Source organism: Castanea sativa, chromosome 2 (assembly GCF_040712315.1).
Source record: "Castanea sativa cultivar Marrone di Chiusa Pesio chromosome 2, ASM4071231v1".
Taxonomy (NCBI): Eukaryota; Viridiplantae; Streptophyta; class Magnoliopsida; order Fagales; family Fagaceae; genus Castanea; species Castanea sativa.
Genome location: NC_134014.1, coordinates 50,267,628 through 50,411,806, shown reverse-complemented (window position 1 = coordinate 50,411,806; position 144,179 = coordinate 50,267,628). Strand labels below are relative to the sequence as shown.

The following is a 144,179-nucleotide window of genomic DNA, read 5'->3' as shown; positions in this document are numbered from 1 at the left end:
TTTACATGAAGTAAAAATGAGTTCAAGTCAACTTACTCAAGGGTCAAATGGGACAATTCAGTCATAAATTCATTATATTCACATCACATAACATTATGTAATTTCTTTCACAGGCTAGCCTAATAGTTTAGTACACCGCGCCATTATTAAAACACAACCTTAAACCTAAACCTAATTATTTGGAATGTTATTGTCTGTCTCTACTTCTCGGTCTCACTCTCATATCTCAAATCTAAAGTATGAAGATTTCCAATACTGGATCTACTACTAACATTAAGTTGATTGAGGTGCAATTTATATTAAATATTTACTCATTCTTCTTTACCTAATATGTTATGTGTTATTCTTAAAGCTTTATTTTATTTTATTTTAATTATCATTCTAGCTAATTTAACTTTATTACTGTTATTTAACATGCAGCACGAACATGCGCACTTGAGTAGGTTGATAACTTGACGTGATCCATGATAATTAGTATTTTCTTTTGTTCTTTTATACGGTGAGTGAACTTTAGATTGTATAAAGTAAACTTAAGAATTGGTACATTATTTAACTTTAATTTTTGAGTATGTTGTTAGTTGTTCTCTAATTTGTATTGACAGGACGCAAAAAAAAAAAAAAAAAACAATATGATCATATGTTATAATTATAATTATTTTATTTTATTTTTACATGTGAAAATATACAAGTTGACCAATAACTTGATCAAACCAATTCATAACTCAGTTGACCCGATTCACAGTGTGTTTAGGATAACCCAGTTTTTACCCGAACATCATTAACTCGACCTGAGCCAAGACCCATTTGTCAAGTTTATTAAATACCAAGCCTTTTTTTTTTTTTTGAGAAACCAGACAAAGATTATTATTAATCAACATAAACTTCTGTCAGTAGCTACAATATTTAAATACCAAGCCATTTAAATGTGAAATGTGAAATTTATGAACATGAGAAAGTTCATGTATCTTCTTTGGGTCATTCATACTTATAAAATGTATGGGAAAAATAAAATTAAAAAAGACTTATAATCATAACTCTTATACACTAAATTCAAAATTTTTATACCACTTTTTATATTTTTCTTTGTACTTGTACCAATTATAACGTATCATATATTTAGAATTTTTTTGCTATTTTAAACTTTAGCTATTTTACAAAAAAATATAAAAAATAATACATGATAAATTGTAATCTATAAAGTAAAAATAATACAGATGATTTGTATTTAGTATTAATATACGCCCAGCACCGCCACGGTAACATACAAGCTTAAAGAAGAAAAAAGAAAAAAACAAAAAGAAAAAGAAAGAAAGTAGACACAGTAGTCAAGTACCTTTAAAAGGAATAATGCCCCTTCTGATGAGTTCGGTGAAGGAGAGATATCCCATGAAGCCACAAGCTGAAGCAGTCCAAAATTGAACCTCCAGGATGCCTAATTCCTCACCAGCTTTAATAGCGAAACTCATGAAGCCATCAGAGATTATGCAAGTAACCAAAGGCACTTCAGACTCGGATGAGTTGAGCTTAAGCACTAGCTCTTTAAACGGGGCCAAACAATTCTTTCTTATGGAATCACATAGTGCTGGGATATCTTGGGTTGCATCACGATCGGATGGTGGCAACCCGTCTGGTATTGTTTCAAACCGGAAATCAGGCAGGCCCTTTACGTACTCAAGTCCTTTGGACCTGATTAAGCGTCTGTGGTTGAACTCGGTGTTTACAAAGGTTATATGAAAGCCCCTTGAATGAACGAGCTTGGCTAGTCGCATCATGGGTGTTACATGGCCTTGTGATGGGTATGGGAGAAAAACTGCATGGGGTTTTGGGGTTTCTTCTGAATCCATGGAGCCAATTTTTAAGCTATTAGAATCAAATACTTGGGTTTCAGAATTGGGATAGCTTTCCGAGCTGTGTGCCTTACTGCCATTTTATAGGCAAAATGCTTCAATATTAGCCGTTAGATGGGTGTAGCATAATCAGAAGATCGATGACATGAATATGAATATCTAATTTGGTCAATTGCATAAACAGTTCAATTATTCAACAATGAGTTAAATTACCACCGCACCCTTTATGTGATAGCCATTTCAGAAGTACAAAGTTTATGTGGAGTGGAAAAAGACAAAAATTTGAGTTTAAATCACTAGAAGCAAGTTTCACATATATATCCACTTAAATTAGTTTAGAATAAAATTTTTATTTTGTATTAAAAAAAATTAAGTACTAAATATGTTAAAATTGTCGGTGTCAAAGTAAGTATTAGATAGTTTAGACCTTAGTTGCGCCAATTAGCCAATTATTAAGCCGAGTACATTACTTTGTTTAGAACTTGTTAGATAGTTTAGAACTTGGTTGCAAAGAAAATCGATTTAAGTACCCATTTGAAGCTTTCTTCCAGTAGCTTGACTGCTTGACATCATCTGAATGCAACAACTGCTATTGATCATTGGATCTTCGGAGTTCTGCAATCTTGATCTCTAGATGACATTTTGAGCGAGCTTGGGACAACCTGCACAACGCATGGCTCTCAAAAAGTCTTCCACACAACAAAAACAAGATAATGGATAGTTATTTCCAGCAAGTAACTAGCTAATAACTTCCTGTAACCGCTCCAAAGTTACATATTTTGACACCATTTGTCCTCGTATTAGCTAGGCATTCAAACAATTTTTACCCAGATTGCCAAATCAATATCACATAATCATTAATTTTCTAGTTATCCTAATTATTAAAATTGTTATTTATACTACTCTCTAGGAATGTGATTACGCACTACATTTTCCAATTACAAAAAAATCTAGGGGTGTAATGAAAAAAATATTTCACCTGCAAATGCATAACACTCATCACACCCCCTAGGTATTTTTGTAATTTGAAAATGTAGTAGTCCCTAATTATAATTGATGAAAATTATTAATTTTTACCTAAAAAATGTGTGTGCTTAGATGCTAGTACCACTTTACCACTATATGTAGAAGGAGTGATACGAAGGAATTCCCCCCTCCAAAATACCACTATAATAGTTATAAGAAACGTATTATCTACAAATTGTTTCTTAAGAGAAATAAATATTACACACATTGACAAATACTGTCACAATTAACATCTTTGTTTTAAGGAGTTAATTTCTAATAAAAACTACATAATTGCCTTTGAAGTTGCACAATCAAGAAATAGTGCCTATCACTCAAATGAATCCAATTTGGCCTTTATCTATACTTCTGAAGAGGGTGAAGTTAAAGTGGACGGCCAAAATTTACGAGACCTAACATTGGTAGCTTCACTATGTTGACGGACAAAGAGATAAAACGCCAACGACGCATCAAAGGTGGGCGGATGACTTATGATAAATGGATCACCTGCAGTGGACAGATAACGGTTCAGATGGATGCTAAGGTTGACGGTAGCAAAAGGCCACGTGGCAATGACATGACTTATTTGGTCCCCAAGGAACTTCAAAGGGCAATAACTTGTGACCCACAATTAACCCTAGTCAGTAGAGCCTCTATATGGAAAGGGTCTCTTAAAATACACATATTTATGAAGATCTTTTCTATAAGGAAATATCATTCTTTGCCAAGAAACCAAGGTCGGTTCCCCACTACTATAAAAAGCCAAAACCTTTAGAAAACGAGGTATGCATAATTCACCCCAACTCTGGCACTCTAGAGTTGTAACAGTTTTCTGACTTAACTTTCAGAGGGTATTTGGCCGGTACCACACCGGTACTCTCTTGAAGTCTTCTTTTTCAGTGTTGTGTAGGTATTGCTCTCGGCACGTGAGGACTGTGCAACTTACTGACGCTTTTTGGCATCATCAATTAGTGTCCTCTGTGGGAAAGATGCTAGGAAAAGCCATATCATTAGTTCCTAGACAAAAAGTTGCATGGTGCTTACTCGCTCGATGGCAACCACCACCAATAATTAAGGAGATGAACCCCATACGACGACCTTTGAAAGACAGATCCAGACTCTCGCCGCAGCCGTTGAACGTCTCACCAAGCAGAACCATGAGTTAGAAGAGTAGCTAAGACAAAGGGATGACGGGCCCTGAAATAAAGAAAAGGAGCATGAGGATGACAGCCTTCTGCGCGCTAACGATAGACATGATAGGGAAGGGCCAGAAGGCAGCAATGCTGTGAGTAGGTCAACAGCCACAAATATTGCCCCCAAACCTAATCGTGGATATGCAGATGATGAGGGAACATATGGACCTGATGATGAACACCTTCAAGGGACGAGTATCAAGTGATCTTGAAGAACTGGTGCACCGGATGGATTTGCCCTTCATTGCGCTTGTTACTTCATTCCTTCTCCCACTAAATTCCGCATGCCGCAAGTAGAAGCCTACGACGGATCAAGGGACCTTCTTGACCACTTGGAGACCTTCAAAACCCTAATGCACCTGCAAGGCGTAGCAAACGAGATCATGTGCAGGGTTTTTCCCACCACATTGAGGGGACCTGCAAGAGTTTGGTTCAGTAGACTGATGCCGAACTCCATTAGTACCTTTAAGGAGTTGAGTGCCCAGTTCGCCTTGCACTTTATCGGGGGGCACGGGTACAAGAAGTTGACTGCATGCTTGATGAACATCAAGCAACAGGAGGATGAGACATTAAGATCTTACATCACCTGCTTCAACAAAGTGACCCTCTCGATTGATGAAGTTGACGACAAGATACTCGTGGCCGCGTTCACCAATGGGTTACAGAAGGGGAAATTTTTATTTTCCCTTTATAAGAACGACCTGAAGACAATGTCGGATATACTTTACAAGGCTACAAAATACATGAATGTGGAAGACGCGTTGCTTGCGTGGGAGGAGAAGCCCAAGAAGAGAGAGAGACCAGAAGAAACACGACCGACGAGAGGACGAAAGACAGACGAGAGGATAGACTTTCCAAACCCCCCACAGGAAGATTTACAAACTTCACCCCACTAAACATTCCCATGGATCAAGTGCTCATGCATATCAAAGGCGAAGGATCCCTGACGTTTCTTGGCAAGTTGAAGGGTGACCCTAACAAGAGGTCTAGGGACAAGTACTACCGCTTCCATTAGATCATGGCCACGATACATCCGAATGCTATGATTTGAAACAATAGATCAAAGCCTTGATTAGATAGGGAAAGTTGTAGAGGTTCGTAAGCAAAGAGAAGACAGACTAGCCATAAGAGCAAGTCACATAGAGGGAAAACGAGTGTTCTAAACCACCCATTAGGGACATAAGGACGATTGTAGGGGGCAGAACGATTTCCTATTCAACATGGAAGGTGCGCAAGACCTACCTTCGGATGGTTCAGCACGTCTAGTTGATAGGTTTGGTCTGGAAGATGGTGCAAATCGATAACCCTGTAATTGGGTTCTTAGAGGAAGACACTCGACGCCTTCATCATCCACATGATGACACGCTTGTTGTAAGCATACGGATCACGAACTACAACACTCACAAGGTCTTGGTAGACAACGGAAGCTCGGCTGATATACTATACTACATAGCTTTCCAGTAGATAAGGATTAGGAGAGAATGGTTGGTTCCTACTAACACACCTCTCGTCAGATTTGGGGGACGAGAGTGTACCCGCTCGGTGCGGTCACGTTATCTGTAACAGTCAGCGATTATCCTCAACAAATCACTGGGATGTTACATTCCTGGTTGTAGACTATTCGTCAGCTTATAACGCCATCCTAGGCTGCCCAACCCTTAATTCGTGGAAGGCCATAACATCCAAATACCATCTAATGATAAAGTTCCCCACTGAATACAGGGTAGGAGAAGTGAGAGCAGATCAGGTGCGGCACACGAATGTTACATCGCCATGCTAGAAATGGACGACTATGTATCCACAATGTGCATTGGAGAGCATCGAATGGTAGCAAAGCCATTAGAGAGGCTAGAAGAAGTACTCCTCGACGACTCAAAACCTGAGTGGACGACAAAAGTAGGTACTCTTGCTAGCCCGCCAGTTCGTCAGGCCCGCCAGTTCGTCAGGCCCGCCAGTTCGTTAGGCCTTAGTCTCATTCCTAAGGGAGAACCAGGATGTCTTCACTTAGAGCCACGAAGACATGCTCGGGATTGACCCATCGATCATAGTCCACAAGCTGAACATATCGCCCTTTTTCCCTCTCATCTGCCAGAAGAAGCAAGTATTTGCTCAAGAGGGGACAGGGCTATAGTAGAGGAGGTACGCAAGTTGCAGGAGGCAAAATTAATACAAGAAGTGTACTACCCTAACTGGCTGGCCAACGTGGTGATGGTAAAAAAAGCCAACGGGAGGTGGAGAATGTGCGTGGATTTTATGGACATGAATAGGGCATGCCCCAAGGACAGCTACCTACTCCCCTGGATTGATATCTTGGTAGATTCAACGGAAAGACACCGGCTACTGAATTTCATGGACGCATTCTCTGGCTACAACCATATCAAGCTGGACGAAGTGGACTAGGAAAAAACTTCTTTTGTCACAAGCTAAGGTCTCTTCTGCTATAAGGTGATGTCGTTTGGCCTTAAGAACGCAGGCACGACATACCAAAGATTGATGAACAAGATGTTTGCGCACTAGATCGGGAGGAACGTCGAAGTATACGTTGACGACATGCTAGTGAAGAGCTCACGAGAGGACAACCACCTGGATGACCTTAAGGAAACTTTTGAGACCCTTAGACACTACAACATGAAGCTAAATTCGAATAAGTGCGCATTCAGAGTGACGATGAGGAAGTTCTTGGGGTTCATGGTGTCCCAAAGGGGTATTGATGTTAGAATTTGTGCTCTTAAATTCTATTGTATGATGTTATGTATGATATTATGTATGACATTATGTATGACTTAATATTGTGATTAATAAAGTTATTTTATTATTATCTAAAATAATGGTAACATGAATATGAGACATTATCATATAGTCCATGAGATGCATTATATGTGATTTATGTTAAAAGTCACAGAAGATGTAAATCACAAGTTCTTTGTAAACTTAGAATTTATAGTTTGTAGTCGGTGATGAAATTGAGAATTTCATCTGAGAAGACTGTAACGTATCAACTAAGATGATTTGTCTTGATTATGGAAGTGGAGACTTTTAGTTGATATGTTGATATGTTTTAAGAGTTAAGACATATTAAACAGGACCGCTGTGAGATTTATTATTCTCCTAACGACTGTTAAATGAATAATAAATCTCATGACTTCTATTTGCATGAATTCTTAATCCTGAGAGAATAATGGACCTGATCATGAAGTGTAGGTTGCTTTGATATATTAGGAGTGAGATCTAAAGTGACGGTCAAAACTTCAGTATGTTGGGCAGCCACATTTAGTGTTGATGGAACATATATACTCAAGATGGAATTCATAATCTCTTGATGGAGATATAAAATATTCCTTTGAGATAAGTTTAATGGATTCAATTATTCAGAGAGTTAGGCTTAACCACTTTAGTAAGAAATTAGTAAAGTATATATTTATGAAATTGGATTTCATAAATATATAATGAATAACTTTAAAGGATTAAACCGGGTACTCAAGGATAAGATGTAGTAATTTACAAAGTGGCAGTCTACATTTATGACTTTGTGTTACTACGAATATTTTATGAAGGGATTGCATGTATAATAAAGTCTTGGGGTATAATAAAGTCTTGGGATATAATTTATTAATAAGGCCTAGAGTGCAATTATATTTATATAGTGGTATTAAATATAATTAATAGTAACTTTGGACTTGTCAAGAGTTGACGGAAAAGCCCAAGGCCCATTGGAGCTAGTATTTTATTGGTCCCTTTTGGTCCCATTCCAAGCCACACACTAAAACCCAATTGGAAAGGCTCAATAGACCAGCCCAATTAGATAATCAATTAGTTATAAAGGGAGAAACATACATAATTTTTATTAGTAAAAGAAATAAAAAACGATGTGTGAGAGAGTGTGAGACACACTTTCATTCTCCCCTTGAAAACTGGTTGAGAGACCACACATCTTGGGCGTAAAGTGGAATTGGAGTGAAGATTAAAAGTATTCATGAGTACTTCAATCTTTGGTTTTGAATTTCACCACACCAAGGTACGCTATCTTATTCTTAAATTTTAAAATTTACATAGTGCACGTTATCAATCATGAATGAAATAGATCCTTATTTGTTGCTTTCGCTATGTGTTTTGTATGAGATACAAAACCAGAAATTTTCCTTCAATTGGTATCAGAGCCAGGTTTTCATCTTATGATTGTATAATGTGTGATTGAATTTTAGAATTTAAGAAAACCGTTATCTTTGTGTTTTCAAATTTTTGCATACAAATTGCAGTTCCATAAACTTCTAGATGATTAATATATATATATATATATATATATATGTGTGTGTGTGTGTGTGTGTGTGCGTGCGCGCCAAGCCACAATGGTTGTTGAAGGGTGCCGAGTCTTTAATATCTTGATTGCATCGAGAAAGTTATCTGATTGCACATGACAGTTATTGAATGTTAGTGGAATAACTGTCATGCGCGTGGTTTCCTTTATTGCACCACCTAGATATTATATAAGCAATTAATTTCTTTGCATCGATTGTATATATATATTAATCATCTAGATTTTATGGGAAAGGATATCTGACTATTGATTGTACTTGTCAATTGCGTGAATGGATGTTATTGCACCACTTGGCTTGGAGTGCAAAGCCTTGGTAGTCATCTTTCTTAGATTAATTGTTTGTCTGGATGTGATATACAAGCTTTCAAGCATTCATTTGCCTTGGAAAAGTGAATCCGTATTTTATATGTTAAGGATTCTAACATTCTGACAGTTATATATATATAAAATATAATATAGTTTTATAATATATGAGTTTATATTACGTTATATATATATATATATATATATATATATATATATATATATATATATATATTCATATATTAATGCTAGGATTATGAAATTTATTCCTAATGAGATTAGGATTATATTTTCAAAGTGTTTAGCATTATTATGGTTCTTCATCTTAAAAACCTTTAATTAAAAATATCTAGTAGGAGAGAGATACAAGGGTTGGATCTCACGGCCTCCATTGTTGGTTCATAATAGTGTGAAATATATACTTTGTCTTTGCCTTGAGCTTAGCTTTCCATGCAGAGAGTATTTATTTCATGGTCCTACAAGATTGAATTTCCTGGTTTATAGTGGTTTGATAAACACATTGTCTTAGTTTCGAGCTTTGCATTCCATGCGAAGGGTGTTTTATCATGGTACTACAAAATAGGCCTGTTAAAGGGATGAAGTGTGGTTATACATGATTCTAGATAATGGTATACACTAGACTAAGTATTATAGTATCCTCTATGCTGAGTTCTTACTATTATTACTTAGAGGCTAAATGTAAAACGGCATATTATTAGTGTTTGATAAGAGTTATCATGATAGCACTAATAATGAGAATAGTTCTCAATCAATCATAGTATTTTATGTTCACTCTATGCTGAGGGATATTGAATATGAGATTGGGTTGTCGTTGCATATATTATTTTATGGTTTTATTAAGGTTCCATGTTATATGCTTATATGCTAAATTGGTAATGTTCAGTTTACTTATTATATTCATGTTTATTATTTTCAGATTTTATCATGACATCATTTAGCCCACTTGTTTTTATTCTTAACCAAAACAAACTGACTGGATCTAACTATGTTGACTAGAAAAAAATTTGGACATTGTTCTTACTGTTGAGAGCACAAATATGTGCTTACTCAACCATGTCCTACCTTTCCTTCATTAGATGCTCCTCTTGAGGAAAAACAACGATATGATCGTCGGTAGAAATCTAATGAGATGGCCAAGTGCTATATTCTAGCATCTATCTTAAATGTTCTACAACATCAAATGTAGGATGTAGAACTTGCTTCGGACATAATGCATAGTCTGAAGGAGATGTTTGGTGAGCAAGGCCGTTCTGCAAGGCAAGAAACCATGAGGTAAATTTATAATACCAAAATGGCTGCAGGAAGTTTAGTGAGGGAGCATTGTCTTAGGATGATTGTTAATCTGAACACATTAGAAGTTTTAGGTGCCAACATTGATGGGGAATCCCAAGTGGATATGATACTCCAGTCACTACCAGAATCATTCAAGGAATTCAGACTCAATTATAATATGAATAAAAAGATTTATTCTTTGTCTGAATTAATGAATGAGTTAGTGGCGGTGGAAGGCATCCTTGGTACTTTTAGTGTTGAAGCCAATGTGGGTGAAGTTTCTACTTCTCAACCTAAGTCGAAAGACAAGGGTAAGAAGAAGAAAAAGAAGGACTTCACTAAGAAAGAGAAGGACTTCACTAAGAAAGATGGTAAACAAATTACCTTAGGGGTTGCCAACAAAGGAAAGAAAACCAAAGGAAAGTGTTTCCATTGTGGTGAGAAAAGGACATTGAAAGAGGAATTGTCCAACATTCAAGGCTGCCAAGAATAAGAGTATGAAAAGTTCATTTCTTCTTAAAATATGTTTGGTACAGAATCCAATGGATTCCTAGTGTGTGGATTCAGGTTGTACTAATCATATCTGAAATTCTTTGCAGGGGTTTTAGGAGACCAGAAAGTTGAATGAGGGAGAACTATTTCTTACTTTGGCTAATGGGAGCAAGATTTCGGTTGTAGCTGTTGGAGTGTTTAATTTATGTTTTAAGTCTAGAGTTTTAATAATGGAAGACTGTTTGTATGTACCTAATGTTCGTAGGAATTTAATTTCTGCAACTTAGGTAAACATGGATATTGTGTTATCCTGAAAGAAAATTTTGTAATAAAGAAGGATAAAGTGTTTATTTGTTCTGACAATATTGTGGATGGTCTTTATATTTTAACTCCTGATAAGTATGAATTATACAATTCTGAATTAGATAGTAGCTCTCATGTAAAATCATTAAAGAGAAAGTTTCCTTCTACCAGTGATGCGTATCTATGGCACTTGCGTTTAGGTCATATTAATTCAAGTAGGATTCAAAAACTAATCAAAGATGGACTTTTACAGCCCATGGACTTTGATGGTTTTCCAATTTGCGAATCTTGTTTGGAAGGTAAGATGACCAAACGACCTTTTAATGCAAAGGGTAGAAGAGCCTAAGATTTGCTAGAATTAGTACATTCAGATGTATGTGGTTCTATGTCAATCCAAGCAAGAGGTGGCTATGAGTATTTCATTACTTTCACTGATGATTACTCTAGATTTGGTTATGTGTACCTAATGAAACGGAAGTCCGAAACCTTTGAAAAGTTCAAAGAGTTTAAGGCTGAAGTTGAGAATCAATTGGGTAAGCACATAAAGGCCATTCGATCTGATCGAGGTGGTGAATACCTTCTTGGTGATTTTAAGGATTACTTGACTGAAAATGGGATTATATCCCAGTTGACTGCACCTGGAACTCCACAATAAAATAGTGTAGCAGAAAGAAGGAATATGACTCTTTTAGATATGGTTAGGTCTATGTTAAGTTATTCGACTCTACCAATTTCTTTTTGGGGATATGCCTTAAATACTGCAATGTATCTTCTAAATTTAGCACCTTCGAAGTCTATTCCTAAAACACCTATAGAGTTGTGGAATGGGCGTAAGCCTAGTATGAGACATCTCCACATTTGGGGTTGTCTAGCACATGTGTTGAAGGGAAAGTCTGACAAGTTACAATCTAAAATAGAAGTGGAATTTTTTGTAGGGTATTCAAAAGGAATAGTTGGAGGTTTATTCTATAGTCATAAGGATAATAAAGTATTTGTTAGCACAAATGCCAAATTCTTGAAAAATGACTACATGAATAATTTTACTCATAGAAGTAGAGTTGTCTTGGCTGAAATGAATGAACCTATAGTTGAATAACCAATGGATGAAACTAGGGATGATGTGACTGTATTAGATACACCACAAGATACTACTCATGAGATGTCTAGTACACAGGTGCCTCGTCGTAGTGGGAGAATTGTTCGGCCTCCTATAAGATTTATAGGATTGGGAGAAACTTATGAGGCTATCTCAGAAGAAGCTGAATCGGATCCTTACACTTATGATGAAGCAATAAATGATATAAATGTACATCATTGGGTCCAAGTTATGAAATCTGAATTGGATTCTATGTATTCCAATCATGTATGGGATCTTGTAGAGGCACCTAACAGCATTAAACCTGTTGGTTGCAATTGGGTTTACAAGAGGAAGAGAGGGATAGATGGAAAGGTTGAAACCTTTAAAGCAAGACTAAATGCGAAAAGGTATACACAAAAAGAAGGTATTGATTATGATGAAACTTTTTCGCCAGTAGTCATGCTTAAATCTATTAGAATTCTCTTATCCATTACTGTTCATTATGATTATGAGATTTGGCAAATGGATATCAAGACTGCATTTCTTAATGGCAATCTTGAAGAAGAAATATACATGTTGCAACCGGAAGGTTTCATAGCAAAGAACCAAAAGCATATGGTGTGCAAGTTGAATAGGTCCATTTATGAACTTAAGCAAGCATGTAAGTCATGGAACATCAGATTTGATCAAGCAATCAAGTCATTTGATTTTGAACAAAATCTTGATGAACCATGTGTATACAAAAGACATCGAAACAAAGTAGTAATGTTCCTAGTGCTTTATGTTGATGATATTCTACTCATTGGGAATGATGTAAGGGTAATGTCATCAGTTAAAGTTTGGTTGTCAAGTCAATTTGATATGAAGGATTTAGGTGAGGCTAACATTATTCTAGGGATCAAGCTTTGGCGAGATCGCAAGAATAAGATGTTAGGCTTATCACATGCTAGATATATAGATAAGGTCCTAGAATGATTTAGCATGCAAAATTCCAAGAAAGGATTGTTTCCTTTTAGACATGGAGTTCCTCTGTTTGATGAACAAAGGTTTAAGACTCAAGAGGAAGAAAATATGATGAGACAAGTTCCTTATGCTTCTACAGTGGGAAGTCTCATGTATGCCATGCTTTGTACTAGACCAGATATTTGTTATTCAGTTAGCATGGTCAGCAGATATCAATCAAATCCAGGACCAAAACATTGGCAAGCTGTAAAGCATATTCTCAAGTATCTTAAGAGAACGAGAGATTATATGCTTGTTTACCGGTGTGAGGATTTAATTCCTCTTGGCTATACAGATTCAGATTTTCAATCGGATCTAGATTTCAAAAAATCCACTTTAGGATGTGTTTTCACCTTGGGAGGTGGAGCCATAAGTTGGAGGAGCGTTAAGCAATCTTGTATTGCGGACTCCACCATGGAAGCCGAGTACGTTGCTGCTTGTGAAGCAGCAAAGGAGGCTGTTTGACTCAAGAAATTCATTTCTGATCTTGGTGTTATGAGAATGGAGCAAGTTCCCATCACATTGTTTTGCGAAAATAGTAGAGCGGTTGCACAATCCAAAGATCTAAGGAATCACAAGAAAGGAAAGCACATTGAGAGGAAGTACGATATCATTCGAGACATTGTTACTCGTGGAGATGTTGTGGTAGCAAAGATTGAAAGTGCAAATAATCTAGCAGATCCTTTTACCAAAACCTTGTCTCAAAGGACTTTCGAGTTACATTTGAAAGCAATGGAAGTTAGATTAGTGCACAATAGTCTTTAGGGCAAGTGGGAGATTGTTAGGATTTGTGCCCTTAAATCCTATTGTATGATGCTATGTATGGTATTATGTATGACATGATGTATGACTTAATATTGTGATTGATAAAATTATTTTATTATTATCTAAAATAATGGTAACATAAATATGAGACATTATCATATAGTCCATGAGATGCATTGTATGTGATTTATATGAAAAGTCACAGAAGATGTAAATCACAAGTTCTTTATAAACTCAGAATTTATAGTTCGTAGTCGGTGATGAAATTGGGCATTTCATCTGAGAAGACTATAACGTATCAACTAAGATGATTTGTCTTGATCATGGAAGTGGGGACTTCTAGTTGATATGTTGATGTATTTTAAGAGTTAAGACATATTGAATAGGAATGTTATGAGATTTATTATTCTCCTAACGACTGTGAAATGAATAATAAATTCCACGACTTCTATTTGCATGAACTCTTAATCCTGAGAGAATAATGGACCTGATCATGAGGTGTAGGTTGCTTTGATATATTAGGAATGAGATCTAAAGTGACGGTCAAAACCTCAGTATGTTGGGCAGCCATATTTAGTGTTGATGGAATATGTACTCAAGATGGAATTCATAGTCTCTTAATGGAGATATAAAATATTCCATTGAGATAAGTTTTAAGGGTCCAGTTACTCAGAGAGTTAGGCCTAACCACTTTAGTAAGAAATTACTAAAGTATATATTTATGAAATTGGATTTCATAAATATATAATGAATAATTTTAAAGGATTAAACCGGGTACTCAAGAATAAGATGTAGTAATTTACAAAGTGGCAGTCTACATTTATGACTTTGTGTTACTACGAATATTTTATGAAGGGGTTGCATGTATAATAAAGTTTTGGGATATAATTTATTAATAAGGTCTAGAGTGCAATTATATTTATATAGTGGTATTAAATATAATTAATGGTAACTTTGGACTTGTCAAGAGTTGACGGAAAAGCCCAAGGCCCATTGGAGCTAGTGTCTTATTGGTCCCTTTTAGTCCCACTCCAAGCCACACACTAAAGCCCAACTGGAAAGGCCTAATAGGCCAGCCCAATTAGATAATCAGTTAGTTATAAAGGGAGAAATATACAGAATTTTTATTAGTAAAAGAAATAAGAAATGGTGTGTGAGAGAGTGTGAGACACACTTTCATTCTCCTCTTGAAAACTGATTGAGAGACCACACATCTTGAGCGTAAAGTGGAATTGGAGTGAAGATTAAAAGTATTCTCGAGTACTTCAATCTTTGGTTTTGAATTTCACTACACCAAGGTACGTTATCTTGTTCTTAAATTTTGAAATTTACATAGTGCACGTTATCAGTCATGAATGAAATAGATCATTGTTTGTTGCTTCCGTTATGTGTTTTGTATGAGATACAAAACTAGAATTTTTTCTTCAATTAAAGTCAACCCAGACAAGGTACGGGCCATCATGGAGTTGGCTCCACCAAAAACCACCAAGGAGGTACAGAGTTTGAACGGTAAGATTGCTGCCTTGAACACGCTTCAAAAGCAACGAATAAGTGCCTTTCCTTCTTCCGCGTGTTAAAATAGGCTTTTGAGTGGAAAACTGAATGTCAACGCGCATTTGAAGAACTGAAGGCATTCCTTTCTTCTCCTCCTTTGCTAAGCCCATCCAAACCAGGAGAGGAGTTGTTTCTCTACTTAGCCGTCTCTCCAGCCGCTGTTAGCTAGCCTTAGTTGGGGAAGAGGACGAGGTCTAGAAACCCGTATACTTCACAAGCCAAGCGCTCCGGGGCACGGAAGAGAGGTACCCACCTATGGAGAAGCTCGCCTTCGCGTTGGTGACTGTAGCGTGTAAGCTCAAACCATACTTCTAGACCCACACTATGGTTGTCTTGATAGAAAAACCCTTGCGAAGAGCAATGAGCAGTCTAAAGGCAGCTGGACGGATGACGCTGTGGGCGATTGAGCTGAGTGAGTTTGACATGCAGTATCGTCCGCGTACAACCATAAAAGGGCAGGTTATTGCCGACTTCATCGCTGAATTCACCTGGACGGATGAACATGGAGCAAAAAGGAGCCTCTAGTGGATGATCCACACGGACAGGTTGGCAAATAAACATGCAGAAGGAGCTAGAATAGTACTTCACAGCTTAGAAGGATACGAGGTCAAGTGCATGGTTCGACTTGACTTCCCCATAACAAATAATGAGGTCGATTACGAAGCACTAATAGCGGGGCTGGATCTCTCGCAAGTAGCAGGGGCCATAGGTGCGATAGTGCATTGCGACTCCCAAGTGGTCACCAGTCAGATTAACGGCAGTTATGAGTGCAAAGGAGAATGGATGAAAGAATACCTCGAACAGGTGATGAATCGGATGCACAACCTTAAGGCCGAATTTGTTCAAATCCCAAGGGAGGAGAATAAGTAAGCTAACCATCTTGCAAAGGCGGCATTAGCGGATGGCATGTCTTACCCCAATCAGGTTCTCTTCTTTGTTCAGAACTCACCAATAATAAACTTAGTTGGTGTGCAGGAAATAGGTATCGAGGGCAACTGGACGACACTAATTATCTCCTACCTAAAAGATATTTTGTTTGCTGATGATAAGGGAGCTGCAAAGAAGTTGAGAATCTACACTTCACGATTCGTACTGATCAAAGATATCTTATACAAAAGAGGTTTCTCCCACACCTACTTGAGATGCCTTATCCCCATGGAAGCAGACTATGTCATGAGAGAAGTCCACGAAGGAGTATGCGGGAACCACTCGGGATCACGATCCGTAGTTCATATGCTAATTAGGGCTGGTTACTATTGGCCCACCATGCAAAAGGATGCCCAAGTGTTCGTCAGAAAATGTGACAGATGTCAGAGATTTGGTAACCTCATAAGGCAACCGACGGAGGAACTCGCCCCAATAACGGCCCCATGGCCCTTTGCTCAATGGGGACTTAATATCATAGGATTGTTTCCTACGGCAGTCAGGTAGCTAAAATTCCTACTAGTTGGCATAGACTACTTCACCAAATAGGTAGAGGCTGAAGCCCTAGCTACCATCACGGAGAAGAATGTACGCATTTTTGTATCGAGGAACATTGTATGTAGGTACAGTATACCTAGGGTCCTAGTCTCAGACAACGGGAAACAGTTCGATAGCGACGCATTCAGGGACTTTTGCTCACAGCTTTGGATTAAGAACCACTATTTGTCACCCACACACCCTCAAGCCAACAGACAGGTTGAGATCATGAATCGATCCTTGCTGAAAATCATCAAGACTCGTCTGAAGAAGGCAAAGGGTATCTAGCCGGAAGAGTTGCCAAGCATACTATGGGTGTACAGGATGACGGCAAGGACACCTACAGGAGAGACACTGTTTTGACTTGCGTATGACAATGAGGCAGTCATCCTAGTTGGGGTAGGTCTCACAAGCTACAAAGTTGCGAACCACGACGAGGAAAAGAATGATGAGGCGATGCGCCTACAGCTCGATATGGTGGATAAGGTCAGAGTGATGGCTGAACAAAGGTTGGCATGATACCAAAACCTCATGGCTTGGCACTAAAACTCCCAAGTGAAACACAGGGACTTCCAGGAAGGAAACCTCATCTTGAGGAAGGTAACGGATGCCACCAAAGACCCCTCTTAGGGGAAATTAGGATCCAATTTGGGGGGACCATACAAGGTCACATCATGGCATAGGAGGAGCACTTACTACCTTGAGACATTGGATGGAAAAAAGCTGCTGCATCCATGGAACGCGAAGAACCTAAAGAAGTACTACTAGTAGATTAGGGGGCAGGCGACGACACCTCACTTCTAGTTTATTTTTCTAGTTTACCCTTTTAGTTTTTATTATTATCTACTGTACTTTTTGAGCCCAATGGGAAATTTACTTATTTTTCATGAACAAATTCTACTTGCGTAACTACCATAATAAGAGTTTATTTGGAACACGTTGAATATTTTTCTACATAATCTTAATCACAGTCCATAAACTGGACGGATCATCCTAAAAGTGATGAAATATCTTCACTAAGTCCAAAAAGTGGATAGATCATCCCAAAAGGATGAAATATATACACCAAGTCCATGAACTGGATGGATCATCTTAAGAAGGATGAAATATATTCATGAAGTCCATAAGTTGGATGGGTCATCCAAGATGGATGAATTTAATCACTAAGTCCAAAAAGTGGACGGATCATCCCAAAAGGATGAAATTTATACACCAAGTCCATGAACTAGACGGATCATCCTAAGAAGGATGAAATATATTCACGAAGTCCATAAGTTGGACGGGTCATCCAAGAAGGATGAGTTTAATCACTAAGTCCAAAAAAGTGGACAGATCATCCCAAAAAGATGAAATCTATACACCAGGTACATGAACTGGACAGATCATCCTAAAGAGGATGAAATATATTCACGAAGTCCATAAGTTGAACGGGTCACCCAAAAGGGGATGGACCACGCAAGGTGAACATGTTCATTCTATGAATAGATTAAGTTCACAAGGACGAGCGCAAAGTAGACGGATGTACTATTAAACATATAATCAAAATATTATAAATGTCTACATAAAAGCTTACGAAACAATAGGCAATGGTTAAAATTAACAAAGATATTGTTCTTCAAAGCATTTTCAAATCTGAACAAAAAATGAAGTAAAAAAAAAGAACTACTGTTGGGCAACGGGGGTCTCTTCGTCCTTCTCCTCAAGCGTCTCGACTTCAGGCTGACGGGTGCAATCCTTGACGGGCTTTTTTGTACCAACTTTTTAAGCCTCACCGTCGCTAGGGTTGTCACCAAAGAGCTCGTCCGCCCTTTCAGAGTCAACGGGATGGGCAGGGGTCTGGCCCTTAGGATCTATGGTAATGTGTGAAAGGTTCAAGTCTGGGAAGGAAGCCTTGACTTGAAGGAGGCAATCATCGAAACCGTCAGCAAAGGATGTGCCCAGTTCGCTTAGAAGAGCATCAGAATCTCGATACTCTTGTATAGTGTCAATGTTAGCCTAATAGAGACTGTCCTCTTTATCTTCCAAGAATTTTTCTAGCATATCCACTTGTTTCTCCAACTCTCCCCGGCATTGCTTCGACGCCTTGAGCTTCTCCTCCTGACGAACCTCTAGGTCTTCAGCTTGGTCAGCTCCTCCTTCGTCGCGTTCGCCTTTACCTGTACACACTCTAATGCCGTCTCATGGGAGAGGTAGCTTTCCATCAACCCTTTCGTCATTAGGACTCCCTGCACCAACCATAAAAATAAGATAAGGAAAGTAATAAACAAACACGATGGAAAGGTATTGGGATGGATACAAACCTGTGCAAGGTTGAACAGACCCGTCCCCCCTATAGCTTCAATGGCGTGGTTGCCCAGGTCCTCGTAGTCTTCGTCCTTGATAATTGATGTGATTTACTTGAGGGCATACTGAGAATCCTCGTGAAGATGGACGGGTGGTTTCTCCATGATGGGGTTCGAGCTAACCATCAAGCCCTTACCCTTCCCCGGGTCGAGCTTGAAGGGCAACTTGAACAAGCTGGAAGTTTGCCCGGCAGCTAGCCTTGTCACCACTTTAGGTTTCTTTGCATGACGGTCCAATTTTTTGGACGGCTGCCTTTTGGTGGACGGGTGAGCTGAGCCCATCTTAGGAGGAGGGCCCCTTTCCTGCTTTTTCTTAGCAGCACCTACTGCTTGATGTAAACTCTTCTCCTGATGTCTTCCATTTCTGCATAAAAGTGGATGGGTAAGAATCATGGAAGCAACTAGAACACAAAAACATATAGTGGGAAATGTACTTACGTTGGCGAATTCATGCGTAGTATCGACGAGCAATAGTAGTGGGTTCAGGGCTGTCGCAGTACTAGTGGAGAGTATCCAAAGTAACTAACTTAACCTACGTTCTTTCCAATAGCTTGGTGGTCTTACAGATTCTTTCCAAGAAACCAAACTGCTCAGTGGTAACCTGTGGATGGTCCCAAGCTACAACAATAGATGGTTAGAACGATTAAACAAACTGAAATATTAAATCAAAGGAGGACGGACACCTACTAGATGGGGGCATTATACCCTAGGTCTTGTCCACAGGCATGTATTCCTGGTCATTGGGGTGACACATCTAGTCGTCCCCTTGGAGGAAAAAATATCTACCCTTCTAGTTCCTATTGGAGTCTGGGGTCTTGCATACTAATCTAAGCAACAGACTCTTCAGCAGGAAATTGTGCATACCCTTGGATTGGGCGATCTCAGATGGACGGTAACAATGGAAGAACTCCTCCACTGTCAACCGGCGCGCCTTGTTAGGCATCACCCTGTACAAAACTACCATACCCAAGAAGACCCTCTAGGCATTCGGGGAGATCTAGGTGACTACCAGTCCTAAGTATTGGAAAGACGACGGTGAAGAGCGTTCAATGGGAAGCAAAGCCCTGTTTTCAGCATCTGCTCATACACTTCGACGTATTCAAGACCATTATAGTAGTGTTTTTCAGACTTGAAGGGTAGACAGATGGGTATGTGGTCAGGTATCTGGTACTTCTCCTTAAGTGTATTGAAGTGTGTTTGTTTGATGGTGGAAACGAAGTCATTAACCGTCCACAAGGGAAGTAGGATAAATTCCCTAAACCCATCAGGACCTATGACGGATTGAATAGTAGGGTCTACACCGTCTAGATCATCATTTGAATCATACTCTGACCCGTCCTCACCCCGTACTTCATCCTCCATTGCGGAAGGTGAGTTGGTTGATGGAACCCTTTCCTCGTTGGAGGTGCCGGGGTTTGCCTGACCTGACGGAAACATCTCATCATTGCCCACTCCTTTGCGGACAAACGATTGACCACTTGACGCCTCACTAGACATCTGACACCTACACATGACGGGTAAAAAATCCTAAAACCCTAGTTCTACACAAACAACGGGTAGGCGAATAGAATGATAAAAAGAAAAAACTTGGGATAAAAGGAAGAATACTTACAGCTTGACAGTGTAAGAAGGGCGATGGGAAGAGTGTAGAGAATGGTGGCACCAAGATTGACGGAGTGACGGCTTAAAGAGAGTGGACGATAGAGCTCTGATCAGGATAAATCTTTCGAAATGTAAAAATGAAAGGGACAAACAACATATATATATATATATATATATATATATATATATATATATATATATATATGGAAAACAACGCGTATGATGAAGGGACGCTTCGATTCGAGCAACGACCACTAAAAGCTTGCCACGTGTCCCTTCCATATTAATGACCCAGGCTAGCCTATTAATCAACACATGCTTCTTAAGGATAGGGTCAGACCGTCACTCCATGGATCCTTACAAAAATAGGTGACGGGTCCATGGAGTGAGGGGGCAACTGAAGAGGGTGAAGTTAAAGTGGACGGCCAAAATTTACGAGATCTACCATTGGTAGCTTCACTAGGTCGACAGACAGAGAGATAAAATGGCAACGACGCATCAACGGTGGACGGATGACCTGTGATGAATGGATCACCTGCAGTGGATGGATAACGGTTCGAACGGATGCTAAGGTTAACTGTAGCAAAAGGCCACGTGGCAATGACATGGGTTATTTGGTCCCCAAGGAACTTCAAAGGGCAATAACTAGTGACCCACAATTAACCCTAGTCCGTAGAGCTTCTATATGGAAAGGGTCCCTTAAAATACGCACATTTATGAAGATCTTCTCTACAAAGAAATTTCCCTCTTCTCCGAGGAACTAAGGTCGGTTCCCCACTACTATAAAAAGCCAAAACTTTCAGAAAAAGGCGTACGCATAATTCATCCCAGCTCTGACACTCTAGAGTTGTAACAGTTTTTTGACTTAACGTTCGGAGGGTATTTGGTTGATACCACACCGGTACTCTCTTGAGGTCTTCTTTTTTGATGTTGTGCAGGTATTGCTCTAGGCACGTGAGGATTGTGTAGCTTACTGACGATTGTTGGCATTATCAACTACTATTTAAGAGGCTTCTCCTATTTGGATTGAACATTTTTTTGGTTCCAAAATACCCCTACAACCTACGCTTAAGTAAGGGAAAAAATTGGTAAAAATACTTCTTTAACTCTCATGCAAAACATTATCTACAAAATAGGACCACACTCTTAGTACACTCACGTTGGTTTTCAAACTCAAATTACTTCTTCTTTAGTTCTCCAATTCTCTCAATTTTGTGTTATTCTTCTTTTCTTTTCACCATTATCATCATTTTTTTCTATTTGCTCTTCTCAAATTCCCTCCTGCTCATGGTATGTGTATGTTAATGTACATTGGTCTTTTCTATTTTGGTTTTCTAATTCATAAACCACTTCTTATATTCTAGAAACAAGTAAAATATTTGTGTAAAATAGCCCTTCTGTTTCAACCTCACCTTTAATTTCTTTCACATATTTCTTCAAGGAACATGCACTGGGTAATTTCTTTCACATATTTCTTCATGGAACCCGCATTGGGGTATAACTCTTCAAGGAACGTGTACTAGGGTGTCTATCTTCAAGATTTTCATATCTAAACTTCAAGGAACATGCATTGGGGTGTGGATTTTCAAGATTTTTGTGTGCTCTGTCCTCAAACTCCAACGGACTATTTGGACTTTGGACTTGAAGTGTAGTCAATGGCAAAAATGTAAGTATCTTTGATGACCTCTATTTAGATGCCTCATGTGTGTTGGGTTCTCTGTATTATAGCAAATTACATTTGCTTTTATAAGTTTCCATTCAATATTTGCTTTCCTGAATATGGTTTATTTATATTCGGTTTCCTTGCTTTGTTATCATATCATTTTCATAAATATCGTATCTTATCTTTTCTTTTCTTTTCATTTTTAATCTTCTCTTTTCTTTTATTTGTTTGGTTGGGGATGAAGGCAAAGTTTAATTTGACTTGGATCTGAGAGGGCTTAGACCCTTGACTTAATTTGTTTCAATTTTTTGCCAAAAATTTTATTGATGCAAAAATTTTATAGTCAGAATAATAGTATTACGTAACTTGGTTCATCTCTCCATGACGACATAGCTTAGGCTGCGGTCAATTACTGAGAATTTGCGTAGCATCAAAGCATCATGCATTATGACAAAACGATCAATAAATTTAAATATCAATGACCTAAGGTCCTAGGCCTTGAGTTTAATACTGACGCTTAATAGAATATAATCTGATGATAATGACAATCAACTCCAAAAAAAATGATAATGATAAATAAATATAAATACTAAAAAAGATCAAATTAGGTTGAATTGCATTGGGATTCCTGCTTTTTTTTTTTTAAATTTTTTTATGAGTGTTTAATATTTTCTCTAATTAATGAGTTTTTTTAAGAATGGAAATGATATATATATATATATATATATATATATATATATATATATATATATATTGTCTTTTGTTTTTCTTACATATAAGTCTTACTCTCTATTTTTTTGTATTTTTTTTAGGGTGACATATCAACAATTTTGTTAGATTGCATTATTGGCATATTGGATGAATTTGGGTGAGTGAAGTGGTAATCAATCTATAAAGTAGTTGTTAAAGACTATTTTTTGTAAATATCCTACCATATGAAATTTAATATTGTCATTTGTTGTGCCTTTCATTGCACATTTAAAAAAAAAAACATTTTTTTTAAAATTAAATGTATGGTAATGTTGACGGCCCTTCTTAGTTTATTTATTTATTTATTTTATTTATAGCTTTTTTAAGCATCCTAAAATTTAGTTATGGATGTGTACTAAGTGCCTATCTTTTAGAATTACAATTACATAATTACCAATTAAAAAAATTGAATAAAAAAAATTCTGAGTTTACAATGTGAGAGTCTTTAGTATTTGAAATTTTTGTTATGGTTATGGATATGAAGCTACCTTTTAGGACTAAGTGGCTGTCTTTTAGGATTTTAAAGAAAAATTGATAACTCTTGTAAGGACACAATTCGAGCCTTTGACTCACAATCCGAAGAGAAAGGGCCTGAAAGGTTTTTTTACAATAAATTTGTAGAGAGTGGGCTTGAAATCTAAGTTCTAAAGATGGTTAAACAACAAAGAAAGATGGGTTTTGGGCCCAATGGCACAAATAAGGAGTTGTTTATATTAATATAAATAAAAACTCCTCCTTGGACACAATCCGATGATAGTTTATAATACTGCTCCTTAAGATAGATTACAATTGTGAATAATCAAGTCTACGATCTCATCTCTCTTTTTTTCTTTCTTTTTCCTTTTTTCGTTACCGAAGGCCCCTTCTTTCTTTTATACTCCCTCCTTCTTCCCCTTCTCATCTTCCATCTCATGATTAGATCGCTGGTTTAGATACTTGTCCCATCCATTTTCCCTGAAGTCTCTGGAGACAGGGGCCAAGTTTCAAACTTGATGTTTAGGTCCCTTTCTCTATTAATGCGGCTAGAATATCAGTTACAAAGTCTTTAATGTGGGGGCAGTGGTAGCAGCTTTATCTTAAATATTCCACTGCCCTTTCTCTTATCATCCACGTGTACCGTGTCTTCCCTAAACCTTAGGAATTTCTATGACATAGCTTGAGGATATCAAACAACCCTTCTCTTACCTCGGCTTCACTAGCCGAGGACACAATCTTCCTCGGACATATTTATTCAAACATTATCACTTCTTTACCTACTATTTTCTTATGGGTTAACATTCATACACCTTCGGACCATCCTGTGTCTTCGGACTGGGCCTTTAGCTCGAAGAATACTCTTTGGGCCAACCCAGATATATTCCTGGGCCTAATGGTCCCACAACTCTCATTTGAAAATAAATAAGAAAATACATTTTTTTTTCTTAAAATTAAAGCAATGGTAAAGTTGATAGCCCTTCTTAGTTTTTTTTTGGGGGGGGGGGGGTTGGAGGGCTTTTTAAAGCATCCTAAACTTTAGTTATGGATGTTGTGGGGAGTAAAAAGACCCAAGTGGGCATATGGGCCTTTGGACTGTAGCATGGAGGGCCGACCTGCTCCAGAATTAAGAATTTGTTAACTCTACGAATTGGCCCATACGCCAAGGTTCCGAGGATACAGCCGAGGGCGAGCTTCTCCTCAGACAGATCCAAGGGAACTCAGAGCTTCATTATGAAGGCCAAGGCACAACTTTGGAAAGACTAATGGTTAAAGGGGGAAACCCTGAACCTTCGAGGTACACCGGTGTTAGAAAAATACCACAAGAAAAGGCTGCCACCACCACATTAAAGACTCTGCACCTACCTCCTTGGCCGCATTAATGGGGAAGTGACCCCTGAACAGTAGAACTGAAACTTCTGGTCACTATTCAAAGGTACTAAGAAAAGAAATATCTAGGGGGGAGGGGGTTGGAGCAACACGTGGATAAAACATCAGAAAAAGAAGTATTTAAGGGGGCAGTCGGTAACAAAGAAAGAGAGGAAGAATTGTAACTTCTAAGAGAGAAAGAGAAATAATACAGAAGTAGTCCTCGGCTTAAGTCCGAGGAGGTCTATTTGCAATTGTCATTTGTTATTTACAAGTGTTTGTAACTTTTAGCCTGTTATCAAGTTCTCAGTACCTCTAACCTAGATTTTAAGCCCACACTTTACAAATTTTATTGTTTAAGGCTCATTGGGCCTGAGCCCGTAATTGTCTTTGGGTCCAGGTGCAATTGTGCACTTACAATTGGCGCCGTCTGTGGGAAATCTAGTCTAGAAGGAGTTGGGATACTATGGCAGGCCTGGGTTCTCACCATGCAGAGTCACAGGGATCACAACCGGAGGATCTTTTCGAGCGTCTTGAGCGTCGAAGAGATCGTGAGGGAAGTGTCCATACAGAATACCCCGGGGCTAGCCATACTCATGGTGGGGGTAGCACCACCCATGAGGATGGTGCTAAAGCCATGCAGAAGGAGATTAATCGTTTGAAGAGAAAGCTACGCCACGCCAGACATAGGTTTTCACCGTCCTCATCTAATCTTTCCTCAGAGGAGGTCCGGGGAGGTAGCTACAGCTCAAGGTCATGCTCACCCCCCAGTGCAATAGCCTCTGGTGAGGAGGACGACCAGCCAGCTCGCAGACGCAAGAAGCTTCCTTCTAGGGGCTTAGGGAACGATGCTATGAGTCGAGCGTTGCACCAACTCTCCAAATCTCCGTTTTCACGGAGGATTGAGAAAGGGAGGCTTCCCAGGAGGTTTACCCAGCCCACCTTTACCATCTACAATGGCTGGACTAATCCGGTGGAGCACGTGAGTCACTTTAACCAGAGGATGGCGGTGCACTCTCACAACGAGACCTTGATGTGTAAAGTTTTCCCCTCTAGCTTGGGACCTGTTGCGATGAGGTGGTTCAACGGCCTTAAATTGGGGTCTATAGGTTCGTTTTGGGAGCTCACTAGAGCATTCGCTTCGCGGTTTATTACGTGTAGCAGAGTACCTCGGCCATCGGACTCGCTGCTATCCATGACCATGAGGGAAGGGGAGACATTGAAAGCATATTCCGACCGGTACTGGGAAATGTTTAATGAAATAGATGGTGACTTTGATGAGGTGGTGCTCAACACCTTTAAGGTAGGCCTTCCTACTAATCATGACTTGAGAAAGTCTTTGACTAAAAAGCCTGTCCGTAGCGTACGCCACCTCATGGATCGTATTGATGAATATAAAAGGGTAGAGGAAGACCAGCAGCAAGGAAAGGGTAAGGAGAAGGTTATCCCACAGGAGAAAAGGGATTTTAGGTCGGACAGATACCACAACAACAAGCCGAGGAGAGATTATGCCGGGCAGTCCGGCTCGGTAGCACCTCAGGCCGTGAACACTGTGTTCCAAGAACCAGTGCACCAATTACTGGAGAAAGTTCGTAAGGAGCCCTTCTTCAGGTGGCCTAGTAAGATGGCAGGAGACCCTGCGAAGAGGAATCAGAACCTCTTTTGTCAATACCATCAGGACGTGGGCCACACTACCGTGAACTGTCGGACTCTTTGGAACCACTTGGAGCAGCTAGTCAGTGAAGGAAAACTAAAGCAGCACTTGTGCCAACCTGGTGGACAGGGCAGCCAATCTGGCTCGAATAATCAGAAGAATAATCCATCTCGGCCAGCGTTGGGAACAATTAATGTTATCTTCGCTGCACCTGGCAGGACCGGCTCGGGTCCCACTAGGGTGATGGCGGTTTCCTATTCGTAGGCCGAGGAGGCAGGCTGCAGGCCGAAGAGGTTGAATGTGACTTTACCCGTCTTGGGATGATTGATCAGGGCAGCGGTGCAAATATCATGTACCCTGATTTATTTAAGGGGTTAAGGTTGAAGCTAGAAGATCTCACTCCTTATGACTCGCCACTCATAAGCTTCGAAGGAAGAGCCGTTGTGCCGAAGGGACAGATTCGTTTGCCCGTTCAATCCGGCTTAGAAACGGTTAAGGTGGATTTCATTGTGGTCGACGCGTACTCCCCATATACAGCCATCCTCGCCAGGCCATGGCTGCACGCTCTGGGAGCCGTCTCCTCTACCTTACATGTTAAAGTTAAGTTCCCCTCTGGGGAATATGTTGAGGAAATCCTCGGCAGCCAATCGGTGGCCAGGCAATGCATATCGACCGCAGTGCTTCATCAGACAGAAGCCGAGTCATCAACTTTCCCATCCAAGAGTCATAGCAATTAACAACTCCGGATGCACCTGGAGCGGTGATAGGAGAGGAGGCTGTTTGTGAGGAGTTAGAGAAGTTTTTGATAGCAGATGACCCAGAGAGGTTCTTCTAAGTTGGCATATGTTTGCCACACTAGGAGAAGATGGAGTTGTTGGAATTTCTGAAGGATAATATTGATATTTTTGCGTGGGACCCTTATGAGGCTCCAGGCGTAGATCTGAGCTTCATTTGTCATCGTTTAAACGTCAACCCTGCCATTATTCCGAGAAGGCAGCCACCTCGGCGTTCTTCCAAAGAACATTCCGAGGCTGTGAAGGAAGAGGTGCTCAAACTTAAGAGGGCTGGGGCTATTAAAGAAGTTTTCTACCCCGAATGGTTGGCGCATACGGTTGTGGTTAAAAAGAAGAATGGAACGTGGAGAGTGTGTGTGGACTTCACAGATTTGAACAAGGCCTACCCCAAGGATTCGTTCCCAATGCCGCGTATTGATCAACTGGTGGATGCCACTGTCGGTCATCCTCGAATGAGTTTTTTGGATGCCTTCCAGGGTTACCATCAGATTCCATTAGCATTGGAGGATCAAGAGAAGACTGCTTTCATTACTCCAACAGGGAACTACCACTATAAGGTCATGCCATTTGGATTGAAGAATGCTGGGGCTACCTACCAAAGAATGATGACCAGAATGTTTGAACAGCAACTAGGGAAGACCATTGAGGTGTATGTAGATGATATGGTGGTGAAGAGCAAAACAATACCTTCACACGTCAAAGATCTAGCCGACACCTTCCAGGTGCTAAGAAAGTACAAGTTGCGCCTTAACGCCTCAAAGTGCTCTTTTGGCGTGGGATCTGGAAAGTTCCTGGGGTATATGATTACTCACAGAGGCATAGAGGTGAACCCAGCGCAGGTCAAGGCTATTTAGGATTTGCAGCCGCCTCGAAACCCAAAAGAGATCCAGAAATTGACCGGAATGATTGCTGCATTGAATAGGTTTATCTCTCGGTCAGCTGACCAATGTCGTCCTTTCTTCCAATTTTTGAATAAGTGTAAAGGGTTTCAATGGACCGAGGACTGCGTGTTAGCTTTCCAACAGCTTAAGCAATATCTTTCTCAGCCACCCATTTTGTCTCGCCCCGAGGCGGACGAGGTCTTGTTTGCTTATCTGGCAGTGGCCGCCCACGCGGTCAGCCTGGTCCTTATAAGGAATGAAAGCGGGGTACAAAGACCGGTCTACTATGTTAGTAAGTCTTTGAATGAGGCCGAGATGCGCTATCTACTCTTGGAGAAAGCACTCCTGGCCATAGTTCATGCCACGCGCAAGCTTCCTCATTATTTCCAGTCTCACACTGTGGTGGTTCTGACCCAATTGCCTCTCAAGGCGGTGTTACGCAGCGCCGATTACTCTGGTAGGGTGGCAAAGTGGGGAACCATTTTAGGAGCTTTTGACGTTAAATACAGGCCTCGCACCTCGGTGAAGGGGCAGGTCCTCGCTGACTTGGTGGCAGAGTTTACCGAACCATTGCTAGAAGAAACTCTGAAAGAGGCGCGCATGGATGAAAAATCAGTTGGTGTGATCACAGCCGCAGTACCTCCGACTTGGAAAGTGTACGTGGATGGGGCAGCTAATCAGAGAGGGTCTGGTGTTAGACTTGTCCTAATGTCCCCTGAGGGGATTGTCTTTAAAAAATCTTTGAGATTGGCTTTCTCGGCTACTAATAATGAGGCCGAGTATGAAGCAGTCTTGGTGGGCATGAAGATGGTACGTAGGATGGGTGGAAAGGAAATCCATGTGTTCTCGGACTCTCAATTAGTGGTTGGCCAAGTCGTGGGGACCATAGAGGCTAGAGACCCCAGAATGCAGGAATATTTGGCCTAGGTCAAGCGTCAGCAAGCTGAATTTGACTCCTTCGTCTTACCTCACATTTCTAGGAGTGGAAACACCCATGCAGATACTTTGGCTACTTTAGCAACGTCCTCGGCTCAGGGTTTGCCCAGGATTATCGTCGTGGAGGATTTGCTAGAGCCAACTCTTACCATTGTTAGCACAGTTCACATTCATCTGATAGGGCCTGGACCTAGTTGGATTGACCCGGTTATATCTTTTCTTAAGAATGACATCCTTCCTGAGGACAAATCTGAAGCAGATAAGATACGTCGAAAGACGCCACGTTTCTAGTTGTCCGAGGACCAAAAACTGTATAAACGGTCATTCTCAGGACCATACTTGTTGTGTGTGCATCCTGAATCAACGGAGGCACTTCTGGAAGAACTGCATGAAGGGATTTGTGGGAGCCACACCGGGGGAAGGTCCTTAGCCCATAGAGCTCTGACTCAGGGTTATTGGTAGCCCAATATGCAGAGGGAGGCTCAGGACTATGCTCGAAAGTGTGATCAATGCCAGAGGTTCGCCCCTAATATTCATCAACCTGGAGGGGCTCTCAACCCTCTCTCCAGTCCTTGGCCTTTTGCACAATGGGGATTGGACATAGTGGGGCCATTTTCGAGGGCTGCAGGAAACAAAAGATGGCTTCTCGTGGGGACAGACTATTTCACTAAATGGGTTGAGGCCGAGCCCTTAGCAAATATCAGCGATGTTGATTCCAAGAAATTTGTCTGGAAAAACATCGTCACTAGATTCGGTATACCACACACACTTATCTCAGACAATGGCGTTCAATTCGACAGCAAGGCTTTTAGGAAATATTGTGGTGATATGGGCATCATAAATAGATACTCCACCCTAGCTTATCCTCAGGGAAATGGGCAAGCCGAGGCCGTTAACAAGGTCATAGTCAGTGGGCTGAAGAAAAGGTTGGACGATGCGAAGGGCAGATGGCTAGAAGAGCTCCCACATGTTCTGTGGACGTATTGGACTACACCGCGCAGGTCCACGGGAGAAACGCCATTCTCTATGACTTATGGAGCCGAGGCGGTGATACGTCTGGAATGTGGTTTTCCCACCCTGAAGACGAGTTCTTTTAGCCCAGAGAATAACGACGGTCTCCTGGAGAAAGGCCTTGATTTACTAGAGGAATGACGCGAGGCAGCTATGGTCCAAATGGCTTATTATTAACAGAAGCTTAAATGGGCATATGACGCCCACGTGAAGCTAAAGCCACTCGCACCTGGGGATCTTGTACTTAGAAAATTTGTGGGCACTTCTAAGAACCCAGCTTGGGGTAAGTTAGGACCAAACTGGGAAGGCCCCTATCGCATTGTTTCCGTAGCGGGCATAGGGTCATATCGGCTAGCCGACCTAGATGAAAGAATTGTACCACGCCCATGGAATGTAAATAACATTCGAAGGTATTATTATTAATAAAATGTGCTTTTGTTAGTTAGTAGTTCAAATTATAAATACTTCAGGGGCTTGCAGTTACTATTATTAAGTGTCAAACAGAAACTTGGTTAAGTGTAGTCCTCGGACCACAAACCTTGTGGAAATTGATATCTTATCATTTGTTAAACAGAACCTTAGTTATGCCGGGTCCTTGGACCTCCTACTTTGGGAAAATTAAAATTTGAAGTTACTATTTTTAAGAGTCAAATAGAAACTTGGTTAAGTGTAGTTCTCGGACCACAAACCTTATGGAAATTGATATCTTATCATTTGTTAAACAGAACCTTAGTTATGCCAGGTCCTCGGACCTCCTACTTTGGAAAAATTAACATTTGAAGTTACTACTCGTAAGAGTCAAACAGAAACTTGGTTAAGTGTAGTCCTCGGACCACAAACCTTGTGGAAATTGATATCTTATCATTTGTTAAACAGAACCTTAGTTATGCCGGGTCCTCGGACCTTCTACTTTGGGAAAATTAACATTTGAAGTTACTATTCGTAAGAGTCAAACAGAAACTTGGTTAAGTGTAATCCTCGGACCACAAACCTTGTGGAAATTGATATCTTATCATTTGTTAAACAGAACCTTAGTTATGCTGGGTCCTCGGACCTCCTACTTTGGGAAAATTAACATTTGAAGTTACTATTCGTAAGAGTCAAATAGAAACTTGGTTAAGAGTAGTCCTTGGACCACAAACCTTCTGGAAATTGATATCTTATCATTTGTTAAACAGAACCTTAGTTATGCCGGGTCCTCGGACCTCCTACTTTGGGAAAATTAACATTTGAAGTTACTATTATTAAGAGTCAAACAGAAACTTGGTTAAGTGTAGTCCTCGGATCACAAACCTTGTGGAAATTGATATCTTGTCATTTGTTAAACAGAACCTTAGTTATGCCGGGTCCTCGGACCTCCTACTTTGGGAAAATTAACATTTGAAGTTACTATTCTTAAGTGTCAAACAGAAATTTGTATAAGTATGGTCCTTGGACCACAAACCTTGTGGAAATTGATATCTCAGTTACTGTTCTTATTCTTATCACATGCTTTGTGGAAATCACTATTTTACTATTCGTTAACTTAGATCTTAAGTTCTATATCATTAAGTGTTAAATAAATTTTTGCAAGGAATAACCCTCGGACCTGACATCCTACTGAGAGTAATACTTCACATTAAAAAGGTTCAATCATCATATGGGTCTTTTAACTAAGGCATTGATTAATGACCAAACTAAGTTATACGGCTGTTTTGAAGTTATAGTTGTTTGATTGGTGGAGTTAGACTTACTTATTTTGTTCTCCCTTTAACTATTTATTAGTGAGAACTTTCATGACAAGCACAAAAAGAATAAAGTAAAACAAATACAACATGAATGAAAGTTGAATAAAACTGTTCTTCATTAATCATATACAAAAAAAGGGGAGGAGTACAAAAAGTTCTATCCTAGGCCTTAAGCTTGTGGAGGGGGGTCTTGGAGGGAGCTGCTGCCAGCCTTGGTACTCTTCAGTTCCAGCTCAAAGGTGGACAAAACTTGCTTCCCTTTTTCTGTTGAAGGGATGAGGGGCTCCATGTCTTGAACTTGCTCCTTCTCGGCACCATCACACTTGTCCTTCTCTTTATGGGAACCTTCAGGTTCTGTAGGATCAGGAACAAGATCTTGCATCACAGGAGGAAGGGCAGGAGAGGCTGCTATAGGAGGGTCTTCTATCTCCTGTATGTCTAGGGGGAGCCAGATGTTCTCGGGCTTCCTCAGCTCGGAAGCTGGAGGAACCCCTACTGCATTCATGGCCTCTCCCCAGACCTGTTGACAGTACTCTCGACACAATGCCGCGAAGGCCTCTATCAACAGTTCTTGCGTTCTGGTCACCCCCTCCTGATAGCTGGCCTTCTTCGCAGCCTCCAGTGCTTGCTTGTGGGTGCGAGCCTCCTCCTTCATCAGCGTAAGCTCCTTCTCCAAGTCGGAGCGTGCCCGTTGGGCTAGAGAGAGCTTGTCGTCCTTTTGACGAAGAAGCTTACGCTGCCCCTCCCTTGGGTCTCCATCGGCTTTAAGCTGGCCTCGGCGCCATCCCTTTCCCTTTTCAGATCGGCCAGTTGCGACGTGATCTTCCCGTTCTCTGCTAGGGCCTGGCCTAGGGACCTTTCTGTCTCCTGCCTTAGCTCTTGCTCCATTCCAGCGCGCTTCCGATAGTCCTCCACGAACTTCTCGGCCGCGAAAACTTCTTGGATGGACTGCGAAAATGTCAGGAGGTTAAAAATGGTTAAGTGTCTACAAATGAATCTAGAGTACAAGTGAGAGGTGGAACTTACCAGAGCTAAGCCCCTTTTTAATGAAAGGAATAATTGAGGCTGGCCCATTTTTTCCAAGGTTTCCATGTCCTTGGGCAGCAGAATAGGGCGCTCCAGTACCTCGGCCAAATGGTGGGCGTGGCCTTGTTGGACTGCCCTAATGCTGGAGTGGCAGGGAATGGGCGCGCCGTCCAGTCTCAAGTCAGGAGACCAAGTAGCTGGCGCTCGGCGCACCTCGGCCACGTCTCTGATCTCCCCGCTTTCAACTGAGCGGGCGTGCCCTTTGCCCTTGTCCAATTTCTGCTGCTGGGCCAGCACGGGTTGTTTCATCTTCTTTTGTTTTTCACCACCAGCCCCTCAGCCTCTGCCTTCCTTTTCTTCTTAGGATCTTCGGCTGGAGGCTTGGTGTCGGCTGGAGGAGGAGGAGGTGGTGGTAAAGCCGGGGGAACTTGGGACCCCCTTGTCCCTTTCTTTGCCACTCGCGGTCATAAGGTCCTTCAGCTCGTCCATCTCTTCTTAAATGGAGCTGTTGTCTGGACGCGCTATCACTAGACCTTCGATCCCAGAGGCCTCGGCTGCTTCTTCTTCCTCGTCGGAAAGAACAACGAACGGGTTTCCACGAGGTCGTGGGGAGTCCTCGAACTGAAACTGTTCTATCTCCTCGTCCAACGTGTTCGAAGAAGACACTCGCTCCTCTGGGACAGCAATTGCCTGAGAGTGCACAGTGAGGGGGACTGTCGCTATGGGCTGTGTGTACAACACGGTGTGAGGGGCGTCAGGAATGTCGTGGTCGGCCAAGAAGTGGGGTCGGGCTACGTGAATCCTCCTACGCCTTCGGTCACCAGCAATTATTGCGTTTTCAATCTCTTGGAAGTCCGAAGAGATAGGGTTGTACCCTAGTATCAAATGAGCTGCCCTAAGTTGTAAGTCTGCACTGACGAACACCTCGGAGCGTAGCACTCGATTCAAATCTGCAACGTTGCAGTGGCTTAAGCGTGGGCGCACGTTTTGCTTATCTGTAAAGAAAAACATCCAAATAAACAAACATGGTCAGATCCGTAGAACATATAATAAATTAAAGTTGGACGCTCAAGTAAATGCAAATGCACATTCCTAGATGATTTAGGGAGTTATGGGGTGGGAAGTTAAATCCTAAGGTGTCGCACCTGGGTCTTCCCACTCAACTGGGCAGTGGGGGCCGTCGTGCCAGTTGCCAAAGATGATGAGGTAGTCATCCTTCATGCCTTTATTGGACTTGGGCAAACAGGAGATCAACCTAACTACGCTAGAGCGGGATTTAATGTAATACCCTACTCCAGTGAGTTTGTGGCATTCGTACATAAAGACGACATCATGCCAGGTGAGGTTCAGACCCATTTGCTCGTTTAGAGCATCGACGCTTCCTAAGACCCTAAAAACGTTGGGAGCGCACTGATCGGGGCACAATCGGTGGTTGTGGAGATACTCCCTGGTAACGGGTTTCATTGGGAGGGTCATCCCACCTTCTACGAAGGCAACCATTGGGATGATGACCTCTCCGGCTTTCCTAGAACCGGCCACGGCTTCCGCCGGGCAGTATCTTAAACCTACGTCGCTGGGAATGAGGTACTTAGCTCTAAAACCCTCCATCTTGGCAGCGGTATCAACTAGACACTTAAATTTTCCCATTAGAAAGGAACGAAAGACTAAGTTCTAAAAGGGAAAACGGTTAGAACGGGAGCCGAGGACAGGATCCGAGGAGAATGGGTTAAGGAAAAGGAATAATCACTTACAAATTTGAAGTTGTGCGAGTTTCCACGGATTTGTGCAGACAAAAGGTGATTACTGATGTTTGATGGGATTAGCCTCTGAAGAAATAAATGACGGCGCAGGTTCCCGAAGCGTCACGACGTGCGGGAAGCGGCCTCGAAATTACATTTGTCCCGCCCAAATTTTCATGGAGTAACAAGGGCCGTTGGATGCTCATCTCACCGTTGAACGTGGGGGATAAGGCGTAACTTATGGTAATAAATGCGTGCGTTTTTTAAAATAAAACCGCCAAGTGGCATCTTCTAGAATGCGAAACGGTCTCCACACGTGGAATTATTTACAAAACGTGTGGGGTAAGTCCTCGTTGGATCAAAACCCTATTTTTTTCCTTGGATGCTGAAAAATAGAGTTTTGAAGGGCTATTGTGGGGAGTAAAAAGACCCAAGTGGGCATATGGGCTTTTGGACTGTAGCATGGAGGGCCGACCTGCTCCAGAATTAAGAATTTGTTAACTCTACGAATTGGCCAATACGCCAAGGTTCCGAGGATACAGCCGAGGGCGAGCTTCTCCTCGGACAGATCCAAGGGAACTCAGAGCTTCATTATGAAGGCCAAGGCACAACTCTGGAAAGACTAATGGTTAAAAGGGGAAACCCTGAACCTTCGAGGTACACCGGTGTTAGAAAAATACCACAAGAAAAGGCTGCCACCACCACATTAAAGACTCTGCACCTACCTCCCTGGCCGCATTAATGGGGAAGTGACCCCTGAACAGTAGAACTAAAACTTCTGGTCACTATTCAAAGGTACTAAGAAAAGAAATATCTAGGGGGGAGGGGGTTGGAGCAACACGTGAATAAAGTATCAGAAAAAGAAGTATTTAAGGGGGCAGTCGGTAACAAAGAAAGAAAGGAAGAATTGTAACTTCTAAGAGAGAAAGAGAAATAATACAGAAGTAGTCCTCGGCTTACGTCCGAGGAGGTCTATTTGCAATTATCATTTGTGAACTAATTAATCAAGTGAATACTTAAGTTTATTATTCAGATCTAGGTTAAAACAATAAAGTCATATTATGTAAAGCAGTGGAAAATAAAGAACACAACGATATGATCACTTAAGAAAACTAAACTAGTAAAAAACCTAGAGAGGATTTAATCTATCCTCAAGGTAAAAAGCAAATCCACTATAGATGTGTACTAAGTGCCTATCTCTTAGCATTAAATAACTACCATTTTTTTTAAAAAAAATTGAATAAAAAAAATTCCGAGTTTACAATGTGAGAGTTTTTAGCATTTGAAAATTTTGTTATCGATGTGCAATAACTAGTTACCTTTTAGGATTAAGTGGCATCCTTTTAGGAATTAAAAAAAAAATTGATAACTCTCATTTAAGAAAAATGATAATTGTGACACTCTATGACCACTGACTAGTAATCTTTTATGTCATTACAAAGTTCACAATCCAAAAAAATAATTTTCATTCATTAAACTTTTGGGCTTGGGTTCAAAAAAAAAAAAAAAAATAGATGCACAAAAAAATTTACATCGCTTGATATTAAACTTAGAGAATAGGTGGACATCTCAAACGGTATTTTTGGTGTTTTAAGAAATTAATACTATTTAAATTTTCTTTTACTTCAACTGAGCCTTAATCCTATTTCTAGCTTTGTGAAAATTAAATCTAAGGGTGTGAAAGACATTGAAAATTATACATTACACTCAAAATCAGCTACCAATCAATTTTAATCCAACCTAAAAACTAAATAAAATGCTATACAAATTAAATCAAACAAAAAACCATATGCACAATGAAAAATATACAAATGTATGTATTCAAAACCAAGGTACTACAACCAAAGGCCTGGTAGCTGAATTGGCACCTCCCCATGCACAAAGTGCTTGGGAGTCTAGGAGGAAAGGGTTCGAGCTGCAGGGTTAGCAGCATGTTGTAATTATTTCTCAAAAAAAAAAAAAAAAAACCAAGGTACTACACAAATGTATTCAAAAGCTACTAACCTTTCCGTATTCAAGGTGTTTAAAACATTTAATAGAAATTTAATAATTTATTTATTTAGATTATTTTATGGATTTTTTTTACTAAATGACTATCTTTTAAGATTATAAATAACTTCATATATAACTCCCATAAAAAATTATTAAGAAAAAAAATTAATAACATGAAAGCCTTTTCTATATATAAAAAAAAAAAAATTAAAACCCTTCAATAGATGGGGGAGGGAAATTTCAACCAATTGAGCTATTACTAAAGAAAAACATTATATTACAACTAAAATATTGTGTTTACATATTTTTAGTGTCAGACCATCACAACTCAAAAATAATGTTGAAATATTATTTTGCGAAACTTTTATATAACAAATTATTGTGCAATTTTGTTATGTCCATAAATTTTAACATAGCACATGCTTCCACTTTTTCTAAAATTTTATTTGAATTGCACATATTACTACAATTCTTACATGTGATTGGGCAAATGCCTTGCATTTAAAATTTACTTCAATGTTTACAGGTTTAAATACACCCTATTTGGATTAGTCTCTGAGCATGCATTCACGCGTGAGCTCAGGACTCTTCTATTTTTTTTTTTTTTTTTTGTAAAGATTAATAATTTGAATACATTATAATTTTGATTCCTAACTCATCCAAAACACACAACACTCTTCACATACATGCTCGAAGGCTAGTACTTTTATTACGCAAGTATTTGTTAAAAGGGTGTTACATGGCTTAGTGCTGGGAATAAGACATACATATTGCATCTTGCAAGTTAAGCTACATATATATTAGATGGAATCAAATTTAAATTTGGGCTTGTAATCCCTTCCGGCTCTGTGCTATTCAAAGGTAATATAAGTAGCAAGGCTATAGATTTTTACAATAAACCCAACTGCTGGAAAAATTATTTACTTTTACATCAGAGTAAGTGGTATTTGTTAAGCAAAAATACTATTTTGGTCTTTATATTTTAGAATTACTATTAATTTGATCCTTATATTTTGGTAGTCTATTTGGTCCATATTATTTGAAATTTACAATCAATTTCCGTTAATAAGTTGACGGCAAAAAACAAATTACTGTAAGTTAAAAATAGCAAAGACCAAATTAATTGTTATAAAAATATAAGTACCAAATTGACAATAATCGCAAAATATAAAGGGCCAAAATAGTATTTTTGCCAATTTGCTATAACCGAAAAGGAAAAAAAAGTAGTATTTGTCAAAACGCTGAATAATTAAGTAACGGAAGCATATTTCGTTTAACGGCTTATACAATTATTGCAAGTACATTTTATGATTTTTCTCTTAAAATGATTATAGACCACAAACAGTTTTACCAACATTTTATTTTATTTTATTCTATTTTTCTGGGGATTTTAATATTAGAAGTTTCTTTTGAAAGTATTAGAAAATATTAATTGAATTATAAGGCTCTTGACACCCACAAGTTGTTATTGTTTAAGTCAAAAAGTATTATAAGTGGTAAATTCAAAATTCATACGAGAACTCATAAATATTTTTCGATTTAACAGTTATAAAAATTGTTATGATCTGTCTCCCTTAATTATTGATAGCAATCAAAGCTCTCCTCTGTTTGGTTTGGGCCGTGTTCTTATGCGTGTTGTCACCTCTCAGTGGGTTTCTCATAATTAAGGGTGTAGTAGAGTTGCTAGAATAAACCTAAAAATGATCATAAAGAAAAGAATAACTTAAAAATAGTCTAGACCACAAAAAATTCCACCCACAAACTCGTTGTGAGCAAGAGAAATTTAAACTTTGCATACTTCTGTTTAGAAACATGAAGAGATACCAATTAAACAATAAGGTTCTTGAAATTAACAAGTTAATATTGTTACGTGGATTCGATAAGAATTGGTAAAAATTTAACAATTCAATTATTGTAAAAATTGTTACGTCTATTGTATTATCCTTTATCTCTCCCACATCCCACCGTTTGGTTGGAGAGATGAAAAAGTGAGAGGAGAGAAGAGATTTTAGTTTTCTTTATTTGTATTTGGTTGAGGGTGGAAAAGTGAAAGAATTAAAAAAAAAAAATGAATTTGTATAAATTTACTTATATGCATTTGTTAAAAAATGATGGTCAAGTAAAACAAAAAGTGACAAAAAAAGGCAATCGCCAATCATGCCTAGAAAAAAAAAAAGTAAAATAAATAAATAAAACAAAGAAGAAAAGAAAAAGAGCAAAACAAAAGAAACATCCACAACCTGTATCCCGCAATGTATCACGCCCAAGACAGCCAAAAAAAAAAAAAAATAAAGCAAACAAACACACAATTTGTATAAAGTTTAGACAAACCCAATCGCATAATCTCTTCAAGTTTACTCTTATTCTAATCTCATCCTTGCCACCCATGCACAATTGAAATCCTTGAATTTTTTTTTTTCGTTACGATTTTTATCTCTAACAATGTTCAGGTTTTAATTATTTATTTTTGTTTCATTTATGAATTATCCACAATTTTTCGTTTTCCTACCTATCTCCAAATATAAGTGCAACTTTAGATTAGATCATTAGATCAGATCGTCAGAAGGAATTTAATTAGATGGGTTTTTATGATGGAGTTTAACTTGAAACTCTGCTATCTCTTAAGACTACTTTTTGATGATAGCTTTTACAACTGTTTTTTAATTACAACTTTTGTTCCATCAAACACATCCTATCAACGTTATTATTGATTGAATTTTTTTTATCATTGCTTAAGAGGTATCGCTATCAGATCGTTAGAGATAAAAAAATACAGTGGCAAGCCCCACAAGAGGTCTATTGCAAAATTAACGTGGATAGACAAATCATTAAAGAGCTTTATTTGACACGGATTTTTTTTTTTTTTTTCGCCCTACAGTCAGCTAGCTGCATTAGATTTTTATGAAAATAGTTGTGGAATAGGTCGTAGTCCTAGAATTTTTCATAAGTAAAAGAGTGTATTAAACCATAACGGGAGAGGTCAAATTAACTTGTTATCCAAATTAATTTGAAATGAAAATGTAAAAAAAAAAAAAAAAGCTTTTAGCATTACTGTTTTTTTTTTTTTTTTTTTTTTTTCATTTCAAATCGTAATACTTGGTGGTGCTTTTTTAAAATCGCTAGAAAATTGCGTATTCACAAATTTTTTCCCATAGCAACAACATTTTTCAAAGATTTAACCAAACAACAAATTGCGTTTTTAAAAATCATGTTTTCAAAATAAAATCGCTTTATATTCAACTTTTAGGATAGCAGGATACTAAAAACTTGACATATATAAAAAGTTTGCAAGGGTCATGTATTATTTTAACCAGTTGCAAACTCTAAAATTCAAAAGGAACTTCTTGAATCCATAAAAAAGAATTTCAAAATTAACTAGATGAAAGAAAATAAATTAATTGCAATTTTTTTTTGTCATCTATTTGAATTTGGTCTACCATTTAAACACTATGAAAATTATTAGTTTTAATTATTGAACAACTGTGATTAAAACAATACCATAAAGGATTACAATTCAACTTGTAAACTTATGAAAACATCTAAATTTAAGAAATAAAATCTTAAATCTTAAACTTCTAAAAATTTTATAATAAAAATTAGCAAACTGAAACCTTATTTTGTCCAACCTCACTAGTAGGGAACGTGATCTTTGAAATGAAGAGAATCCATTTCATAGTTCAAATTTTATTTATTGAATTTAATAGTGTACAAACTATCATATCATTAAAACTTTAAATAATATGGTAGCTTATTCTCTTTTAGATGACCAAAATCATGAAATGATTCTATTTCAAATGCAGATGACATTTTACCACAAGTAGAACATGACATGATGACATAGAACATAGATGTAAACACAATAGCTTAACTTTCTTGCAACATAGTTTTACTATTCATTCACCAATGAGAAGGGCCTCCTTAATTAGTCTTTCAAAATTCTTGTACGATGACCCTTCAATATCAGTTGCTTCCATTGCTTTCTTCTTCCATTCCGTAGCCTTTTGTCTCATAGCTTCACCCTTATCCCCTTCCATCATTTCCTTAACAAGAGCTTCAATCTCATCACGTTTAACATCCTTGCTAACCTCCACACCAATCTCCCAAGTGGTATAAGCATACCGACAATTTGTTTGTTGCTCAGCAAAGAAAGGCCAGCAAATTATAGGCAAACTAGCACTTACACTTTCTAAAGTCAAATTCTAACCACAATGTGTTAGGTGAACCCCTATAGATGGGTGAGCTAGCACTTTATCTTGGGGGCACCAACTTGCTAGCAATCCCCTATCCTTAGTTTCCTCAAAAAATTCTTCAGGCAAAATTGTTGAATCTCCCATTACCACATCAGGCCTAACTACCCATAAAAATGCGTGCTTGCTATTTGCAAGGGCCCATGCAAATTCATTAAAATGTTGTTTTGTCATTGTGGTCACGTTGCCATAATTTACATACACAACTGAGTTGGGTTCCCTTTTATCAAGCCATTGGAGACATTTTGAGTCTTCTTTCCATAAACTTGCACTTAGAGACATGAATTGGCTCTCAGCCTCAGGCAAATGTTGTTCTAGCAAGGGAAGTGGGCCTATATTGTAAATTCGAGGGAATTTGGATGCAATTGCTTCTAGGACATCATGTTCAAACTCTTCAAATGTGTTGAAGATGATTGCCAAAGAATTGAAGCAATTTTGTGCTTCTAATCCCATAAAGTCGAACATTGTTTCAGTAATGTCTGTGGTTCTAATGAAGCTAGGGAGGTCTATAAGCCTAATATTTTTTTATTCCTGGTATCCAGTTGATTGGTGTCTCAAGAGTGCCATCATATTTAAGGCTTTCATCTGTAATACATTGAAATTACAATTTGCTTTAATTTTAGGAAATGTCATAGTTCAAGCTAAATATTTCAATATTTACAAATTGAAATCATTTTTTTAATTGAAAATTGAGATCATGTTGATATTACTTGAATTGCGTGTCCTTGATCCAATTTCACAATATTAAAAAAAATTTATATGTCTTGTAAACACAAATTTAACTTGTAAATATTTTTTGGGACACAAGATCATTACTCATCACTCTAGGGGAAAATAATAAAATTATGATCACATTTAGAGGTAAAAAAATATGAGGCTCATATTAAGTGACTAGCAAATGAGACGAGACTAGGTGTACATGTGATCCTTTTAGAAATTATCCAAATGTGTGAGCTACAATGCTACACAACAAAATTTGCCTCAAAAAAAAAAAAATCTATATATGTGTGTGTGTGTGTGTGTGGCTCTCCCACCTAGGTCTATTGGGTCACTTCTATGCCGATGCTAAAAAGCGCCAACATAGAAAGCACTGACATATGACAAATGTATGAGCCTATTTGGTTTTTTGTTGAAAACATTTTGCTAATAATGTACTAAAATATACTTGTATCTTGAAAATTTGAAAAAAGTGAAAAAATGCAAAAAAAAAATTGTGGTTTTAAAAATTTATGCATAAAAGTTAAAAGTTGAAACCGATACCCAACAAGAAAGTCTTATAACTTTGTTTTACAATTCCGCATCCTATCTTTAGGCCAAAACTAGACTTATTTTTTTAGTGGAGTTGTGATATGCTTTCGTATTAGAACTCATTTCCCTCTTATTTGTATGTGTTCGTTTCTTAAAAAAAAAAAAAAAAAATTCTGGCAATCACTATAGCACGATGGCATTGATAGGGAAAAGCAACTTTTCCAGATACTGGCCATATCGATGATCAATAAAAGTTGGGTTTTAGGACTTTTTATATTTTTCCCTCGTTAAATAATAAATAATTGCTTTCGTTTGGATGGACATCCCCTGTCCTCTTCCTCCATTCCAAACATACCATTATCCATTGGGGTTAACTTAGGTAAAAGTATCCAAGTTGATAAGCATTTACATCCAAAAACACATGCGTGCGTGCGTGTGCATGTGCACACACACCCACACACACACATATATATATAAAGCCCAAATTCCATACTCTATTCTTTTTGTGAGATTATAATAATAATATTTGAGATATAGATGTTGCTATAGTGAACATCTATTTTTGGATGTTACTATAGCAACATGCAAAAATCTCAAGAATGTTAAAGGCTTAAAACACCTGATGTGGAGTTTTTTTTAGGCAATTGATGCTAAAGTAAAATGCAAAATAGCTAAAATTACACCAAATGGGAATGCTCAAGTATGAGAGGATTTTATTTTATTTTTTGGGATGTTTTCATAGTTACATTAGGTGTGGGGGATTTGAATCTTGAAAATATTAGAAGGTGTTAGACTGTTAGTTGAGCTATAAGACACATGGTAATTGTAAGCGCACAATTGCACCTGGACTCAAAGACAACTACGGGCTCAGGCCCAATGAGCCTTACACAATAAAATTTGTAGAGCGTGGGCTTGTAACCTAGATTAGAAGTGCTGAGGACTTGATAACGGGCTAAGAGTTACAAACACATGTAGATAACAAAGGATAACTGAAAATAGGCCTCCTCGGACGTAAGCCGAGGACCACTTCTGTATTATTGCTATTTCTTCCTTAGAAGTTACAATTCTTAGTTTCTTTCTTTGTTGCTGATCCCCCCCTTTCTCTGGCCTCCACCCCCCTTAAATACTTCCTTCCCTGATACTTTTTGGACAGTGACTAGAAGTTTCAACCCTACTGTTCAGGGGTCACTTCCCCATTAATGCGGCCAGGGAGGTAGGTGCAGAGCCTTTAATGCGGAGGTGGCAGCCTTTGCACTTGATATTTTCTTTAACACTGGTGCATCTAGAAGGTTCAGGGTGTCCCCTTTTAACCATTAGTCTTTCCAGAGTTGTGCCTTGACCTTCATAATGAAATCTTGAGTTTTCTTGGATCTGTCCGAGGAGAAGCTCGCTCTCGGCTGTACCCTCGGATCCTCGGTGTATGGGCCAATCTGTAGAGTTTAATTCTGGAGCAGGTCGGCCCTCCATGCTGCAGTCCAAAGGCCCATATGCCCATTCGGGTCCTTTTACTCCCCACAGTAATATGAGAATAATTTACTGTAAATCTAAAGGCACAACAAATTCAATTGTTAACATGGTAGGTTGTGATTGATATACAATAAAAATAATATTTATTATAGTTCCATTTAAAAATGATATTGCAAAAATCATAATCTATCTTCTCAATATCTTTGAGATTTATTGTCTCTGATATTGATGAATTATGAATACAACAACAAATTAAAATGATTCAGTTTACCAGGTTTTGTCCTGACCCCTCACATGAAGGGTTGCATTTGCGAGCCTTATATCAATAATTATGGTATACATTAGACATCTATTATATTAGTAAGTCCAGGACCCAAAATAAAAATCACAACTATCGAGGTGGTGAGTTGATAATGGAAGAAAAAAAAAAGAGATGATATTACTGATGAGTCCAAATAAATATCAATAAAATCTTACTAACTTAATTGTTGTAAAAAATATTATGTGTTTAGCATTATTCTTATAATATACCTCTCATAGTTGATATATGAAGTATCTACATGCTAAATATATTTATTTTCTCCTTCCCCATATGGTCAATCCTCATGTGAGAGGGGAAAGACACTTCCCAACAGAAGTATTAATCTTCTTAGTTTCTTAATACAAGAGCATTGATAAAGATTTTGTAATTAATTTTTTTTATAAAAAGATTTAGAATTTTTCCTTCAAATCTCTATTTTAATAGTTAATAAATCCAATTGGTATTATTTAATTGATGTCTTAGTATGACGATAAAGAAAAATTATTATAGAGTGGACACATAAGTTCAAATTTATGCATCTAAAATAACAAAAATCATGATTTTAATTTTAAAAAAGAATATATATTGATTTTTTTAGTTAAAAAGAGAATAAATGTTGATAAAATATGTTTTAGTTGAAAATTATAAATTTCGGCAAATATTGACCAAGATATTAAATAAAAATAGCGGAAATGTTAGAAATATCAAAATAATAGCTAAAACATATAAATGATTACAAAACTATATATAATTTAAGGAAAAAAAATTAAAATATATTGACAGAGATCTTAGTTTTTATGTCAACTAACATATTAGAAAATATAACCAAAGTATCCAATTAATTAATAAATAGTAGTATCCAATTAATTAATAAATAGTAGTATCCAATTAATTACTAAATAGTAGTATCCAATTAATTAATAAATAAATTTATAGGAAAATCTTGATTGAGGTCTCACTCTTGTTTGGCTATTGCGAAAACATTGGGTTTTTTTATACTTGAAGATTTTTATAAGAGTAAGTTTATTTATTTTTTAAAATTTATAATTACTTTAGGATTTGAAACTTAAGCATCTACTTTATAATAATTGTTTTTACCATTAGACCAATACACTATATAGTTTTTGGTATAAACGAAATTTGAATTCGAGTCTTTTGTTCAACAACAAGAAACTTTATGAATTGAGTCAAGTTACTTAGGCATCCGCTCCTTGATATTGCTTTTACCATCAAGCCAATACACCAATTGACTCTTGATGTAAGGACATGAGATTGACCAATTGAGCTTAATTGGAACCTACACCTATTTTATTTCCTAAACAGACATGCAACCAAAATAGAACAATAAAAAAAAAATTTAAAAAGAAAAGAAAAGAATAGAGACATCATGTATTTTAAATTGCAATCAACCTTAGGCAGGTTACTTAAGTTACTTTGGATTAAGGATCATCTCCATTTACCACCATACTTGTAGGCGTAATGGTACCTCCCAAGTCTGAGTGCATGGGGTTCAAGGTGAACTGGCTTGAGCTATAGGATCAATTAGGGCTGTCCACGGGTCGGTCCGGGTCGGGTTTGTGCCCAACCCGGAACCGACCCGCCGGAATCGGGTGGAGAAAAAACGCACCCGCCGCCGACCCGCCGGAGTAATCGAGTCGGGCGGTTCAGATCATCAACGGGTGGTGGGCGGGTCGGTCGGAATCATAGATCTGAGAAGACGACGAGTAATCGGTGAAAAAACACACAGATCCGGCGAAGAAACCCAGATTCCGGCGAAATTTTCCAGATACCGGCGATATTTGTCTTAGATCCGGTGAGATTTCGCAAGATCCGGCGAAAATCTCACCGGATTTGATGAGATTTCGCCAGATCCAGTCAAAATCTCACCAGATCTAAGGAAATATATCGCCGGAATCTGGGTTTTTCGCCGGATTCTGGAAAAAACTTGTCGGATTCTGGAAATTTCGCCGGGATCTGGAAATCTCTCGGTCGGTTCGGTTTTTTCGGGTTTTAGGGGAGGAAAACTGAAACCGACCCGCCGGAAATCGGTTTCTGGTGGTGAAGACCCGCCGTCGACCCGCCGGAGCAGTCGGGTCGGCCGGATTTGGGTCGGATCTGGTCGGTTCTTCGGGTGGATTGGGTTACCGGATCCTTCTGGACAGCCCTGGGATCAATAACAAAATTATTTCTAACTATCTAAAAAAAATCATCTACATTTGAAATAGATTCATTTACTGGTTTAGAATGTTACAAGTCTAATGGTGTATCAAATACTAGACCTGGCAAAATTGAACTCGAACCTAACAACCCAAAGAAAAATACCCGACCCGACTAGAGTTTTTACTTGAAGCAAAAACATGTTGACCCAACTCGACCCATTTAATTTTAGGTCAGATAAGGTCAACATGCCTACTAGCCAAATGGATTGACCCGCTTTTGAAACTCTCTCTCTCTCTCTCTCTCTCTCTCTCTCTCTCTCTCTCTCTCTCTCTCTCTCTCTCTCTCTCTCTCTCTCTCTCTCTCTCTCTCTCTCTCTCTCTCTCTCTCTCTCCACATACTACATCACGTCATTATTAAAAAGAAACTTAAGCCTAAACAAATGTTTAGAATGTAATTGTTTTTTTGTCTTTGTTTCTCCGCCTCACTCTCATATCTCAATTCTCAAATATGAAAATTACCATTATTTTCTTTTGTCCTCTTATGGTAATAATGTCATTAATGAATTTTGGATTGTGTACAGTAAACTTAAGAATTTATGCATTCTTTAATTTTTATTTTTGAGTATTTTGTTATTTTTTCTCTTATTTGTATTGACAAGAAGGAAAAAAATATGATCATATATTATTATTATTATTATTATTTTTGCATGTGAAAAAAATATGGGTTGACCAGTTGCTTGATCAACCCAGCCCATAACCTGATCGACTTGCAACTTGTGTAGGTGACCCACTTTTTATCTGAACTCAATTAACCTAATTTGATCGAACTTGTTTGTCAAGTACATCAAATGTCTCATATACTATCATGTCCAAAAACAAAATATTGATGGAGAAAATTGATCACTCTCTCAATTTCACTTGACAAAGAGAGTAAATGTGAAATTTTTGAATATGAAAAAGTTAATATATCTTCTTCGGCCATCCCTATACCTTATAGGATAAAAAGGAAAAAAATTCAAAAAAGGTTAGAATCATAACTCATATATATAGTCATCACCGCCACACTATAGAAGCATGGAAAACAAAAGAAGACAAAGTAGTCAAGTACCTTTGAATGGAAGAATGCCTCTTTTGACGAGTTCAATGGAGTAGACATCCCATGAAGCCGCAAGCTGAGGCAGTCCAAAATTGAACCTCTGGGATGCTTAATTCTTCTCTAGCTTTGATTGCAAAACTCATAACCCCATCAGAAACTATGCAAGTAACCAAAGGCACTTCAGAGGATGAATTAAGCTTAAGCAGTAGCTCTTTAAAAGGGGCCAAACAATTCTTTCTTGTGGAATCACATAGTGCTGGGACATCTTGGGTTGCATCACGATCAGAATGTGGCAACCCATCTGGTATTGTTTCAAACTGGAAATCGGGCAAAACCTTTAGGTAGTCAAGTCCTTTGGACCTGATTAAGCGTCTGTGGTTGAACTCAGTGTTAACTGTTGACAAAGGTGATATAAAAGCCCCTTGAGTGAAGGAGCTTGGTTAGTCGCATCATGGGTGTTACATGGCCTTGTGATGGGTATGGGACACAAACTGCATGGGGTTTTCGGGTTTCTACAGAACTCATAATTAAAGCAAATTAAAGTTTAAGCCTATTTTAGAATCAAATATGAAGGGGTTTGAGAATTGTGATAGCTTTCAGAGCCGTATATTGGAATTTATAGGGAAAATGGTTCAATATTAGCCGTTAGATTGATGGGTACCATATATCATCAGAAGATTATATACGTTTTTAGACCCCTTAAAACACAACCAGATTAATTTAGTTATTTAGCCAAGTGATTAACTTAGGTAAATTATGCAGATCTAGGTTAACACATATAAATCATATTATTGTAAAGTGCGGAAAATAAAAAACACAACAATATGATAACCCAAAAAAACCAAACCGGTAAAAAATCTGGGGAAGATTTAACCTAACTATCCTCAAGGTAAACTGAATCCACTATGAAAGAATTGAAGTTTACACAATAGCGACTTAGACCACTAACATTTTATTGCTACTTCAAGTAGGAAACTTACTACCACGACCACGTGACAGCTCCAAGTCCATGGACTACTTCCTTCTTGGATTTCCCAGTAAGCACAAACACTCCCGCTTATATATCTTTAAGCTCTTGAATCTGCAACTGAATTGATCACTAAGTCTTGACATCAATCTAGATCTTGATAACCTAAAGTGTATGTGAAGGCAAACACTTCTAGATCTCACAAAAGATTCACACGCACAGCATAAAGAGCAACCTTAAAACGTGGGTAGGGTTTTCTCTTTTATACTTAAGACAAAACATAAAACCCTACACGTCAAACTGGGCTTGGGCTGAGTTGGGAAATTTTGCAGAAAAAAAATCTGCACGAGCTTCGATCGATCAAGTCTAATTTTCAATCGATCAAGCCAGGTAGAACACTCGATTCCAACTTTAAAAACTTAAACATACTTTGAGCAAGTCTAAAACAAGACTAAACATTTTGATCATGGTTTGCCAACATTACAAATTGAAGTTCTAATACATTTAAACCTAAAGTCTTAGAACCCAACAGATTAGATATTTGAATTTGGTCACATGCACAAATAAGGATTACGTACCTATGTAACTGTCAGTTTCTCGTTCAGATCGAGAACCTTAAAATGAACGGCCGCTACCCACTCTCCCCTCCAATATTCTATTGCTAAACCGCTGCTAACGAATAGTTCTACTGGTTTATTTAACATTTAACAAATGAGTCAAAGTTTAAGGTTATTAGACTCTTTCTTTCTTCTATCTTGTTTTTTTGTTTTGTTTTGTGCCATGAGAATGCTTAAATATTAGATTTGACTACTAAATAACATGGTTTTGAAATCTGGACCGTTTAATGAACCAAAAAATTTTCCAGTTCATGAGCCAAATGCTAAAATAGGCGAAAATGCACTTTTGGTCTTTACATTTTGGGTTGATTCTCAATTTGGTCCCTAAATTGATTTCACTCCTAGGTCAGTCCCTGATTTCATAAAATCGTTTTTATTTTGGTTCCTACCGTCAACCCAGTAACAGAAAATGCATACGTGGCAAACAGAATGCACTGTTTGGTGACATAGTTAATAAAATAATAATAAAAAATTATATTTAGCATTTTTAAATGCCACATCAGCATTTAAATTAATAAAAAAAAGCCAACTCGGAAAATTTTTAAAAAAGTAAACTAAATTATAAAAAAACCTTAAATCTAATTTAAACTAAAACCATTTCTTAAAAAATAAAAAATCATTATCTTTTTAATTCTTTTTGATTTTGTTTTTATTTTTCTTTAACCTCATCAGCTTAAAAAAAATCCCTACACTGATCTCAAATTCTCTCTCTTTTCACGCTCAATGGATAGAATCTCTCACTCTCCACTGTCCATGGCCGGAGCTCACTCAGCCTTCTTTCTCCACCACGCGCCGGAGCTCACAAGCAAACCAATGGCGAGCAGATCAAGCTTCTTCTTCTTCTTCTTCTCTCTCTCTCTCTCTCTCTCTCTCTCTCTCTCTCTCTCTCTCTCTCTCTCTCTCTCTACAAAAATCTAGTCTGAAGCTCTCACTCTCTCTTTCGGCTTTCTCTTTGGCATTAGGGTTTGATCTGGGTTTAGAGAGAGATGGGCTAAGATCGGTGGTAGTTGATGTTGATACAACGGAACCCCCATCGGAGGAGACTGAGACAATGACGGAGGATGTTGAATCTGAATTGAAATCAGAGTCAAAGTCGACTTCTTAACCATCACATTAGATTCGATCAAAGAGTCAAGACGATCGAAGAAAATCCACGACGAAGTCAGGGTTCCATTAGAGGAACGGAGATTCCACACAGTAAAGCTCCATGTGACGGCGGCCCCTGGCATTGATGAGCATCGACGTGGCGTCCTTGCTCCAGCAATCTTCGCAGACAGGTAATAGATGCGAGGATTGCGGAGTAGCAGCGTTAGGCGCAGTTAAAGCTAGGGTTGGAAGCGGAGGAGCCGTTAACGACATCAAAGTGTCTGTTAAGTCACCCATGGTGGTGGTGGCAGCGAGATATGGATGAATCTATGTTGTTGGTGGTGGTGTGTTTGGGGTTTTTGTGGTATTGAGGAGAAAAGAGAAGAAGGACAAATAAGTGTTGATGTAGCGATGAGGTGCGATTAGTGTTTGGTTGAAAGAAAATCTTGATTTTCTGGGGAAAATTTTGATGATTTTATGGGTTTGGGTGTGTTTGTTTCATAAGAAATTTTTTGGTTTCGGGTGGAAAGAAAATGTTGTGATGAAAATCTTAGGCATCGGCTTTTTAGATTTGAATTTTTTCAATATTTGGTGAAATTTTCTAGGAAAGATGTTGAATGCCCAAGAATTTTGTGTTCTTGAGTTCTTGTGATTTGGGTTCATGTTCTTGAGTTCTTGTGTATTCACATTCAAATACGAAACTATGTATTTTTATGTTTTTATAATTTTTTTCAAATTTGTAAATTCATTTTTTTTAAATTAGACGATGACATGACATGCTAATGTAGTTTTTTATTAGCCACGTCAGCATCTAATATGCCAACAGTGCATTCCGTTTGCCATATATGCATTTTCTGTTACTGGGTTGATGGCAGGTGTTAGGACATATGTGTTTCACTTGTTTAGAACATATGTCGTTCATTATTTATGTAATTGGCTAATCATTTGTCAAAACGCAATTTACTTGTAATTGGGTAGATTTAGGATATGGTTAATACTTCAAGAAACAAGGTTTCAAGATCAAGGGTTAAAACCGTGCAAGTATGTCTAAGAAAAAAGCTTAGAAGTGCTCTTCATCAAAGCTCGACAGCTGGCTCGATAGCTGCATCTATTGAGCTTTAAGAAGCTGTTCTCGCCCCGAGGCTCGACAGCACCTCGACACCTGTAGCTGTCGAGATTTAAGAAAAACAGATTCTAAGTTTTGTTTTGATTCTAATCCGTGGATGTGTCTTTGGGCCTTCTTTTCTCCTAACCCTAGACATATAAAAGGATTATTCTAAGGGCCGTCAAAGTGTGGCAAGTTGCACAAGCATTGAGAAATCCTTGTTCATGCAAATTGTAACTTGAGACGAAGTTCTTGCCCTAGTTCATCTCTCTTGTGAAGAAGATGCTGTGTCTTTGTGCTGTTGGGTTTTGTAACCGAGCATCTTCTTGATCTTCATTGTGTGGATGAATTGAAGAACTTTGTAGCCAACAATCTTCTCTAGTTGGTGATTGAAGTCGCGTACTAGGATCCGCGCAATTGGTTAGTCACGTATTGGGAGCCGTGCATTGAAAGGAGAAACTGTTACTACATAACAAGTCCAATTAGGTATTGGGGTAAGGGCTCAACTGTAGATTGGTAAGGTACTTGGGATTCCTTTACTTGTAACCGCTTGTTGTGATAATAGTGGAGTTTCGGGAGTGGTGGCCTTAAAATCACCCGGTGGGATTTTTGCCGTGTAGGTTTTTCCCATTCATAAACAAATCACCATGTCAATTTATTTTCCGCTGCATACTTTAGTTTATTGGTGATTTGTTTGTGATATCACACATTTGCATGTTAATTTGATTAATTAATGAACTTGGCTAATTAATCAATTAATCCATCGCAAGGGGTCAATACGTGTTTGGCCTATCAAGTGGTATCAGAGTAGGCACACTTTGATTAGGTTTAATTTTTGTTGTGTGATCCATTGACCCCTGTTTGTCATGGATAGAGGTTAGTCTCTTATTATACCTCTATTGTTTGATGGTACTAACTATGCATACTGGAAAGTACGCATGTGAGCTTTCTTGCAGTCTCTAGATGAGAAGGTGTGGCAAGTTGTGGAGATAGGCTGGACCAAGCCTAAAGAAGTGCTGGCCTATTGGGATGAAGCCAAGATCAAGGCGGCAAACTTCAATAGCAGAGCATTGAATGCCTTATTCAGTACGGTCACTAATGAGGAGTTCAAGAAGATATCCTCCACTAAAATTGCTAAGGAAGCATGGACCATCCTCCAGACAACCTATGAGGGAACAAAGGCTGTAAAATATTCGAAACTATAAAGGCTCACTACAAGCTGTGAAGAAATTAAGATGGAGTAGGATGAGTCATTTGATGAGTTCTATGCCAAGCTCAAGGACATAGTGAACTCAGCCTTCAATCTTGGAGAAATCATTCCTGAACCCAAGATTGTGAGGAAGGTACTCAAATCTCTACCCGAGAGATTTCATGCCAAGATCACGGCGATAGAGGAATCAAAGGATATTGACAAGATTCCTCTGACTGAGCTGGTTGGTAATCTGCAAACCTTTAAGCTAGGGTTAACAAGAATTGGCAAGTCAGGTAAAGGCAAAAGCTTGGCACTAAAGGCCAAGAGCAGTGAAACAGATGAGTCATCAGATGATGAAGACTCTAAGATGAAGTCTTACATCACCAGACAATTCAAGAAATTCATGAAAAATGCCAATGGAAAGGACTTCGACAAGGACCATAGGCAATCTAGCTCCTCTCAGTTCAAGAGTCAAGATAAAGGGAAGAAGGATGCTAGGGATGGCGGTCAGTACACTGTTCCAGCTGGACCCAAGTGCTTCGGATGTCAAGGGTTTAGTCCTATGAAACATGAATGTCCTACATATCTTAAGAGCATTGGGAAGAGCAAGACACTAGCTGCTATTTTGAGCGACACTGAGCTTGAGGATGATTTCGACAACGAGGATGACGGAATTTCGAATGCTTTCACTGCCACTGTAAATCCTACTGAAGTGATTGTTGAAGATGTGAATGAAGAAGAGGAATTGGTGGAATCCAAGTTTGAAAAGATGGATAATTAAGATGATATCCATACAGCCTATGAGAAATTGTACAAGCTTTCCAAGAAGCATGAGAAACTCTATAGGCTAGCCACCAAGAAGCTTAGTGATGTGGAACTTAACCGTAAGGAACTTTCCACAAAGTTTGATGAAGCTAATCAAACTATTGGGGCACTGATATTCAAGAACAATTTCTTGGCCGAGAAGATCAAGAAGCTTGAAGCGGAATTGTTTCAAGTTAGAGCTCAATTGGAAAGGGCATCAAGTGCGAAGCTGGATGAGATGCTCAACATTTAGAAATCTGCTTTTGATCGAACAGGTTTCGGGTATGAATTCTCTTTTTCTAATATTGCTTCTGCTAGTACTACTGTTTTTGTTCCTCTTGCTAATAATATTAAAATTGATAACAATGATGTTAAAAATGATTTAGCAAGTGAGAACCTAGACAAGGGTAAATCTATCTTAGGAGCACCCCCTAAGTTTGAGAAGAAGGACACTAAAAACCCTAGGACTAAGAAGGCTAACTCTTAAAAGCCTAAACAGAAGAGGCAGCATCTCTATCATCATTGTGGCATTGCCGTTCATACTCGACCAAATTGCTATAAGTGGTTAGCCACTCAATAGAGCAATGGCATGATAGCATTTGGGAACTAGAATCAGCTTCAAACCTCTCTTGCTCCTCTTGGAGATCTTCTCAAAGTTCTTATGTTCATTTCGAATTTAAACGGTTTCAATCCTTCCCCCTCATCACCGGTTCAAGGGTTTGCTAAGAGGAAAGGTTCTTCCAAGGTGTGGAAGGAAAAGGGTTCCAAGTGATTTATTCACTTTTTCTCTCTCTCCCTTTCTTGTGTTTGTTTTTGCATTACTTGTGTGTTTTGCTTTAATATTTTTGAATCAGTCTAATTTTATGCTTTGTTTTATCTTGTTTAACATGTTTTTGTTTCTATGATTTCAGTTTTGTTTTATTTTGTTTTTCAGATTAAAAAAAAAATTGAAAGATTAAAAAAAAAAAACAAAAATAGTGTGTGTTTGTGTACATCGGTTCTTGTGAACCTTAAAATGGAATTTGAAACAGAATTTTCTAAACTTTGCATCTCTTGTAACTTAGATGAGCATCTCTATGCACAACTAAGTAAGTGAGCTTTGTAGCTCTTTGTTTGTGATGAGTAAGGTTAAGTGATCTCTTGAACTTAACACTCGTATCATTCTTTGTGACGGGTAGGACTAGAAAATCCTAAGAAAAAGGCATAAATAACCATCTCACCACTGTTACTTGCCAATCATGATATGGCATTTGTGTGCTTAGGCATAGCAAAAGTGGAATGTCAATGACATCTGTATGCTTCGACATAGTAAAAGTGCAATGTCAAAAGCTTAACATAATTGGGTATTTCTTTTCTCACTTTCATATACCCATGCATGATTTGCTTAATAAAAAGAAAATATGCAAAGAAAATAAAAGCAAAAAGAACAAAATGCTTTAAATATGATTGCAAGCGTGTTTTCTAGGAGATGTGGGTGTTATAGGATGTACCTCAAAGGTGATAGTCCCCATCAAACAGTTATGATTGTGTGTGAATTAAAGTGATTTTCTCATACCTCAAATCGTCATAACATAGAGACACTTATGCAATCTTGCGATGTTTTCACACACAACACGCAATATTCTTTGCTACTTTTGATACATGTGCAAGTACAATATGATTTGGCCATCACAAGGTTTACATGTGTTGATGTATGCCCACTAAATTGTCTTGACTAGGGCTGTCCAGAAGGATCCGGTAACCTGATCCACCCGAAGAACCGACCAGATCCGACCCAAATCCGGCCGACCCGACTGCTCCGGCGGGTCGACGGCCGGTCTTCACCACCAGAAACCGATTTCCGGCGGGTCGGTTTCGGTTTTCCTCCCCTAAAACCCAAAAAAACTGAACCGACCGAGAGATTTCCAGATCCCGGCGAAATTTCCAGAATCCGGCGAATTTTTTCCAGAATCCGGCGATTTTTTTCCAGATTCCGGCGAAAAACCCAAATTCCGGCGATATATTTCCTTAAATCTGGTGAGATTTTGACTGGATTTGGCGAAATCTCATCAAATCCGGTGAGATTTCGCAAGATCCTGCGAAATCTCACCGGATCTAAGACAAATATCGCCGGTATCTGGAAAATTTCGCCGGAATCTGGGTTTCTTCGCCGGATCTGTGTGTTTTTTCACCGATTACTCGTCGTCTTCTCAGATCTATGATTCCGACCGACCCGCCCGCCACCCGTTGATGATCTGAACCGCCCGACTCGATTACTCCGGCGGGTCGGCGGCGGGTGCGTTTTTTCTCCACCCGATTCCGGCGGGTCGGTTCCGGGTTGGGCACAAACCCGACCCGGACCGACCCGTGGACAGCCCTAGTCTTGACTTGTTTTTGAAATATAAAATCGGTTAGACTTGTTTAGTGTGTGAGTGCGTGTTTTGAGATCCATGTGCTTAAGATTGTTGTTGAGAGATGATTTTGAAAGTCTAATATGTTGATTTGATTATTAGTTGAGTTGCATGTGTGCTTGCATTCATGTTTGTGTTTTTCCCTTCTCGAAAAACTGTTTTGAAAAGTTGGCTCGACACCTCCTCGATACCTGTCTGTCTGTCGAGCTTCTCAGCTGTTATTTATTGCAATCTCGGTAGCTTCTCGACACCTTTTGGATCGATCGAGAAACCTCCTGTCCTCTCGATAGCTTCTCGACACCTGGTGGATCGATCGAGCATCTGTTCTTGTGTCCTGTCTTATTCATCAACACCTTCTCGATAGCTGGATCTGTCGACGTTGTATTTCTTGACACCTACCTCGACAGATGTCTCGACACCTCTCGATACCTGTATCTGTCAAGATTTACTAAGGTTCCATATAAAGGTTCTGTGCGATCCATTTCCTATTTCTTTCGATCTCTCTCTCGATTAAACTGTCTTTTCACCTTTCCAACCTCTCTCTCTCTCACTCCAACTCCATTTCTCGAGGTTTCTCTAAGCTTTATCAAGTTTTTCTTCACTTGGTAAGCTTCTTATCTCTCATTCTACATGCATTTCATGTTTTTGAAACCTAGGTTTTGGGGTCTTTAAAAAATTTTGGGATTTTTCAAATTAGGTGAATTTATGTTGAAATTTTTGATGGGTTTTGTAGTTTTGATTTTAAAAACTCCATGCATTACATCACATTCGCATTCTAATAGTATTCTCATGCATTTAGATGTGTGCAAAATGTTAGTGTGCTGGTAGAATTGGATTTGGTTGAGCCCATGATGTTTTTCATATTGCATGTCACATGTTCATGCATTCCCCATGCATACGTTCTATCTTTTCAATATACTTGTTATATTTGAATAGTGTTGGAGCTTTTCTGAGTGTTTCTTTCTCCCCCCTCTCTTTCTGTTTGTGTTAGTAGTGTCTATGGCACCAAAATGTAAGTCTATTCTGACCCAGAACCCTCTTCGTTCTAAGGCCTTTTCATCTTCTGATTCCACTCCTCTTTCTGTTCGGTTCCATGATGAGAAAGCCCATCAGGACTTCTCGGAGAACTTCTCTAAACGAGGTGTTCATTTGGAACGCTAAGTTGTTCTGGCAAACTTTGCCAACACTGACCTTCCCGATATCTTTCACAAACGGGAATGGGAGTCACTGTGTGACGTCCCAGTCACTTGTCCTTCCGTGCTGATCCAGGAGTTTTAATCCAACATGCATGGATTCGATTATTCAGTACCTCTCTTTCTCACTCGCGTTCGAGGTACGCGCATAGTCGTCACACCGGAGTTGGTATCCGATGTGCTTCATGTTCTGAGGGTTGCGCATCCTGACTACCCCAGTTGTGAGCGTCTACGGACTATGTCCAAAGACGAGATAATTTCTGCTTTTTGTGAGCGCCTTTTTGATTAGGGTGAGTACTAGTTTACGTCATGTCGACCTTTTGCTAAAGGTCCTCGTTTCTTAAACATGGTGATGAATTTTGTCTTGCATCCGCTCTCTCAATACAACTCTATCACAGAGCCTCGTGCTCGTTTTCTCTTGTCTCTTATTGAGAATTTTACCATTGACTTTTCTTCACATTTCATCTTTTCTATCATGGATGTGTATAACGATACGGCTACCCATGATAAGCTCATCTTTCCTTCCGCCATCACGAGGATTTTATGCCATTTTTCCATTCATTTTCCTGTCTCCGACCCTTTTCATGTCATGGTTTCCATAGATGCCGCTACTGTAAAATGTAGTGAGGCACAGCTTAGGTCACGTCTGACAGGTTCAGCTACTCCTTCCTCCCATTCCGCTCCATCCACATCTGCTCGTGTCTCATCCGCTCCCTCCTCTTCTACGAGTGATGTGTCACTGGGAGACATCATGACGCAGCTTCAGTGCATGGATGCTCGCCTGGATACGCTCTCTACAGAGTTGTATCAGGTGAATGTTCGTATTGGTCGCATTATTAGGCGACAGGCGACCATGGGTGGTTTTGCTCCCGAGGCTTCTCCTTGACCACTGCCTGTGGCTTCCAAGTTTGATGATGATGGTGATGATGATGAAAATGCTAGCTCTACCGATGAGATGTCTACCTGATACTCTACCCTTTATCACGCGTGACAAAAAGAGGGAGTAGTTTTGGGTTATGAGAGTAGTCATACTTAGGAGGAGAGCTTGTATAGGACATTTTTGATAGAGGGAGTGTTGAGTGTTGAAGGATGTAGTGAGGATTACTTGTATCGTTTTCTTTTCTCTACTTTAGATACACATTCTTCTTGTACCTAGGTCTTGCGACCATTATTACATACATTGTGCTTCTTATCTTTGTTATATATGTGATAATGTATGTTTCTTTCACCTATCTCTCCATGTGTTGTTTCTTTTCTCTCTTTATACACATGTTTCTTTATTTGTATGCAATCTATTATTTCTGTTTCACACTAAGATGCCTTGATGAGTTTTGTTTAAAGTGTTTCAGAAATACAGGTTGTCAAAGTCTACTTGTCATAAACTCTCTTCTTGCAAAGTTTTTCAAGAGTTTTTGTTAGGATAGATTTTATTGTATACAACAAGTGAATATGAGTTGAGTGATTTATGACTTCTCTCATATGTTCATTTGTTGGTTGTGGTTTTGTCACAGATTGCCAAAGGGAGAGATTGTTAAGACATATGTATTTCACTTGTTTAGAACATATGTCATTCATTATTTATGTAATTGGTTAATCCTTTGTCAAAACGCATATTACTTGTAATTGGGTAGATTTAGGATGTGGTTAATACTTCAAGAAACAAGGTTTCAAGATCAAGTATTAAAATCATGCAAGTCTGTCCAAGAAACAAGCTTAGAAGTGCTCTTCATTAAAGCTCGACAGCTGCTCGACAGCACCTCGACACTTGTAGTTGTCGAGATTTAAGAAAAACAGATTCTAAGTTCTATTTTGATTCTAATTCGTGGATGTGTCTTTGGGCCTTCTTTTCTCCTAACCCTAGACATATAACAGGATTATTCTAAGGGCCGTCAAACTGTGGCAAGTTGCACGAGCATTGAGAAATCCTTGTTCATGCAAATTGTAACTTGAGACGAAGTTCTTGCCCTAGTTCATCTCTCTTGTGAAGAAGTTGTTGTGTCTTTGTACTGTTGGGTTTTGTAACCGAGCATCTTCTTGATCTTCATCGTGTGGATGAATTGAAGAACTTTGTAGCCAACAATCTTTTCTAGTTGGTGATTGAAGTCACGTTTTGGGATCCGCGCAATTGGTTAGTCACGTATTGGGAGCCGTGCATTGAAAGGAGAAACTGTCACTACAGAACAAGTCCAATTAGGTATTGGGGTAAGGGTTCAACTGTAGATTGGTAAGGTACTTGGGATTCATTTACTTGTAACCGCTTGTTGTGATAATAGTAGAGTTTCGGGAGTGGTGGCCTTAAAATCACCCGGTGGGATTTTTGCCGTGTAGGTTTTTCCCATTCATAAACAAATCACCGTGTCAATTTATTTTCCGCTGCATACTTTAGTTTATTGGTGATTTGTTTGTACTACCACGCGTTTGCAAGTTAATTTGATTAATTAATAAACTTGGCTAATTAATTAATTAATCCATCACAAGGGGTCAATACGTGTTTGACCTATCAGCAGGGACCAAAATAAAAACAATTTTCTGAAAGCAGTGACTGACCTAGGACTGAAATCAATTTAGGGACCAAATCAAGATTCGGCCCAAAATGTAGGGATTAAAAGTGCATTTTTGCTGCTAAAATATTTCCAAAAACTTACTTATGCCAAAATAAATAGACCAACAAAGTGGGTCAAATGGTCTACCATTTCTATAATGGATTTAGTATCCATTTAGGAATTACCTATTTATAGTAGTTTATTTGTATAGTGTTTATTAAAAGATATGGTTTTTGGTAACTTTTATTTTAAATGTGTTACAAAAATTTAAAAGCTAGTTTATTTTCAAAAAAAAAAAAAAGGAAAAAGATAGACTATTTGGGGGAAAAAACAGCTAAATTTTTTCTACAATTCCAAAAGCACACTTAAATAATATAAGGATTCTTACACAACCTTAAGGTTTACCATCCAATTTATAGTCTACACATTATACTTTTTTAAAAAAAAGAAGGTGAATAAGTATGAATCATTTACACATTAGATGCTTGGGGTTAGCTCAATTAGATTAGCCTTTATCTAGGGTTGATTATCCTTATAACCTAAAACTCAGTGCAAACATATGCTAAAATACTCATGACAAGATTATTAAAACTTCAGGGGGAGCAATTGGTTTCAATCATCCAAATGCTTGAGATCTATATTGGCGTCTGGGTAAGTTCGGTTAGTTCTATTTCTTTAGTATCTCTTTGGTTTATTTATTTTTTCATTTGTATGTATAAACCCCACATTTTATAAGTAAAAATCCAAATCTTCTGTTCGCTTTGTCATTCTTAATAGAATATGATACATGATTTTTGTTTTTTAATCAATAATTTTAATATATTATTTACATAATTTTATAAGTTGTTTTTCACCTTTTTATCTTCTTAATCATTACTATAATCCCAAGGAGTTTGTGTAGTAATGATCTAAGGATTCATGTGATCCTGTGAGATCTTTGACTAGACTTTCTAACCAATACTTTTTTTGTGAGAGTTTAAGTTTACGTCAGCAATACAATCAATTATTTCATAAATTAATAATATGAAAATTGACGTTTAATCTACCCTTCTCTAATTATTTGATTTTTCAGAAAATGCCATAATGATAGCTTACAATTTGAAAGAAATTCAAATCAACATCAGCTTTGCCAATTTAGAATGGTCAAAATTAACTATTCATATTAGATTAAAATAACATACCTCATGGTAAGTGGGTGTATTGGCTATATCGATGGGATTAAAAACTTTACAATAGTCAATAGATATGGTTGGCCGCGTTAGGTTACAAATCACAATCTCTTTAAATCTAAAATTGCCTACAAATCAAATCACACCGAGACATTTGAATGAAAGCTCAATGCCCCCTTTTTTATTTTTCCTTTTGTCAACACATTGATTTATTCCATTGATAGATTGGATAACAAATGAGAAAGATGCAACTTGGCTACAATATTAATGGTCTAGAATTACGGAGAAAAATGGATTGAATTCTCCGTCTCTATCATTTAGCTGTTTGCTTTTTGTACGCATTGGACGGAGCCACCGAGTTTCCAGGTTCCAACTTCCAAGAAGCTAAAAGAGTCAGATAAAATCGTTCTAGTTTGGAAGTTGGAATCGCCATTATTATATTGGTGCCTGCAACACACGTGCGCTTCACATATGCATGATATTTCAGCATAAGCACCACGTGTGACAGAATCACAGTGTTCACTGCACCAACGCTAAAATTTCAGTCAACCCTTTTTTAACGTTGCTTGTTGAGTGCACAAAACACTAAACAAGTTAGGATTCCTACCCAATATATTGCTTGCATTATTATATTGATGGCTTTCATTTATGAAAAATCTATGCCGAACTAGTTGGAAGATGATACATATTATCTCAAGCGGATTGCATCATAAAACACTCATGAGTTTTTTGAGGAAAAGGATATTTTGAAAAGGGACTCTCTCACGAGTTTTTGAGAAAAAGGATTTTGGTGGAAAAACTTAAAACCTTAAAGGAGGACTAATCTTTTTTTTGGAAAGGAAATGTTTCATTTACTTTAGAGAATCGTTTCTTTTTATTTAACCTAAAGAAAAATGGGTTTTAAAAAAGAAAAATGTTAAGTCCACAATATTTTCACAATAAATCTTAAGTAGTAGGTTGTTACTGGTAGTTATTGTTGAAGCACAAAAGTAATCTCAATGATAGTTTCAAATTTAAACTAATAACAATTAATCATCTATGATTTGTTATGAAAATGTTGTAGACTTATTATTTAAAAAAGCATACATTTCCATGGATTTTGTAGTAAAAATTCTTTTGCTATTTAAATTTCATGGCTTTTTAAAGACTTTTTTTTTTCAAGAAATCCAAAATTTAGGGCTCTTGAGACTTAATTTAGAAAGACATCTATCAAAAGATTTAGTTTTTAAAATAATTTTTTAGAGTTTTAGAAATCAACTTGAACAACCTTTTTGAAAACAAATTTTAAAGCAAATTAAGATTTAGGAAGCTATTTGGAAAGCATTTTGTAAAACAATTTAATAAAAGCCTTTTGAAAACACTTTTTATTTTTTAGAGTTCCTTTGGAGCAAGCCTTTTATTCTTTGGTAGCTAAATAGCTAGCATCATTAACACTTCCACCCATGAGAAATCATTCAAGGATTACAAAAGTTCAAATAAACATATATATGTAAAGGAGATAAAATTTGTGATGTGACGTGGTATGAGGGGTTTGTGGTGGCACCAAGGTGGTTGAGGGTGATGGAAGTAGTTGGGATTTTGTTTGTGGCGTTTTCTGTTTGGCTTGAAAATTTGAGTATATGGGTAGGGTTTATGGTTGTAGAGGAGGAACAAAATTTCTCTTCAAATTAGTTTGAAGAGAAACTCTACAAGTTCCTCATAGATTTTTTATATCAAATGTGAATTTTACAAATCTAACCGTTTGATTGTATTTTCTTATAATATCATTCATGCTTGCAAAATTTTAAGAAGATCAAAGATTAATTGTTTTGTCATCAAACAAATGTTAAAATTTCAAGTTTTTGTGATCTAAAATTGTGTATAAAAAATAAGTTTATTAATCGAACAGTAAATAGCGTCAAATTTGAATAAAATTTGATATGCATGCTAAGAACATATAGAACTTTAAATTCAATGGTTAGATTTTCAAAATTCACATCCAAAAAAGACCTGTATGAAAATTTTGAAGAGAAAAAGTTTGTTCAGAGGATAGGAGTTGTGGTTGGTGGTGGTGTTGTGATTTTAGAATAAAGATAAGAGTGAAAGAGATAATTTGTCAAAATTTTAGTAAAATATTAGATGAAGAAATAGTATTTGAATAAAATAGACAATGGAATATACAAATGTTTTTGAAAAATGGTTATGTAATAGAAAACATAGGTTCTTATGTTAAAATAGACAGAAATTTTTCGCAAGTATTGATGTGAATACTTTACCATCTCTAGAGCTATAAGAGTTGTTTCCAATAGTACCTGATACATAAACGATAGGGAAACTATGAATTTAGTCCTTGACCTTTTCTATGTTTTCAAACTAGTTTTTAACATTTCAAATATGTCAATTTAATTCATAATCTTTAGGTATTGTGTCAAATTAGTCATAACTGTTAAGAGAATGATAAAAATGCTAATGTGGCAAAGTGCAAAAATAAAAAATAATTTTTATATCAACTCAAATGCCACCTAACATGGATTAAACTTACAAAAAAAATAAAAATAAAAAAATAAACAAAGCCCAACATAAGGAAGACCCCAAATTATAACAACTTCACTGATATCGATTGACAAATAAAGGCTATGACATTCATTCTATATTTATTTACCAACCTCACTAATATCGATTGACAAAAAATTCTGTTCCTATTTTTATTTTTGAGGGATTTGTTTTTTCATCTCTTTTCTCCTATGCGTGGATATTCAATCCCACTCTTTATAGGAGGTTTTTGGTGAAGACAAGTCATAAATTACTGTAACTAGTCACATATTCTTAAATCCATAAAATAAATAAATAAATAAATAAATAAATAACCTTCTTATATACAATAATTTTAAATCAGTAGGCGAAAGTAAATAAACTAATTGCAATTTTATTTACTATATGTTTGAAGTTTGGATTTACTTTTTAAACACTAGAATTTATTTATTTAATTTTATTACTAAACAATTGTGATTAACAATACCATAAAAGATTTATGAAAACATCTAAAATCAAGGAAATAAAACCTTAAATCATAATCTTTAAAAAATTACATAATCAATATATATATATATATATATATATATATATATATAAGTAGAGACTTCATATGAGAGAGCATGAGGCTTTAGTAGCGCATTCTTTGCAAAGAGAATTGAAATATTCCCAAGTGCCACATGAGAGATAAAAAAAATTAAATATTAACTTTTTGCTTCATTTGGTTCAATATATCAAGACTTTCATATTAAAAAATAAATATTCTTTATTTATTTTGGTTCAATGTTTTAAGATTTTTCCTCCTTCAACACATACACACAAAATTCTTTGCATTTCAATTCACAATTTTTACCTCTTGCACTTCTACTCCTTTATATATATATCTACCTATAGCTTTTCATGTCATCACATGTCAAATATACACAAACCAAAAATGATGTCGTTACCTTCAATTTTTTATGACACCTATTTAGCTTAAACATTATTGTCTCATCTAATCATATTCTATATGAGTTAGCTACAACCAAGAAAGGGGACTTGCATTTTTATATTAAGTGACAACGACAATAATGATTTTGATGTTAAGGTAACGTTGTGAGCTTTTGAGTTTTATAAAAGATGTAATTGACTGTGTGTATTTGACATGTGTATTTTATTTTAGAATTAAGGAGAAAAAGAAAGACATATTCTATATCAATTTTTATTTTACAATATTTCTCTAAAATATTTATTTTATATTGCTCATTATTTGAATTAAATAATTATTATGGATATGTGTATGCAATTTATAATTGTTGCTGCTTATAATGAACTAATAATAAATTTGATTTAAATAATAATAATGAATTCATTACTAATAAAATTCTATAATAATTATGCTATAATACATATACAATATTTTTTAGAACCATCTTACATAAAATATTAAAACATTATCTGTGTATCGCATGAGAAACTTACTAGTAAAATATTAATAAGCTAAACTCATGTTCTATTCTACCACAATAATACAGAAATATGATATGATGATATAAATATAGATGTAAGCACAATAGTATAGCTTTCTCACAAGACAGTTTGACTCTTCACTCACTAATGAGGAGAGCCTCCGTAATAAATCTTTCAAAATTCTTATATGATGATCCTTTAAAATCAGTTGCTTCCATTGCTTTCTTCTTCCATTCCCTAGCTTTTTGCCTCATGGCCTTACCCTTTTCCCCTTCCATCATTTCCTTAACAAGTGCTTCAATCTCATGACGTTTAATATCCTCATTAACTTCCACACCAATCTCCCAAGTGGTATAAGCATACCGACAATTTGTTTGTTGTTCGGCAAAGAAGGGCCAACAAATAATAGGCACGCCAGCAGATACACTTTCTAATGTAGAATTCCAACCACAATGTGTTAGGAAAGCCCCTATGGATGGGTGTGCTAGCACTTTATCTTGGGGGCACCAACTTGTTAGCAATCCCCTATCCTTAGTCTCCTCAAAAAATTCATCAGGCAAGATTGCCGAATCTCCCATTACCACATCAGGCCTAATTATCCACAAAAATGTGTGCTTGCTATTCGCAAGACCCCATGCAAACTCTTTCAAGTGTTGGTCTGACATCACAGTTATGCTTCCATAATTTACGTACACAACTGAATTGGGTTCCCTTTTATCAAGCCATTGAAGACATTTGGAGTCTTCTTTCCATAAGCTTGAACCTTGAGACAGGAAATGGCTTTCAGGTACATGCCGATCTAGCAAGTGAAGCGGGCCTATAGTGTAAACATGAGGGAATTTGGCTGAAATGGCTTCTAGGACTTCATGTTCAAACTCCTCAAATGTGTTGAAGATGATCGTGGAAGAATTTAGGCAATTTTGTGCTTCTGATCCCATAAAATCAAACATTGTTTCAGTTATGTCAGTGATTCTCATAAAGCTAGGGAGGTCCTTGAGTCGGATGTTTTTCAACCCCGGGATCCAATCTATTGCTTTGTCAAGTGTTCCATCACCTTTGAAGCTTTCATCTGTAATAAGTTGTTAACGATTGATAATAAAATGATGTCAATAGTGAGCCTATATAAAAATCAAAAATCACTTCTCAGCTCATCAATATTGAAAACGTTTTTTTCGTAGTATTGAAAAATGTTTTTTTGTAGCACTACTCTAGACAAGGACAGATCCATGCTTGGACCAAGGGGGCCAACCGCTAGCCCAATGCCAAACCCTCCTCCCTATTTGAATATATATATATATATATATATATATATATATATATATATATATATATATATATATATTAATAATGCATATTGAAAATTTGTCATCATCCTCCCCTGGCCCCTTCACCCGTACTCCAAACCTTCCCTCTCTTTTACATTTTTTTTTCTTCCAAATTTATAAGTTATATATAATAATGTGTTAAATATTTTGTAATGATCCAATGAAAGCACTAGCTATGTTTGTGCTTATACTCCAAAATGATTAGTCAAGTTGCAATTGGCGCTCCTCATAATCACTTATAAACCTATAATTCACTTAGTAAACATCTAATGTGGGACTTTTTAAACACCCACACAACACACACACAGTGTTATACCAAGTTTGTTCCAACACAATTTGTAAACGACTCGAAAAAAGTGCTAATCATTTCTTTGTTTACACCCCAAAAGGACTATTCAAATTATGATTGGGAATCTTCATAATCACTTATAAATCTAAGATCCACCTAGTATACATTTGATGTGGAACTCAGCACATGCTTGTACAACTCACGCTTAAACAATCGAATTCAATCAAATAAGTACAATTTGAGGTATCACAATTACAATCTTAAAAAATAAATTAGTCCAAATAGGTTATTTTAAAAAATGGTATGGTCTAATGTGTGGTCATCCTCTAAAGAAAACAAAATTTTGACGTAAAACATTTTTAAAAAATCGTTTTTCTTCTTCTAGTATTTGTAAAGAAGATTTTCTTCTTAATCAATTGAAAATTAAAGGCCAATAGAGGAATAAGTGGCTAAAGGCCTACAAGCTAGAATGTATATATTAATCTTCAGTTTTTTGTTAGGGATGATTGTAGATCCGAAACACCCATATATTTTTTAGTTATCATTTCTTTTTTAATTCTATCAAAACATTGGTAAGAATTAAAATATCATTTACTTACTATCTTGTTTATTGAGGGATTATATTTATAATTACTCTTTTTTTTTAACATAACTACAAAAAGAGCATTTTCAATAATAAACATTGTCTTTTGTTTTTAGAATTAATAATAAATATTGTCAAAACTAAGTTTCCATAATAAAAATCGTACTTCAAAAAGAAAGATTATTATGAATTTAGTATAAACAATTATAGATTTTTTGGGAATTTAAAAAAACTAATTCTATTATGACAAATAATTGATTTAAAATTTCTTGAGAAACAATATATTATTTTGAATTGTGTCTTCTTCTTTTCTTCTTTTTCTTTTTCCTTTTTGGAGAATCATTTTAATTTAGCTAATACTTCAGAAAGGATTCAATTTATTGATCAGCGATTGGCTAGACAGAGTTTCATAATCGTGTATACAATTCCTCACTCTCATTAATTAGACTGAAACTAGATTTCTTATATAAAAATTTTCCTGCAATTACTATATTTATGCCTACGTCTCGCTTTTCTTTGATTTCTCTAGCAGATAATAGCATAACCTATTTTTTTTTTTTCCCTTATAATCCACTTTCAACAGGAAAAATTAAACCAAATATCATATGATGTTATTGACAATTAACAATTAAAAGTAACTTTATATATTCTCGTCAAGACTGGCTCTTTCACTAGGCCAATTAGGCTGTAGCTTAAAGGCTAATGTAGAAGAGGACCCCAAAATTTTGGAAAAAAAATGGGAAGTAGGAAAAAAAAAAAAAAAAAAAGCTCCAGTTGATACTCAAAAAATCTTGTACATCCTAATAAACATTGGTACCCAAAAAATTCTTTAGTCTAAATAAAGTCAATTTTTCCAAAAATAACATCTTTAATCCCTAGACAAACCAAAATTCAACCAGATAAAATACAAATCCAATCTAAAAAAGTTAACCACAAAACAATAATAAATAAAAACAAATCAAAAATCTTAAATCCCTAAAATTTACTCTTATTACCGTTGCTCTCCCTCTCACTCTTGCTCTTCATCTCTCTCTCTCTCAACTCTTGCTCTCCATCTCTCTCATTCTTTCTCTCCACTGGTCCTACTCTCAAATCCTTCTATGATTGGCTCAGGCTTCTTCCCATCAGATCACGTCTGAGACACTGAGCTCTAATACTCTCCTAGCTGTAGTTTTATTCTTTTTCTAAGTTTTTCTTTCTTATTTGATTTTTTCTGCAGATACCGTGGTTTTTTACGGGTGGAGTTTTGTCTAATAAGACTTTTAGCTGGGGCCATAGGCCTACTTGAGTTTTGGCTGGGGCTGCTGGGCCTTGACAGTTTGTGTGTGTGTATGTGTGTTATCGATTGAAAAGGAGAGGTTAGAAAAACTTAAATACAAAAATTTAATTAATCAATTTGCATCTCAAGAAAAATAGATTTTAAATTAAATATATTATAATATAAAAATATTAAATAAATATTAATTTAATTAATACATAAATATAAAAAGATCTTATTTTAATTCTCGCTAAGGTCCTAAAATGTTTAGGGCCAGCATTTGTAGTAAATAAAGAGAAAACAGAGTAACTTTATACATTATTTATCTCATGAATAGAAGAAAATCTATCATCATGTATCCTACATGGAGTGGATTCCACATGTATCTGATACATGCATGCATCCACTCTTTTATACGGGGAAGTCTCACATCTTTCCAATACATTTATGTATCCACTCTTTTATATTTAGCTTACCCATGTGAGAGGATAGATATAAATATCTGAGATATGCAATATCACCCCCCTGAGCAGTGATTGCCTTTTTGACATAGAAAACGGACATGATATTATTTCCAATTTTGCCGACTTGACTTTGTCTTAACAAGTAGCGAAGTTATTTCGCCAAAAAAAGTTATAATGAGAAGTATTTACTATCCATACAAGGACAAATTCCTCTGTCCCTTGGTTGAGATCTCAGACTCATTTGGCTACTGCGAACTCACCAATATTTTCCATGTTTAAATTTTTTAATTAAAAGTCTTATGAGCAACTTCAAGCTGGATGGCTACTTTGCACTTGACAAAGAGAGAGTAAATGAGAAACTTATGAACAGGGGGACTTGGTATATACTCATTTAGCTATTTTAAGTTTAGAGTGGTAAGTGATAGATATACTCAGTAACCCCATACTACCATCTGAGTTACAGTTCAATTAATGAAGTTGCTCATAATCATCTGAGTACCATTGGTGTGGTTAGAAAAATATGAATCTAATCTTTAACGGTTATTATAACAAAAACAAAAAACTGCTCAAAGTACCTTTGAATGGAAGAATGCCTCTTTTGATGAGCTCAGTGAAGTTGAGATATCCCATGAAGCCACAAGCTGAGGCAGTCCAAAACTGAACCTCTGGGATGCCTAATTCTTCTCCAGCTTTAATAGCAAAACTCATGATGCCATCAGAAACTATGCAAGTAACCAAAGGCACTTCAGAGGATGAGTTGAGCTTAAGCACTAGCTCTTTAAAAGGCCCCAAACAATTTTTTCTGGTGGCATCCATTATGCTTGGAACATGTTGAGTTGCATCACGATCCGATGGTGGCAACCCATCTGGTATTGTTTCAAACTGGAAATCAGGTAGCCCCTTAATGTAGTCAAGTCCTTTGGATCGGATTAAGCGTCTGTGGTTGAACTCAGTGTTTACAAAGGTTATATGGAAGCCCCTTGAGTGTAGGAGCTTGGCTAATCGCATCATGGGTGTTACATGGCCTTGTGCTGGGAATGGAACACATACAGCATGAGGCTTTGTAGCTCGAACTGAACCCATATCACTTGCAAGTTAATCTATATTTTTGTTTATGGAATCAAAATTTTTTTTTTTTGAGAGATCTTATGGAATCAAATTTAAAGGGTTTGTGATGATACCTTTAGGCTCTATGCCATTTTATAGGAAATATGTGTAGCATTAGCCTTAGGATACCTATAGGTTTTTTTAGTAAACTCATCTGCGGCGAAAACTCTTTGCTGTCACATGAGAGATAATATTGCTATTAATTTGTCAAAACACTGAATAATCAACGGAAATAATATCTCCTTTAATGTCTTATCTTATGCAATTATTGCAAGTTCACGTTAGCCCAGTCTGAAAAAGCTGGTTCAGTCAATTAAAATAATGGGTATACTATTAACTCTATCCTTTGCACCATCTTTTACACCATATGTTAATTTGGTTTTTAATCTTTTCATTGTGTCAATTTGATTTTTAACCTTTCAATGTCGTGTTATTTTGGTCCTTACCATTATCACTTGGATGGAAAAATTTGATGTGTCAAATGAAATAATAAAAAATTAATTTATTTGCCACATTAACTACCAATTGTATAGCCACATCATATTAAATTTAAATAAATAAAAAACTAAATTGTTGTTCTAACGTGATATTAAGATTGGGAAAAGATTAATTCCCTAATCCCTAATCCAAGAATCGCTACTTGAGAATATGGTACAAGAATATCCCAGTTAAAACTATTGATTGGGTTGCAAACACTCAACCCAATCAATGACTCTTCTGGCTTGTTAATGATAAATAACACAAGCAGTCTTGTGCTTATGAGTAACAATAAGAGTGTTGTTTGGTCCATAGGACTAGGAACATAAATACAAGCCAATAATCCCTTATTGCAGCTCTTGGACTCTAGAAATCTTGTACTCAGAGATGGAAATTCAGGAGTCTTTTTGTGGAATAGCTTTGATTATCTGTCCCCCAGGAATGAAGAAGGGATGGGACTTAAGGAAAGGTATTAAGCGGCGCTTGGAAAAGTCCAAATGATCCTTCTCCTAGAGATTTCACATATGGGGTTGAAATGCAACCTCATTCACACCTTGAGGCTTATATTAGGAAAGGCAACAAAAAGTTCTACCAAACTGGTCCATGGAATGGCCTGCGGTATGGTGGTTCATCGGAATTTAATTTTAATTTGAGAAAGATAAATTTTGCTTTTTTTTTTTTTCCCAATCCTAATATCCCATGAGAATTGAGAACAACAATTTAGTTTTTTTTTTTTTTTCTTTTTTTAATTTTAATATGATGTAGCTGTATAGTTGGCAGTTGATGTGGCAAATAAATTAATTTTTTATTATTGCGTTTGACACATCAAACTTTTCCATCCAATGGATAACGACAATGACCAAAATAACATGACATTAAAAGGTTAGGAATTAAATTGACATAATTGAAATGTTGGGGACCAAATTAACATATAGTGGAAAGGATAAGGACCATTAACGTAGTTTACCCCAAAATAAAACATTGTTTCACAATCACAGTAGACAATGTGTAAGATACAAAACTTGAAAGAGCTTTTCCCCAAAAAAGAATTCCACAACTTGCGAATGTGGCAAATTGTTATTATTAAGTGAAAATTTCATCTAATTAAATTTTGTTGACACAATAATGAACTTAGAGAACTAATAAAATTGTGCCTATAGCATTACCTTTTTCTCTTCCCTCTTACGCTTTGTTTGGAAACGGATGATGAGAAGAAAAAAGAAAGGAAATTGGGCGTATATGACAATTTCCCTTGTTTGGTCCGCATTGTAGGAAAGAAAAGAAGATAAAGTGAAAGGAGTGAGCATTCAAGCAGGCCTAGTTTTCTCATCCGCTCAAATTGCGTAGAAATGAGAAAAAAGATAAGTAAAAATCCTGCAATTTTTGGGGCCCTACTACTAATGACTTCTAAAATTTCAATTTTATCCATCACCAAAACAAACACTTTGGTTTTTATTATGAGTATTTAGGTAAAAACATATATCTAAATTAAATATATTATTTTCTTTTCTTTTCTCTTCCCTCATTCTTTCCAAACATGTAAAAAGGAAGCATTTTATTTTCTTATCTTTTCCCTCTCTCTCTTCTCTTCTTTTCTCTTCCCCTTATTTACAACCAAACACATTGTTAATGTTGACAATAATCGAGCCCTCGCCTCCATCTTAACACAGTTGCTAATGAAGGTCCCAAGTCCCAAAATCTTATGAGATAATCTTTTTCTTCTCCTAAATGTTTAAAGTAATATTAGTGGCTACCTGGTGGTAATACTGCTACTATGATCAGGTGATACAACAAAGTTCCAAACTTCCAATAAACCATGGTCCATAGGGCTGTAAATGAACCATGTTATATATTCATAAATAGTTCAGGCTTGATTAGATAAAAAGCTCATTTATGTTTGTTTGGTTATAAACAAGTCAAACTTTAGCCTTCATTTTAGGCTTATTTATTAAATGAGTCGAGTCCATGCAAAAAAAAAAAAAAAAAAAAGGTTTATGAACAAGCTCGTAAACAATAGGGCTTAATAAAAAAACAAAACTGCCTTAGGCTCCTTTATGGGCTTCGTAATAACTTTAATATGATCTTAAATAATAAACTCACATCTTGCTAAGCTTTTGATAAAAATTGGAGGTTGGGACCAAATGTCCAACCCAAATGGGCTTAATAATATGCTTAATATGGACTTGATAATATACTTGTATTAGATCTTAAGTTAGACTTGACTAATGAATCAATCAAAGTCAAGCCAAGTTCAAACTTTTGGACTTTTGACAAGTTCAAGCTCAAACATAGGCTTGGTTTGGATACAGAAGAAAATGCTAGCATCTACGTTTTCCTTTTTCCTTTTTTTTTTTTCCCTACTGCAAGCGTTTCAGCTTTAGGGGACAAAGTGACTGTACACGCACTATTCAAGTATTGTTCACGCACTTTTCAGCCACTTCTTTTTATTAAAAATGGGTCATACGGCACTATTCACACATTTAAATATTATTTTGCTATAGTATTTTCAGTTTTCAGCTGTATCCAAATGGACCCATAGTTTGTATACTTGGTTTAAGCTCAAACCAAACTTGAACATATTATATTTGTTTTCCACCCAAGCTTGAACATTTAGTACTCAACAAATCTTAGCTTATTTACAACCCTAACCATGAATAAATGATCTACCATATTTGTAGTGGATTTAATTTATACAAAGATTCCAGTAATTAAACTTGTGTTCGATTCTCAAAGCTTGTTTTTTTAAGGCAATATTAGCACTATTGACTAATTTTGAAATGTTCTTATTTACTACCATTCTACCATATGCAAATCATGTAATTAAATCCCTGTCCTTTAATTCCTATAAAATAAAATATAAAAAAAAACCTTATCCTTTAACAAAATTTGCCAACAGAAAATTCAATTATTCACAAATCTTTTTTTTTTTATTTTATGAGAAGAGGATTATTCACAAACCTAATATCTAAGGTCGAAGTTTATTTATAAATGCTGAAAGCTCAAATTTGTGTTAAAAACACAAAAGCTGTTTAGACCCCAAATTAAAAAATTACGGCTTGGTTGATTTTACTCGTACTTAAACTAAATGCGGAATAGAGTAAATGCGAGCGAACAAACAAAACCGCTAGTCTAAGCCATATTCAACAATACACAGCAGTAAAATGAAAGCTAAAAGAGTAGGGAAGAGAGATGCAAATACAAGATAACACGCCGATGTGTTATCGAAGAGGAAACCGAAGAACTCGGTGAAAAACCTCTCCGCCGCCCTCCAAGCGATAAATCGATTTACTAGACAATAAGTTGGGATACACGAATAGTAAAAGACCCTCCAAGCCTAGTCTACCCAATGCACCTAAGCCCTCCAAGCTCCTACTTCAACAAGGCTTCTCGGAATAGTGTCTTATCTAACTTTTCGGATCCCGTAATGCGCCCGATTGCATCCACCAAGCTTGGCTTCTTCCAATGCTTCCCAGCAACACCAAAACACACAGTATGGGTGTAGTAAGTGTTTGAGCTATCAACCTCTCAATGAGATATAAATGGAGAGGAAAGAATAGAGGAAAACCACAATGGATTGTGTGTAGAATTGTGGATATGACAATCTCACACTCTCAAGGGTTGAGGCTAGGGTTTTCTCTTCTGAAAAACTCTCTACTCAATATGTGGGTAATGATGGTATATATAGTGTGATTGAGAATGTAGTGGAGCAGATAGGACAAAATAGCAAAATAAACTGTTTCACGGGTATCTCGCGGGAAGGCCTTACTTGCGAAACACTCGCGAAAACTAGCTGTCACCATTTGTCATGACTCTTCACATTCCAGTCATGTGCAAGTTACATGCATCACTACGCGGGAAGCTTAGTCGCGAGCTACCCGCGAAAAATCTTCTGGTTTCAAAAGCTTGAGTCTTCACACTCTCTCTCTCTATCATACAACCCTTACAATAAAATCCCACATAAAGTACAGGGTATAAAAGATTGAACAAAATTACAATCAAATTTGGTACAGAATTAAAGCCGACACAAAACAATTGTAAATCACAACTTTACAATCTCCTCCTTTGGCTATTCCGTGACAAAACATCCTATAACAGACTCTAAACTTAATGGAGTTTGGGAACATAAGCAAAACTCACTCACACTTAATCTAGAAGTTGTGAAGCACTTGCACGAATACGCCTGTATCCTGAAACACTCGCACACGAACAAAACTTTTATTAAGCTTATGACAAGTTGAATACAAGGTACATATATGAGCATGTATAATGCGATCAAGGTAAATAACAAGATATAAGAAATGAAGCATAACTTGATCATACAATGCAATTAAGTGCAAAGCAAGAATAAATTGCAGGTCTAAAACACTCAACCAATGCAAAATACCAAAGTATTTGCATTAAGGATACACAATCCAACAAGAGCACAAGAGTTTAGTACTCAAGATAAACTATAAGTACAAAAAAAAAATGCTACAAAGCAAAGATATAAACACAAAGTACTGAATATAAACTAAATTTAAATCAAAGTACTTAAAGCTTAAAAAAAAACAATGTAAAAGAAAGAGTTCTAGACTATGGCATAAGCAATTAAACACTAAACAAAGAAAATTAACCAAAATTCTAAGTCTCTTTGTATCTCCCCCTCAAAATGTGCTACTCCCCCTCAAAACTTTCTCCCTATTTTTGACCGGAATGGCCAAAAAGCTAGAACTGATCAGATTCGGAGTCGGATCCATAAGTCATCGACATATCCTCGATCTATGATGATAAGGTAGTGATTTGACCTTGGAGATAGGCAAATTGCTCCGCGGTATGATGCACATGAGACTTAAGCATGCCATATATCTGATCCACCGTTGCTAGAAGGTGATCAAGACGATCGGATCCTCGTGTAGGTGCTGAGGAGGATGGCTGTGCTGAAGTCTCTGGGGCAGAAGTGAAACGATAAATCTCATCTTCTGTGTCTCCTCCTTCATCTTGAACAGTAGCCCTTGGAATTTGAGAAGTGTTAGTCTTTGATCCTTTGATGTGAGCTGTACTTCGAATCACTATGTGACCACCAATAGGATAATCCCTCTGAATCACAGTGAGATCACTTGGAAGTTTGAGCCTTGTTTTTGCAATTAGACCTACTATAATTAAGGGAAATGGAAGAACTGTTCTGGAGTTTTGCTTCACAATGCTCTTCTTCAAAAGATGAAGGATATGTCCACAAATATCAATCTCTTTGTGAGTGAAGAGATCGAACAGGAAGATGGTCCTTGGCTTAGACAATGCTGTCAAGTTGGTGACCAGGTATAAGTTGTTGATCATCACATGACCAAGGGTTCGCATCTCTGGACTAAATTTGATTGTGTTCATGGAAGTTTTCTTAGAAGTACCATCAAGTATCTTTACCAGCTCTTCAGAAGATTCCAATCTTTCGTCATATTGCATCGTGATTGGTTGAGATGGAGGATGAACTTCTAAAAACTCCTAAATGCTATCCCTAGTGATGACAAATTCCTTGTGACATACCCAGCAGTTGATATGATCCCCTTCAACACTAGCATTGGAGAAAAACTCTCTGATAATCTCCGAGTACACTGCTCCACTTGGATTCAGCAATTTTGTCCATGTCATTTCCTTGAACACTTTAGGTATGAAAGTGTCTGCAAGAGTTTCTAACTGCACAACCCTATCTATGATGATAATTGCTCCTTTGTAGACGTCATTGTACTTCATGTCTGCCTCAATAGACTTGAAGTTGTCAGAATCTGTACGAGCACACTTGGAGGATGGTTTCTTAGCAGCATGCTTGGTGGGAGACATTTGCAAAACAGATATAAAGCACAAACAAAAAGAATTCAAAACAGACCATAGACACTTGATTAGATTCAAGTTAGTTCAAAACAAAAGCAAAAACATCTTAAGCATAGTATAATAAACTCAAAACATCATGTTATAAGAAATAAAACATGTAAACATGAACACAATGCATAAAAATATGATTGTGCATGTGTGTGCACGTGCTAATGCATGTGTGTGCAGCAAGTGATGTATAGTGTGTGCCTAGGTGATGCATGACATGGCATTGTAAGGCACACAATGGGAAAAGTGTGTAATACACACACCCAATGATCAAAACATGTCAAGCATGGTTAATCAAGGGTAATCCCAAACATTGGAACTCATTTGAGTCTAAATCAACACAAAAATGTCACTTGGACATTTTGTCGAACACATAGCATGCAACACAGTTCTACATGAATGAACAATGCATGAATACAAAGAAATCTGTCTAAATACATGCTTAGAATGCTACAAGGGGCCAACACAAACACAAACATAGCAAATGGGACTCAGCCCAATCAAAATTTTGAAGAAAGTTTCACAAAAATTAGAATCTCGACCCATTTTTCGAAAATCCCCAATTTTTAAAACCTTAAGTTAAAAACTGTAGAAATCTAAGACAAAAGTGAAAACAATGTTTAGATAAACATACCTTGAAGTGATTTTGCAAAGATTTTTGCTTGAAAGTGATGGGGTTTGAGTGAAAGAGAGTTTTAGGTTGAAAGGATTTTGAGAGGCAAAGTGAGGGAAATGAAGTAGTTTGAAAAAAAATGTCACATCTGCTACATAAAAATTGAAAACACGCATTTTTCGCGGGTTAGAGAGTTGCGAGATTAGTCGCAAGACACATAGAAGTTTTCGTGAGAAGCTTTTAGTAACGACACAGTCGCGGGACACTCACGAAAGTTTCTGTGTAAACTTGAAAATTTCCAGTTTTTGCTTAAAAACATTTCGCGAGTAGAGTTTAGTCGCGAAATACTCGCGAGGCAGTAGCGAGACTCTCTAGATGAAAATGTGACTTTTTAATATCCCTTAAGCATTTTTTGCGGGTAGCTCTAAGTCGCGAGATACTCACGAAAACGCCTTTGAACCAGTTTTTTGAAGAAAACACAAAAATGCATTTTGAAACAAAAACTTAAAGCATGAAAGTATAAAAACACTTTCAAAAATATATAAAAATACTCAAAAATCTTTTTTGTTTTGATCGACAAGAAATTGAGTATACACATCACATTTGATCATGTATAATCACACAAATAAAATAAGCATTCATTGAACAAAGTCTTGTGTGTTATGTGTGGATACCAAATGTGGAATAGTCCTTAGTCTAGAGTGAAGGTTTCATGATCAATTCAATCCAGTCATACACAACTAGTACTAAGTCAAGTAGACTATCTCAATTATAGAAATGAACATATATGATCTCCCACAAGAATGATTATATAACTTTGAAGCTTTTCATTTGGCTCGATTACAAAACATAGCATATGATCATTTTTTAACAAAGTACATCTCATTTTGAGATCGATGCCTAAACTTTTAATATTTCAATTTTGTAAGTGAGTAAGCCTTTGGCTTTTTGAGGCACTATACATTTCAATATAAGTCGCTTTCCCTTTTTCCTAGTCAAGTACTAGTATGTGCGACAGCTTTTGCAGCTCAATATTTCTTTTTGAGATTTGACATTTGCTGAGCTCTTTAAGCAAAAACATAAAAACGTGGGAAAAGATTTAGGCACAAGTCTATGCATGTATCAAGCCCAACAAGACTATTGACTAATTATTCATGACAAGCTTAAAGATCGATTTACAACAATCACACATAGATTTCAAGATTTGTCTCACAAAGATAGATGTGCATACAAAACAAGTTAAGCTTGTAAATGCACTATGCCATTAGTACAAAAGTACTAGGCCAAACTCATATGCAATATACACAACACAAGCGATCAAACTTTTTGAAGATTTTTCAATTTTTATGATTTTTTGAATTTTTCAACACACTAAAAAAAATATAACACAAAAAGTAAGATCAACAAAGAAAAAAACAAAAATAGCTAGCAGAAGAAACATGCTACAATTCGGAAGCAATGACATATGAAGATTTTGCATGACATGATTCATGAACCTATGACCCTAATCATGAAAGAATTAAAACATGGGCATAGGTAATAAATCATGCATGGGTACCCTTTTTCACCAACACTTTTCGAGTGTTTTGGGTGAGAGCCTTGGATGGAGATGCACAACCAACATAGCTTTTCAACCTCGGAGTGAAGCTAGCAAGGCATAGAGAGATGTTCTTTAGCATTTCCATAACGTCTCCAATGAGATGTCCTTCATTTTCTCCCTTATATTGTGTTCCCTTTGGTTTCTTCTTTGTGCTTTCTTGGCCATGCATGGAATCAGCTTTCTTGAGTGCATGAAGATTGAAACAGTTGGGTCTTGTGTGTCCTTGAACGTCACAATGATGACATGCATGCTTCACTTGAGGCCCCCTCTAATTTTTGGGTAATGACTTTCCTTTACATTTTGGTCTTACACCAATGGTTCTTTTCTCAGCAATAGGGGTTTCAATCTCAGTCACCACTTCTTTAAGTTTCTTAACACTCTTGGCTAATATGAATCTTACTTCCTTCTTTGGTTCGCTGTTTGAGCTTCCTTATCCGGTATAGCCTAAACCGATCTTGTCATGTGAAGATTTTTGTGACGACAACACACTGTCAAGTTTCTTGGTGGAGATACGCTCAACCTTGACATTGGCTTGGATTATTTCAAACTCTAGAAACTTAATCTTAGAGTAAGCTTCAACTAGCTCTCCCTTGAGTCTTTCTACTTCACATTTTTCTTCCTTGAGTTGCACAAGAGTACACTTATGCTCCTTTTCAATTTTCTTCATCGTTCTCACAGCATGGTTTGCAACCTTGGCATATTTTCCACAATCTTCTAGCAAAGAATCATATGCTTCTTGAAGATTGCTCTCTCCTTCAATGTGGCATACATCTTCGTCTTCCGATTCTTCAACTTCCTCACCCTCTGAATGCTCACCAAGTTCATTTATCAAATTGCTCAAATCATCCTTAGATTCAACGGAGGTAATTGTCATGAAAGCCCTATAGTTTCTGTCACTATCGCATTCTTCTTCCGTGTCTGTATTTGAGCTTTTAGAGCCGCTAAGAGTAGTGACAAACACTTTACCTTTCCCCTCTCAAGTAGTTGGGACATTCTTTCTTGATGTGACCATGGTCGTTGCATTCAAAGCACACAATTGCTTGGGAGGATTGAGAGTCCTTCCCATCTTTCTTCTTGAACTCCTTTCTACCACTTTTGGATGCTGAGAACTTTCCTTTGCCAAAGGGCTTTCCACTGTTCTTCATCTTCAGAAATTTTCGGAAGTTCTTTGCAAGGAATGCTACTTTTTTCTCTACATCATCTTCTTCGAAAGAGTTGTCCATCCTCTCATTGATGGTTTTGAGTGCAAGCGATTTGCTTGGCTTGTGAGAAGGCGGTTCGAGTTCATATGTTTTGAGAGATCCAATTAACTCTTGAATCTTAATCTAGTCCAAATCTTTGTTTTCTTCTATAGCAGTAACCTTCGTACAATAACTCTCCGGTAAGGACCTCAAGATCTTTTTCACCACCTTAGCATCCTCAATCTTTTCACCGAGATTGAGCTTGACAATTACGATTTCATTGAACTTCCCATAAAATGAATCAAATGACTCATCGTCACTCATCTTGAGCTCTTCAAATCGAGTGGTAAGCATTTGAAGTTTTATGTCCTTGACCTTCTTGGTACCTTCGTAGGTAGTCTCAAGAATCGTCCAATCTTCTTTAGCAGTCTTCACATGTGATATCCTGTGAAATTCATCAGTAGACACACCACAAAAAATTGCGTTAATTGCTTTGCTATTGGCATTTCCCAACGCAACAGCTGCCTTGTCCCATTCGGACTTGGCTGTTGTGGGTCTAACATACCCATTCTCAACAGAATCCCATACAAACTCATCTATAGAACAAAGAAATGCCCTCATACGAACTTTCCAAAAAGCATAGTTGCTTCCGTCAAAGAATGGTGGAGCATTTAGAGATTGTGACCGATCTATCACAAAAGGGTCTTTGATTACACTTAGGTAATGAAACCACAATAAGTGCACTCGCTCTGATACCAATTGAAAGCTCAGATTTGTGTTAAAAACACAAGAGCTATTTAGACCTCAAATTAAACTAAGTGCGAAATAGAGTAAATGCGAGGAAACAAACAAAAACGCTACTTTAAGCCATATTCAACAATACACAGTAGTAAAATGAAAGCTAAAAGAGTAGGGAAGAGAGATGCAAACACAAGATAACACGCCGATGTGTTATCGAAGAGGAAACCGAAGAACTCAGCGAAAAACCTCTCCGCCGTCCTCTAAGCGGAAAATCGATCCACTAGACAATAAGTTGGAATACACAAATAGCAAAAGACCCTCCAAGCCTAGTCTACCCAATGCACCTAAGCCCTCCAAGCTCCTACTCTAACAAGGCTTCTCAGAACCGTGTCTTGTCTAGCTTTTCAAATCCCGCAATGCGCCTGATTGCATCCGCCAAAGCTTGGCTTCTTCCAATACTTCCCAGCAGCACCAAAACACACTGGACACTCAATATGAGTGTGATAAGTGTTTGGGCTATCAACCTCTCAAGGATATATAAATGGAGAGGAAAACCACAATGGATTGTGTATAGAATTGTGGGTATGACAATCTCACACTTTCAAGGGTTCAGGCTAGGGTTTTCTCTTTTAAAAAGCTCTCTACTCAATATGTGAGTAATGATGGTATATATAGTGGGATTGAGAATGTAGTGGAGTAGATAGGACAAAATAGCAAAACAGACTGTTTCACAGATATCTCGCGGGAAGGCCTTACTCGTGAGACACTCACAAAAACTAGCTGTCACCATTTATTATGGCTCTTCGCATTCCAGTCATGTGCAGGGCACATGCATTACTTCGTGGGATGCTTAATCACGAGCTACCCGCGAGAAATCTTCTGCTTTGAAAAGCTTAAGTCTTCACACATTCTCTCTCTATCACACAACCCTTACAATAAAATCCCACAAAAAGTACAGGGTATAAAAGATTGAACAAAATTACAATCAAATTTGGCAGGAAATTAAAACTAACACAAAACAGTTGTAAAATTCCATTATTCACAAATCTTTTTTTTTATGAGAAGAGCATTATTCACAAACCTAATATCTAAGGTCAAAGTTTATTTATAAATACTACAGAATATTTACTTTTTTATAATGAATCACACCCTCAAAATTCCTTATAATATCTTCTACCTTAATTAAATCCACCCCAATTTTCATAAACTAAATAAAATATTTCCTTTCCTTTTGCTCACCTTCTTTTCTTTTTCTCATTCTTCCCCCATACCAAACAGAGTGATTTGGCTATACATGGAAGAGCTTAAATAATTAACAATATCTTCTTTAGTTCATGAGCAGTTGAGGAAAAATCACATCTAATTTCTGAATACCTTGTTCAATTTCTTATAGATACTATCGGAGACACTATTTTCTGAAAACTCATTGCAATATTTTTTTCTCTCCTTTTTTGTCAATGACTTTGTCTTAACCACAAAATGACATTTTTGTTGCTTCCAAATTGCGCTGAGCATCCGAGTCAAGAATTAAAGACAAGAATGGATTATTGATTAATTGAATCATAGGTCTCTATTTTTTTTTGCTCTTTGCATTTTGTACGCATTGGATTCCAGCTTCCTGCATCAAACAAAAAATCATTAATTTCAGAATTCTCCATCTCCATCTCGATCTCCATCTCCATCGTTTGGATCTTGACTTTTGTACTGAAACAAATTTATGACCACCCTCTATTGTGTAGTGTCAGTCTTAGGCCTAGCTAGGCCACTTACGCCACCGCCCAGACCCTTAATTTTTTTTATAAATTAGTTTACCTTTTAAAAAATGCTAAAGAATTGAGTATTACTATGGATAAGAAAAATTTAAATACATAAGTCTTATAAATAGATGCAACTCTAATCACAAGTAATTCAAATGGGATAATATTAGAAATACTATTAATATTACTATATAACCTTTATAATTTAATATGATAACGAATATAATTGGGGCACTTCAACAACCTATTAAATACATTTTTAAATGATTTTTTTTGTAATTGATGATATATTTTTATAAGTTTCATGTTATAAAATTTATAATTTCTTTAGCATCTTTGTAAGCCTTTTGTGCTACAATTTAGGACCATACCCTTTTACCAAGAGTAAGATTCAAAGCACAAAAAATTACACACTTTTTCACCAAAATGCTTTGCATTTATGTTTATGGTGGGATCCAAATGAGTTGAAAATGTGGGCACGTGTAGTGTAGGTAGCAGAACTCACATGAAAAAAGTTATTGAGAAAGTTAACAGATGTCCTTTATTATGAAATATTTTTAGAAAAATTTTATAGGGAAAGTGAAAAATAATTGACTTTTTTGACACATTTTTATATTTCTCAAAAAAATGGTATCTAAATTTTTCTAAAATTGTCAATTAAAAATTTTTCTAAGAGCACCCGTTAATAGGACTCAAAGTTTGTAGGATCATTTATCACCTGTTTTAATTTGGCTTTTAAACTCATTGACTTAAACTTTTGGGTTAAATACGTGGTGTCCATATATGCTATATTAATTACTCAATTGCAAGGTCTCCTTGAGGTGTTCTTTCCTCAACAAGTGGTATTAGAGCCAAGATGGTATGCAGCAAGGTTACTAGGTTTTGAGGATCCTTTTTGCCATTAGAATAGGAATAGGGTGCGTATACTTGGAGGGTGCGTATGCTTGGAGCGTGCGCATAAGGTTCCCTAAACATAGACATGCAAGGTTCCTATGAATGAGTAGTATATTGCATAACTGTTATATGCAACCAATGTCTCACAACATGTGAGATCAATGGATGTGTGCTCCCCACCAATTGTGAGGCATTGATTGCATGCAAGTAGTGTATAAGATAATTTTCTCCTAAGTAGGGTTGTGCATGGGTAGAATTTGAGATAATTTTCAACTTTTTCCGGTTGATAAATATCCAACCCAACTCAACCCAACTTGTTTTCATTTCATCAAGTTTAATAAAAAAAAAAAAAAAGGATTTTTATTCAACTATTTAAGCCATTTATTCAATAAAATATTACAATGCATATAAATGAGTGTAATATTTATATTTTATCAAAACTAAGACTAGAAATCTCAAAATAATTCAAATTAAAAATTTAATCAAAATCAAAATTCAAGATAAATTAAACTAAAAATTTGAAGTGCATTTTTTTTTTTACTATTAATAGCGTGTTATGTGGGTTAAGTTATGTTGCATGGATTCAGAATTTTACCTACCCGAACCCAACTTAACCCAAGTTTAAAAGAATTTTACAACCCTACCCAACCTAATCCATCAACCTATAAAAAATAAGCATAAGAAATCAATATGGGTTCAAATGAGTTGGGTTAGTGGGTTGAATGCACCATCTCTAGAATTCCGAAGTGATTGAGCAAGTTATTAGTACCCATTATATGCTTTGTTAGAGGTCAATTCATTATGGTTACCCCATCATAATTATGCATATGCAGAAGAGGTTGCACGAACATCATTTCACCACTGATTGAAAAGAAGAAAGAAAAAAAAAAGGCATAATATTTCATGTCAGTGTTTACATTTTTTGTGTGTATAAACATGTTGTGTTTACACATTACAATTATTAAAAGAAAGTATAGATTAGAAAAAGGATAGGAACCGTACAAGAGATTTCATTATCTTGCAATGATGAAGTTGTCTGGAAAGGAAATATTGAAATAAGTCTTATTGGACCGACAAAGTTTTAGAGTTTAATAGTTTAGCAAAAAAAAGTTTTAGGGTTTAATAACTTTTTATCTAAAAAGTACAAGATGTTTTTCCTCCCTTTTTTTGTAGGATCACATCATTTTTATTTTCTTCTCAAAAGAAAAAGAAAAAAAAAAGAAAAGAAAAGAACATAATTGTCGTTGTGCCTAACAAGGCACTTGTTCTTAAAATTATTTGTTGCAGCTTGCAGGTCAATTTAATTAGTATCGTTACCATAAACTTGGACCAGCAAATTTGTTCCAAAGAAAAAAAAAAAAAATCGTGAACCAGCAATATGTGGACAGGACACGAGCTCAGGTGTCCCTATTGAATTCCAGAAACTGCCATAATAATCAGTTTTCGTACCAGTTCCAGAAACGAAAGTCAAGAGAAGTCACCTTCTACATTCTAGATTCTACTAATGAAAATTGCATTTTGGATTGTTATCAGGTTTCCATGGGCTGGGGCAAATCATGAGACTCTCAATCTATTTAAATATTAGTTAAATAATAATAATTTTTATGTAATTGATTGTTTAGATGCAAAATCACTAATTAATTATCTAACATATCTTTTTAAATTGATAATATAGTTAATTCACTTAATATTTTTTTAAATGTTATATTTATTAACTAGTAATTATATATATATATATTTTTTTTTTCACAAAAATTATTTTTTAATTTGTTAACAACTAGTATATTATATATCAACAAAGAAACACCTATCAATAAAATAAAATAAGTGAAGTTCTATCTAACACTACCAAGGGTAAATAAAACAAACACAACACAAGGTAAAGCTAGTTTTCACCTAACAAAACTAGTAAAGTGAAAGAGAGTTTTTTTTTTATAATTTTTTTAACACAACTCTGAAGGGAACGGAGAAGAAGGTCCAACACAACTATAAAGACGAAGCTTTAAAAAATTACTCTAATGCTTTAAATATGGTTTGTGGCAAAATTTCCAGCAATACTTTCCAAAAAATGGGGTTTGATATTTTTTGTTTTTATCTGTTTATTTCAGTTTGTTTTATTTTTTTGAGAATGTTCAGTTTGTTTTATTATAGAGAGAAAGAGAGAGTAAGTGATTTTCTAGCTTCTATGTATGGAAGACTATAAGTTCTACACTCTAGAACTCCCACATAGAGAAAACCAACCATTGGTTATACATTAAATGAAGATAATTTCCTTCTCAAAAAAAAAAAATGAAGATAATTTTTTATGTTTTTTTTATAAAAAAAAATACTATGTTCACAATATTTTCACAACACTTATACAATAAATTTATGAGTTGCTATTGGTAGAAAAAAAAAAGTCATTTTAGTGATAGATTTAAATTAAAGCTTATAATAATTTACCACCTATGATTTATTATAAAAATATTGTAAAATTGTTATGAACATAACATTTTTTTTAAATGCGTAATATGTTTCATCAATCATAAAAAAAAATATATATATATATATATATATATATATTTATTAGGAGGTCCAATCATATTCATTGCCAATAATTTATTAGGTGGTGGATGAAAATTGTAGTAATTTTCGCATTTTTATTTTTTATGTTTTAACTAATAGATGTTTAATTAATACTCTTACAGGTAATGATACATCCTTATTGCGTATTGATTAGTAGCTGGGCCTTTTTACATACGGGAGCCTTAACGCAGTTGCCACAAGCGGATCCAAAGCCCATCACTTCTGACTCCACCTCGTTCCCAAGGTAAACTAGGTTGGCTAGTTTATATTTGTTTTCAACGTCATCCTTATGTCCAATCTTATCAAAAGTTGTTAACCCCTCTCTAACAACATTGTTTTGTCCCATTTTACAATTTTTAATCCCAAAAAGCTTCTTGTTTTTTTAAAGAAAAATTAAGATTTTATCTCTTTCACTCTCTTAGGTCCACCTAGATTGAGGAGAAGCGAGGGGAGTAGTGTAGAGTAAAATTGTTCCAAAATTAATCTATTTTCAGTCAACTCTACTTTTACTCTCCTCCACTCCCCCCCCCCCTTCCCTCTCAATCTAAATGGGCCCTTATTTTCTTCACTGCCTCCCTCTTTTCTTCTTTTCCAATTTTCTACCAACCAAATCTTTGCCACGGTGAGGATGTCATAGCAAATGAACAAAAGGTATTTATATAGCCATTCTTTTAATAAATCTAAGACTATAACTTTTCCCACAACTTGATGAAGTGGTTAGGTGTAAGTGACTTCTTGTTTTTTTAAAAGAAAAATTAAGATTTTATCTCTTTCACTCTCTTAGGTCTGTTTGGATTGAAAGGAAGTGAAGGGAGTGGAGTAGAGTAAAATTGGCTCAAAATTAGTCTATTTTTAGCCAATTATACTTTACTCTCCTCTACTCCCCCTCCTTTCCCCCTCAATCCAAATGGGCCCTTATTTTCCTCACCACCTCCCTCTTTTCTTCTTTTCCAATTTTCTACCAACCGAATCTTTGCCATGGTGAGGATGTCACAGCAAATGAACAAAAGGTGTTCATATAGCCATTCTTTCAATAAATCTAAGACTATAACTTTTTCCACAACTTGATGAAGTGGTTAACTATAAGTGATAAAAAGCCATTTTTACATGAACTCACCACTTTTTTTCTACCACTTGCAATCAACCACTTCAATAAGTCATGGAAAGAAGTAGGGTTGTAAACAAACCAAGTCATTCATAAATAGCTTATGCTTAACTCAATAAAAAAACCCATTCATGTTAATTTATTTATACATAAGCCAAACTTGAGCCTTAGTTATAAGCTAGTTTAATAAATGAGTTGAGCCCAAAAAGGAAAAAAAATGTTCATGAACAAGCTTGTGGAAATTTGGGCTTGATACAAATTAAGTTGAACCTAGACTTATTTATGAGCATGGTAATAAGCTTGATATGAGTATGATAATTCTTGTGTTGGATCTCAAGCTCAAAACCTTGATATTGAACTCAAGCTTAGCTTGACTAATAAAGCTAAGTCAAGCTCAAACTTTAGACTTTTTGACAAGCTATAATTCAAAAATGTTTGTGTTTTAGGCTCATTCATGCTTGTTCATATTTGTTAATTAATACAAAAGCTAGCTTATGTTTGTTTATTTATAAACAAGCCAAATTTGAGCTTTAGTTTTTAGACTTGTTTAATAAACAAGCTAAGCCCAAAAAAATAAATTGTTCATGAATAGACACAATTCAAGATAGGCTGAACCTAGACTTGTTTATTTTACCCTTAAGTGATTTGATTCTCCCAATTTACCAAAATTTAGGAATGCTTAATTGGGAACTTAGGGGAAAAATAGGTCTTTTATGGTATTTCTTAATCCTGAAAAATTAATACTTTTGTTGGTTTTGAAACCTGGATTGTTCAAAGAACCAAAAAGTGGAGATGTAAGGTTCTTGTAGTTGGATCAAGGTAATCTAGTCTTAATTGTATATAAATATATTAACCATGACATATTATGGAACCTCTAGAACTAAGATTCTAGCCCTACCAACAGCAAAATTCTAACTAGTTTCAAGTTCTACCAGTAGCGAGTGAAATTCTAACTACTTTTTACAAAACAAAGAGGTAATTGGTGGAAGTGGAACATAAAGTGAAATAGTAAGATTGGAGTAACTATTTTTCGAAAGGTATTGTTTCAAAGAAATTAATACAAAACTCAATTAAAGCCAATAGAAGCGTTCATTGATTCAACTTGTTACTTCGTTCTCGCTCAGCCCCTTAAATAGGGTTGGACATGTGTCCATAGCCAATTTTACTAGACACGTTGAGATGTGGACAGATGCCCAATTTTAGACACGTGTCCGTATTCTAGCATGTCCAATGGAATTGGTCACTGGACAGATGCCTCTCCCCTTCTAAACAATAGAAAATTTGTTATCATTAATTAAAACATTCTCACATTTTCTTAGCATCAAAAAAAAAATTGATATTAATAACCAAACAACACCTTAGCTTTGCTTTAGTATTGTTTGCGTGGTTTTTGGTCATATGTTGCATTTAATTCTCAATCACAGATTCACAATAGAAAGCAATTGGACAGCTAATGTTCATTTACTTTATTATTATTATTATTATTTGTTTCAACATATGGCGTCCCCTAGCTATTATTAGACCAAGACACCAATCAGTTTTTGGTGTAGGTGTAAATTGAATCTCATATCTCTTATTTAACCATCAGAAACTTTACTAATTGAGTTAACTATAACTCACTTGTTTTATTTACTTTAGACAATCACTTTCAAAATTAAATCTATAGCATTTTTGAAAATGGGTTTTCTTTTTAAGTATACATTTCCATGGATTTTTGTTGTAAAAATTCTTTTGATGGCCAAATTTCATGGCTTTTTAAAGTATTTTTGAAGAAATCCAAATTTTAGGTCTCTTGAGACTTCATTTAGAAAATACATCTATCAAATGATTTAGTTTTGAAATATTTTTTTTAGAGTTCTATTTAGAAATCAACTTGAACAACCTTTTTTATAACAAATTTTAAAGCAAAGCTTTAGGAAGATTTTTGGAAAGCATTTTGTAAAACAATTTAATCAAAACCTTTTGAAAACACTTTTTTTAGAGGGTTCCTTTGGACCAAGCCTTTTATTTTTTGGTGGGATTGTGTTTGTGATGATAACTAAAAAGCTAGCATATTAACACTTCCACCCATGAGAAATCATTCAAGGATTACAAAAGTTCAAATAAATAAATAAATATATGTATGTATGTATGTATATGTATGTATATGGAAAGGAGATAAAAATCACACATTCATCTACTCTGTAACATTAGTTCAATACCATATAGCTAAATACATATGAATATCAAGATCAAAGGACTTAAATAAATAAATCATAGGTGCATATATCTCAATATCAAGATCTAGATATTTAAACACATAGAGCATGAATATATAAACTAAAAGTATACAAAGATCAATATAGATAGATTTATTCACAAAAAGCATAGATCCACACCTTGGTTAAAACTCTATACCCATGGATCTATCAATTATGATTGTTTACATCAGGGTGTATGTGAGAATATAGGCATATATGGAAGCAATAATATAAGAGCATAGTTAATACATTAATCTAAGCTTAGAAGCGTAGAGATAATATACTACTCACATAGTATACATAAAGTATTTTCTCAAAAAAAAAAAAAAAAAAGGCATACATAAAGTAAAGAAAAATATGAAATTTATTTACTTAAATGGAAATCTAGACTAATAAAGCAATAAAAGGCGGAAAGAGGCTTACTTTAGGGGTGATTAGAAGGCTAAAGAGACCTTAATTTAGTGCTGGAAAATTTTAGGAAAAGAGGATTTGGAATCTTAGGATTAGATTAAAAAAAGATGATATTTGATGATGGGTAAAGATTGATGATCAAATAAATGGGGAAAGGGAGAAATATTTAAAGGGAAATACCATGAGCCAGGAATATGGCAGGGGTGGGCTGGGTCTGCTGGCCATCGCATTTTTCTACAAGCGTCTAGGCCTTTTTGGTCCCCATTTTCTACTCTTTCGGATCTTATCTTTGGGCAGCTGTTTGGAGGTCTTCTAGAACTTGAATTTTGTGTTTTTGCAATCCTAAAAAATTTCTTGCAGTCCACTTTCTAACGGTTCCAGCTTTATTCAATTTAGAGCAGCGGTCACGAAGATAGTCCAGTTGGAAGAAGGGTGTTTCAGCGTAGAAATTTGCAAGGTTGATTTTTGCCTATATTGTGCATGTGATATCTTTCAATCCAAAAATGATATTGTTGAGCCATTTTTTCTTTGACACAAATAATTGATCCTAAATCAATGATATTCTGGATTTTTGCATAAATTATGGCTGAAACGAAACAGTTGTTTTTGTGAAGACTCCCCAAAAAACAACTTTTGGGCCCCCCCCCCCCCCCCAAAAAAAAAAAAAAAAAAGTGTTATTGGAAGGATTTTGATGCCTATTTTGTAAATATGTTTATTTTATTGTCCCAATACTCTGATTTAGCAAGTTGGAGGCTTCGGAAAATGGTGATAAAATCATGATTTTGCATAAAGCTTCCACTTTTATATATATATATATATATATATATATATTTATATTCTTTTAATTCAAGTGGGGTTTTTGCCATCCATGCTAAATTGAAGTTCACCATGAGACATTTTCAATGACTCCTCACTTGAATCAATTTGTGGTCATTTGATTATAATTTAATGGAGATTAAACTATAATCAAACATTACAAAAATGGCTGTTTTTTTTTATTATCAAAGATTCAATGTTTTCGTAATATCTTTCTCGTTTCAACTACAATTTGAGCTTGTGAATTATCATTTTGAAGACAATTTCATGAGATTTAACATGATCACAAATTTATTATGATTGGAGGGTTGAAATTTTGGTCAAATATTGACTAAACCTCGATTAGGGTTAGTAAAATTTAGTTAAAATAAGTCAAATAATTTGAAATGATGATTAGGTTAAAGTAAATTGGAATTTGGTGGTTAGATGAATTTGGAGCTAATTTTAATGTCGAACAACTTAGTCAAACTCAATCAAACTTAGTTAATTAAAATGAGAAAATTTTGGGATTTTGGGCTCTCGAACTATTGAAATCATTTATCCAACAACTAATTAGGACAAATCAATTTATTGCATGTAATATTCCTTATTTTTCCATGTTAGATTTTTTTTTGGATTTCAAAGCTCAAATTGACATTTTGGCATGGAAATCGAGGTCAAACAAAATACAGTATCAACATCTCCCAGTTTCTATTTCTTCAACCTTCTCCTCTAGTTCTCTCTCAGTATCGATTCCCTTCTCTCACCACTTGTGTCTTCAGTGATTCACTTTTCATCACAACGCTGAGGCGACTCCAACAAGACATCAAAAGGCTGTAACAGCTCTGGTCAAAAAATTTCCCAACCAACACGCATGAATCGAATGCAACAGTGACATGCAATACTAAGAGATTGGCGTCATATCGGTACTCGCAGCAGTGCGATTTAGGGATCTCTAATGTGACCTCTGCCATGACAAATGAGCTAGACTTTGGTGTGGTGCTGGTGGCATGGTGGTTTGGGTCTCAGATTCACTAGATCTTGGGTTCTTTACTATCAAGTTGAGATTTGTGGGCATATGGATGGGTTTTTTTGGTGGCTTCGGTACTGGGTAGTGGGGTTTTGTCTAATGACAACTAATGTGGTTTTTGGTGATGGTTGGGGTGAAATTGGTGTTGTGTTGTGATGTAGTATAGAGGTTTGTGGTGGCAACAAGGTGATTGAGGGTGGTGACAGCCGTTGGAATTTTGTCTATGATGTTTTTTGTTTGGCTTGAAAATTTGAGTTTGCATATGTGTGGGTTTATGGTTGAGAAAGAGAGAGGATAGGAATTGTGGGTTGGTAGTGGTGTTGTGACTTTAGAGTAGAGATTCGAGTGAAAGAGATGATTTGACAAAATATTAGTAAAATATTAGATGAAGAAATAGAATTTGAATAAAATAGATAGTGGAATGAATAATCTAATGTTGGTGTTTTTGAAAAGTGGTTATACAAAATAGAAAAAGAAAGTTCTTATACTAAAATAAACAGAAATTTTTGCACATATAGATGCGAATATTTTACTATCTCTAAAGCTACACGAATTGTTTCCAATAGTACTTGATATATAAAAAGGGGGAAAATAGGCATTTAGCCCTAATTTACAAATTATTCAGCAAAATACCCCTATTTTAAAATTATTTAGCAAAATGCCCATATTTTTTAAAATCGAGTTACAGGTGGAACATTAGCTACGTATATTTTGCCACTTAAATGTTTTTGAAAATTTAAGTGAAACTTCCACTTAAAAATATACATATAACTCGACTTTGTTAAAATTGAGTTTAAAAAATAAGGGCATTTCGGTAAATAGCTTTAGAACATGAGGATTTTGCTACATAGTTTGTAAATAATTTTAGAACATGAGGATTTTTCTGCATAGTTTGTAAATTAGGGGCAAATGCCCATTTACCCTATAAAAAGATCACTAGTTGTTTTAGTTTTGGCTATGACATTCACTGTATATTTACTTAATTACCAACTTCACTAATATATTTGAAGTTTGGATTTACTTTTTAAACGTTATTGAATTTATTTATTTAATTTTATAAAAACAATTGTGGTTAACAATACCATAAAATATTTATGAAAACATCTAAAATCAAGGAAATAAAACCTTAAATTATAATCTTCAAAAAATTACATAATAAAAATTAATGGGCTGAACCCATGTTCTGTTCTACCACTCCAATGGTATTATTATGATCTGATGGTATTATTATAAATGTAAACATAAGGGTATAGCTTTCTCACCAGACAGTTTGACTCTTCACTCGCCAACAAGGAGAGCCTCCTTAATTAATCTTTCAAAGTTCTTATATGATGATCCTTCAAAATCAGTTGCTTCCATTGACTTCTTCTTCCATTCCCTAGCTTTTTGCCTCATGGCCTTTCCCTTTTCCCCTTCCATCATTTCCTTAACAAGTGCTTCAATCTCATGACATTTAACATCCTCATTAACCTCCACACCAATCTCCCAAGTGGTACAAGCATACTGACAATTTGTTTGTTGCTCGGCAAAGAAGGGCCAACAAATAATAGGCACGCCAGCAGATACACTTTCTAATGTAGAATTCCAACCACAATGTGTTAGGAAAACCCCTATGGATGGGTGTGCTAGCACTTTATCTTGGGGGAACCAACTTGTTAGCAATCCCCTATCCTTAGTCTCCTCAAAAAATTCTTTAGGCAAGATTGCCGAATCTTCCATTACCACATCAGGCCTAATTATCCACAAAAATGTGTGCTTGCTGTTCACAAGACCCCATGCAAACTCTTTAAAGTGTTGATTTGACATCACAGTTATGCTTCCATAATTTACGTACACAATTGAATTGGGTTCCCTTTTATCAAGCCATTGAAGACATTTGGAGTCTTCTTTCCATAAGCTTGAACCTTGAGACATGAAATGGCTCTCAGGTACATGTCGGCCTAGCAAGTGAAACAGGCCTATAGTGTAAACATGGGGGAATTTGGCTGAAATGACTTCTAGCACTTCATGTTCAAACTCCTCGAATGTGTTGAAGATGATCGCGGAAGAATTTTTGTGCTTCTGATCCCATAAAATCCAACATTGTATCATTAATGTCAGTAGTTCTAATAAAGGTAGGGAGGTCCTTGAGCTGGATGTTTTTCATTCCCGGGATTCAATTTATTGGTTTGTCAAGTGTTCCATCATCTTTGAAGCTTTCATCTGTAACAAAAGAAATATAAAACAGTAAGTCTAGAATCACAACTTTTCTCATAAATTGTTAATGCAATAAGTTGTTAATTATTAATAACAAAATGATGTTAATAGTGAGTCTATATGAAAATCAATAATCACTTCTCAACTCAGCAATATTGAAAATGTTATTTAAGTAACATTGAAAAATGTAGTTTATAGCATTACTCTAGACAGGGACAGATCCACGCTTGGACCAAGGGAGGCCAACCCCTAGCCCAACACCAAACCATCCTCCCCATTTCAATATTTTAATTTATGTTAATAATACATATTTAAAATTTTTCATCATCCTCCCCTGACCCCTTCTCCCCTACACCAAACCCTCCCTCTCTTTTGCATTTTTTTTCCCAAATTTATATAGTATATATAGTAAATGTTTTACATTTGTTGCAACAATCGAATGAAAGCACTAGCTATGTCTGTACTTATACCCCAAAATGACTAGTTAAGTTGCAATTGGCACTTCTCATAATCACTTCTAAACCTAAAATCCACCTAGTAAATATATAATGTAGGACTCTTTACATGCCTACGCAACACACACATAATCACCTATAAAACTAAAATCCACCTAGTAAATATATAATGTGGGACTCTGTACACACTCACACAACACACACATGGTGTTATACCTTGTTTGTTCTGATATATATAATTTGTAATGACCTGAAAAGAGCACTAGTCACTTATTTGTTTACACCCCAAAAGGACTATTCAAGTTACAATTAGGAATCTCCGTTATCACTTATGAACCTAAGATCTACCTAGTATACACCTAATGTGGAACTCAAAGCATTCCTATACAACTCATGCTTAAACAATCAAATCCAATCAAATATGCACAATTTAGGTATCACAATTTTCATCTTATAAAATAAATTAGTCCAAATAAGTTTTAAAAAAGTGTTATAGTCTAATGTGTGGCCATCCTCTAAATAAAATTTAAAAAAAAAAATTAACGTAATACATTTTTAAAAATCATTTTTCATCTTTTAGTATTTCTAAAGAAAAGTCTTTTTTTTTTAGAGAGATAATTACAACATGCTGCTAACCCCGTAACTCGAACAATTTCCCCCTTAGATCTAAAAGCACTTTGTGTATAGGGAGTTACCAATTCAGCTATAAAGCCTTTGGCTTCTAAAGAAGATTCTCTTTCTTAATCGATTGAAAATTATAAGGTTTGTATATATTTTTTTATGATTTCTTTTTTAATTATATCAAAAGGTTTGTAAGAACTAAAATATCATTTACTTACTAACTTGTTAATAGAGCGATTGTGCTTATAATTACTCATTTTGTTTTTATCACAACTACCAAAAAAAAAAAAAAGGAGCATTTTCATGATAAATATTGTCAAAACTAAGTTTCATAATCTAAATTACTATTTGATTTTGTACGTCAAAGGAAAATTATTCTGAATTTAGTATATATAAACAATTATAGATTATTTTTGGGATTTAAAAAAAAAAACTAATTTTAATAGGACAAATGATTGATTTAAAATATCTTCTGAAACAATTATGTTATGTCTATTTTTTAATTTGCATTTTTCTAATATTGAATGAGTGCTAGTTTTTTTTTATTTTTTATTTTTTATTTTTATAGGATAGTAGGATACTTGGTCATGAATTTCATTATATTTTTTTCATTCTTGATTTTTTTTTTTTTTTTTTTTTCACGTTTTGGCTCTCCAAACCTAAAATCCTGGCTCTATTTTTGACTCTAGATTATATGCATTTAGAAAATATTGCTAGAGTGATTCTTAATATTTCAACTTTTACAAACCGAGATCATCTTCATATGAAAAGATTGCATGTCCCATATGTAATTTTTCAGTATATTAAACATTTTTCTTGTATCTATTGTCAACGAGAATTAAACTTTGTAAACATTTTGTTTGGGACATAAGATCATTACTACTCATTATTGTAGTAGAAAGGAATTAAATTATGATCACAGAACAAAGTTAGAAATTACAAGTCCCATTCTCATAATATAAATGATGGCTAGGAAAGTTAGGATATTGTACCCTTAAGAAATTATTCTGATTTATAAGCTACAGGTCTACACAACAAAGTATCCCTCTCCCATTCCTTAACTTTGATAAAACAAAATATGATCTTAGGTTTCATTATGATGATGATAGATTTATCTTAATTAGTTTCTTTTTTCTTTTTTCTTTTTGGAGAATCATCTTAATTTAGTTAATAATGCTTATGAAAGGATTCAATTTATTGATCAGCGATTGGCTATACAGAGTTTCATAACCGTGTATATATATGTATGTATATACTATTCCTTACTCTCATTGATTAGACCAAAACTAGATTTCTTATATAAAATTTTCCTGCAATTACTATATTTTATGGCTATGTCTCGCTTTTTTTTTATTTCTCTAGCTAGTAGATCATAGCATAACCTTTTTTTCCCCATATAATCTGCATTTGCCAGGAAATATATATTAAACCAAATGCGATATGACGACAATGACAATCAACAATTAAAGGTCACTTTATATATTCAAGTAATAAAGAAAAAAAAAAGTAATTTTACACATTATTTATCCCATGAACAAAAGAAAATCTATTATGTATCCCGCAGCCACAGCCACAGGAGTTAGATCTCATATGTATTTGATACACGTATGTAACTACCCTCTTACATGGTGAGTATTGCATGTATCTAATACATCATACATGTATGTATCTACTCTCTTAAATTGGGTAGGACTCACTCCATATGAGAGGGTAGATACAAATTTTTTATACATGTAATACCACCTCCTATTCAGAGATTTCTTTTGTAAAATAGACATGTTATTATTTCTAATTTTGGGAACTTGACTTTGATGTAACAAGTAGTGAAGTTATTTTGCAAAAAAAAAAAAAAAACTATGAGAAGTATTTACTATTCATACTGTAGGACAAATTACTCCGACTCTTTGACAAGAGAAAATATATCTCTTATAAAACAGTACACCACTCCTATATTTGATGGATCTCATACATTTATGAGACCCCATGTTATTTAATTATTGAAACGATAAAGAAAAAAAAAAGGAAAAAAAGACCTCATGTTATTATGAAATGAGCATTCCATAAGGCAATTTTATAAGATAATTTTCCTCTTATAAAAGAAGTTGCGTTCATGAAATATAGCAATCCACTAGGGAAAAAAAAATTTAATTAATTTGTTTGATTTTGTTGTAGGAAGTGGAGTTTTAGTTGTAGGGTTTTGTTATAGAACTTTTTGGATTATAAAGAACTGCATGTAACTAGAAAGAAATATAACATTTAGAGTATTTGACAAACTACAAAGCTACACTGCTTTAGAGTTACTGCTATTCTGTGAGATGATCAGCAATGACACCACACCAAATCGATATTCGAGATTGAGAGAAAAGAGAGGAGTTGTTTTTGGCAAAAGAGAAATATCGAGACGGGTGGGGGTTCAAAAATTTATTTTAAAATTAAGAGCATTTATTTCACAACTAAGATTATACTTTATGACATTCTCAAAAGATTGTACTTTATGAATTTAATAGTATACAAAGTGCTAGATTTTTTTTTTTTCAAAATTTAGAATTAAATCGGAAATGGTTATAATTTTATATAATGACCGTGGATAATTTGGATAATTCACCTTCTTCTTCTTTTTTTAAACCCCATACAAAATCTTATAAAACATAATAAAAATTTGTGATTAATTAATTATGGGATAATATTGGTTGATGAGATCTCAGTCTCATTTGGCTATTGCGAACTCACCAATATTGTCCAGGTTTAAAAATTTTTAATTAAAGTCTTATGAACAACTTCAGGCTGGTTGGCTACTTACATTGCAATTGACAAAGAGAGTAAATGAGAAACTTATGAACAGGGGGACTTAGTATATATGCTCATTAAGCTATTTAAACTTAGAGTGGTAAGTGATAGATATACTCAGTAAACCTATACTACCATCTGAGTTACAGTTCAATTAATAAAGTTGTTTATAGTCATCTGATCATTACCATTGGTGATGTTCAAAAAAAAAAAAAAGATCATTACCATTGGTGTGGTTAGAAAAATATGAATTTAATCTTTAACAGTTATTCTAACAAAAACAAAAAATTGTTCAGAGTACCTTTGAATGGAAGAATGCCTCTTTTGATGAGTTCAGTGAAGTTGAGATATCCCATGTAGCCACAAGCTGAGGCAGTCCAAAACTAAACCTCTGGGATGCCTAATTCATCTCCAGCTTTAATAGCAAAACTCATGGCGTCATCAGAAACTATGCAAGTAACCAAAGGCACTTCAGAGGATGAGTTGAGCTTAAGCACTAGCTCTTTGAAAGGGACCAAACAGTTCTTTCTTGTGGAATCACATAGTGCTGGGATATCTTGGGTTGCATCACGGTCGGATGGTGGCAACCCGTCTGGTATTGTTTCAAACCGGAAATCCGGTAGCCCCTTTATGTAGTCAAGTCCTTTGGACCTAATTAAGCGTCTGTGGTTGAACTCAGTGTTTACAAAGGTTATATGGAAGCCCCTTGAGTGTAGGAGCATGGCTAATCTCATCATGGGTGTTACATGGCCCTGTGCTGGGAATGGAACACATACTGCATGGGGCTTTGTAGCTCGAACTGAACCCATATCTCTTGCAAGTACAGCTATATTTTTTTTATGGTAACAAATTTAAAGGGCTTGTGGTGATACCTTTAGGCTCTATGCCGGCCATTTTATAGGAAATATGTGAAGCATTGGGATATTAGCCTTCAGATTTTTTCAGTAAACTCATCTGCCGGGAAAACTATTCGCTGTCACATGAGAGATAATATTACTATTAATCTGTTTTTTTTTTTTTTTTTTTGGAGAAACAAATATTACTATTAATCTGTTCAAACACTAAATAATCAACGGAAATAATATCTCCTTTAGGTGGCGTTTGGTACGGGGTAATGTTTTAGGATTCCCAGGAATGTTTAAAGATTCCCATGTTTGGTTGCAAATTATGCTAGGGAATCAGATGCTAGGGGAATCCTTAAACCCCTCTCAGTAGGAATGTGGATTCCCTTTAAAACAGGTGGGAATCCAGATTCCCAAACTTAAAAGAAATTGTATTTTTTATAAATTGACAATTTTAACCATTTTTCCTTATCATTTAAGCAATTAAGATAAACTATAAAACAAATTATCAATATCTTCTCTCTTGTCTTTATCTTTTCCCGCTAAAACAACATAAACAGGATAAATAACTCTGCTAATAGTTATTTTTGTATTATTCTTGTCATTTTGAAACGTTAGATCACAGTTTTAATGAATGTGTTGCTAATTGATAGTTTATATAATGTTTTTTATCTATCTATTTAGAGTAAGATATTTTTTTAAATGACTAATTAATAGTTTATATATATTTTTTCATTATTTATTTAAAGGAAGATTTTTTTTTTTTTAATGGGCTTGGTACTTCACATTCAAATCTAAGGACAAAATGGGAAAAACAAATAATTCATTTAAGATTCCTAGGAATACACCAAACATTATCATCTCACATTCCTGGGAATCTCCCAATAAAACCAAACATAGGAATAGCTATATTCTTAGGAATGTGATTCCTAGGAATCACATTCCTGGGAATCTAGATGCCAGGAGTAATGTGGATTCTCCGTACCAAACGCCACATTAATGACTTATCTTATGCAATTATTGCAAGTCACAGTTGGCCCAGTCTGAAAGCTGGTTCAGTCAATCAAAATAAGACACTGGTTCACAGTTAGTGTGTACAATGGGTAAGATACAAAATGTGAAAGAGTTCCCCCCCACCCCCCCCCCCCCCCACAAAAAAATTCCACAGCTTGTGAATGTGGCAAATTATTATTATCAAGTCAAAATTTGACCTAATTAAATTTTGTTGACACAATAATGAACTCCGATAACTAATAAAATTATGTTAATTCAACCTTGTAAAATTTGCGTCTATAGCATTATCTTTTTCTCTCTTCTTTTACGCTTTGTTTGGAAACAGAGGATGAGAAGAAAAAAGAAAGAAAATTGGGCTAATATGACAATTTCTCTTGTTTTGTTGACATTGTAGGTAGGGCTATCCACGGGTCGGGCTGGGCCGGTTTTCGACCCAGCCTGGATCCGACTCACCGGCGTCGGTTGGAAGGCGGAGAGACCCGAAACTGACCGCCGGCGTCAATCGGTCGAGTTGGTTTCGGGTTCGGGTAGTGTTCGGTCGGTTCAGAGGGTTGCCGAATTCTGCAAACGTCGCCAGAATCTGCAAAAACGCAGTTCATTTGCACCGAAAATCGCTGAAATAAGCTTGGATCACTTCAAATCTCGCCGGATCTCACCAAATATGGTCAAGATCTCACCGAAATCAGCTTGGATCTCCTCGAATCTCACCGGAAATCAACTTGGATCTCCTCGAATCTCATCAGATTTCATGAAGTTTGGTCGAGTTCTCGTCGAAATAAGCTTGGATCTCCTCGAATCTTGTTGAATCTCACCAAATATGGTCGGATCTTATTGTTTTGGTTGACAAAATCTACGAAATCAAGCTGAAATCTCGTCGGAAAGCTGGAGAATTCACAGAACGTTCATGCTCTTTGGGCGGTTCAGGTTTCACGGGTTTTGAAGGAGAGGACTTGAAACCGACCCGCCGACGTCGGATTTTGGAGAACGGGACCCACGTCCAACCACCGGAGCAGTCAGATCGGGTGGAAGCGGGTCGGGTACGGGCGGGTGGCCGAGTGAGTTGGACAGCCTTAATTGTAGGAATGAAATGAAGATAAAGTGGAAGGAGTGAGCATCCATTTGGGCCTAGTTTTCTTATCCACCCAAATTGGGTGAAAATGAGGAAAAAAAGACAAGTAAAAAGCCTGCAATTTTTGGGGCACCACTACTAATGACTTTTAAAATTTCAATTTTGTCTATCACCGAAACAAATACTTTGGTTTTTATTTTGGGTATTTAGGTAAAAACATATATCTAAATTAAATATTTTTTTTCTTTTCTTTTCTCTTCCCTCAATTGTTCTTTCCAAACATGTAAAAAGGAAGCTTTTTTTTTTATTATCTTTTCTCTCTCTCTCTGCTCTTCTTTTCTCTTCCCCTCATTTACAACCAAACACACTTATTGTTGACAATAATCGAGCCCTCCACTCCATATTAACGCAATTGCTAATGACACTCCCAAGTCCCAAAATCTTATGATATAATCTTTTTCTTCTCTAAATGTTTAAAGTAATATTAGTGGTTACCTAGTGGTAGTACTACTACTACGATCAGGTGATACAACAAAGTTCCAAACTTCCAACAAATCGTGGTCCACAAGGTTGTAAATGAACCATGTTATTCATAAATAGTGCAGCTGCGCAGGCTTGATAATATAAAAAGCTCGTTCATAATTATTTGGTTATAAACAAGTCACACTTGAGCCTTCATTAAATTTTATTTATTCAATGAGTCAAGTCCAAGCAAAAAAAAAATGTTCATGAACAAGCTCATAAACGATAGAGCTTGATAAAATAAAATAAAACAAAACGAGCTTAGGCTCGTTTATGGGCTTCGTAATAACTTTAATATGATCTTAAATAATAAACTCATATCTTACTAAGCTTTTGATTAAAATTGGAGGTTATGACCAAATGTCCAACCCAAAATCAAGCCAAGTTCAAACTTTTGGACTTTTGACAAGTTCAACTTCAAACATAGTTTGTACACTTAGTTCAAGCTCAAACCAAATTTGAATACTTTATATTAGTTGCCCGCTCAAGCTTGAACATTCTCAGCTCGTTTACAACCCTAGCCGTGGATAAATGATCTACCATATTTGTAATGGATTTAATTTATAAACAGATTCCAGTAATTAAACTTGTGCTCAATTCTCATAGATTTTTTTTTTAAGGCAGTATTTGCAATTGGCTGGTAGTGGTACATTGCTACTAACATCTTGTAACAACTTGCGTAAATGGAGGGGGAAAATTATTGAATACTCTGAGAGTACAGGAAATGTGTACTCCTCTCTCTCACATGAATTGTGAGTCCCATCATAAATTTAATTAGAGAGACCCATAATTATGTGAAAGCGGAGAATATGCATTTATTTTCCGGAGTATCTAATAACTAGTTGATGGAGGAGAGAAGAGAAGAGGAGAGTGAATGGGAAGGGTATAATTTAATGACTTTGCTTGGATTTTTTTTTTTTTTTTTTTAAGAGAAGAAGGAGAAGGGTTTGAAGGGGTTTGGAATTTTGGAAGGGTATCTTACCCCACCTATTCCTAACCCTTCATTTTTAGTTCCCTCAAATTGGAGAGACTTGGAGGAGATTAAAAAAAAATTGAAATGTTAATTTTTCCTTTAAGATGTCAATTCATATTTATTTCTTTAAAATTAATAAAATTGGTCATAATTGTCAAATTATGAAATTCTCCTCTCCTTAGTAGTTGACTGACTCTTACAAAAATCATTAATATTTCTTGTAATTTCAAAAAAAAAATATGAGAGAAACTTTTATTACCTAAAATAGACTGAAACATAAATATCAAGTGCAAAAGCAATTGATTTGAGTTAAAAAAAATGTCACTAAAAATCAACCGTTGGTCAACAGTTTGTATATGAAGAGAGAGGGGGGCAAAGAGAGAAGTTATCATTAGGAGAGTTTTTTGTAATGAAATTTATTTGGTAGTTTTTTTTTTTTTTTTTGGTTGACCACGGAAATTATTTTCAGTTGGCTTGGGCTTTCAGCTATACCAATTAGCAAATACCAAAAAAATGTAGTGTGTTTTTACAAAACCAATCAGACTAAACGTTTGAATTGAAAATTTAACCACTTGATATTAATTTTGAAATGTTCTTATTTACTACCATTCTACCATGTTCAAATCATGTAATTAAATCCTAATCCTTATCCTTTAATTCCTATAAAATAAAATTAAAAAGCCTTATCCTTTAACGAAATTAGCCAACAGAAGATTTCATTATTCACAAATCTTTTTTTTTTTTTTTTTGGGAGAAGAGCATCATTCGCATGCCTAATATCTAAGGTCGAAGTTTATTTATAAATCCTAACAGAATATATACTTTTTATAATGAATCACACCCTCAAAATTCCTTATAATATCTTCTACCTTAATTAAATCCACCTCAATTTTCCTAAACTAAATAAAATATATCCTTTCCTTTTGCTCACCTTCTTTTCTTTTTCTCATTCTTCCCCCATACCAAACAATGTGTTTTGGCTATACATGGACGAGCTTAAATAATTAACAATATCTTCTTTAGTTCATGAGCAGCTGAGGAAATCTAATTTCTGAACACCTTGTTCAATTTCTTATAGATATTGAAGATGCTACTATCGGAGACTATTTTATAAAAACTCAATGCAATTTTTTCTCTCCCTTTTGTCAATGATTTTATCTTAACCACAAAATGACATTTTTGTTGCTTCCAAATTGCGCTGAGCATCCGAGTCAAGAATTAAAGACAAGATAATGGATTGATTCATTGAATCATGGGTCTCTATTTTTTGGCTCTTTGCTTTTTGTACGCATTGGATTCCAGCTTCCTGCATCAAAGAAAAAATCATTAATTTCAGAATTCTCCATCTCCATCGTTTCTAGCTTGACTTTTGTACTGAAACAAATTTAGGACCACACTCTATTGTGTAGTGTCAATCCTAGGCCTAGCTAGGCCACTTACGTTACGCCTTCGCCTAGGCCCCTAATTTAAAAAAAAAATAGTTTACTTTTTTTTTTTTTCCACTATTAAGAATGTTTAAAGAATTGAGTATTAATAGAAATAAGATAACACTACAAAAAACGGGGTCTATAGCCGCATTTCAAAAACGCGGCTATAGACCCCGAAAACGCGACTATAACCTATAGCTGCGTTTTCTATGGCCGCGTTTACAATCCACGCCTAAGCGGCGCAGCAACAGACCCTGCGGGTCTGTAGCCGCGTTTTTATAACCGCGGCTAAAGCCCAAGCCTGAAGCCGCATTTTTGAACCACGGCTATAGACCTGCTTGAGCCGCGCTTATTGTTATAGGCTGAGGGCTATAGCCCTCTGTCAGCTGAGAAGCTAAAAACTATAGCCGCGTTTATAAAAAACGCGGCTATAGCTTCTCTCTTTTTTTTTTTTCCTCTTCCCTGTTTTTTTTCTTTCTTTTCCCTGTTATCACAACTTCATTGATTTATCCCTGCTATCACAAGTTTCCAACACAACTTCAAATTGTTTCCAAATCATTGTCATGACACAACTTATCAAAATAAACAAATTCCCTACTTCAACAAGTTTCCAACTCAACTTATCAAAATAAACAAGTTCCTTGCTATATATCACAACACAACACAAGTTCCCTGCTATCACAAGTTTCAAACAAAACTTATCACAAGTTTCCAACACAACTTATTACAAGTTTCCAAATCATGGACACAACTTATTAAAATAAACAACTTCCCTCCGTACACAAGTTTCCAACACAACTTATCACAAGTTTCCAACACAACACAAGTTCCCTGCTGTATATCACAACACAACACAAGTTCCTTGCTATCACAAGTTTCCAACACAATACAACTTATGAAAAGAAACAAGTTCCCTGCTATCACAATAAAACACAAGTTCCCTGCTATCACAACTTCCCAACACAAGTTCCATAAACAAGTGGACAACACAAAAATTACCAAAATATTACCAGTTCCCAACATCACAAAAAGCCACAGCCACAGCCACAGCCAACAACATCACAAATAGCCAAACCGGCTATTAACAAAAATATATATAGAAATGTTTGTAGCTGCGTCTATTCACAAAAAAGTTTACAACATGCTTAGAATGACAACATGTTGTGAGGCCTCAAGAGTATCCTCAATGGCATCTGGCTCCATTTTGACATACGCTTTCTTATCCACTTCATGAAAAAACTGCACAAATTATTCTTTGTCAAGTTAAACTTGCCAAATTTTTGCTTGCAATACTTAATACTCTAAACATTAGTTCAAATTCATACATTTCTATCAAAAGGCATGATCACTTAGCAATTTGGCTGAACAATGTTATGACGGAGAGAGACATAATTTGACATTATTGAGTTAAAGTAAAGTTATTTCGCTTTTGAAATGGCAAAATGGAAGGGAAAAAAATTATTTAGAAATAGGGAGAACTCATTTCGATTAAAAATACAATACAACGAAAATATAGTACTACGAATCAATCTTTGCCCCATATCAGTTATGTTGTTTTCATCAACTTAGTAACATGAGAGGAAGGCTAGCTGTAGTTCAACTATTTGTTAACAAGAGTAGTGTAGTAAGTTGTGTAGTCAATTTACCCTTCATTAAAACATAGAGAGAATAACAAAATCTAGTCAAAACTTTCAATCCAACCAAGTTCAGCAATACATGGATCAGATTGATAATGAGAGCTATTGTTTTTTCCCTTTACATTACCTATTTTGCATGTGTCTAGTCATGGAGATGTGCATATGCCAAGCAAGTGTTTTCTTCATGTTTCAGGTGCCAAATAAGAATGCAATACTCTAGAGTAGTCACTATATCAAAACCCAAAACCTTCGAAATGCATCCTGAATCAACTTATAATATTTTATAACATATTCACGAGCATAAAGTTTTCTTTCCTACTATACTGAGTGCTGAGGTTCCTACTTTATCCATCATAGCATAGTATGTACATATGTATATATATATATACTGTTTTTAGAGAAATATATACTAAGAAATTTTGTTTTACCTTTGGATACACAGTTGCATTCCCATCATTCCCATCATGCATTGCCATTCTACATATATATTAAAGGCATTGTATTAATATCACATAACAATGCATTGTAAAAAGTTGAGTTTCGTTAAATAACATTTGTTTGCTACCTGAGAAGGATATAATTCACGGATAACTGGGCTAAGTGAGTTAAATTTGTCGACCATCTCTCTCATCGAATTCCTCACTTCGTCCAGTTGTTCTTTGTGCCTTGCCTCAGATTGAGCTAGTTCTTCCCTATGCCTCGCCTCAGATTGAGCCAGGTCCTCCCTACGCCTCGCCTCAGATTGAGCCAAGTCCTCCCTATGCCTCGCCTCTGATTGAGTTAGTTGCTCCCTAAGCTGTTCATGACTTGTCTCCAACCCTGAAATCCTTTGCGTTGTCCTGATTGACGACAATGGACTCGAGGTAAATAGTGAATTGTTGGTGGCACTTCTTCCTGATGGGGTGATTCCAAAACCTACCCCGCGTACACGTCCGGGGCGCTCTGGACGATCCATCACCCAAGCATACGCATCGTCTCTCGACCAGAGGATTCCACTACCAATCTCTCCTTCTAGTCACATGCCCTGTTCATTCAACAGTGCTGCCATCCTATCCTGTTTTCCCACAAGAACCAAACCACAACATATTACACACCATAAACAATACAAACACAACAAACATAGAGGATTCCATTCGATCAAGTTGTGCTTACCATGTTCTCTTATACACGGCTACTAACAGCAACCCCATCTTTGGTGCGGTATACTTGTTGATATACATCCGCACGCTCAACGGGCGCCCCTTTAGCTTTCGCCTACATGATGAACAAAATTCATACACTAAACACTAAGGCATTCATGTTGTTAATAGGTTTGTCTAGTATGCTCAAGTTTATTATATATTCAAAAAACACAGACTTTGGTTTTACTTTGCATGGCCAAATAAAGAACACAGCCATCTTCGTATAAAATAAGCAGAATTAGTGGGTTAGCTAAGTTCCAAATCTTGGGTTCCAATTTTAATACCATCTTATTCTCATGATCTGTACATGAAATGCATGAGATAAGAATCTATTATGGCCAACAAATAGAAAAGAATGTATCAATATTAAAGAGAAAATGGATATCTAGTTATCTAGTGCAATATTCCGTTAAGAAGTACTATATTTTCATCAAATAATTATGAGTTTTGACAAAGACCCAAGAGAAAACATATTAGTTCGACATATCATATCGCATGAAGTAATAAACGGTGAAATTATTAGTTCTAGAAAGCTAAATGGTTGCTTTGAATTGAAGCCATTAAAAATATCAATTTGCATGAAGAAATACAAAAAAATTGACATTTTCATGTTTGCAGAAGATCAATGGTGACAACTACAAGCATCATGATTAAAACAGAACACTCTTATCTAGATAAGAAACCTAAAAGGTGAAAAATACTTCACCTTCACATATAACAAATTCAACATATGATATAAAATTGGGGGGGGTGGTTGGGGAAGGGAAACAAAGAAGAATCATCTAAAAGAAAACGATTAATTATTTTGAATTAAAAGATGTTAAATAAACAAATTATTGGGTATAAAGTTTAATTAATTTGTCCAATAAAACCAAAGAAATCAAGGAATAATCTTGAAGAGGTTTATAGGAACATATGGTAAAAAAATATTGAGCTATGTGGAGCATAGTTAATTTGTGTTTAATTTATCCATTTCTTTTTTCAATTTCTAAATTTTTTTTACAGTGGGTTATAATTACGTGATATGCATATGCATAGTTATTTTAAACTTGAGGCGAGCCATGAATTTAACACATTATTGGATAGGAGGAACCTCCTGGTTGACTAGCAAGTATTTGGATTTTATTTTTGCAAGTATAAATTTAATAAGGGATAAACTATGATGGGAATTTACCCATCTAAATAGATCTGTGTAGGATTATTAATTTGTACATCAAGACTACTGCTCAAATAAGTTTATAAATAATATATATAGGCCTTTTCTAAACTTTGTTCAAATTAGTGATTCAAATTGCTACAAAATTTAAGTAATATAGGTAAAGATGGATGGTGCTTTATCAAGACTGATAGGATGTCACCCCATCATACTTTAATAAAGATACACCTGAATATGATTAATCAATGTATAATCAAAACAAGAGTTTTGATAATAAGATTGAGATTTTCTAGAGTTTTTAACTAAATTTAGTATAGGCTTTTTAAAATCATATCTTTTGTTAGATTAATGATAGATTCAGGGGCGGCTTGATGCATTTGGCGGCTTGACAAGTAACTAGAATCTAAAATCAATATATTTATAGCTGGTGCATATGAAATACTTACCAGTTGAGCTAAGGCTCAACGGCACATAGCCACATACACCTTTGATCATACTTGTTTAAACTAATGATAACACACCCAAAAAAAAAAAAAAGCCCCAAGCATGTAACCATGTTTCATCCACACCATGGACAATGATTTGAAAGGTCATTCACAACAGATGCAATGCAATAGGAATTTGACTAACAACAAACCACTTAGAAGAGCACATGTGAGATAAATGCACTACTACTTTCTATAACCAAAACAAAATAATAAACAAGTATTTAGAAGAATAGTGATGACCTGATCTCATTCTCACCTTAGAAGAAGCCTTGGAACTGCTAGTGCTTCCTTTGAGAGAACCAGAGTGGGTAACCTTATTGTTATTCCTGGCCCTTGCTACGAGAGCGGCTATAACCTATAGTTGCAAAAACAGCGATGGCACTAATAAGTCATACAGCAGGAGTGGCAACAAGAATTAAACGAACCATAACACCAGAAAAATACATGCTTGTAAGACCATACATAACACCAGCAACGAGTGATAATCATTAGGGATTATCATAAAATTTTGTAAACGCTTTGTCAGAGTTTAAAATTATAATCACAATCCAAGCAAGAAGAACATATATGTTGTGTTTAGATTCTTTTCCGTGTTCATAATCATAACATTAAAAAAGTTTAAAAAATTTCGCTTCAATTGATTAATGAATAACTGAAATCAACATAAACACACAATATAAATTCAAAAACAATTGCTCAAATTGAAATTATACCTTATTCTTTGTACTATTGGAAGAGGTGGTGTCATCGGCCTTCTCAGCCTTAGTCTTGAGATCCACCTTCAAATCCTCAACAATGCTCTTACTCTCCAAATCCCAGATCTTAATGCTCTGCTCCGTGGCGGCGCAAAGCCAGTACCTATTAGAACTGAAGCAGAGGGCATGAATAATGGCACCCGCGTCAAGCGAGTACAGCTTCTTCCCCTCAGCCAAATCCCACAAAAGGATCACCCCATCTTTCCCACCACTGGCACAAAGTGACCCATCGGGCGAAACCGCGACGGTGTTCACATACCCGGTGTGTCCAGCCAATGTGTTCTTAATCTTACAGTTGGTCAAGTTCCAAACCTTCACAATCTTATCCCACGACGCCGAAACGATGGTGGGTTGGAGAGTGTTGGGGCTGAAACGAACGCACGAGACCCAGTCCTGGTGCGCCTCTTGGTCAGAGATAGTGAACTTGCATTCTCCAAGGGTGTTCCAGAGCTTGATCGTGCGGTCACGGGAGAGGAGGAGGAGGAGTCGGTGAGGCCGAAGAAGAGCTTCGAAATGAGAGAGAGTTTGGGTTTGGGCAGGTGAGTGAGAGAGAGTTTGGGTTTGGGCAAATGGAGGAGGGGTTTCTAATTTAGGGTTTTTTTGCGATATGATTTAGGAATGATTTAGGGAAGGTTTTTTTATTTATTTATTTATACTAAACGCAGAAGCCGCGTTTGATTAAACCCAGCTCCAGACATGTTGAAGCTGCGTTTGATTAAACGCAGCTTCAACATGTCTGGAGCTGCGTTTAATCAAACGCGGCTTCACCATTTAGGAGCTGCGTTTGATGAAACGCAGCTTCTGCGGGTCTGGAGCTGCATTTTTTAAACGCGGCTCCAGAAAAAATTAAAAATAAAAAAATAAAGAAATCCCTGTAGCCGCGTTTCTAAAAACGCGGCTGAAATTCTACCTACCAAACGCAGCCTCAACACCAAAGAACGCGGCTTCAGTGCGGGTCTATAGCAGCGTTTAGTAAACACGGCTATATGTGTTTCCTAGAGCTGCGTTTTTGTAAAACGCGGTTCAAAACCGCTGTCTGTAGCTGCGTTTTACAAAAACGCGGCTAAAAAACGCGGCCCAAAAGCGCGTTTTGTGTAGTGTAAATTTAAATGCATAAGTCTTAAAAATAGATATGGCACTAATCACAAGTAATTCAAATAAGATAATATTATAAATTTTACTATATAACTTTTATAATTTGATGTGATTATGAATATGATTGGTGGACTTCAATGACCTATTAATTGCATTTTTAAATAATTTTTTTGTAATTGATGATATATCTTTATAAGTCTCATGTTGTAAAGTTTATAATATCTATAGCATCTTTGTAAGCCCCATGTCACTGATAACATTTACAGTTACATTAATTTGTAATTTTTTTATAGAAAAATTTATTATAATTTTAGCATTTTTCCTAAAAAAACAAAAAAAAAAATTCATATTAAAAAGTAAAAATAATGGATTTAAAAAAATTATTATATAAAACACTTGTTAAGAGATTTCATTATCTTGCAATGATGAAGTTGTCTGTAAAGAAAATATTGAAATAAGTCTTATTGGTCCGACAAAGTTTTAGGGTTTAATAACTTTTTTTTTTTATCTAAAAAGTACAAGGTGGTTTTTCCTCCCTTTTTGGTAGGATCACATCATTATTATTTTCTTCTCCAAAAAAAAAAAAAAACATTATTGCTGTTGTGCCTAACAATTCACTTGTTCTTAAAATTATTGTTGCAGCTTGCAGGTCAATTTAATTAGTATCGTTACCGTTAACATCAGGGACGGAGCCAGAACTTGGAGTTAGGGGGGGTGGCTCTGCTGTTGGTTGTGTGCAATAACTTCGGCCTTCGACTTTGTTGCTACTTAGTCGCTTAGTTGCTAGTTGTTTAAAATTTTTTAAAGGGTTAGATTTTTTGTTTTAAGTAAAATTGGCTTATCAGGCTTTATTTTTTTATTTTTTTTAGTTTTACTATTGATAATTTTTGTTGTATTAATTTTTTTGGGCTTGTATATTTCTTTTTTTAGATTTTAGACATAAATATTTTTTAATGGTCTATAAAATGTGGAAAATGTTTGAACTACAAACCTTTTTACAAATTGCTAATAATGTAAGTGGTAAGCCCAAATGCGAACCAATAAGAATTTGCTACCTTAACCGTCTGTAAAAATATTATAGAAAAATTTGTGACTGTAACAATACTCTTAAAAGAATCAATGATATTTTTAAGGGAGCAAAAGTGTAATTTTCTAAAACAAAATTGCTAAAATTAGTACATAATTATATAAAAATAATAATTTTTTAAAAAAAAAAGGGGGGGCCATTGCCCCCCCAAGTCCAAACATGGCTTCGTCCATGGTTAACATGGACCAGCAAATTTGCTCCAAAAAAAAAAAAAAAACCTTGGACCAGCAATATGTGGACAGGACACGAGCTCAAGTGTCCATATTGAACTCCAGAAACTGCCACAATAATAAGATTTCGTACCAGTTCCAGAAACGAAAGTAAAGAGAAGTCACCTTCTTCTACATTCTAGATTCTACTAATGAAAATTGCATTTTTGGAATATTATCAGGTTTCCATGGGGCTGGGGCAAATCATGAGGCTCTCAATCTATTTAAATATTAGTTAAATAATAATAATTTTTATATAATTGCTTGTTTAAATGCAAAACTACTAATTAATTATTTGACATTTCTTTTTAAATTGATAATATAGTAGATTTACTTAATATTTTTTTAAATATTATATTTATTAATTAGTTCTTTTATATATATATGATTTTTTTTCACAAAAATTATTTTTTAATTTGTTAACAACTAGTATATTATATATCAATAAAGCAACGCCTATACTACTATCAATAAAATAAAATAAAAATCGAAGTTCTATCTAATAAAAAACGTGACCACCTATATTGTAATTTTTTTCCTTTAATAAAACCCATGCTACACCACCCCCAAACTAATTGTTAAGTTTTAAACCCCTTAACACAATATGTTTAACTTAATATTATGCCAAGTTGATTAACAAGTTTATTAATTAAGTCTAGGTTAAACAAATATGTGCAGAACAAATATAATGTGGAAAGTAAAAAACACAAAGATCTGATGACCTAGGAAAATCTAACTGGTAAAAAAATTTGGAGAGGATTTAACTTAACTATCTTCAAGGTAAAAACAAATCCACTAGAAAAAATTGAAGTTTACAATAAAACTTAGACCACTAACATCCTATTACTACCTCGAGTAGAAAACTTACTACCATGACCACATGATAGCTCCGAGTCCACGGACTACTTCTTTCCTTGATCTGCAGCAACCACAAGTTCTCCTACTTGTGACTTTAAAGCACCTCTCAAAGGTTTCAAATCTTCTTGAAAGTTCTTTAGGCAGAACCTGAAGCAACCATCAAGTTCTTGATGCGAATCTTGATCTTGATATTTCTATGTGTGTGTATGAAGGTAAACACCTCTCAAATCTCACAAAAGATTCAACACACAACTCATCAAAGACTTTAGAGAGCTTTTGGGTACAAATCCCAAAATCTACAAAAGAAACACACTCCTCTCTCTCTGAAAATTCTTTTAAAAACATGTTTAGGGTTTCCTTTATATACTAGGAGAGATAGATTTAAAACCTTAATCCTTTTTGGGCTTGAACTATTGTTAGGCCGAACTTAAAATTCTACAGATACGACTCTCGATTGATTGAGCCTGTCTTTCGATCAGTCAAACTAGGCAGATTCTAAATTCTTCTTTTTACAGCTTGCCAATTGTTCTAAATTTTTAGAACCTAGCAATCTCCTCATTTGACAATCCATAACAAAACTCACATACAAAATGAAATTCTCAAATACAAGAACTACCCAATACAATAAAATGCTCAAATACATCACAAATCTCAATCTAAGATTCCGACCCTAGAAGTTGCAAGTAGAGGTAGAAGGTCTTGATCAGAATGTACTTGTCTTTCCTGACACTCTCAAAAGAACACATCAACGCATGTGTGGAACAAAAGACATATAAACAATATAAAATTCAAAAGTAAACTAACTCTCCCCCTAAGTTAGATACACCAAAAAAAGTTTATTTTCTCCCCCTTACAAACACAATTTCATCTCCCCTTAAATTAAAACAATTAAAAACCTTTTTCCAAATTTCATCTATTTCTCCCCCTTTTTGTCACGTATTGACAATGACAACCCAATCAAAGAATAAACAGAAAACATATGCAACAAATGATAAGAGGAAATAGAGAATTTAAGAAACGACTCCCCCTATAATCAACATAGGGTTTAAAAACATCTTTCTTCCCCTATAAAAATAAAAATAAAAACAAAACATGTTTTAGGAAAAACAGTTTAGAGGAAAATTTAGGAGGTAGGGAAAAACTAAGCAACACAAAAGTTGAGAATACACTTGAAGAAAAAAATTCTCTCTTTCAATAAATGCAAACTTGACACCATGTGACCCATAAACAAATGCATGAGATAGAAAATATTTGCAGCTTATTATCCATCATATCTCTTTAGAAAAATATTTTATACAGTTCACACATAAAATAGCATATACTAAACTATACAAAACTCAAAAATTAATCAATCAATTTTTAAATCAAGTTGAGTACCCAATTTAGCAAAATGTATGCATGTTATGTGTGAAAAAAAAAATGAGAGATATGACTGCAAAAATGCAAGATGGATAAAGAAAAAACAATGCAATGCATGTGAATCCTAAACATAAATGATGCATGAAAAAAAAAATTGGTTAAAAATCTAAAAACTGAAAATTTTCCAGTTTCGATCAATCGAACATCAATCAAAACAGCCCAAAAGCAAACTTCAAAAACATGGAAAACTTCAATTGATTGAAAAACTAATTCGATCGATTGAGACTCAGAAAAACAAATTTTTTTTTTTTTTGAAAAACCAGAAATTTTTTTGCAGACTTAATTTTTAAAAGATTTTTCATGACATGTAATGCATGAGAATGATTCCAAAAATTTTTTCAAAACACATTATCTTCAAATTGAGTTTTCAAACCAAAGTTTTTTATTTTTCTTCTCAAAAATTTGAACCAACCCTTAAGGAATTTTGCATCAAACATCACAAAGTGCATAATCTTGGATGGCCAAACCAAATTCACACACAATTTCATGTACTAAGTTTAGCATAGAATAACTTGTGAAGTGTGTGCAACTAGTAATAGCATGAGATACATGTGAGGTGATATGTAGCTAGTAATCAATCACAATTTCTACATTATTCATCACATAAATTTGAAATTAACTATCACCTAAATTTCTACATTATTTATCACATAAATTTGAAATTGACTATCGCCTAAATTTGAAATTGACTATCACCTAAATTTCTACATTATTCATCACATAAATTTGAAATTGACTATCACCTAAAAAGTTACATCATATAACTCTCACATCTCCTAGAAAACAAGTTTTCAACCATGCATTTTTTTTTTTCAACTGTTTCTTTTCTTTTAAAAGCCAACACCTTATGATTTTTTTATGTGCAAGTGCTACACTTTCTCGAGCACAAAATCTTATAATATGCACTAAGGTGTTCATGATTGGCTAGTTAACAGTGGTGAGATGGTTATTTATGCCTTTCTCTTAGGATTTTTTAGTCCTTACAATCAAAGACATATGACTTCAAAATCAAGATCATGTAATCAAAAACTTTAAACAACTCACACACAACATACACTACATAGCTAGAACTAGCAAAGTGCAGAAAAATAAGCTCATTTAAACTAAACAAGATACACAGGCATGTTATGGAAAGACAATATGACCAACCTTAATTACACATCCTTGATATGTAATACAAAAGAAATAAAAATCTTTTTGATTTAAAAAAAAATTTATGACCAAAACTAAAAGCGCACATTATGCTAAATGATTAAAAATGCAAATGGAATGCATGACAATGCTTAACTAAGCTATAAAGTTTACACAAAAAAGAAATATTAATTTCTTAATTAACCCTTGAGTACATATACAAAATAGTACATACTCATACAAAATCATATTTATCTAAAAATAATCATGCACTTAGTTGAGCAAAACATACGATTCAAGTTTCTCCACAATGTCAAGCATGTTCTAAATCAAGAGAGAGATATCATAATTCATGTCATCCTCAAGAAAAATAAAACTAGACACAAAATAGTTTTTTCTTTTTGAAATTTTTCAATGTTTTTGGATTTTTTTTTTTTTAATAAAAAACAACCTAAAAAACAAGACAACCAAAAACAGAAACAAAACATGTCCACCAACAATTGAAAGAATTAAATCAGGGACAAGTAAACAACACTCACCTTAGCAAGTCTTTTCTCACCCATATAGCACGAGTCTTCGACTTTGTAGGTGAAAATCCATGAGAAGCAGACTGTATTTGAAGGATTACACCAATCTTCTAAGAAAAACTGAAATACTGCAAATTTCTTTCACAAACCTCAAAAAGATCAACTGAAATAATATTGTGCTTTTTATTCAAATCATCACAATCAAAAATGGTAAGACACTTAAAATTATCCATGATAACAAGGATCAAGGATCAAGGATCAACTCTAGGTCAAGAGACCTAAAAACAAGAGCTAACCCACTTTGATACCACTTGTTAAGTTTTAGACCCCTTAACACAATATGTTTAACCTAATATTAAGCCAAGTTGATTAACAAGTTTGTTAATTAAGTCTAGATTAAACAAATATGTGTAGAACAAATATAATGCGGAAAGTAAAGAACACAAAGATTTGATGACCCAAAAAAACCTAACCGGTAAAAAACCTAGGGAGGATTTAACCTAGCTATCCTCAAGGTAAAAACAGGTCCACTAAAGAGAATTGAAGTTTACAATAAGACTTAGACCACTAATATCCTATTGCTACATCGAGAAGAAAACTTTCTACCATGACCACGTGACAGCTCTAAGTCCACGAACTATTTCTTTCCTTGATCTGCAGCTACCACAAGTTCTTATTCTTATGAAATTTGAGGCACCTCTCAAAGGTTTTAGGTCTTCTTGAAAGTTCTTTCTGCAGCAACTAAAGCAACCATCAAGTTCTTGATGTGAATCTCGATCTTGATAGCTCTATGTGTGTGTATGAAGGTAAACACCTTTTTGATCTCACAAAAAAATCAACACACAACTCATCAAAGACTTTAAGGAGCTTTTGGGTACAAAACCCTAGATCTACAAAAGAGGCACACTCTTCTCTCTCTGAAAAGCCTTTTAAAAACATGCTTAGGGTTTCCTTTATATACTAGGAGAGGTAGATCTAAAACTCTAATCCTTTTTGGGCTTGAACTACTATTGTGCCAAACTTAAAATTCTACAAATACGACTCTTGATCGATCAAGCTTGTCTTTTGATCGGTCGAACTAGGCAGATTTTGAATTCTTCTTTCTACGGCTTGTATGTTTTTGAATCTTTACTTGAATCACCCTAAGCATTGTCTAATAATACCTATAGACTCTAAGATTTATATCTAGAAAAGTTTGTGCTCACGATTTGCCATTTGTTGTAAACTTTTAGAACCTAACACTAATGATAATTAAAATAAATATGGACTATGTAAAAACTTAAAGCTATGCTAAACAAGAGTAACTGACTAACTTTGTTTTATCAGGAGAAAACAATGGTTTCTTTCTTTGCCTCCTACTACCAAGGGTACATAAAACAAACACAAAGTAAAGCTAGTTTTCACCTATAAAAACTAGCAGAGAGAGAGACAGAGAGAGAGAGAGATGGTTTTTTTTAACACAACTCTGAAAACGGCAAAGAAGATCCAACACAAATATAAAGAAGAAGCTTTAAAAAAATAATTTTAATGCTTTAAATATGGTTTGGGGAAAAATTTCCAGCAAAATTTTCCAAGAAATAAGGTTTGAGATTTTTTGTTTTTACCTATTTATTTCAGTTTTGTCTTGTTGTAGAAGAAAGAAAGTGATTTTCTAGCTGTTATGTGCTAAAGACTATAAGGGTCCGTTTGGTTGGGAGGATGAAAAAGTGAAAAGATAGAAAATAGAGAGAGGATGGAAAAGTGAGACAATAGAAAAGTTTTTAGTTTTCCTCAGTTGTGTTTAGTTGAGAGGGTGGAAAAGCAGAGGGATGGAAAACTTTTTGGTTTGGTTGAAAATAAGGTTTGTATAAATTTATCATCATGTCCCTCTTAAATAAAAGAGAAAGTAATACATTATACTTTTTTAAAAATTTGTATATAGATGAAAGTGGACATTTCAAAAAAATAGCATAAGAAATCATCCAAAATTGTTTTCTTAAAAGAATAATTAAAAAAAATTAAGAGAAAAAAAGAAAGAAAAGAAGAACCCACCACCTAACCAAACAAAAGAAAGAAAAAAGCAACAAAAAAAAAAAAAAAGAACCAGAAAAGTGGGGCAGTTTTGTCAAAAAAATTTCTCACTTTTCACTCCAATTTGGAGAGATTGTATTTTGAAGGGGGAGAAGAGAAAACTTATCGGCCCCACCACTTTTCTCTCCCCCTCCCCCTTTCAACCAAACAGTGAAAAATGTCATGTTCCACTTCATTTTCTATCCTCCCTATTTTCATCCCAACCAAACACACCCTAAGTTCTACACTCTAGAACTCCCACATAGAGAAAACCAACTATTGGTTATACATTTAATGAAGATAATTTTTTTATGTTTTCTTTTATAGAAAAATACTATCTTCACAATATTTTCACAATATATTATAAATGACAGGTTGTTATGAGTTGTTATTAGTAAAAAAATAAGTAATTTCAGCAATAAGTTTAAATTAAAGCTAATAACAACTTGTCACCTATGATTTATTATAAAAGTATTGTGAAAATGTTATGAACGTTACACTTTTCTTTTTTATATGAGCGATATGTTTCATCAATCACAAAAAAATAAAAATATTTATTAGGAGGTCCAATCATATTCATTGCTAATAATTTATTAAGTGGTTGATAAAAGTTGTAGTAATTTTAGCAATTTTATTTTTTGAAAATATTATTATTTATGTATTAAGTATTAACTAACAGATGTTTAATTAATACTGTAAAAGTAATGATACATCCTTATTGCTTATTCATTAATAGCTGGGCCTTTTTACATATGGGCCTTAATGCAATTGTCACAAGCAGATCGAAAGCCCATCACTTCTGACTCCGCCTCATTCTTAAGGTAAACCAGGTTGGCTAGTTTATATTTGTTTTCAATGTCATCCTTATGTCCAATCTTATCAAAAGTTGTTAACCCCTCTCTAAGAACATTGTTTTGTCTCATTTTACAAATTTTAATCCCAAAAAGCTTCTTGTTTTTTTAAAGAAAAATTAAGATTTTATCTATTTCACTCTCTTATGGCCTGTTTGGATGTTTAAAAAAGGAGGGAGAGTAGAGTAGAGGGAAGGGGAGTAATTCAATTACCTTGTTTGGGAGTTTTTTAAGGAAGGAGGGGGAGGGGTTTGAAGGGGTTTCAACTACCTCCAACCCCCTCATTTTTAATTCCCCCAAATTGGAGAGATTTGGAGGGAGAGTAGAGCACATAAAATTATTGATAAAGTAAATTACCTAATTTACCCTTATTATATTTATAAAATTACAATGTTAAAAACAAGGGGAAGGGCTAATTACTCCCTTCCCCCTTACTAATTATAAAAACATCCAAATAAGGTGGAGGGTAATCATTCTCCTCTACTCTCCTCCCCACTACTTCCCTCCCCTCTACTCCCCTCTACTCTCCTCCCTCTCTAAACTCCCAAACATGCCATTAATTTCTTCACCACCTCCCTCTTTTCTTCTTTTCCAATTTTCTGCCAACCGGATCTTTGCCACAGTGAGGACTGAGGATGTCACAGCAGATGAACAAAAGGTGTTCATATAGCCATCCTTTCAATAAATCTAATACTAACTTTTCCCACAACTTGATGAAGTGGTTAATTGTAAGTGATAAAAAGTCACTTTTACAAAAACTCACCACTTTTTTCTACCACTCGCAGTAGACCACTTCAATAAGTCGTGGAAGTAGTAGGGTTGTAAATGAACTAAATCATTCATAAATAGCTTAGGCTTAACTCAATAATAAAAAATAAAAAATAAACCGTTCATATTTATTTATTTATAAACAAGCCAAGTTTGAGCCTTAGTTATAAGCTTGTTTAATAAATGAGTTGAGCCCAAAAAGAAAAAAAAAATTTGTTCATGAACAGACTCATGGACATTTGGGCTCGAGATAAAATAAGTTGAGCCTAGACTCATTTAGAGCATGGTAATAAGCTTAATATGAGTATGATAATTCTTGTGTTGGATCTCAAGCTTAAAACCTTGATATTGAACTCAAGCTCAGCTTGACTAATAAATCTAAGCCAAGCTCAAACTCTAGACTTTTTGACAAGCTAGAATTCAAACATGTTTGTGTTTTAGGCTCATTCATGCTTGTTCATATTTGTTAATTAATACTAAAGCTAGTTCATGTTTGTTTATTTATAAACAAGCCAAATTTGAGTTTTTAGTTTTAGGCTTGTTTAATAAACAAGCTAAGCCCCAAAAAATAAATTGTTCATGAATAGACACAATACAAAATAGGCTAAACCTAGACTCGTTTATTTTACCCTTAAGTGATTTGATTCTCCAAATTTACCAAAATTTAGGAATGCTTAATTGGGAACTAAGGGGAAAAATAGGTCTTTTATGGTATTTCTTAATCCTAGAAAATTAACTCTTCTATTGGTTTTGAAACCTAAACTGTTCAAAGAACCGAAAAGTAGAGAGGTAAGATTTTTGTAGTTCAATCGAGGTAATCTAGTCTTACCTGTGTACAAATATATTAACCAGGACATATTATGGAACCTCTAGAACTGAGATTCTAGTCCTGCTAGCAGTGAAATTCTAACTACTTTTCAAGTCCTGCCAGTAGCGAGCAAAATTCTAATTAACTACTTTTTACAAAACAAATAGGTGATTGGTGGAAGTGATACATAAAGTGAAACAGTAAGATTGGAGTAAATATTTTCCAAAAGAAATTAATACAGAACTCAATTAAAGCCAATAAGCGTTAATTTTCATTGATTCAACTTGTTACTTTGTTCTCACTTAGCTCCCTAAACAAGTTTGAACTTATGTCCAGTGGCCAGTTCCATTGAACATGTTGTGATGCAAACACATATCTAGTTTGGACACGTGTCCATATCCTAATGTGTCTAGTGGAACTGGCCACTAGAGAGAGGCCTCTCCTCCCTAAACAATAGAAACTTTGTAATCATTAATTAATACATTCTCACATTTTCTTAGCAGCCAAAAAACAAAATGATATTGATATCCAAACAACACCTTAGCTTTGCTTTAGTATTGTTTGCGTGGTTTTTGGTCCTACGTTGCATTTAATTCTCAATCACAACAGCGAGCAATTGGAAAGGTAGTGTTTCATTTACTTTTTTTTTTTTTTTAATGTTTCATTTACTTTGTTATTATTATTATTATTTTTTTAGTTTCAACTTATGGCATCCGCTAACTATCACCAAACCGAGATACCAATCGGTTTTTGGTATATGCAGAAATTGAACCTCAGGATCTCTCATTCAACTATTAGAGACTTTATCAGTTGAGCTAACTAGAACCCACTTGTTTTATTTACTTTAGACAATCACTTTCAAGATGAAATCTATAGCATTTTTGAAATAGGGTTTTTTTTTTTTTTTAGGAATACATTTCAATGGATTTTGGTAGTAAAAATTCTTTTGATGGCCAAATTTCATGGCTTTTAAAAGTATTTTTGAAGAAATCCAAATTTTAGGGCTCTTTGAGACTTCATTTAGAAAATACATCTATCAAATGATTTAGTTTTAAAATATTTTTTTTAGAGTTTTATTTAGAAATCAACTTGAACAACCTTTTTGATAACAAATTTTAAAGCAAAGCTTTAGGAAGCTTTTTGGAAAGCATTTCATAAAACAATTTACTAAAAGCCTTTTTAAACACTTTTTTTAGAGAGTTCCTTTGGACCAAGCCTTTTATTTTTTCGTGGGATTGTGTTTGTGATGATAACTAAAAAGCTAGCAGATCAATACTTCCACCCATGAGAAATCATTCAAGGGATTACAAAAGTTCAAATAAATAAATAAATAAAAATCACACATTCATCTACTCTGTAACATAGTTAGTTCAATATCCATATAGCTATATGCATATGAATATCAAGATCAAAGGACTTAAATAAATAAATCATAGGTGCATATATCTCAATATCAAGATCTAGATATTTTTACACATAGAGCATGAATATATAAACTAAAAGTATACAAAGATCAATATAGATAAATTTATTCATAAAAAGCATAGATCCACACCTTGGTTAAAACTCTATACCCATGGATCTATCAACATATGATTGTGTACATCAAGGTGTATGTGAGAATATAGGCATATATTGAAGCAATAATATAAGAGCATAGTTCATACATTAATCTAAGCTTAGAAGCATAGAGATAATATACTACTCACATAGCATACATAATGTATTTTCTCAACAAAAAAAAGCATACATAAAGTAAAAAAAAAAAAATATATATATATATATATATATATATATATATATATATGAAATTTACTTACTTAAATGGAATTCTAGACTAATAAAGCAATAAAAGGGGTTAAGAGGCTTACTTTAGGGGTGATTAGAAGGCTAAAGAGGCCTTAATTTAGTGCTGGAAATTTTAGGAAAAGAGGATTTGGAATCTTAAGATTAGATTAAAAAAAAGATGATATTTGATGATGGGTAAAGATTGATGATCAAATAAATGGGGAAGGGGGAAAATATTCAAAGGGAAATGGGTTGGCCATTAGGCTCAACCCTACCATGAGCCAGGCATATGGCAGGGGTGGGCTGGGTCTGCTGGCCATCTCATTTTTCTACAAGCGTCTAGGCCTTTTCGGTCCCCATTTTCTACTCTTTCGGATCTTATCTTTCAGCAGCTGTTTGGAGGTCTTCTAGAACTTGGATTTTTGTGTTCTTGCAATCCTTAAAAAGTTCTTGCAGTCCACTTTCTAAAGGTTCCAGCTTTATTCAATTTAGAACAGCGGTCACGAAGATAGTCCAGTTGGGAGAAGGATGTTTCAGCGTAGAAATTTGCAAAGCTGATTTTTGCCTATAATCAAACAAAAATGGCTGTTTTTTATTATCAAAGATTCAATGTTTCATAATATCTTTCTCGTCTTTCAACTACAATTTGGGCCTGTGCACTATTATTTCAAAGAGAATTTCATGATCTTTAACATGATCACAAATTTATTAAGATTGGATGGTTGAAATTTTGGTCAAATCTTGACTAAACATCTATTAAAGTTGGTCAAACTTAGTTGAAATAAGACAAATGGTTTGAAATGATGATTAGGTTAAAGTAAACTGGAATTTGGTGGTTAGATGAATTTGGAGCTAATTTTAATGTCAAACAACTTGGTCAAACCCAATCAAACTTGGTTAAAATGAGGAAATTTTGGGATTTTGGGCTCTCGAACCATTGAAATAATTTATCCAACAACTAAATGGGACAAATCAATTTATTTCATGTAATATTCCTTATTTTTCCATGTTAGAAATGTAATTTTTTATTTTTTATTTTTTGGATTTCGTAGCTCAAATTGACATTTTGGCATGGAAATCGAGATCTAACGAAATACTGTATCAACATCTCCCAATTTCTATTTCTTCAACCCTCTCCTATAGTTCTCTCTCAGTTTCAATTCCCCTCTCTCACTACTCGTGTCTTCTGTGATTCACTTTTCACCACAACGCAGAGGTAACTCCAACAAGACATGGGAAGGTTGTTACAGCTCTAGTAAAAAAATTTCTCAACCAACTCGCATGAATCGAATGCAACAGTGACATGCAATACTAAGAGATTGGCGTCACATCACTTCTTGCAACAGTACGATTTAGGGATCTCTAATGTGACCACTGCCATGACAGATGAGCTAGATTTTGGTGTGGTGTTGGTGGCATGGTGGTTTGGGTCTCAAATTCACAAGATCTTGGGTTCTCTCTTGTCGAGTTGAGATTTGTGGGCATATGGATGGTTTTTCTGGTGGCTTGGGTATTGGGTAGTGGGGTTTTGTCAAGTGGCAACTATAGTGGTTTTTGGTGATGGTTGGGATGAAATTAGTGTTTTGTTGCGATGTAGTATAGGGGTCTGTGGTGGCGGCAAGGTGGTTAAGGGTGGTGACGGCAATTGGGATTTTGTCTGTGGTGTTTTTTGTTTGGCTTGAAAATTTGACTTTGCATATGGGTGGGTTTATGGTTGAGAAAGAGAGAGTAGAGGAGCTGTGGGTTAGTGGTGGTGGTGTTGTGACTTTAGAGTAGAGATTAGAGCGAAAGAGATGATTTCACAAAAATATCAGTAAAATATTAGATAAAAAAAATAGTATTTGAATAAAATAGACAGTAGAATAACTAATCTAATGTTGGTGTCTTTGAAAAGTAGTTATGTAAAATAGAATAAGTAAGTTCTTATACTAAAATAGATAATAATAAAAAAACATTTGCACACATAGATGCAAATATTTTACAATCTCTAGAGCTACACGAGTTGTTTCCAATAGTACTTGATAGATAAAAAGGGGGGAAATGAGCATTTGGCCCTAATTTACAAACTATGCAACAAAATGCCCATGTTTTAAAACAATTTAGCAAAATGGCCAAGTTTTTGAAACTCGACATTAGCTATGCATATTTTGCCACTTAAATTTGTTTGAAAATTTAAGTGAAATTTCCACTTAAAAATATACATATAACTCGATTTTGTTAAAATCAAGTTTAAAAAATATGGACATTTTTCTATATAGTTTCAGAACATGAGCATTTTGCCACATAATTTGTAAATTATGGGAAAATGCCCATTTTTCCCATAAAAAGATCACTAGTTGTTTTAGTTTTGGCTATAACATTCATTGTATATTTACTTAATTACCAACTTCACTAATATATTTCAAGTTTTGATTTACTTTTTAAACATTATAGAATTTATTTAGTTAATTTTATAAAATATTGTGATTAACAATACCATAAAATATTTATGAAACATCTCAAATAATGGAAATAAAACCTTAAGTCATAATCTTCAAAAAAGTACATAATAAAAATTAATAGGTTGAACCCATGTTCTATTCTACCACACCAATGGGGAAATATGATCTGGTGGTATGAATATAGATGTAAACATAAGAGTATAGCTTTCTCACAAAACAGCTTGACTCTTCACTCACCAACAAGAAGAGCCTCCTTAATTAATCTTTCAAAATTTTTAAATGATGATCCTTCAAAATCAGTTGCTTCCATTGCCTTCTTCTTCCATTCCCTAGCTTTTTGCCTCATGGCCTTTCCCTTTTCCCCTTCCATCATTTCCTTAACAAGTGCTTCAATCTCATGACGTTTAACATCCTCGTTAACCTCCACACCAATCTCCCAAGTGGTACAAGCATACCGACAATTTGTTTGTTGCTCGGCAAAGAAGGGCCAACAAATAATAGGCACGCCAGCAGATACACTTTCTAATGTAGAATTCCAACCACAATGTGTTAGGAAAACCCCTATGGATGGGTGTGCTAGCACTTTATCTTGGGAGCACCAACTTGTTAGCAATCCCCTATTCTTAATCTCCTCAAAAAATTCTTCAGGCAGGATTGCCGAATCTCCCATTACGACATCAGGCCTAACTATCCACAAAAATGTGTGCTTGCTATTTGCAAGACCCCATGCAAACTCCTTCAAGTGTTGGTCTGACATCACAGTTATGCTTCCATAATTTACATACACAACTGAGTTGGGTTCCCTTTTATCAAGCCATTGGAGACATTTGGAGTCTTCTTTCCATAAGCTTGAACCTTGAGACATGAAATGGCTCTCAGGTACATGCCGACCTAGTAAGTGAAGTGGGCCTATATTGTAAACATGAGGAAATTTGGCTAAAAGTACTTCTAGGACTTCATGTTCAAACTCCTCGAATGTGTTAAAGATGATCACAGAAGAATTTAAGCAATTTTGTGCTTCTGATCCTAGAAAATCAAACATTGTTTCAGTGATGTCAGTGGTTCTAATAAAGGTAGGGAGGTCCTTGAGCCGGATGTTTTTCATTCCCGGGATCCAATTTATTGGTTTGTCAAGTGTTCCATCATCTTTGAAGCTTTCATCTGTAACAAAAGAAGTATAAAACAATAAGTCTAGAATCACAACTTTTCTCATAAATTGTTAATACAATAAATTGTTAACGATTAATAACAAAATGGTGTCAATAGTGAGTCTATATTAAAATCAATAATCACTTCTCAACTTAGCAAAATTAATAAATATTTTCAAAACTAAGTTTCATAATCTAAATTACTATTTGATTTTATACTTCAAAAGGAAAATTATTCTGAATTTAGTATATATAAACAATTATACATTATTTTTGGGATTTAAAAAATAATAATTTTATTACGACAAATGATTGATTTAAAATGTCTTGAGAAACAATTATTTTTTGTCTAGTGTTTAATTTGCATTTTTCTAATATTGAATGAGTGCTAGTTTTTTTTTTTTCATAGCATAGTAGGATACTTAGTCATGAATTTCATTATATTTTTTTCATTCTTGATTTTTTTTTTCTCACGTTTTGGCTCCCTAAACCTAAAATCCTTGCTCTATCTTTGACTCTAGATTATATGCTTTTAGAAAGCATTGTTAGAGTGATTCTTAATATTTCAAGTTTTACAAACCGAAATCATCTTGATATGAAAAGATTGCATGTCCCATATGTAATTTTTCAGTATATTAAACATTTTTCTTGTATCTTGTCAACGAGAATTTAACTTTGTAAACATTTTTTTGGGACATAAGATCATTACTACTCATTATTGTAGTAGAAAAGAATAATATTATGATCACAAAACAAAGTCGGAAATTACAAGTCCCATTCTCATAATATAAATGATGGCTAGGAAAGTTAGGAATTGTGATCCCTTGAGAAATTATTCTGATTTATAAGCTACAGGTCTACACAACAAAGTATCCCTCTCCCATTCCTTAAACTTTGATAAAACAAAATATGATCTTAGGTTTCATTACGATGAGGATAGATTTATCTAATTAATTCGTTTTTTTTTTCTTTTTGGAGAATCATCTTAATTTAGTTAATGCTTATGAAAGGATTCAATTTATTGATCAGCAATTGGCCATACGGAGTTTCATAACCGTATATACAATTCCTTACTCTCATTAATTAGACCAAAACTAGATTTTTTATATAAAATTTCCTTGCAATTACTATATTTTACGGCTACGTCTTGCTTTTCTTTGATTTCTCTAGCAGATCATAGCATAACATTTTTTTTCCCCTTATAATCCACATTCCCCAGGAAATATTAAACCAAATGCCATATAAAGGTAACTTTATATATTCAAGTAAATAAAGAAAAAAAAAAGTAATTTTATATATTATTTATCCCATGAACAAAAGAAAATCTATCATGTATCTCACAAGAGTTAGATTTCACATGTATTTGATATATGTATCCATCATCTTACATCGTGTGAATATCGCATGTATCCAATACATCATACATGTATGTGTCAACTCTCTTATATGGGATAGGACCCACCCCATATGAGAGGGTAGAATGGTAAGTACACATTTTTTATACATGCAATACCACCTCCTATATAGAGATTGTTTTTGTAAAATAGACATTATTTCTAATTTTGCAGACTTGACTTTGACCGTAACAAGTAGTGAAGTTATTTTGCCAAAAATAAAAAATAAAAAATTACAATAAGTATTTATTATCCATACTGTAGGACAAATTACTCTGACTCTAGAGAAAATATCACTCTTATGAAACAGTACACCACCACTCTGACGCTTTCATGGATCTCACACATTTATGTGACCCCATATTAATTAATTATTGAAACGAAAAAAAAAAATAAAGAAAAAAAAAGACCTCATATTATTATGAAATGAGCATTTCATAAGGCAATTTTATAAGATAATTTTTCCTCTTATAAAAGAAGTTGCGTTCATGAAATATAGCAATCCACAAAAAAAAAAAATCATGATTTTGTTTGATTTTGTTGTAGGAAGTGGAGTTTTATTCTACATTGAGAGAAAAGGGAGGAGTTGTTTTTGGCAAAGAGAAATATTGAGACGCGGTGAGGGTTCAAAATTTTAACTTAAAATTGGGTGTCCATGCCTACCGAAGACCCGCCGGAACCGACCCGTCACGGCCGGGCTGACATCTCCGACGGGTCGGTGACGGGTCTCCAACGTCAGAACCTGACTCCGGCGGGTCGAGTGGCGGGTTTCGTCCTCAAAAACCCGAGCCACCTGACCCGCCCGACAAAAAGTCAAAGAACGACGAAAGTCACAAGATCCGGCGACGATCTGGCTCTTCTCGGCTCCGATCCGGCAGCGTTTGGGCTTCCTTCACTCAGATCAGCTCAAATCCGGCCGATATCTGGTCTTTTACTTACTCAAATCCGGCGAATCCAGCCCAGATCTACTCAAACTCGGCCAAAACTCCGGTAAGCCCGACTCCAACTCGGCCAAATTTTCATATATCCGAAGTAATCTCGCCTAACTCTCGTTAGATTCGGGCAGATCTGACAAGATCCGGCCAGATTTCGGCCAAAAACCGGCGAATCGGAAAACCCGAAATCGACCGATTCTCACCCGAAACCCAATACGACCCGACCCGGCTGATTTGAAACTATATTCGGGTCGGTTGCGAGTCGAAAACTTCCCGACCCGATCCGTGAACACCCATTTATTTTATTTCACAATTAAGATTGTACTTTATGGATTTAATTATAGTATACAAAGTGCTAAATGCAGATTTTTTTTTTTTTTCAAAAATTAGAATTAAATCGGAAAAGGTTATAATTTTATATAATGACCATGGATAATTTGGATAATTCACCTTTTATTTTATTTTTTTTAAACTCCAAACAAAATCTTATAAAATATAATAAAAATTTATTATTAATTAATTATGGGAAAATATTGGTTGAGATCTCAGCCTCATTTCGCTATTGCGAACTCACCAATATTTTCCAGATTAAAAATTTTTAATTAAAGTCTTATGGACAACTTCAGGCTGGATGGCTACTTATTTTGTACTTGATATGACAAAGAGAGTAAATGAAACTTATGAACAGGGGGACTTAGTAAATACTCATTTAGCTATTTAAGATTAGAGTGGTAAGTAATAGATATACTCAGTAATTACCATCTGAGTTACAGTTCAATTAATAAAGTTGCTTATAATCATCTGATCAGTACCATTGGTGTGTTAGAAAAATATGAATTTAATCTTTAATAGCTATTCTAACAAAAACAAAAAATTGTTCAAAGTACCTTTGAATGGAAGAATGCCTCTTTTGATGAGTTCAGTGAAGTTGAGATATCCCATGAAGCCACAAGCTGAGGCAGTCCAAAACTGAACCTCTGGGATGCCTAATTCTTCTCCAGCTTTAATAGCAAAACTCATGATGCCATCAGAAACTATGCAAGTAACCAAAGGCACTTCAGAGGATGAGTTGAGCTTAAGCACTAGCTCTTTGAAAGGGACCAAACAGTTCTTTCTTGTGGAATCACATAGTGCTGGGATATCTTGGGTTGCATCACGGTCGGACAGTGGCAACCCGTCTGGTATTGTTTCAAACCGGAAATCAGGTAGGCCCTTTACGTAGTCAAGTCCTTTGGATCTGATTAAGCGTCTGTGGTTGAACTCAGTATTTACAAAGGTTATATGGAATCCTCTTGAGTGAAGGAGCTTGGCTAATCGCATCATGGGTGATACATGGCCTTGTGTTGGGAATGGGACACATACTGCATGGGGCTTTGTAGCTCGAACTGAACCCATATCACTTGCAAGTAAAGCTATATATATTTTTTTTTATGGAATCAAATTTAAAGGGCTTGTGGTGATACCTTTAGGCTCTGTGCCATTTTATAGGACGTATGTGTAGCATTAGGCTATATTAGCCTATAGATTTTTTCGGTGAACTCATCTGCGGGTAAAATTGTTCACTGTCACATGAGAGATAGTATAACTACTTCATTCTCTCAATTTGTTTGTTCTCTATTTGATTTTGAGATATCTCAAAAGTGTCCTATTTCTAAAATTAAAAACCATTAATTTACTAATGTTTTTATTATGTCTCTTTTTTATTTTCAAAACTATTTTTTATAAATTTATTTAAGGGTAATTTTAAAAACTTATACATGTTTACACAACAAACAAGACAATAAATAATATTCTCTTAAAAATTGGACTTTTGAAACAGAACAAACAAATTGAGACGAAGAGAGTATTAATTTGTCGAAATACTGAATAATCAACAGAAGCATATCTCCTTAAAGGTTTGTTTAAATACTGTTTATTTTGCTGAAAACTTATTACTAAAAACACTGTAATAAAATAATTTTTAAACAATGAATAATGTCATGGGACTCATGGCTGACTTGTTTATGCGCATTTTTTAAAGTTTTGACTAAATCGTGAACAATACCGTGAGACCCAATCAAAAAACACAAAGGGGTGTTTGGTAGAATAATTTAAGATATGATTTTTGTAATTTTTAAAAATATATATGAGTAAAAAAATATGTAAAAATATATAAAAATATTCATAATATTATTTAAAATGTAAAAATATGAGTTTAAACTGACAAACCAAACAAACTCAAAACGCCTAATAATTTAAAGACAAACGCACGATCTTTTTATCGCATGCAATTATTGCAATGTCACCAGTTGACCCAGTTAAAAGCTGGTTCAATCAATTAAAATAAGGCACCGTCACTGTGTGTCCTCAATGTGTAAGACACAACGTGAAAGAGATTTCCAAAAAAGAATTCCACCGCTTTGGAAAGTGGCAAATTGTTATTCCCCTGATGTGAGGTGGCAAATTGTTATTATTAGGTGAAAATTTCTACTTCTACTCCTATTTTTATTTCTACTAACTATATAAAAATTGTTAATGGCACTTTCTAGTTTCTATAGCACTTTGGTTTAATAGTTTGGCCAAAATTATTTTTATTAATTTATTTTATTATTTAATTTATTTTTACTACTATTTATGAGTTTTATTATATTTTTTAATATTATTCATAAATCTCACTTTATAATTTCAACTAACTTTTAGTTTAATCTACTATACTTTGTTTTGTGTGTGTGTGTGTGTGAGAGAGAAAGTCCATCGCGTTATGTTGAGAAAAAGCAAGAGTCTCATTTTCAATGATAGACCCAAACAAAACTTAATGTACTAAGTCATGTCTTAAGTGTTTTTAGCTAAGTCAATTTGGTGAGAAAAAACTCACAGTTTCACGACATCCGGCATCTTTTTTATCTTTTAAACACCTATATATGTAGTGCTACAAATCACCTTCAAGTTCGGTTCTTTTTTCTTTTCTTTTTTTTAAAATATTTATAGCAGTGATACAGTGTTTTAATTGAGGAGTATAATACAACATAATAAATTGTCATAATATTTTTACAATTTTCAAGGTGTTAGTTCTTTATAGGTCAAAATAAAATATAATAAACTATTATACTAAGACCAATCACAACTAAAAATAAACTCTTGTTAAAAAAATTAAAATAAAAGTATTGTAAAAATGTAACATTTTGTTGTTATAGTATCTTTACAATTAGGTATAAGAAACTTGTGAACAACTTAAGTTTCATAGAACATTCGTATCAACTCATGCAAAATTGTGTAAGAGATAATTTTTCCATTTAACACCAAAAGTCACGCACGTCAACTTATGCATTTATTGTACAAAATGCATTTTAGTTATAGTACTTGTGCAAATATACATAGGCATTGTTGTTGTGAATTTCAGTTTTTATTATTTATATCTCAAGAAAAAAAGAAGAAAGTGGATGATGGTTTTGTTAATGTCACAATATTTTCACAACTGTGGAGTTATCAGTTGCTTATAAATCAAAATAAAAAATAATAAAATATTATACTAGGACCTACTACAACTTAAAATAAAGGTATTGTGAAAATATGACATTTTGTTATTATAACAATATTTCATAATTGTTGAGGAATAAGTTCTTCATAAGTCAAAATAAAATAAATTTATTATTAAAATATTATGATATTTTGTTATGTCTCTAAACATTTTTGATTTAGTCTATTTTCGTGAACCAAAAATCATTGTTTCACTATCTCTATCTCAAATTTATCATTCAAGGGGCAACACGTGCCTTGCACGTGCCACCCAAACTAGTGATCTAATAAAATTTTGTTGACACAATAATGAACTCAGATGAGAACTAATAAAATTGTGTCAATTCAACATTGTAAAAATTGAGTCTAGAGCATTACCCTTTTCTCTCCTTCCTTAGGCTTTGTTTATCTGAAAGGATTTTAGGGAAGATGGAAAATTGAGAAGAGAAAAGTAGAGAGAAATGATTTTTAGTAGATGTTTGGTTGGGAGGGGGAGAGGAAAGAAATGTGGTAGAACTCGGGTATTTTCTTCCCAGGATCACCAAAAAGTTTTTTTTCCCAAAATGTGGAAAAAATTGAGGATAGGGGGAGGGGGGGAGAGGGGAGAAGTTTAACATTGAGCTGAGGAAAATTCCCATGTGCACTTGCACATGAGTTTTGTCCATGTCCTATTGCTTCTTCTTCTTTTCATCCAGTTGCTTTGTTTCATCCAGTTACTTATTTTTTCTTCATCCACTTGCATATACACAATTTTTTTGCTAAAAAATGTGTTACTTTTTTTGTTTTATTTAATGAGGACATAATTGTAAATTTATACCAATTTCATTTTCCATCATCTCATTTTTCTTCTCAACTAAACAAATAAAATTTTCATCTCTCTACTTTTCCATTCTCCGTACCAAACACAAATAGAGAAAACTAAATCTCTTCTATCCTCTCACTTTTCCACTCCTCCAACTAATCGGACCCTTGATGTCGACAATAATCAAGCTCTATACTCCATCTCAACACAGTTGCTAATGACGCCCCCAAGTCCTAAAATCTTACGAGATAATCTTTTTCTTCTCCTAAATGTTTTAAAGTAATATTAGTGGTTACTTGGTGGTAGCATACTAGTACTACGATCAAGTGATACAAACAAAGTTCCAAACTTCCAATAATCCCTAAAGCTTATAAACTGAATCAAGTCATTCATAAATAACTCATGTTTGATTAGATAAAAAGCTCGTTTATGTTTGTTTAGTTATAAATAATCAAACTTGAGCCTTCATTTTAGGTCTATTTAATAAATGAGCCGAATCCATGCAAACCTAATAACTATCTAAGATTTCATTTTAGGCCTGTTTCATTATTCACAAACCTAATATCTAAGATTTCATTAAAAATTTTACAATATCTTCTTTAGTTCATGAGCAGCTGAGGAAAAATCACATCTAATTTCTGAACACCTTGTTCAATTTCATATAGATATTGAAGATGCTACTATCGGAGACATTATTTTATGAAAACTCAATGCAATCTTTTATCCCTTTTTGTCAATAATTTTGTCTTAACCACAAAATGGCATTTTTTTTACTTCCAAATTGCGCTGAGCGTTCGAGTCAAGATTTAAAGACAAGAATGGATCGATTTATTGAATCATGGGTCTCTATTTGTTTGGCTCTTTGCTTTTTGTACGCATTGGATTCCAGCTTCCCAGCATCAAACAAAAAATCATTAATTATAGAATTCTGTGTCTCCATCGTTTAGCTCTTGGCTTTTGTACTGAAAAAAATTCGTGACCACACTCTTTTGTGCCAGCCCTAGGCCTAGGCGGCTAGGCCACTTAGGCCCCTTACTAGAGAAAAGGCCCTCAATTAGAGGGCAAAATTTGATTTTATAGATATATAATTTTTTGGAGATATTAAGAAAAAAAAATTTAGTTTACATTTTTTTTTTCTACTATTAAGATTATGTAGGCCCAAAGAATTGAGTATTATTAGAGATAAGACAAATTTAAATATATAAGTCTTACAAATAGATGTGTCATTAATCACAAGTCATTCAAATAGAAAAATGTTAAAAATACTATAAATTCTACTATATAACCTTTATAATTTAGAGATAAGACATTTAAATACATAAGTATTACAAATAGATGTGTCACTAATCACAAGTAATTCAAATAAGAAAATGTTATAAATACTATAAAATTTACTATATAACCTTTCTAATTTGATGTGATCATGTGATAATGAAAATGATTGATGGACTTTAACAACCTATTAATTAAATGCATTTTTGAATGATTTTTTTTTTTTTTTTTTTGTGATTGGTGATATAACTTTGTAAGTCTCATGTTTTAAAATTTGTAACATCCCTAGCATCTTTGTAAGCCTCATGTCACTTATTATATTTGTTGTTACATTAGATTGTAATTTTTTTTTGTAGTAAAATTTATTATAACTTTAGCATTTTCTAAAAAAATTATATTAACAAATAAAAATAATAAAATTTAAAAAATTATTATATAAAATACTAATTAAATATTATTTAAGTAACAACGTGATAGTAAGATTTTTGCCTTACGCCTCAAAATGGTTTGGGGCCCTACTTTTGTGCTACAATTTTAGACCACACCCTTTTACCAAGAGTAAATTTCAAAGCACAAAAAATTACACACTTTTTCACCAAAATACTTTGCATTTATGTTTATGGTGGGACCCAAATGAGTTGAATTTGTGGGCACGTGTATAAATTTTTGAGAATTTTTGTGTGTATGCCGCAGAACTCGCATACAATAAAGTTATTGAGAAAGTTAATAGATGTTCTTCTTTAGGAAATATTTTTTAAAAAAAAATTATGGAAAAAAATAATTGACTTTTTTATATTTTACATTAAAATAGTATCAATTTTTTTTTTAAATTGTCAATTAAAATTTTCCTGAAGGCACCCATTAATAGTATTCAAAGTTTGTAGGATCATTTATCACCAGATATTGGCTTTTAAACTCATTAACTTAAGTTTTTGGATTAAATATGTGGTGTTTCTATATATTATATTAATTACTCAATTGCAAAGTCTTTTTGAGATGTTCTATTCTAAACAAGTGGTATCAAAACCAAGGTGGTGTGCAGCAAGGTTTCAAAGTTTTTAGGGTCCTTTTTGCCATTGGAATAAGGATAGAGTGCGTGTACTTGGAGCGTGCGCACAAGGTTCTCATGAACATGGACATGCGGGGTTCCTATGAATGAGAAGTATATTGCATAACTGTTACATGCAACTAATGTCTCACAACATGTGGGATCAATGTATGTGCTCTCCTCCAATTGTGAGATATCGATTGCATACAAGTAATGTATAAGATAATTTTCTCCTAATTAGAGGTGTGCATGGGTAGAGTTTGAGAAATTTTTCAACTTTTTTGGGTTAACAAAATTTTCAACTTTTTCGGGTTGATAAATATCCGACCCAACCCAACCCAATTTGTTTCCACTTCATCAAGTTTAATTGAAAAAAAAAAGGATTTTTATTCAACTATTTAAGCCCATTATTCAATAAATTATTACAATGTAAACAATTAAGCATAATATTTATATGTTATCAAAATTAAGACTAGAAATCTTGAAACAATTCAAATTATAAAATTTAAACAAAATCAAAATCCAAGTTAAATCAAACTAAAATTTTGAAAGGCACATTTTTTTTTTTACTATTAATAGTGTGGACAGTAGGTTGAGTCAGGTTACATGGATTGGAAATTTTACCAACCTGAACTCGACCTAATCCAAGCTTAAAAGAATTTTACAACACTATCCAACCTAACCCATCAACCCATAAAAAATAAGCATAAGGTATCAATTTGGGTAACTCATCAACCCATGAAAAATAAGCATAAGGTATCAATTTGGGTTCGATTGAGTTGGGTTAGTAGGTTGAATGCTGAATGCACCATCCCATTCCTAGAATTCCAAAGTGATTGAGCAAGTTGTTAGTACCCATTATATGCTTTGTTAGAGGTCAATTTACTATCATTATCTTATCATAATTATACATAAGGAAATGTTAACGAATGTCTTAAAGGTATTGGTTTAGAAATTATTTTAGAAATATTTTATGGAAAAGTGATAAAGCAATTAACAGTTTTTTATATTTTTTATAAAAGTGATGTTAAAACTTTCATAATACGGTTTATTAATAATTGCATTAAATGCACCAATTAACATGAATCTTATACATATGCAGAAGAAGAGGTTGCACAAACATCATTTCACCACTGATTGAAAAGAAGAAAAAAAAACATAATAAAATTTGTCTAAGTAATTGATTCTGAAAAATATTTCATGTTAGTGTTTACAATTTTTTTTTTTTTTTGTGTATAAACATGTTGTGTTTACACATTACAATTATTAAAAGTAAATGGGTTTTACTAAAAGTAAATAGATTAGAAAAATGTGTGGAACCGTATAAGAGATTTCATTATCTTGCAAGGATGAAAAGTTGTCTGGAAAAAAAATATGGAAATAGGGCTTTATTGGTCCGACCAACTTTTATGGTTCAATTTTCATAAATAAATAAAGGTTTTAGGGTTGAATAACATTTTATGTAAAAAGTATGAAAAGTTAGCATATACCATCGAAGCTATGTTTCTTCCTCTAACATAAAAAGTGAATCTTATTGCCACCCCCCCTTATAAGAGGAGAAAATGTTACTCCTAAAATATTGATTAAATTTCTAAAAAGCACGTATCCACCCTCTTTGGTAGAATCACATAATTTGTGTTTTCTTGTCAAAAAAATTATAAAAAAAAAAAAAAATTGTTGTGCCTAATAAATAAGGCACATTTTTTTAGGAGACGTGGTGTACTAGGAGATGAGGTCCAAATACTTGACCCTAAAATTGTCTACCATAAACTTGGACCAGCAAGAAGTGGACACGAGTTGTCCCTTTCGAACTCCAGGAACTGCCATGATATTTGGTTTGTGGGGCTGGGACAAAGTACGAGACGCAATTATCTTTCTATTTCTTTCCTTTTTTTTTTTTCTTTTTTTTTTTTTTTTTGGTTAAAAGGAAGCATAATATTATCAAGACAAAATAACAGGAGTATTGGCAGACCGCCTTAGAGTGTACAGCCCCGTTGCATCAGAATTCAAAATATTACATAATTCATCATATTTCTTTCCTCTCTTTTATGGCTGAAAAATGTATCATGATAAAGTTGTCGACTTTATTAGTCCATGCTTTACCGGGATTTTTTTTTTCTTTTTTTGAAGGACTTGGCTTGGGTCGTGTTCCAGCTTGAAAACCATTGTAGACGACTAAATTTCTTAGTTCGAAATAAATCAAACAAGTAAAATAGTTTCGCAAATGCGAATTTGTATTGATAAATGTGTGGTACAATTCTCTGTAATTACAAAAGAGTGATCCTCTGATTCGATCTCCTTGAAAGATTTTTGATTGGAATTGTGGTAATGTGATTTTGATTTGAACATAAGATATTCTTCAATTTGGCTGAGGAATGGATCGAAGATCTTTGAAACGGAATTACAATGAATCTCTAGCTATGAGCTTGTTAGAAATTCTTTGTTCTTCGTGTTCTTCGTGTTCTTCGTGTTCTTCGTGTGTTCTTCGTGTTCTTCGTGTGTTCTTCGTGTTTGAAGGTTTGTGGTGGAAGTTCTTCGGTGCTTTAGAGGCTTGATTCCGTAGAGCTTCGTTGATTTATGGTTTGTTGAGGTTTCTGGAGGCTTTTGAGCTTGATTCCAGTGAACTTTGAGATTTAGGAATATGATTTGGATGATTCCTCTTTGATTGTTCTTCGTATTTGAAGGTTTGTGGTGGAAGTTCTTCGAGGCTTTGGAGGCTTGAATCCGTAGAGCTTCACCAATTTGTGGTTTGTTGAGGTTTCTGGAGGCTTTTAAGCTTGATTCCAGTGGACTTTGAGATCTGGACGAGTAGTTTGGATGATTTTGCTTCGAATGTTGTTTGTATTCGAGGTTGAAGTTCTTGAAGTTCTTGGAGGCTTCGGGGTTTGATTCCGGCAGAGCTTCTGGATTTCTGAACTCAAGATATCTTCTTCCTTCTGTCTCCGTCCTCTCTGTCTGTTTGTTCTCTGTCTCTGTCCTGTCTGTCTTGTCTCCTGTCTGTTCTCCTAAATGTCTTAGGAAGGCTTCTATTTATAGGAGTTTAGGGGTAGGTGAGCGACACGTGGCGGAGTTTGATTGGTCCGCTTATGTCATCGCTTACACGTGCTGAGTGCTTGTGTCACTGCTTACACGTGCGAGGCTGCCTGTGTCATCGCTTACATGTGCTGAGTGCTTGTGTCACTGCTTACACGTGCGAGGCTGCCTGTGTCATCGCTTACATGTGCGGAGTTGCTTGTGTCATTGCTTACACCTGCTGATGCAGTTTCATGCCTTTATTTCAATGACACTTGGCAAATTTCTATTGGTTTCTGAATAGCGATGGCAAAACCTAGCAGCAGTACGTGGCGCTTTGTAATTGGTTGTATTTTGTGGACTTTGGTAGTATGATGTGTCAGCTTGTGATAGGTCGGGAATTTTCTCTCTCTACAAATGCCCCCTCGAGACTCGTTCATGCACACAGTTTTGGAGTGTGGTGAGCGAATGAGTCTTGAAAAAAATGGATTTTTATGCTTGACTCTTCTAGTGAAATAGCTGATGGTGGTGGAGCTTTTACCAGGATGAAGTAATTGCAGAAGAGTAGACCCACCCATATGAAAGGTTTTGATGAGGCGAGAAGGGGTCTCGCGGTATTTGAATGTGCTCGTGTGACCGAGCTTTACGAGCAAAGGTTAAGTCAAAGTAATTTCAGAAGAGTATTCAATGGTACTTGGAGTGGGTTGGTGGGGCTGAAAGTTATTTGCAAGAAGTTGGATGTACTTGCAAGATTGAAACATTTCGGTAGATGTTAAGCTGAAGTAATTTCGGAAGAGTATTTTGGATTGTTGGTGGCGATCACAGGGTGTTGAAGATGGAGAAGAGGTGAGAATGTTGGCATACAGCATGCAGAGCTCTAGAGTTAGCCTCTTATTTTTTAAGGATTTCTGGTGAAGTTATAGCTGAAGGGTATACTTCGGATTACAGAGAGAACATGTGGGAGTGTGGTTGAATGTGCATGCGTTATCGCATCACTCTGGTTAAGTTGAGGTAATTTCAGAAGAGAATTTTGGGTTTGTTGATGTTGATGGTGAAAGAAGATGGTGATGAAGCCAAGTGAATAGGTGAGACATATGACACCATGGCCCTGACCCTGCATGTTAGGGACTCTCTGGCGTAGATGCCTCTGGGAAGTACACCTTCGGATGTGGGACTGGCTGCATGCTGAATGAAGTCCGTCAGCAAGTCGTTGAATGTGCCTGTGTAACTGGACCATACTGACGGACATTAAGTTGAAGTAATTTCAGAAGTATATTTTCTGAAATTCTTCAAGCTGATCTTAAGTTGGAGTAATTCCAGAAAGTGTGTTTTGTGGTACCAGCAACGATGACCTTTGGACCCCATGCTGGTGGAAACATGGAATGAGGCTTTGGGGACCCTTCACCGACACCAAAGGCTAATTTCTGATGAGCTGGTACCTTGGAGGTCATCACAAGTGTTGGATGGGAGACAATTTGTAGGATACCCCAACACTTCTTACCATCTTCACTTGATGCATTTTTATTGGGAAAGCATAACAAATGAAAGATGGAGCTAACTTGTGATCCTGGTTTTGGAAACCAGCCAAGCTGCTGTTTGTTCCGAACCACCGCTTCTATTGGGAGACCAAACAGTTGAAGAGAGACTACGGAAGCCCTGGTCTTAGGAACGGGTGTCTCTGCTGGACTTGGATTTCCTGGTGAACCAAATCCAAGAAAGCATGGAACAACGATGCCGACCTTGTTATGAATAACTCTATGAACAAACGTGATCATTATGTGAGGAAACAAAATTTGTTTGAATCCTAAAACAGTGATGATGTTGTGAGAAGGGTTGCTACTGAACCATGAAGGGGTTGATTTCAAACTGATCATGAAGTGATCTTGGTTGCTCGGTATTGAGAATGACGAGACCATAGTGAGAACTGGCTGTGAGAAGGAGGATTTGAAAATTTGAAAGAAGCAAATTTTCATTTCATGACTCAGTGTATGTGTTTTTTTTTTTTTTTCTTGATGGACTTAGCGGATCCGGCCCTCCTATTTATAGTGAAGAGATGAAGAATGGTAGCTGGGTGGTTTAAGAATGGTGGATGAGACTTTTCGGTGGGAACGGTGGACGAGAATGGTAGGCGCCGAATGGGAACGGTGGATGAGAATGGTAGGCACCGACGGAAATAATTGGCTGAAGTAGTGACCCAATGTAATTTCAATTTTGAGACATACTTGTGAGAGTTCGTCTGTTTTTGAAAGGGGAGCCTTGATCAAGTCCGGAGGATAATTTTGAGGGAATCTAGACCAAATGGATGGATCTCAAATTATGATCTTGAGAGCTTAAATTTTGGACACCGCTAGTACTTTGGAGAAGCGGGTGTAGTTTTTAAGTCCAAAACAAATACCTGGATTTCAAAATCAAAATCTTTGCAAAAACCTGATAGGACAAGTTTTGCTTGAATATCTTGATCTTCGGTCAAAGTTTACACCAAAGCCAATAGTTATAGACTCACACTATTTGAGCAATTTTGGATTCTCAAATGAATAAATAGACCCCAAAATTGAAAAGTACGCGAAAAATTGAGCAAGACAGGTCAATCTTAAAAATTTTGACTTTTGGTCAAAATTTGTGCAAAAGTCAATTTTTTTAGAAATTGGACTGTTGTGCAATTTTCGAGCCTCGGTTGAAGAAACAGACTCCAAAATTGGAAAGTACGCGAAAAACTGAGTGGGATAGCCTTGTTTTGTTTTGTTTTGTTTTTTTTTTTTTTTTTTGTCAAAGTCAAAGTTCCAACTAGCCAATGTTTTTTTTTTTTTTTTTTTTTTTTTTTTTTTTTCAGGCGGTCCGGTCCGGGTCGGTCCGGGTCAAACCGGGTCGTGGATGATGCGTCATCCATGACGTCATAGCGCTGGATTGCGCGTCAGCGCTTGGCGCGTGCACGCGCGTGAGTCGTGCCGGCGCGTGTAGCGCGTGGTGACGAAGTCCGGCGCGTGTAGCTTGTTGGAGGCGCGTGGGAGCGCGTGTGGCATCGTCGGAGCTTCTGGCGGCGCGTGGCGGCGCGTGGGTCATCTTTTGGGCTTGAAATTTTCACATATTGTAATTATTAGGCCGTAGAAGACTGCTATGTGGTCCGTTTTGTGAAATTGTGCACAGATTTGCACAGTTTTGATGGACTAAACTGGTGGTCATCGCGAGTTTGTGGCGGCGCGTGGTGGCGCGTGGCTGATCGTTTGGACTTAAAAATTTCAGGTTTTGTAGATCGAAGGCCGATAGCTCTAATGGTGGTATTATTTTTGTAAAATTGTTCTCAGATTTGCGCAGATTTGAATGAGAAACTGGCGGGTCGCTGAAAATTCTTGGCCATGTGTGGCGGCGCGTGGCCGGGTATCTGGGCCTGAAATTTTCAGGTTAGGTGGATCGAAGGCTGTAGAAGACTCCTGTGGTGTCAGATTTGTGAAATAAGGTCTGGATTTTCACAAACTTGGACGAGAAAGTCGTGGGTCTTTGTTGGACTTATGGCTTTCTTTCTCTCTGGTCTAATTTTGTGGTGGCCGCCTTGACAGGATGCAGAAATTCTGGTGGCGGCCCTGACAGGATGAAGACATTATGGAGGCTGCCGAATGTTGATTCTTTGGGTCATCTTTGTCAGAGAACTTTGAAAATTTGGAAGAGAAGCAGCATTGTTGGACTTCTCCTCTCTCTTTTTTTTTGTCTCATTTCAGAAATTTTTCTATATAAAGCCATACGGGCATACATACATTTATTCAAAGTGTAATCTTCTGAATAAAAGTGTAGAGATCTTTTTTTTTTTTTTTTTTATATATATATTTTTTAATTCATTATTTATTTATGCAATGAGATTTTCTTCTGACTTTGCTTTTTTTGTTGTTGCTTGTTTTTGTTTTGCAGCTCAGTTTCCTTGATCTTTGGGTTTTGATATCAAACTTCACGCTGACGTTCTCATAGAAGTGTTTGCCTTCATTTGGTGACTTTGTATTTCATTGATAGCAACGTTGCAAGAACGTATGCCTTCATGTTGTTACATTCTTTTCTTGCATCAACAATCTTTTAGTGATATTCGTCTTTGCAACGACGTTTCCATAAGGATATTCAGCTAGGTAATAATGCTATCGCCCATAAAGCTACGTCAACACTTCATTTGCACAAAAGCTATGCCAACATTCGTCTTTGCCATGAAGCTACATCAACACTTTATTTGCACAGAAGCCATGCTAACATTCATCTTTGCTATGAAGCTACGTCAACACTTTATTTGCATAAAAGCCATGCCAACATTCATCTTTGCCATGAAGCTACGTCAACACTTCATTTGCATCGAAGCTGGGCCAATAGTTCATCTATATTGAAGTCGTGCCGACATCCATTTTTGTCATGCAGTCGTGTCAACACTCCATTTGCACAGAAGCCATGCCAACATTCATCTTTGCTATGAAGCTACGTCAACACTTCATTTGCACAAAAGCCATGCCAACATTCATCTTTGCCATGAAGCTACGTCAACACTTCATTTGCATCGAAGGTGGGCCAATAGTTCATCTATATTGAAGTCGTGCCGACATCCATTTTTGTCATGCAGTAGTGTCAAAACTCCATTTGCACAGAAGCCATGCCAACATTCATCTTTGCCATGAAGCTATGTCAACACTTCATTTGCATCGAAGCTGGGCCAATAGTTCATCTATATTGAAGTCGTGCCGACATCCATTTTTGTCATGCAGTCGTGTTAACACTCCATTTGCACAGAAGCCATGCCAACATTCATTTTTGTCATGAAGCTACGTCAACACTTCATTTGCACAAAAGCCATGCCAACATTCATCTTTGCCATGAAGCTACGTCAACACTTCATTTGCATCGAAGGTGGGCCAATAGTTCATCTATATTGAAGTCGTGCCGACATCCATTTTTGTCATGCAGTAGTGTCAAAACTCCATTTGCACAGAAGCCATGCCAACATTCATCTTTGCCATGAAGCTATGTCAACACTTCATTTGCATCGAAGCTGGGCCAATAGTTCATCTATATTGAAGTCGTGCCGACATCCATTTTTGTCATGCAGTCGTGTTAACACTCCATTTGCACAGAAGCCATGCCAACATTCATTTTTGTCATGAAGTCGTGTCAACACTCCATTTGCACAAAAGCTATGCCAACATTCATCTTTGCCATGAAGCTACGTCAACACTCCATTTGCACAAAAGCTATGCCAACATTCATCTTTGCCATGAAGCTACGTCAACACTCCATTTGCACAGAAGCTATGCCAACATTCATCTTTGCCATGAAGTCGTGTCAACACTCCATTTGCACAGAAGCTACACTAATATTGGCCTTTATAATGAAGCTTGAAGTTTCAAGAAGCTCCCATCAAGACTTTGAGGATGCAAAGAGATGCCAATAAAACCTTGAAGATGTGAGAAGAATGCCGCCATGATTTTGACATTGCACGAACATGCCCTTAGAGGAGAGATGATGCAACATCAACTTCAGATGTTGGAGGAAGGTGACATTGTCCAGATTTTAGAGACTTGATGTGAAACAACACCACTCAGAAGGGAGATGATGTGGTTCGAATTTCAGAGTTGTGAAGTGACACATCCTAGAAGAGAGACAATATAGCCTAGACTTGAAAGGTACAAAAAAGATGCCCCCAGGAGATAAGTGATGCAAAGTATACTTCAGAGACGTGAGAACATGTCCACAAAAGATGAGCAATGCCATGCAGACTCCATTCCTTGCAACAGAGGTTGAAGATTTTATTTTACTCCACAACCGAGAATCAAGTTATCATTATTTCAAGGAAAGCTACGTAACACCAATTCTTTGCAGCTATCACTTTCTACCACAATGATCTTTGAACATCATATAGTGAGCAATTGATTGATCTTAAGCGACGCCTTGCCAATCAAAGGGTTCTTGAAAGCATGTTGACGACCTTTGGACAAACTCTTCAAGCTAGACTGGCAGTCCTTCTTCTTTTTATGTGACTGAACTTAGTGAAAAGTACTAAGCTGCCTACGTAACCTGGAGAGGGATCAAGTCATTTACGTAGTTCAACCAAAATTTTTTTTTTTGATGATTTTTTTTTCTTTTGCTTTGTTTTTGATGATTTTTTTTTTCTTTGGTTTTTCTTTTGTTTTGTTTTTGATGATTTTTTTTCTTTGGTTTTGATGATTTTTTTTTTTGTTTTTCTTTTGCTTTGTTTTTGATGATTTTTTTTTTTCTTTGGTTTTTCTTTTGTTTTGTTTTTGATGATTTTTTTTCTTTGGTTTTGATGATTTTTTTTTTGTTTTTCTTTTGCTTTGTTTTTGATGATTTTTTTTTTTTTTCTTTGGTTTTTCTTTTGTTTTGTTTTTGATGATTTTTTTCTTTTGTTTTTTTTGTTGTTTTTTTTTTTGTTTCTTTTTTTGTTTCTTTTTTTTTTGTTTTTTTTTTTGTTTCTTTTTTTTTTTTACAAAAAGGGAGGGCTCACGTGTGTAATCCTTGCCCTACACCCCACGGCATTTCATGGGTACCAATTGTGCAATAGTGGGTATCATCTCTAATCGAACCCGAGACCTTGGCCTCAAGGGTGACATGGACATCCAACCACTACGCCACACTCACAAGTGGTGACATAGAGTGGGATTAATTTCTCCTTATTTGTGCACTTTCAAAGGTAATGGGAAAACATCATGTACCCTTGTAGTGCTGCAGTGGGTAGTTTAAACTCTTACCGAGGAGCAATTCTTGAGTTTCAAGCATAGAAGCGTTTGAGGAACTTCCCATTGATGGGGCCGATCCTTACACCCTCTTGGTCAATCAACTTGTAAGCCTTATTGGTGTTTGCCCCCTGCCAGAGAGTTGGAAGTACATCACAAGCAATGGTCACATGGTTTGACCCGACAACTTCATCAAGGTCTAGATCAATCTTGTTTTCTTTGGCAAGCTTCGTGATTTGTTCTTTGAAGACGAAGCATTTTTGAATTGGGTGGCCAATGATGCGATGATATTTGCAATAGTTAGGGTCATCAACTTTCCCTATGTCTTCTGGTCGCTTGCATTCTGGCAATTCAACCAGCTGTAATTGCAATAGTTGTTCTAAGATGTTTGGCACATCTTCATTGGGGAACGGATATGATTTTTGCTCACGTTCCTTAAAGGTCAGACGACGCATTTCGTTCTTTTGCCATCCTCCAAGTTGTTTTTCATTTGTCTTTGCTCCTCTCCTTGGAACCCTAACTATGGTAGTGTTAACAGTTATTGGGTCTTTGAGATTGCCTTTTGCATTCCTGTCATTCATCTTTACTTCCTTTCTGCTTTCCTCAGGTATGGGAGGTTTCATATTTTCATGGCAAGAAATACTCAATTCCATGTCGTGCGCACGAGTTGCCAATTCTTCGAATGTTCGGGGTTTTACCCCTTGTAGGATGTACAGAAGTCCCCAATGCATGCCTTGGATGCACATTTCTACGACGGATATTTCAGATAGTCTATCCTTACAATCTAAACTCAAAGAACGCCACCGACTGATGTAGTCAACAACGGGTTCATCTTTCCACTGCTTAGTATTGGTAAGCTCCATCATGCTTACCGTGCGGCGCGTGCTGTAAAACCGGTTAAGGAACTCCCTTTCCAACTGATCCCAACTATCAATCGACTCAGGTTCCAAGTCTGTATACCAATCAAAGGCGTTTCCTTTCAGTGAACGAACAAACTGCTTTACAAAGAGGCCTCCTTGAGTCCCTGCGTTCTCACAGGTTTCTACAAAGTGAGCAATGTGTTGCTTAGGGTTTCCCTTGCCATCGAATTGCAAGAACTTGGGGGGTTGATACCCATTTGGCATTCTCATATTGTCAATGCGCTTCGTATAAGGTTTTGAATACATGAGAGAATGTGTGGAAGAACCTCCATATTGTGCTCGTATGGTGTTCGTTATCATGTCCTGCAGTTGTTGGACAGATATTGAGGCCATTGAGGTGGATTGTTCTTGTCGGGGAGTGTTTTCAATTTCTTTCCCTTCATCATCCTTTGCAGATGCGAATTTATGACCATGGCTTGATTCACCAAGATCTTGTACTTCTAGTTTGTTCATCAGAGTTGCAATTTGGACGTCCTTATCTTCAAGTGCTTTTGTGAGAAGGGTGACCCTTTGTTCCATTTCAGCCATCTTTTCTTCCACAGTAGAGGTGTTGGTCATCATTACTGGCATGACCTCTAGATATGATGGAGAAAACGATGAGACAGGATGAGTCAAAGGCATTTTGTTCCTTAGGCTTCTCATCACAGGTGAAGAGTTGATAGAAAAGGTCTCTGTTGAGGATGATTCATCATTGATCTCAAGATCCTTCGAGACAGATGAATCCTTAGCCGTGGCTTTCCTTTTTGCAAGAAAGTCCAGAGAGATGATGTTATGAAGCTTGCTTTCTTTGGTTGATTGGGGTTGCGGTTGATCAAGAGCTTTGGATCGACTACGAGTGATTGGGCCGACATAATCATCCGCAATGGAAGCATCCATCACCGATTTT

The 144,179-nt window shown here is 35.6% G+C and overlaps 4 protein-coding genes and 2 pseudogenes across 4 annotated transcripts in view; all 6 read right to left on the bottom strand.

Annotated features, from left to right (window-relative positions):
- The window catches only part of LOC142623770 (linamarin synthase 2-like), a 5,239-nt gene extending 3,301 nt beyond the window's left edge, over positions 1-1,938 (bottom strand). The window contains exon 1 of the mRNA XM_075797223.1: positions 1,334-1,938. Within this exon, the coding sequence (XP_075653338.1) occupies positions 1,334-1,844 (511 nt within the window). The 5' untranslated portion in view covers positions 1,845-1,938. The remainder of the gene's footprint in view (positions 1-1,333) is intronic.
- A 38,525-nt stretch (positions 1,939-40,463) lies between these two features.
- On the bottom strand, positions 40,464-47,613 carry LOC142623387 (linamarin synthase 2-like; annotated as a pseudogene).
- A 16,403-nt stretch (positions 47,614-64,016) lies between these two features.
- On the bottom strand, positions 64,017-69,243 carry LOC142623740 (linamarin synthase 2-like). Its single transcript, XM_075797201.1, has 2 exons — positions 68,609-69,243; positions 64,017-65,183 (listed from the first exon to the last, which is right to left on the bottom strand). The coding sequence occupies exons 1-2, from the start codon at positions 69,114-69,116 to the stop codon at positions 64,252-64,254; spliced, it is 1,440 nt and encodes a 479-aa protein (XP_075653316.1). The 5' UTR covers positions 69,117-69,243; the 3' UTR covers positions 64,017-64,251.
- Positions 69,244-91,678: 22,435 nt separating this feature from the next.
- LOC142626495 (linamarin synthase 2-like) lies at positions 91,679-97,268 on the bottom strand (annotated as a pseudogene).
- A 10,207-nt stretch (positions 97,269-107,475) lies between these two features.
- LOC142625476 (small ribosomal subunit protein RACK1-like) lies at positions 107,476-108,294 on the bottom strand. Its single transcript, XM_075799125.1, has 2 exons — positions 108,282-108,294; positions 107,476-108,107 (listed from the first exon to the last, which is right to left on the bottom strand). Exons 1-2 carry the CDS (start codon positions 108,292-108,294, stop codon positions 107,476-107,478), a joined length of 645 nt encoding a protein of 214 aa, XP_075655240.1.
- A 14,407-nt stretch (positions 108,295-122,701) lies between these two features.
- Positions 122,702-127,474, bottom strand: LOC142624011 (linamarin synthase 2-like). The gene is made up of 2 exons (XM_075797507.1): positions 126,919-127,474; positions 122,702-123,715 (listed from the first exon to the last, which is right to left on the bottom strand). The coding sequence occupies exons 1-2, from the start codon at positions 127,424-127,426 to the stop codon at positions 122,784-122,786; spliced, it is 1,440 nt and encodes a 479-aa protein (XP_075653622.1). The 5' UTR covers positions 127,427-127,474; the 3' UTR covers positions 122,702-122,783.
- Between the last annotated feature and the right edge of the window lie 16,705 nt (positions 127,475-144,179).

Bases quoted from the DNA above. Each gene is read 5' to 3' on its own strand.
- LOC142623740 (XM_075797201.1), bottom strand. From the start codon at position 69,116: ATGGGTTCAGTTCGAGCTACAAAGCCTCATGCTGTATGTGTTCCATTC. The intron at 65,184-68,608 runs GTACTTTGAGCA...AACTTATTACAG, and splicing joins AGGCATTCTTCCATTCAAAG to ATGAAAGCTTCAAAGGTGAT.
- LOC142624011 (XM_075797507.1), bottom strand. From the start codon at position 127,426: ATGGGTTCAGTTCGAGCTACAAAGCCCCATGCAGTATGTGTCCCATTC. The intron at 123,716-126,918 runs GTACTTTGAACA...CTTTTGTTACAG, and splicing joins AGGCATTCTTCCATTCAAAG to ATGAAAGCTTCAAAGATGAT.